The 144179-nt window shown below is 42.9% G+C and overlaps 1 protein-coding gene across 1 annotated transcript; it reads right to left on the bottom strand.

Annotated features, from left to right (window-relative positions):
- Positions 1-17942: 17942 nt before the first annotated feature.
- On the bottom strand, positions 17943-104699 carry PRICKLE1 (prickle planar cell polarity protein 1). The gene is given in 9 exon segments (XM_073619941.1): positions 17943-19571; positions 19573-19880; positions 21294-22154; positions 22927-23113; positions 23553-23756; positions 24611-24748; positions 26729-26842; positions 27815-27986; positions 104515-104699. Coding segments are annotated over 8 exon segments (2493 nt in total). The 5' UTR covers positions 27941-27986; positions 104515-104699; the 3' UTR covers positions 17943-19016.
- Positions 104700-144179: the final 39480 nt, after the last annotated feature.

Here is a 144179-nt window from a genome sequence, read left to right on the forward strand (position 1 = left end):
ATCATGATGTGGGGATGCTTTTCTTCAGCAGGGACAGGGAAGCTGGCCAGAGTTGATGGGAAGATGGATGGAGCCAAATACAGGGCAATCTTAGAAGAAAACCTATTGGAGTCTGCAAAAGACTTGAGACTGGGGCGGAGATTCACCTTCCAGCAAGACAACAACCCTAAACATACAGCCAGAGCTACAATGGAATGGTTTAGATCAAAACATATGTATGTGTTAGAATAGCCCAGTCAAAGTCCAGACCTAAATCCATTTGAGAATCTGTAACAAGAGTTAAAAATTGCTGTTCACAGATGCTCTCCATCCAATCTGACAAAGCTTGAGCTATTTTGCAAAGAAGAATGGGCAAAAATGTCACTCTATAGATGTGCAAAGCTGGTAGAGACATACCCAAAGACTTGCAGCTGTGATTACAATGAAAGGTGGTTCTACAAAGTATTGATTCAGGGGGGCTGGTTACAAATCCACGCTACACTTTTCACATATTTATTTGTAAAAAAAATTGAAAAATATTTATCATTTTTCTTCCACTTCACAATTATGTGACACTTTGTGTTGATCTATCACATAAAATCCCAATAAAAGACATTTACATTTTTGGTTGTAATATGGCAAAATGTGGAAAATGTCAAGGGGTATGAATACTTTTTCAAGGCACTGTATATAGTGCCCACAGTTTGTGCAGCGCTTTCTTGTGTTTCTAGTAAGAAGTCTGCCACGGCAAGTCTTGTATTTATATCACAACAAGGTTTCTTTAAAACTGCCTCCACTCCCTTCCCAAATCTCATTAGTAATATACTCCATAGTACCCCACACTTTTGCTGTATAAGAGTATAGCATTTCAGCAGGTATCTTGTGCAAAAAAAAACAAAACAGACATTTCATGCACATATGGGGATGTAGATGAGGTTCCACCATACAGAATAATGGCAGTCTGCTGTGATAGGAACCAAAGTGAGGCTACCAGGAAAATATGCACTATTGGTTGGGCTCATAGGCGTTGTTGAGGTATGGCTATTGGGGCTGGAGCCCTGAATGTGGAGCCAATAGCCCTGAGTGTCTAAGTGGGTCCACCAGCAGTGTGTAGACTCTGTAGAGAAAGGACAGACAGCAGCAGCAGCAGCCGCATTTTACCTCTGTGTTATCCAGCCATTGCGGCGCCGCCCACTGCACTGACTTACCGGCAGAGCCACGAAGTGATATGCCACCCGCCTGCCCTGAGGAAAGGTGCAGATCAGGAGAACGCTTGCACGGCAACGCCCCCTTCTCCCTCCAGAGTCACGCTGTGTTAAGCAGCCAGCCTAGCAGCTGGAGAATAGAATAACAGCTGGGAGTGGGACAGAAGATTAAAGAAAAAAAAGTGTCTCTCTCTCTCGCTCTCCTTCTCTCGTTCTCTCTCTCTCCTCTCTCTCTCCTTCTTTCTTTCTCTCCTTCTCTCTCTCTCTCTCGTGGCTTTATTTGACTGGACACAGTGGCTGCAATTGATGGCACAGTGGCTGCATTTGACGGACACAGTGGCTTCATTTGACGGGGCACAGTGGTTGAATTTGATAGGGCACAGTGGCTGCAATAGATGGGCACAGTGGCTTAATTTGATGGGGCACAGTGGCTGCAATTGGTGGGCACAGTGGTTTCATGTGATGGGGCACAATGGCTGCAATTGACGGGCACAGTGACTGCATTTGACGGGGCACAGTGGCTACATTTGATGGGGCACAGTGGCTTCATTTGACGGGGCACAGTGGCTTCATTTGATGGGGCACAGTGGCTGCAATTGACGGGGCACAGTGGCTGCAATTGACGGGGCACAGTGGCTTCATTTGACGGGGCACAGTGGCTTCATTTGACGGGGCACAGTGGCTTCATTTGACGGGGCACAGTGGCTGCAATTGACTGGGTACAGTGGCGACAATTGATGGCACAGTCACTGCATTTGATGGGGCACAGTGGCCTCATTTGATGGGGCACAGTGGCCGCATTTGATGGGGCACAGTGGCTTCATTTGATGGGGCACAGTGGCCGCATTTGATAGGGTACAGTGGATGCATTTGACGGGGCACAGTGGCTGCATTTGACGGGGCACAGTGGCTTCATTTGACAGGGCACAGTGGCTGCAATTGATGGCACACAGTGGCTGTATTTGATGGGGCAGTTATTTAAATTTTTTTCTACGGAGCCTGCAGAGCATTGCACCCAGTTGTATTTTCCCTGTTCAACCATGTTTTACATTGTACGTCCCTATACACCATGTGTCCTATAAAAGGGGATGGGCATTATAAATGTCATACATTTTAATATAAATAAATGTCTTAAATATTTATTATTTATATGCAGTGTAATAGTCAGGTCAGTGTGGGTCAGGTAGGTCAGTGTAATGGTCAGTGTGGGTCAGGTAGGTCATTGTAATGGTCAGTGTGTGTCAGGTAGGTCAGTGTGTGACAGGTAGGTCAGTGTAATGGTCAGGTAGGTCAGTGTGGGTCAGGTAGGTCAGTGTAATGGTCAGTGTGTGTCAGGTAGGTCAGTGTGGGTCAGGTAGGTCAGTATAATGCTCAGTGTGTGTCAGGTAGGTCAGTATAATGGTCAGTGTGGGTCGGGTAGGTCAGTGTGCACCAGGTGGGTCAGGTAGGTCAGTGTAATGGTCAGTGTGTGTGAGGTAGGTCAGGTATGTCAGTTTTTAGTGGTCAGCATTGATGGGCACCTAGCAACGCCCCTGGTTGGGCTTAAAGTTATTGTAAACCACCTTGTAAAACAACCAATTCAGTTTATAATACAAATGAAAGGCAAAACATTTGTGTATGGATATAAAAAAAATTATAAATACCTTTTTTCCCCCTTTTTTTTTTAAGTGATCACATTCCCTCTGTTCTCAACTGCATAAGAGCTGGGGGAGAACGAGAAGCAGCGGCACACTGAGCTTCCTAGTGAATGGCTGTGCAGTGGGGATGTGTTAGGACAAGTCTGATCATTGGAGAGCATATTGAGTTCCCAGCATAGCTAGAGTATTGACCACGATATGCTCCCCTGCTTAGCAGGAACTAGTCCAGGGATTTCACACAAAGGAAGCAATACAAAGAGAACAGGATACTTTATCCTACAAGTTTTTTTAAAAAATGTGGATAAGAACAGCTACCTCCCATTGGAGAGTTGCCATCATAGAAATTGGCTCTACAATATCCCTAAAGGCCAACTGATGCACCTAAGACAAAACTGTACTCGTAAAAATGACTTCCTAGTTCAAGCTGATAAAATTGGCCACATATTTATCAAAAAACGCTATGATAGCCAATATGTAAAATAAAAAATAACAGAGGTAGTTGAAATAGACCGCAACAAACTAATTAAGGATAAAAAGAAACAGGAGTCCAGGGTAGACAACAGTACCAATCATTCTCGACTACAATGTTCAATATAAAAAAAATCCAAAGAATTATGAAATGGCATTGGCATATACTTTTAATGGACAGACACTTTCAAGAGATACTACCTGGCAACCCTAAATTCATGTATGAAAGAGCTCCCACGATACGCGACAAGATCGTCAAAAGTATACTGGATACACTGGGGATTGACGTTCTATACTGGAAAAGGCTTCTTTCCCTGAAAACGCTGTTTTGCATGTACAAAAACAAAATGCTAGAATTCAACTTCAACATCCACCAGTACAGGAAATACCTATGAGGTGAAAGACTTCAGAGGCTGTAACACAGGGCCCAGTTTATTCTTTGGAATGTAGCTGTGGGCTACAATACATTGGACGCACCAAAAGACCTCTCAAAGTACGCATCAAAGAACATGTGCAGAATATCCTCAAAGGATTCGATAAACATAGTGTTTACAAACATTTCGCTATATGTCATATAAAAGATCCCATCCATTTGAGGTTCTGGGGGATTGAACCACATAAAAAACACTGGCGGGGTAGCTACAAAGTGAGGACCCTTAGCCAACCAAATGGATTTTTATATTGGATACTTTTGCACCTCGGGGATTGAACATTGAATTTGATCTTAACTGTTTTAATATTTTTATCTCTTTAGAGGCAGTACCTTTTTAGTTATATTTTTACCCTGATACCATCTCCATGTTTAATATATCACTCTCCTTGTATCACCTAGATGGCCCTTGATTTTCATTACGACACCTTTGCCTCTTCTATAACTTAGCTCTCTTTGCATCACTTTATTGTCCGTTTTATTAATGGTTTTATATACCAGAGTCTTTATTCACCCACCTTGAGATTATTCTCTTTGTCTCCTTCTTTATAACATTTCATAAGTTTGGTTATTTTATGTATTGTGCTGCTGACATCATTTCCGGTGTCCCCACAACCTCTTTGTCTTCTCCTTATTATTTTACTTCCCCAGGGGGATATATGTACAATTTTAATATTAGCCTAATATCACCTAGTTGCCCATTGCTTTTCTTTTTTAACATCCCAGCAGTTTGTAGTTGTAGACCGCTATCTCCATTCTACTCTGGGCCGCCTTGTATTATAGTTTTAGACTATATGTTATCCACTACTTGTAGCCAGCTGCTTTGCCTTAAGATCATTCAGAAAATGGCCGCCGCTATGTTTTCTGATGGTGTAATACAAGAAAATGGCCGCGGTAATAGGCTGTTGTGAGTATGCACTAGAAAATGGCCACCGCACTATTCTTTTACCATAGGACTGCAAGATAATGGCTGCTTATTGAATCCAATACTAAGCCTATTTAAGGACACTTCTAGTGCTAGTCTTTATTCCCTGATGAAGTTACGTGATCGTGTCGCTACGCGTCGGAACAGACAGGCACCGGATGTGACATCAGTGTGCGAGCTCATGGTGTTTAGCTTGTACCCTTGTTTGGTTGTAATAAAATTATCTAGTTTTTACTACTTCACTATTTGGGACCCCTTTTCTTTCTCCATATCACATATGCATCTGCCTGGAAGGATTTCCATCGCTGTCGATTTATACAAAGGAGGTATATACATACGATTGTAATGAGAACCACCTATCAGGACACAAGGTCCCCTAGATGGTCTCCATGTTACTGTCATCTATAAGAAGCCCTTACTGTGACTCACTGCAGGACCCTGGATTTCTGGATTTCCATTGTCTCCATTTATACGCTGTTACCTTACAGTGGTAAGGTAAGGGGCCAATTTACACAGAGGTGTTATTGCACTGAAAAGAGAAGTCACCATTTATATTGCTTCACTTGCACAGTGTCAGAGCGAGTCCAGCACTGCACTGTTTCACCTTGTTCATCATTATCTATTTATTCGATTAAGGACATTTGCTCATTTGAATTTTTATCCCTTTGTTATTGTCACTTTTGGCACCAAAACCTTATCTTTGTTTCAAATATTTGATTAACCACTTGCCGAACGCTGCACGCCGATAAATGTCGGCACAATGGCAGCGGTGGGCAGATGGGCGTAAACGGGGGGATAGCAGGGGCGCGTGCGTGCCCGCCGTGTACAGCGTGACCGTGCCCACGAAACCGGCGGACTCGATGTCGATCATGTCACTGAGCCGCAGAATGGGGAAGTGCCTTGTGTCATGACAGAGATCACTGCTCTCTGTCAGAGAGCGGTGTTTGCTGCCATGTGAGTAGTAGCCCATCCCCCCCACAGTTAGAATCACTCCCTAGGACACACTTAACCCCTTCATCGCCCCCTAGTGGTTAACCTATTCATTGCCAGTGTCATTTACACAGTAATCAGTGCATTTTTATAGCACTGACTGCTGTATAAATGACAATGGTCTCAAAATAGTGTCAAAAATGTCCGATGTGTTCACCATAATGTTGCAGTCCCGATAAAAATCGCAGATCGCCGCCATTACTAATAAAAAAAATTAATAATAAAAATGCCATAAAACTATCCCCTATTTTGTAGATCCTATAACTTTTGCGCAAACCAATCAATATACGCTTATTACGATTTTTTTTTTTTTTTTTTTACCAAAAATATGTAGAAGAATACATATTGGCCTAAACTGAGGAAAAAATTGTTTTTTTTTTAGATATTTTTGGGGGATATTTATTATAGCAAAAAGTAAAAAATATTGCGTATTTTTTCAAAATAGTCGCTCTTTTTTTGTTTATAGCGCAAAAAATAAAAACCATAGAGGTGATCAAATACCATCAAAAGAAAGCTCTATTTGTGGGGAAAAAAGGACGTCAATTTTGTTTGGGTGCAACGTCGCACGACCACGCAATTGTCAGTTAAAGTGACGCAGTGCCGAATTGCAAAAAGTGCTCTGGTCAGGAAGGGGGTAAAATCTTCTGGGGCTGAAGCGGTTAAGGAAATGTATTAACCTGGATTTAATTCACCTGTATTGTCATTTTTGGTGCTTACACTTTATATTCTGTATCTCATTTTGGTTAGAATATTTATTTAGGCACCCAGCATTTTATATTGTTTACATATCAATCTGTTTGTTATCACTTAGAGCGCAGCACTATTTGTTTATTTTATCCTACAAGTACATAGTCCAGCAGGCACATATCAGCAATACAGTATGAAGTGTTGGGGTAATAAATGCTTTAAAAACAGAATTGGGAAATCCTTTCCAACATGTCTCAACCTTATTTTAAATTTGTAAATTTCCCACATAGCCAACTGCAAAATTAAATTTGATTTTTTTAATTTTAGACATTCTTTGTGTCAAGAGCATCCTACCATGCATGTCAGAAAAATCATTAAATCAACTCACACTCTTTAATATAGTGATATTTTTTGCCAGACCCTTCTAGATTGTGACAAGTGTTTCTAACAGAGAACAGTGTTTTTATCTTCAGACAGTTGTGTAAATCACAGGGCATCTTGCTGCTTTCAGCTATCCCTGCTTGCCCTCTTCAATGAAGATGTTTCCCAGCTGTTCTGGTCACAGTATGCATCTACATTACTATCTGGTCTCTGCCTGCTTTTCCCATCTATCTCTCATACCCCATCTATTATTAGCTCTCAAATCCAATTTCCTCCCCTAGGTCCTATCCAGGAGACTGGCTTCAATATTTTCAATGACAACATTTTTCTATCTTCAAAAAAAAAAAAAAGGTTCCCCAAGTACAGCTCCAAACCCTTTTTGAGGCTCTTTATATAGATGCACTAGACCAGCAGTTGCAAACCAGTGGTCTGTGGAGCACTGATGATCCGTGAGAAAATTTTGGTGGTCACCAGTGTTTCTGCCGCAAATCAACATTGTGGCAGATGTATACTGTCCAATGTTGTTTCCAGTGTTGTTCTCAATGCGCATTGATCCAATGCCTCCTCTGTAGTCCCGACTCCTGTGAACTCAGAGGGAGGCGCCAGGAGTAGTGCAGAGAACGGGAGGTGAAGAAGGACAGGACTTCCAATGGTAGCGCTGATCACAAACTGTGGGAGGGAGCACATGGCTGGATAAGGACGTGAGATCCAATGATGAGTCTGTGTAAGGCAGTAGTGTGATGCAGAGTCTGGTGAGGAGCCAAAACATTGTGTGTATAAGCAGCAGTGTGATCCAGGTGGAGGAGGGCAGAGAGCCAGACAATTGTGTGTATAAAAGGCACGTAAAATTCATGTAAGTGGTCCGCGGGATTCAAAATTGTGAGTTTAGTGGTCCATGAGGTCTGAAAGGTTGGCAACCACTGCACTAGACAACTCACACATACAGTATCTCATCTATACAATATACTCCTAACACACATCCTACAAACCTCCATTTATGGTTTAGGACACACTCACATCAAGTCTGATTGGTGTACAGCCTTGATGTTGACACACTCCACCTGCATCGCTAGTTCACGTTGCTAGAACAAAATTATTAACCAACTAGTATTATTACCGATTTAAATTACATAGAATTTCTGACCAATGTTGTAGGTGTGGAGAGGAAGTGGGGACCATGCTACACATATGAATGTCATATCATCCAATCTGTCCCTTTTTGGGACCTCAGTCGCTCAGATCTTTCAGGAAGTTACAGGCTTATTTCTATCTTTGATTCTGAAGATCACCCTTTCATCCATCATACCAGAATATATAGCATTGGCACGCCGATTCCCTCGTGAAGACTGAGGAGAAGAATACATTCAATACCTTTGCCATCTCCCCATATTTTGTAACCAGATGTCCTTCCTCATTCTTTATGGAGCCAATATGGTCTGTGCTCCCTTTTTTACTGTTTACATACTTCAAGAATTTCTTGGGATTTCTTTTGCTTCTCTCCGCTATGTGTCCTTCATGTTCTATCTTAGCCATCCTTATTGCGCCCTTACATTTCTTGTTGCATTCTTTCTAAAGTCTGAATGCTGATGATTATCCCTCAACCTTGTATTTTTTTGAAGGCCTTCTCCTTTGCTTTTTATATGAATTTTTACATTGGAGTTAAGCCATCCAGGACTTTTGTTCGCTCTTTTAAATTTATTACCCAATGGCATGTATTGGCTAATGCCCTTTCTTAATATGCTCCTAAAGCAAACCCATCTCTCCTCCGTGTTCATTGTTCCTAAGATTTTATCCCAATTTATGCCTTCTAGCAAGGCTTGTAGTTTAGGGAAGTTGGCTCTTTTGAAATTCAGTGTCTTTGTATTCCCTTTATGTTTCCTATTTGTGTGATTTATACTGAAGCCAATTGACCTGTGATCGCTGTTACCTAAATTGCCCCGTATTTCCACATCCGTGATCAGGTCTGTATTGTTCGTAATCAGTAGATCCAGTAACGCTTTATTTCTAGTTGGTGCGTCTACCATCTGACCCATTAAATTGTCCTGCAAGACATTTAGGAACTGGCGAGCCCTAGATGAATGCGCGGTTCCTTTCCACCCAGTCTATGTCTGGATAGTTGAAATCACCCATTATGATAACACTTCCCATCCTTGCTAATCCAAATTGTGATAGGGGATCTGTCTCCCCTTCATCCCTTAGGTTAGGGGGCCTATATCATACTCCCAGTATTATTTTCCCTTAGCTTCATCCCTTTGGAGCTCTACCCATAAGGATTCCACCTCCTCCCTAGCTCCCTTAGTGATGTCATCTCTCACATTCACTATTTTGAGGGGGCAGCAAATTTAAACTGTTATACAAGCTGTACACTCACTACTTTACATTGTAGCAAAGTGTAATTTCTTCAGTGTTGTCACATGGAAAGATATAATAAAATGTTTACAAAAATGTGAGGGATGAACTCACTTTTGTGAGATACTGTGTATGTGATTCGCATCCGCATTGGTGTGCCAATCACATGCGATATCTGTGCAATGCGAATTCAGTCATACAGTTGGATTTGCACAAAAAAGGTGCAGGTACTGGAATTGGGTCGCATGGGTGTTCACACCCATGTGATCCGTTCTCTGTCCAAATTCACAGTTCGCACTGCGATCTGTGGGTGTCATTAACTTTATATTGACACCCACATAGATTTGCCAAGGGCTGTGTAAACTACCTGTGGGGAAGATGCGATGTAGGAACTGGCACTGGAATCGTGCTAGTTCCCACAACACATATATGTGGACCCAGGCTTAGTGACAAAAGGCGCAGGCAGCTTGTATCACGCTACCAGCCTAGGACAAGGGAGTCGGCCATGTATAATATTAGATTACAATCCTGTCGGAAAATCTGCAAAACAGGGTTTTAGGTCTTCAATACCTTTTTCTTTAACCTCTTTACACCGGTGGTATGAATATATGCAGCCTCACGGCGGGAAGACCTCAACGCTGAGCACCCACTTATATGCATACCAGAATGTAAACAGAGCTGTGCCTAGAGCACGCGTCCCGCGCGTTCCCAACACAGTTACCAGCGGGTAACAGAAAGATCCTGATCTCTACTTGTAATTGAGAGCTTTCCCATCTTGTGACTGTTATGACAGTCAATCATGGCGGTCAGATGATCAGAAACCTCTTAAAGGGCCAGGAGGTGCCAGCGTTAAATAAAAATTTTGATCTCTGTAGTCTGATGAACTCTACCAGATTATATCTCTCTTCGGTCTGGTATGCTCAGAATGAATTAGATATTATATTCCTTAACCATATAGCTGGTTAGGGCTATACCATTGCATATAGATATTCGAGAATACATGGTATTTTTTTTAAATTGAATATATTAACTAAATTATATACCACATTTTTTAAAGTTATCTGATTAATCGATACAATAGTTGTTAGTTGCAACTCTAGTTACATACATCCTCTGATGATGTCAATATCGTCTTGCATTGCTGAGATACATTTTATTTTATTATGTTCTATATGTTGTACAAATTTATCCCACCCACTAATTGGAAGTGTCTCTTTGTACGTTTTTTTTAAAACAAGTGTTCCTGTCAGTGCAAGTAGCCCCTGATGACATCCCATTGGCCGGAGCTTGTTGCTCTGATGTCCGACGCTGCTGTCTCCCGTTTCAAGCAGCAGTGCTCATGTGAGTTTTCTTTATGCCATATTTTATTTGAATAACTGATTTTATGTATACTTTTTTTTTTTTAATAAATACTACTCTATGAGGCCCATTTTTTTTTGTTCCACATTCATTTAATATAGGGCATGTGGTGAATCAGGTTTACTTATAGAGTGGCATTGGGCAATCTTATCCCTGGACTAGAGATCCACTTCCTGTGGTGTACCAGGACCTTGGGTAAAAGATCAGTTCTGCAGCTGTCTGCATTTGGGATCCTTTGTTGCCACCTTTCTAAAAAGCTTATACCTCAATCTATAGAGGTTCATCTTTCGGTGAATGGGCATTTCACTTAATTTGGTGACAGGATACACACTCCAGAGTCTCTTATTTTTTTTTTTTTTTTCCCCTTGATGAATCAGTTTATTTTTTATTGTTTTGGGACTAATTATACACATATATTATTATTTTTTTTTTTGTATGTGTGCTGGAGGATTATTTGCTACAATTTGTGTAATACAGTTTATAGTGTGGTGCTGTAATTCTTGGTTTATTAAACAGCAGTAGCTTGTCATTGAATCCCAGAGGCTAGGATTTCAACATCCAGGAATTCAGCATCTTTGGCATATCAGAAGAATTTGAGGGAAATGATAAAGAAAAATAAATAGTGAAGCCAATTCCTCTGTGCAGAAGTCCTTCACCTTAAGACAATGACACAAAAGTGAGGCTTTAAGGAGAGAAGCAGGGTTATGGGTGAAGTACTTGAGAGGGGCATGTCCTCAAAGGATTACCAGTGTCCAATCACCTGAAGGTTCATCTGGCAGCACCACAGACCTCAAATATAGTTTGGTAGAACTTGGTCAGCAGGTGGACAATTTGACAGCAGTGACAAGACCCCAGATCTTTTTTTTCTATGAAAAGTTAAAGCTTCAATTAGGCCAGTGGCAGACTATTTTGTATCAGCTTTACCCCATTCTACAGCATAGCCACTGCCACTCTCCCCAGAGAGGAATACTTGCACACCACTAAAATCCTGTTTGGATTCCTTCCAAGCACAGAGCAATTGCAGTCAATTACCTCCTCTACATGTCTTGACTAGATGTGTAAGTGGAAAACCAAAGTAAGGGTCCTGCCCCGGCTCTATTTGGCTCCACCACCTTTTTTTGATGCAGAACCTGCTTCTGGAGTCAATTGCCTATTACCACCATGTCCAGCACTGCTGCATCTGCCTTTAGGCATGGATTTTGTTTGTCCAGTCTATGCCTTACCTTTTTTTTTACTATGGGGGGGGGGGGGGGGGGGTAGTAGAGCTTGAAGTGGTTTTTGTGCACCCTGTATGTACTTATTTTAGAATGATATGATAGGGCTGTTGGAGAACTCAAGGGTAGCCTATAGTCAGCCTGACTGAACAAGGGGGTAGGATAAATAAGGGATAGTGACCTGGCTGATGCAAGGAAACACCAGAAGAACAAGGAGGGTGACCAAAAACCATCCAATCAGCAACCAGGGGGTGTCAGAGGCCTGACAGAGCCATGTTTTGTGCTCAAGGTTAGGCAGGATCTGTAGATTTCCTCTAAGAATCTCCTGACCAGCTCCCAGTCCAACAAAGCATGCAGTGTCATAGGGGCAATGGGCAGGAACCTTCGCTATACTGATAGAAACATTCAACTGATTAAGAATAGAAGTGAGAAAGGTTTTTGGAAGAACTTTCTCCAGGGCTGAGGATCAGCTACGAACAGAAGACATCACTTTAGGTGATCAGGTCCTACCAATGCCTTCTGCTGCAGGGGGTACCTGCCACCAAAATCAAATTTAGAAGAAGGGTAAAATGCCTCTGCGGATCTCCTACATTGACTCAGCAGCACACTCTGGCCACCTGTGGCACTGCTAATCACAGGGTCAAGAGTAGAGCCAGAGACATCAAAAGGCTTAAAGTGGTTGTAAACCTCAGACATGAAATATGAATGAAGCAGTCCCTGCTATACTGATTTTACTGTTGTGGGTTTAGTAACACTTTAAGGAGAGACTAACTGCCAGTTCCTGGAATCCCAAAAGGTGATCACAATCTCATCCAGCTTAGTGGTATTTCTCGTAAGCTGGGCCACTGGTGTATCTTCATTAAGACCAGACCACCAATTAACTAATCCCCTCTCAAAAAGGAAAAGTGGCTACACTCAGTTGGGTCGCAAGACCCTTTAGGGCTTTTCCAGTCTGCATAGAGGAATGACGCAAAAAGCAAGTGTAGTGAAAAAGATCTTTTCAGCTGCAGGAGCTTTACAAAACCCAAGGTTTAGGACAGTAGGCTAAACCTCCAGGTGCAGGGTAAGATGCACCTCATCAATAGGGTTTGAAACAATCCCCTGTATATCTGAGCTAAAAGCAGGAAACTGCAGTGCCTCAAAAATAGACTCTGAACCTAGGTTAAATAATAATAAAAAATAAATAAATGGTAATGGGGCAACAGACCTTGTTTGATTTAAGACCTCAGCAGGGCCACAGACTCTGCAGGGGGTGACTCTGGAGCTTCAGTGAGTAGAATGCCCCAGTAGTTGAGCAAAAACAGCCACGAAGCTTGGAAAGGACATGGAGGTCCCCATGGACATCAGGAGGCCTGAGCCTCACCCAACAGTGCTGAGGTAGACCCCAAATGAGGAACAATGGGTTTTAGATTACAGGCGTTAGTGGTTCTGGGGGGTTTTACCCAGTATCCCTGAAGGAACCAAGAATGTGCTGAGGTCACACATTGCTGCAACACTAAAGGACAGTCCTGCTGCCAAGACATGTTGCATCCACATAACAGTAATGCAACTAGGCCCAATGCAAGGAAAGACCTCAGGTACTAAAACCTCAACAACTGGTAGTGATAAGTTTCAGGTGGCTGAAGGTAAAGTCCCTGTAGGCAGGCAGTGAAAATACAACAGATATCCATGTGATGCTTTAAGAGTGGAAACAGCAGTGGCATGATCCTTCCACAAGGCTGAATTCTGAGAAAGAATGAAATATGCATGGGGCACTCCACTGAGCAGACAACGCCTGCACTTATTCGATCATCCTCAACCAAAGCAACAGTGGTGGTAAATTTGAAAAGGTGGCCAGCCTGACCAACCTTACTAAATCTACAGGGACAGGGTCACACCTGGAACTGTGCTACAACTTTGGACCTAGAAAGCGCTCTGTGGCTAACAAAGACACAGTACACTAAAGTCTGGAAAGCAGGACAATGTAGAGTTTTGTAGCTGAAGGTCACATTCCAGGCTAGAGGGGTCTGGTTACAGCTTGCAAAGCTGAGGAAATTCTGATCCAGATAACTACTATGGAGAGACCAGTGTAAACAGGGGTATAAGTGAGGCATCTCAACTGAAGCCACGAGGGCAAAATTCTATGAAGCAAAGAGGGCTTGCAAACAATAGATACAGCAGAGCTGGGGGAAAAAAAAAAAAAAAAAAAAAACCCTTCTACGACACAAAAACTCAGGCAAGGTAGATGAGGGGTTTTATAGGGTCTCTCCCAAGCTCTTGTAGGTGACATAAACAGTTTCTGAATTTCTTTGTTCTCGTTTGACAAGAAAAAAGTGTAATGCCCTGTACACACAGTCAGACGTTGATTGGACATTCCGACAACAAAATCCATGGATTTTTTCCGATGGATGTTGGCTCAAACTTGTCTTGCATACATACGGTCGCACAAAGTTGTCGGGAAATCTGATCGTTCTGAACGCGGTGACGTAAAACACGTACGTCGGGAGTATAAAACGGGGCAGTAGCCAATGGCTTTCGTTTCTTAATTTATTCTGAGCATGCGTGGCACTTTGTGCGTCGGATTTGTGTACACACGATCGTAATTTCCGACAATGGCTTTTGTTGTCGGAAAATTTTATAGCAAGCTCTCAAACTTTGTGTGTCAGAAATTCCTATGGAAAATGTGTGATGGAGCCCACACATGGTCGGAATTTCTGACAACAAGGTCCTATCACACATTTTCCATCGGAAAATCCTATCGTGTGTACAGGGCATTACACATCTGTTCTCAGCATTACCTGTAGTGCTTTGCTTAATTTTTCTGCTAGCCTTTCCAATGGCTTGCACACCTAGTGGAACCAGAAGAAGGAACTGCAATGTTTATCCTCATGACATGTCACAGGAAGCACCCTCACTGGCAACAGAGGACAGAATTAGACTTGAAAAACTCAACATTAATAAGTCACCGGACCAGATGGCTTGCACCCGAGGGTCCTTAACCATTTCAGCCACGGAAGGATTTACCCCCTTCCTGATTAGAGCACTTTTTGCGATACGGCACTGCGTCGCTTTAACTGACAATTGCGCAGTCGTACAACACTGTACCCAAACACAAATAGAGCTTTCTTTTGGCGGCGTTTGATCATCTCTGCGGCTTTTATTTTTTGCGCTAAAAACAAAAAGCGACAATTTTGAAGAAAAAAAAAAAAAATCGCAAAGCGCGTATATTAATTGGTTTGCACAAAAATTATAGCGTCTACAAAATAGGGGATAGATTTATGGCATTTTTATTATCATTATTTTTTTTTACTAGTAATGGCAGCAATCTGCAATTTTTATCATGACTGCGACATTATGATAAACACATCAGACACTTTTGACACATTTTTGGGACGATTGACAATTCTACAGCAATCAGTGCTATAAAAATGCACGGATTACTGCAAAAATGTCATTGGCAGGGAAAGGGTTAACACTAGGGGGCGATCAAGGGGTTAACTGTGTTCCCTGACTGTGTGTTCTAACTGTAGCACGAGGGGACTGACTAGAGGGGATGACAGATCGTGGTTCCTAGTCATTAGGAACCCATGATCGCTCTCTCCTCACAGAACAGAACAGGGATGTGTGTGTGTGTGTGTGTGTACACACACACACACACACACACACACATCCCTGTTCTGCCTTTCGTGCCCACGATCGCCCATGGCCGGCGGTCATTGCGACCGTCGGCCACGAGCATTGGCACCCCCGCAGTACAGTGGGCACGTGCCTCCGGCGGCGCGCGGGTGCCTGCTATCCCTCTTAAAGGAGTCAACGTATAGCTACAACAGCTCGCGGGATCGTGCCGACCTGCCGCAGTATAATGACGGCGGCTGGTCGGCAAGCGGTTAAGGAACTTAAACAAGTAATTACCAGACCATTGTTCCTAATTTTTACAAACAGTCTGACTGGAGTGGTACCAGCTGATTGGAGAAAAGCCAATGTAGAACCAATATTTAAAAAAAGGGCCAAGATACATCCCTGGGAATTACAGACCAGTTAGCCTAACATCAATTGTATGCAAGCTCTTGGAGGGGATAAGGGACTATATACACAAGATTTTAGTAATGACAACGGTATCATTAGCAGTAATCAGCATGGATTCATGAAAAATCATTCTTGCCAAACCAATCTATTAACCTTCTATGATGAGGTGAGTTGCCATCTAGATAAAGGAAGGCTCGTAGACGTGGTGTATCTGGATTTTGCAAAAGCATTTGATACAGTTCCCCATAAACCTTTACTGTACAAAATAAGGTCCATTGGCATGGACCATAGGGCAAGTACATGGATTGAAAACTGGCTACAGGTGTGAGTTCAGAGGGTAGTGATAAATGGGAAGTACTCGAAATGGTCAGGGGTGGAAAGTGGGATCCCCCCCAGAGTTCTGTCCTTCGACCAATCCTACTTCATTTATTCATAAATGACCTGGAGGATGGGATAAACAGCTCAATCTCTGTTTAGGCTAAGCAGGGCAATAACTTCTCTGCAGGAGGTGGGAACCTTTGCAAAAAGATCTGAACAAATTAATGGGGTGGGCAACTACATGGCAAATGAGGTTCAATGTAGTAAAATGTAAAATAATGCATTTGGGTTGCAAAAATATGAATGCAATCTACTCACTAGGGGTAGAACCTCTGGGGGAACCTAGGATGGAAAAGAGCCTAGGGATCCTAGTAGATGATATGCTCAGCAATGACATGCAATGCCAAGCTGCTGCAAGCAAACAGAATATTGGCATGCATCAAGAAGGGTATTAACTCCAGAGATAAAACGATAATTCTCCCACTCTACAAGACTCTGGTCTGGCCACACCTGGAGTATGCTGTCCAGTTCTGGGTACCAGTCCTCAGGAAGAATGTGCTGGAACTGGAGAAAGTCCAGAGAAGGGCAACAAAACTAATAAAAGGGACTGGAGGACCTTCGTTATGAGGAAAGGTTAAGAGCACTGAACTTATTCTCTCTGGAGAGGAGAGGCTTGAGAGGGGATATGATTTCAACTTAGAAAATACCCTACTGGTGACCCCACAATAGGGATAAAACTTTTTTGCGGAAGAGAATCTAATAAGACACTCGGCCATTCACTAAAATTGGAAGAAAAGCGGTTTAACCTTAACCCCTTGCCGACCAGCACGACGATGTACGTGTGCACAATGGCACGGCTAGGCAAATGGGCGTACAGGTACGTCCCCTTTAAATCGCAGCATAGTGGGCCCGCAGCGTACTTTGTGAGCGTGCCCGCAGACTCGATGTCCTCGATCATGTTATGGAGCGGCAGAACTGGAAGATGACTATGTAAACAAGGCATGACAGAGATCTACTGCTCCCTGCCATCGGGAGCAGTGATCTATCATGTTCTAGTGAGACAATCCCCCCTAGAGTTAGAATCACTCCCTAGGACACACTTAACCCCTTGATCGCCCCCTAGTGTTTAACCCCTTCCCTGCCAGTGTCATTTACACAGTAATCAGTACATTCTTATAGCACAGATCGCTGTATAAATGACAATGGTCCCAAAATAGTGTCCGATGTGTCTGCCATAATGTCACACTCACGATAAAAATGGCAGATCGCAGCCATTACTAATAAAAAAAAAATAAAATAAAAATGCCACAAATCTATCCCCCATTTTGTTGACACTATAACTTTTGCGCAAACCAATCAATATACACTTATTGCGCTTTTTTTTTACCAAAAATATGTAAAAGAATACATATCGGCCTAAACTGAGAAATAAATTAGTTTTTTATATATATTTTTTGGGGATATTTATTATAGCAAAAAAAGTAAAAAATTGTTTTTTTTAATTTGTCGCTTTTGTTTATCACGCAAAAAATAAAAACCACAGAGGTGATTAAATACCACCAAAAGAAAGCTCTATTTGTGGGGAAAAAGACGCAAATTTCGTTTGGGTACAGGAAACGACCGCGCAATTGTCAGGTAAAGCGACGTAGTGCCAAATTGTAAAAAAGTTCTCTGGTCAGGAAGGGGGTAAAATCTTCCGGGCTGAAGCAGTTAAACTGCGTAGAGGGTTCTTTACTGTAAGAGCGGTTAGGATGTGGAATTCTCTGCCACAGTCAGTGGTTTCAGCGGGCAGCATTGATAATTTCAAAAAACTATTAGATAAGCACCTGAATGACCACAACATACAGGGATATACAATGTAATACTGACATAAAATCACACACATTGGTGTGTGTGGACTTGATGGACATAACTATGTAAGGAACTGAAAATGTCTCTATTGAATTACAAGACAAAACCAAAAGGAAGGAAAGATGGAACACTTACTAAACACAATGGGAATTTATCTATATTTTTATTCACAAAAAGTGTCAATATTTTAGAAATATCAAACAAGTGACCTATGGTATCTAAAACATGTTTTTTTAGAGACAGTCTGTTGCTGCAGAATGGAGAAAGATGTGTCTTCTACTAGTCTCTGGCCTATAAATAAAAACTACATGTTACACAGGTGGATAAGAACTTATACCACTGCAGTGCCAAATACAGGGCCAAAGAACTTAGGAGAGGACATATTGAAGGACATGGTTGCTAAATACTGTTCGGTATTGTTTTCTGAACTGCTTGTGGCAACTGAAGAGAAACGAAAAACTGTAGCAATAAATCATCTTTCGGTGTGCCCTATACCTTGCAGAGAAGAAATATAAAAAAATAACATGTTCTGCATTTAACATATACAATATATACATTTATTATTTGCACAGTTAAATTAGGGCTAAATTTGTCTGAACATAAATAACTTGCAGCTAAATATTCTACACTTAGCATGGACTTAAAGGCTTTCCAGGGTAAATACCCACTGCCATGAAAAATGTATTTAAAAAAAAAAAATTTGGAATCTGGCAGGTTGAATTGCCATTAACCATCCCTAACAAAAGGACTCTGATCTAAATACACAAAGCGTAAACTATGGCCTGGAAGATACAAACTGTAAGGAGCAAACATCTCATTTGCATGAAAATATACCATATTCATGAGTAAATGATTGCTGGAATTGGCAAACAAGGGTTTGGCCCACACACAGTCTCCCTTACAGAGTAGGTTCCAGACTTCTGGAATCTTGGACATGTGTGTCAGGTAAGCATATAGTGCACATTCTAATTTCTAACTTAAGTATTGTGTGTAAAGCAATAAAGAAAGTAAACCTGTACTGTAAACCTGTGATCGTCTAAGTAAATAACCTGCTAAACAAACATTTCCATAGTCATTACACAATGTAAACACCAGCTGCTCAGTTTTGGTACACTTGACATGGCATTAAAAAAAGTATTTTGCAAGTAGCAGAACTATAAAATGGTCTCTCTGGACTGAATGTCTTCACAGGAATTCAACTAAGCACACCTAGGGGTTTTAAGAAATGATACAGTTTTTTCCTTTGTGTCCTTTCTTCTTTTTGGATTTAGTGGTCCTTTGGCCAAAATGACTACTAGATAGTGAAGTTGTGGGACTAGGGAGATCATCTGTAAAATATTGGCATCTTTGTGGTCGTGGCTGAGGAATAGGCTGTCCAAGAAAATATCCTTCCTCTTCTGAGTCAGAAGAGGATGAGGAACAGGTTGAACACCAAGAGTCATCATCTTCGCCATGCAACCCAAAAAATTTATCCATCAATTGGCTTTGCAGTCTATAATCTGAAGCAGCATTTGTATACTGTCCAAATAGTTCACTATTTTGCATATATGCTTGCACCTCTTGAGGGGATCTGTTCTGAAAGAGTCTGTCATAATCCTCAGATGTGTAACATCTTGGTTTTTCCCGTCCTGGAGGTTTGTGGTCTGCTGCAAGATGAAGTGCATTTTCGGAGCGAGACTTCCTATTTTTCCTGCGTCGGTGATGTTGGTGTGGCCTGTGGCTACTTTCTTCAAGATTGTAAACCCTCCTCCTACTCCTCTCACTCATTGGGGGCCTGTCTGATTTCAATACTGCCATAGTCACCATTGTCGATCACATCATCAGAAAATTTGACTTGTGGTCTGGTCTGTGACTTAGACCTTCTCAGTGCTGACATATGAACTGGCTTTTCTTCTGGAAGCGGCTTTTCCTGGCACAGTTCTGAACTTAGACTTTTCAAAGATTCAGAACTCCTGTTCAGCATGGAAGAGTTGAGAGTACCCATGTTGCTCATTTTCTCACAGTCCCTCGAGTCCAAGTCTTGGAAGCTTGGATAAGAAAAGTGTGAGGACCGAGCTTTATTTTCCCCATCAACGGATGCTCCTAAAAAAAAAAAAAAAAAAAAAAAAAAGAAGAGACACAAAAATTATTTGTAGAAAGCAAAAACAGAGCACAAAGCTCATCAAACATAGGTATAATGGACTTAAACTAATTTAGGGGTTTCCCATGGCTACCGATTAGTTGGCAATCTAAACTGGACAAAGATTAAAAGAGAACTCCAGCAATTTATAAATCAGAATACGCTCTGCTTGTGTTCATTACTGTTGCTACAGAAGACTGATTTATACCCATGTGGAAAAAAACCTTTGAATATAAGACATGGGGAAAAAAAAAAAAAAAATCTTAAAACAAAAAGGATGCAACATTATGAGATTTGCTGGCAATCATACTAGTATAACCTGGCTAATTTTGCTGTCCTACAAATCAATTTCTGTTTATGTGCGAGTGTGGTGACATTAGATGCAAGATGCACTTAAATAGGGGAGTGATGTGAATGGCTCAATAATTCCTTAAAGCAGAACTTCATTTAAAAAGGGGAAGCTCCCCTTTCCCTCCTCAGCCACATTTGGAATACATTTTTCTTTTTGGGAGGGGGAGGGGGTGAAGGTACCTGGAGTTCCCCTCTCCCCCTCCCTGCAACCTTTTGGGCTGCAGGACCAGTCACAAAACGCAAGGTGGCTCACGCATACGCAGTGGGGAAGTCAACTGTGAAGCTGCAAGGAGTTACAGCCAACTGATAACACAGACACCGGGGACCTGAAGACCGGGACTGGTGAAGAATCGGCTCAGGTGAGAATGGTGCTGGATCCTTGGACAGGTGAGTGTCTGTTTATTAAAAGGTCAGCAGCTACAGCCTTTGTAACTGCTGACTTAAAATTTTTCCAGAACTGACTGAAGCTCCTTTTTAAGGGTTCATGCACATTTAATACTTTTAGAGACCTTTTCTCCTTACAGGAGAAGTGTCACAAAAAAACGTGTTAAAAGCCAAGTTTTTGAATATGCATCTATGTGCATTTGCGCAAAACTGAATATATTCTGGCCATTAAGATGTAATAACACACGTTTATTTCAGCCCAAACACTGCTCTTCAGACTGCACAAGTGATGTTTTTTTTATTTCTACCTCTAAATGCCTATGTGTGCATGGACACAGACTGACATGGAGGAGTGTTTAGAGGCAAAAAAAAAAAAAAAAGGGTCACATTGCCTGTAGAACAGGAGCTTTTGCGCTGCAGGATGCATGAAGCCTAACAGAGAATCAATTAGTATCAAAAGGGTAATAAAGATCTCAAATCAATTCTAATATTAGTATATGTTATCCATGGTTGTCAGTTATGTGACATGTTAAATTCTGTAAGTAAAGGATTTGCATTGTATCAAAATATTGCTATGCAAAATATGTTTTTGGACCAAATATTAATAGAATAAGTCCAAGAGAAAAAAAAAATGTCAGTACCTGTTATATTGGACAATGCTAATGAATCCATTGAATCACGTATGTTTTCAATCTGTGGCTTCATATCAGACAAGCACTCCAGAGAACTCTTGTACCAAGGTACGTTGTCAGGTTTGTAATCAGATGCACCATGCTCTAAATCCAGCTCTTGCATTTTCCTGCTGCTGGCAGGGCCTGGGTGACTGCCATATGCTGAATCTCCAAGTCCATCCTGTGACTGTGCCCAATACATATCAGTTTGATACTTTTTACTTGCCAAACTCTGATTTTGCCTGCTCCTTTTTAGGTCACTATTCATTTTGACATTTTCAGACATCCAAGGCTCACTAGATCCATGATCTTCAGCAGGCTGCTGAAAGAGTCCCTTCTCACCAAACTTTAAAAGTAATTGAGTCATGTAGTCATCATGCTCAGCCCATTCTTCATGGTCCTCTGAAGTATCCTGCTCGTCCCTTCCTTTCCAAAAGTCATTATCAAAATTGGCCCCATGCCTTGATACGCCAATATCATCCATCTTCCGAGAGAGTGTATCATCAGCATTTCCAGAAAGGCCAGGAAACTTATAATTCAGTGCTGGAGACAGCAAGAGAGATTGTCTACACTGATCTGCGGACCTGCTGCTCTTTCCCATTCGCACGCTTCTCCTTGATTCCCTGGATCTAGCAGACTGGAAGGCCGAGTCGGAAGAATCTGATGCATGCATATCTTCTCCCAAGCTGCAAGTCTTGGAACAATAAATGCGACCTTTTTTTGGCAGAAAGGGACAACCCAGAAGTGAAACTTTGCACTGAGCACAACAAAAGCAGCTTTCTGTAGCATGCCAGTGTTGGCCATCATAGGTCATCTGAGCATGATCCACACCTAAAAGAAACATAAACTCCTTAATCAAAGAATGCTATACAAAACATGACCATTATAGCCCACTACTTAGTTCTACCTAGTAGAACTATAGGCATTTTTTTTTTTCATTTTGGATAGAGTAAGGGAGGGTCATGAATCCTGTCAGTTTATTTTTTGCCATCTGTGTCCCATTGGGGAGATTACCCTTCACTTTCTGCCCCATAGCCAGAACAGGAAGTGAGGGGAAACACCTGCAAAGTAAAGGAATCCCTTGGGGACCCCCAGGTCACCAGAAGTCCTCATTGGAAACATTCCCCTCTTACTTTTCTGGGGACAATCCAAAATGTCGGATTTACTTTTACTTTCAATGATCATGCTAAACGGGGGGCACAGACTGCAATATAAACCTGACAGGTGTTCTAATCCCTCACCACTCTATCCAAAACATGGAAAAAAAATACCTTTAGTTATACTTTAAGAGCTCTTAGTACATCATTGGCATTACTTGGGATGCATACAGTTCTAAAAAAAAAAAAAAAAAAAAATATCACCATAACAAAATCGCTATAAGAATATTGCTGCTTTCTTTAACTGTTACACAATGGGGTTGATTTACTAAAGGCAAATCCACTCTGCACAACATGTGCACGGCAAGCAAAAATGCTGTTTATTTTCCTTGGATGCCCCCTTTAGATCTACAGCGACTGCACTTGGAAGTGCACAGTGGATTTGCCTTTAGTAAATAACCCCAATGTACCACATTTTCACTCTACCGAAAATTGAGCCAACCTACCTATATGTTCTCCACAGGATTCACAGTACTCTGCATAATGAGATTCAAAGCAACTACAACAGAAGGGGCGACCATCCTTCATTATATATCTCTGTCCACCAAGCACAGTTTCACACTCGTAGCAACAAAAATGCTTCATATGCCAGTGACGCCCCTCAGCCTCTGTGCATTCATCAGCAAATATAATCTGAAAGAAGAAAATATCTCATAAGGGATATAGAAGCAGAATGACAAATGCTGTAGCATAACATTACAGGCAGCCACAAAAAAAAAAAAAAAAAAAAAAACACCAAAAAACAAAAACTATTACAATGAAAATGTGTTTATATGTAATACTAATACAGTTGCACATGTGATTCTAAGCTATTGGTTCCAAGCTATTATTAGCACTATATTAGTCCTAAGCTATTACTAGCACTTCAGACTAGGCAAATGGATTGCGTGCCATATACATTCCCAGTGAAAAGTAACTAAGCTGCCAGCTGTACACATTTTTAATAGACTCAGAATTTGACATAGGCTTGACTTCTACATTCTACTCAAACAGTGCCAAAAAGCTTGCAATAAAAGATAACTGCAAAATGAACATGTAATGGGCATTTGCCCAAATAAGTCATTTTATATACCTCATCACAGGCAGAGCATCTCGGTTTGAGCAGTTCAGCATGATGCCTGCCACAATGTATTTTTCCATCCTGGTAAAAGTATATGAGATCAACAAGCAGCTCATTACACGTGGAGCAAACAAAACACGCTGGGTGCCAGCATACCCCAGGACCGGCTCTTGAAACAAAAATTCCTATTTCACCACCATTAATCTTTTCACGGCACTAAAGAGGGTGAAAAAAAGAAAAGAAAATTACAATATAAACTATATTTAAACACATCTAGTCCATACCATGTTGACTGAAAGTTGGCACATTTGTTACAGTTAACATTAAAAGGAAAAATACTACTTCTGACATACAACTAGCAAGCAAAGGAGTTTAAACACCCATTTAAAATCCAAAGGGAGAAAAGTCTAATAATCCCTGACCATAAACGGATTCTAAACCAAGAAAAATATTGCTGATGTATGTTAAGTAGATATTTAGAGGACCACTTAAGCTGGTTTTCATTATTTGAATGTGGTTTTAATAAACTTAGCCATCTGGCTACAATTTGACACTTCTCCCATAGAGAAAATACATTATTATCCAAAGCCCGCACATACACGAGACATGAGAATGTACACAGACCAGCTTGGGGGCTTTCTACGGGGTATATTTAAGAAATAAATCAATCATAGGACAACTGCAGCATACAGTATAAATAAGCAGCGTCACTTTAATTGTGAGTGATCCTAGATCAAAAGTTAAATAGGCCCCTGCATTTTATTACTAAAACACAAGCAACATTACATCTTGAAATGGAATTCACTCAAATCCTCTCTGAAAGGCTCTGTAGTTGAAGCTTCATGCCTAGTACCCCCCTGGCCATGTGTGGACATACAGACATTACCCTTGCAACATAAAGCTGAACAATGACAGCCTTCCCAAACCTTTACAGCTTCTTTTCTATCCAGAACATTGGCATTAGAGCTCCTTTTTAATGTGCAGATTGGTAAAATACTGACCAGGTATGAACCCCAATATAAATGCTACTAACAAGATTTCTCTAAAATGCTCAAAAGCATGGCACATACCTGCTCACAGACTGCATGCATCGCAGCCCTTGATAACAGTTTAATATTGCCTCTCCCAAGGGCCTCTTTCTTGCGTTGTGTACTAAACATTATTAATTCTTTCTTCTCCTCCTCACTTAATGCCTGGCAGTATCTCACCTATGGAAACAAAAGATTTATGTCTTGGTATTAGCAGACACTTGACTGTCACATTCTTACAGAGGTGCAAGCATTAGGGTTGTACCGATACTTAGCATTTGCACGAGTACTCACGCAAATGTTCCAATACCTGAAACAGATACAAAATGAATGGGCTCAAATCGCACTGCAAAGAATCCCATGTGATTTGAACAGGAATGCAGTGTGATTCCCGTCCAAATCACATGTTCCCCCACCGCTCCTGTATAAACCCAGGCTTGTCATAGGGACTTCAGCCCGAGTTCACACAGGAGCAGTGCGGGAAACCGCATGCAATTTTTTGTAGTGCGATTTGAGCCCATTCATTTTGTATGGGCTTAAATTGCACTGCAAAAGATATTGATATTGGCAAGTACTTGACCGAAAGTATCGGTACTCGCTGGTAAGAAAAGATGGTTTTGGTGCAACCCTAGCAAGCATGTCACTGTAACCCCGACAACAAAACACCTATAGTTTTAATGTGCCAACTTGCAAAGCTTTACTGCAGGGATGCTTGTCGTCTTCCCGTCTCTGAACTTCCGATGCTGCGGATTTAGGAGCTTCAGGTTATCTGTGAAAAAGTTCCAGACGAGGACGTTTCATTGCTTACACTGCCTGTAACAGGATCTGTGAATGGGGGAGAGAATCATGTGACTCTCCCCATTCACAGCCTGGGTTACAGGTAGTGAAAGCAATAAAAGCATGTTGTTTCGCATAAGAGGAGAATGAGGATGGGTGGGTCCTTTTCTGGAGCTTTTACATAGCAGCTATAAACCCTTGCAGTGGCGGGTGGTCAGAGACAGAAAGAGGACAGGCATCTCTGCAGTGAAGATTTCTACATGATCCAGCTGCCTGCACAATGGAAGACATTTTTCATTAAAGTTAGCCCACTAAAACTTCAGCTTTAAGGGTAAGCACAATCTCAAATTATAAAGAAAGTGTCAAATGGCAATAAAAACAGCACAATTATAAGTAACTGAGTGTGTATATATATATATATATATTTCACACACACTGTTTGCAATGAGACAAAAAGAAACAGTAGTACAAAACTATAAACACTGGAATTTAAACAGCCTTGGTAAATGGGAAGGAAAGCGGTTAAACACTTTCAATACAGAAAGTCTTCAAAAAAAAAAAAATTAAAAAACCGCTGAAAGACGCTGAACAAGCGTAATTTTTAAGACGTATAAGGAAAAAGTTTGCCCCTTTCAAACCATTGACCTGAACAACGGGCCGAGCCAGCTGTCCTCCAGTAGCAGTTAAAGATACTGTTCCAAAAAATTCAAATCAAGAACAGCAGCAGTGAACAATTTTTTTTTTTTTTTTTTAAACACTGCACAGTTTAGGGGGTTTTTATTTTTGACCGGTTTGATACATATATGGGAACTCCTGGCTTGCAAAAGTCTTGCATGGCTGTAAAATGGTACTGTATTTGGCGAAGAAATTGGACATCACCACTGGATTATATGGTGAGCCTTTAAAAGGAATGATTTTTATGCATGTAAACCCTCATAGCTGACTTATTTTAAATATAAAATACATGGATGTTACCCTCAATAGATTCATGAGGAGTGAAGTGTAAGCACAGGGCACATTGCTGGTGTAAACACCATGGAACAGATGGTAAAATGGAACCCAAGACAAGTCCTGATTGGATGACCACTGTCAAAAGGTGGGATTTCCCAGGGAAAATCCCCTTCTACTTCCCAGTATGTCTCTGGTACAGAAAAGGGGGGGATATAACCCCTAATAGGTACACCAAATCCGGCAGGTGCTTTCTCTCACCATGTCCAAAACCATTTTAATGTCCGTTGGTGTGGAAAGGTTGGCTCCGCATAACACATTTGTGTTCTACAAATGTGCTTTTTCATGCTTAAAGTAAACAGAATAAGACCTGATGCCCATTTGCATGCTTCAGATTATGTAAAGGTTTTTACTTTAACCATGCTGCAGTCTTACCTCATTGTCATGTGGAGGAAGCTGGTACAGAAGCTGTTTGATTCGATACTTTTCACCCACGCTGTTGACATAAGGGACCTTTTCTTCAGGCAGACAGGCAAAATATAACTGAACCTGCATTAGAACAATCAGCATTATACATTTTGTTGTTTTTTTTTCTCCTCAAACAATGAGCAGCTTGTACTGCAAGCATAAGGAAAGAGCGTTAAATAAAGGTGAAATGGCCAAGAGAAGAAAACAATGTAACACCAGGTCTTAGGCAACTTCAGACTTATCTGATAATGAGCACCAGATGAGCCGGCTCAGCACAAGTAGAGATGATCACTTTGCACCCAGCTGCTGAATTGCTCTTCTGGAATGCAACTAGTAGAGACTATTAGGGGGTATCATAAACTGTGCACATTTAATGTGGCAATTATGCCCAGCTCCTTTAACAGTAGTCAACAACTCTATGGAAACTTCAACTTTTTTTTTTATCAACAATTACTCTGCAAAGCGCAAGAAGCCTTCTAGAAAACAGCCCCTATAAACAGGTTTAATTTGCTTCTTGCATTTTACACATTGGTGAGACAAAAGCGGCTTTGTTGGCTCCTGCTGGTAGGTTCATCCCAAGCCACAGTTTCATTGCTTCCATCTGAGCTCTTTCCAGAGAACCTGAAGTCAACTCCATGGGAGGGGTCACATCTGAACATGTTTCAGCCAGATGCCGTTTCTACTGTTTAACCAATCATTCTAGCCAAATGCCACACTACAGCTATGTCCTGGATATGTAATATGCCTTTAAACAAATTATGTAGCAGTAGATGGGCCCTTTCATTTTACAATCTGATCTTACTTTGTCAGCACTACTAGCAGTGCACATTCTTAAAAGCAGTACACAAAAGAAAAAAATGCCTATTTTTAATTACTTGTGATCTGGAATAGTTTATTCTAGGTATACAAATACTACTACTATCAAAACAACTGGTTTCGTAGTTCAACTAAAGTGAGCAATAACGATGACAGTGCAGTGTGGGTGCTATATGCACAAAAGATAAAGGAAATGTGCATTACACCCATTCATATTAACTGCAAACTTCCCCTTACCTGTTCAGGACGCAGTCCTGGTGGAACCCAAGTATACTCCTCCATAGCACATCCAGAGTCGTCATCTGATGTGGAGCTTCGCTGGCACCCATAAGTTAGCTTACAGATTTTCTGCTCCATTGCCATGGCTAAAACACTTCTATTTCTGGTTGTTCCAGCACATTAAAATATCCTAAAAAAAAACAAATTAAAAAAAAAAAAAAACTGTAAAACATGTAAATATACTACAGTGGAAGATAGAAGTAAAACAGAAAACAGATATATTTGTGCTCATTCAACTACATAGCTACCAACTTTGAAATGAATGGGTGCCATTGTAGAAGGCAAAAGCCGGTTCCTTAGATGTCAGCTCAAAGAAAAAAAAAAATCCTTGTAGTCTAGAAAGTTCATTTAGAACATCAATAAACTATTTTCACATAGCTTCATGTGTGAGAAATTTAACAGATCAAAGAAAAAAGGTTATTTGGCAAGAAAAGAAAAAAAAATGAGCCCTAGTATAGAAAGTATAAAAATAGAACCCATTTATTGAACACTTGTAATATTACATAAAATGTAGAGTTTATATAATAATACTATGTGTATTTGGCAGAGCAGAGAAGCAAGTGAATTCACAGGTAGTCTCTACAAAACATGGAATGAAATGTTTGACATACCACAAAATTGTGATAAGGGGGCTAGAGGCAGAACACCAACAAAGGATGCTACAGTTTCATCCTATGGGGAGCATGACCTTTTGACCCTGAGCAATACTGTAATACTGTTCTGCCCCTTCAAGTAGTAACAGTTAAGCAAACTTCTATTGCAACAGGTGCAGGTCAGCCATTCACACCAACCAACTGTTCACAAGTATTTACTCATAACTGGTTTTGATGGCTTCGGTTGTGCTTAATACATTGATCTGAAAATACATGCATTGAAAAAAAAAATGCCTCTACAAAAAGGTTCTGGCCTGTCACTATATTGCGTTTAACTTTTTTTTTTTTTTTTTGATCACACATTTAGAGATAAAAAACTTAGCACCCACCCTATTACAGTTTGTAAAAAAACAGCAGATGTTGGGTGAAAGAGGAACCTTTAGATGGCCCCACTGTAAAAAAGTCAAATGAAGAAGTCAAGACCCCCATCCTGCCCTAAAACTGAAGGGACATGTGCCATGAATGTGAGCAAAAAAAGGGAAGCACCACGCCATTTATAAAATTCACAAAATAAACTGCTAAATACACACCCATGGCATGGGCACCTAGCAAGAGACGGTTACATCTGCCAGGTTGTTCACACTATTGCGACAGCCACGCCCATCGCATGACTCTAGCTGGCAGGAAAGCAACAATTGCAGTGTAATAGAATGATGCAAACAACACAGCTACCTGAGCAAAATTAGTGCATAATAGGATTGAACTGTAAATTCACACCAAAATAGAACTTGAACTTGATTACACTAATTTAAAAAAATTTCACTACTTACAAAAAAGGACTTTTTTTTTTTTTTAAACCAAAAAAAAAAAAAAAAAAAAAAAAAAAAAAACACAGGATTTTGTATCAAATCTTTGTGCTGAACAGGCCAATACATTTCAAGAACTTAAAATTCATACATGAATTTTTTTTTTTTTTTTAATTCTAAATTGCTGGGGGATCATATATTGGAGACATCACCCTGGCAAAGGCAGTAAAGCTCAACTGTGTAACGTTATTTGGCTTAGAAGTAGCTACAAAGAAGGTCTTATCCACGTGAAACATGATGGTTTAACCAGACTGAAATATTAGCATCTGCATACAGTAGAGACACTGTGATACACATATAATGGCCAAGTTGTCTTCACAGCTGCTCACTTGCAGGTCAAGGCTTCAGGTTTTCAACAGACATTTTAAAGACTACACCACACATTCATGATGCAATAAACTGATTCAAATTCATATCCACATGAGTGGAAAGCAGTGCTTTGGAAAAACATTTGCTACTTTGGTAGTTCAACTACATATTTTTGATTGAATGTTATGATTTCAGCCATGGTATGTAAAATATACAAGCCAAGCTAATTGAATTTAATGCATAGGTTGTTAACACACTGCAAAAGAAGCTAATTCTGTTATACTGCAAATGGAAGAAGTGCTACAAAGAGGCAGATTAAATAAAACACTTCTCAAATGTGTCATGCATATTTAGGGCCATAAAAATTAATGTCAATATCTTAGGGCAACCGAAGCCAACTTTTTTAAATGAGCCAGTGATGGGCACCTAGAAAGTAGGCACCAGAATTAGGTTCATCCAACTGTGCTTATGGCTATTTTGAGACTAAACCAACCCTAATTTTAATAACGGAAGAAGTGCCTAATTCAGTCACTGTTGACAATTATCAGAGGGGACACAGTACATATACCAGAGAGAGTGTTGCCTTTTTCCCCATTAGATGCCACTAGAAACTCTGCCAATGATGAGATGCTGCACAAAATTATGGTGGCCTCCAATTTGGAAAAAAAAAAAAAACTCAACCAATCTGTCCAGAAAGATTGTGAGTGCGGAAGCAATCACACAAGTAAATGCTTTTACAGTTGTACATGTTCTTCAAAGGAAGTAGTAATGTGCTGTCCCTGTCACTGGCAGCCAGCATGTATAAACCAGCTCAGCAGCTGTAAAAACTAATCCTGATAACAAGTCTATTTTAAGGCAAAAGTAGCAGGGACTGCCATGTATGAATAAGATGCAGCTTTGTAAAATGTGTGCTTACATTTCCTGAATGCCTTCAGAAGGTGTCAATATTAAAACTTAAATGAGAAAAAAAAACAGTTGATATAATGTGTTCTGTGTTATTGGCTGGGCATTGTGTAGAGTTAGTTTTTTCTACTCAACAAATTAGTAGTCCGAGCTAAAAAGGACACTGAAACACAAATCCAGATAACACCTCGGATGGAAAAGCTGAGGATACTCAGCTTGCTTAGATTTCTCCCCAAACGACCCACTAAATTCAGTGTTTTTCCCCTGGATAACACGTGCCTCAAAAAGTTGAGGCCAAACGTCTAAAGTAAAGGTGGTTGTTTTTCAGAAGCCAGCAGGTATTGTCAGTTATTCAGGGATAAAAATACTGTATATTACAATCCTTTTGCAAGTCTTAGTGAGGACAGGAGCACAACATGGTGGAATTAACAAGGTCATCCACTTTTTTGCAGTCAGATTGGTTGTAAAGTGTGGAAGTTATTGTCATTGGTGTATTACATGTGCCCGATACATCTATTATGGAGCCGTTATCAAAGCACAGTGAGAATAAAGCTACAAGTCATTGCACCATTTGGGCCTATAGTGCAGGAACTCATTAGTCCTCTCTTTTGTTCCATTTGTATTTATTTGTTATAGGTACTTGTATAGTGCCATCAATTTACACAGCATTTTACACACACATACATACACACACACATACATTATATATATATATATATATATATATATATATATATATATATATATATATATATATATATATATATTTTGTGCGTTCACCTCAGTGCCTGTCCTCAAGGAGATTACAATCGAAGGGTCCCTAACTCACATTCATACATACATATACTAGGGCCAATTTAGACAGGAGCCAATTAATCGACTTGTCTTTGGAGTACCCGGAGGAAACCCACACAGGGAGAACATGCAAATTCTGTATAGGTAATGTCGCGGTTGGGATGTTCTAACACAGGGGGTCTCCAAACTTTGTAAACAAAAGGGCCAGTTTACTGTCCTTTAGACTTTAGAGGGGCCAAACTGTGGCCAGCAGGAATAGAACATTTTGTATTGGGGGGAGGATAAATCTCCCCATTGTTGGAGTCTGTGGAAGAAATAGCACCCCATTGCTGATGTCAGTGGCAGGAGTTATACCCCATTCTTGGTCTCAGAATAGTGTCTCATATCAGTGGGACGAAGGCAAGCAAAGCGCCGCATGGCCACAGTTTGGAGACCCCTGTTCTAATATATGTATCTTTTAAGAGCTTTTATAAGGTAATGTATCAACTGCCTGGGAGGAACCTACCAAATCACAACTCAAGGTTTTAATAATAAAGGTTAAAACAAAAAAGTAAAATATGTCAAAGGGTGCCATCCAGTTAGGATGCTTCAGTTTGTTATAATGCATTGAACAAGTTTGATCAGATATTGGACAGTATTTATCAGAAAATAATGCCATGTTGGAGTCATTTCTCTACATTTTCACTTGAAAAGGCTGGCAAAGGTTATATAAAAGTCTTGACAGTAGAGAAGAGGTGGAGTTCTAGAGATTGATTTGAAACCAGCACAAACAGTAAGATTAGTTCACTACAATAAAGTTTTAGTAGCCATAATTATGCAGTTTCTGGGATTTGTCCTGCTCTGACCTCTTGGAAACAGTAGACGGGCTATTCCAATGTACACAGATATTTACATCTCACACTGTCACCTGCTGGACTGAACAACACTCTTTTGTCTTTTATATTAGCAGAGCCATTGAAACTAACTTCCCAGGGAAAAGAGAGGAAAAAGGACAATCATGATTGTTTGAAAACCTGTACAAAGACCAGAGGAATCCCTTTCCAGTTACACATCTAGTTTGTGTGACACATACGCTGAACATGCTCCTTGGGTTAATCTTGCAAGGAACAGCATACCAGAACCTCTATAGGAGATTTAGGATTATTAGGAACATCTTTTGTTCAACAAAGTTATCAGCAATGGCAAAAGCCATGTAAGAAAGAATTTCCCTGAGACAGAAAATCACAGCCATTCAAAGATGAAATTTAAAGCGCACTCAGACCACCTGCAGATCAGACAGGCCAGCTGACAACAAACGTCCACATGCAGCGCACAAATGCAATGTCTGTTCCATAAAAGGGATCAAATTTGGGGCCAACTTGTATGTCAGCAGGAACAGAGGCACACTGAGCAGCTCACAGGCAGAGCTGACCCCTCTTAGCTTACAGGTCCATAACTCAGGCATCAACATCCAATTAACCTCACTTAAAGAAAGCCTGGGGATTAAGCTTCTACATTAAGCTGCAGGTAATGTGAATTATGGCTGTAACCATATTCTAACAGTGACTTTTAAATACACCTCACAAGTCTGCAGTTATAACACCAATAAATCGGCTTCTGCCCATTTTTGTATTAAAAAATGCTAACATTTATTTTTGCCTTTAGATACTAAAAACTATAAATACAACGCAGATGTAAAGAAACAAAGTTAATGAAAAGTGTTAGATAATTCCCCAGATTCAATCCTGAAGATATATTAGTAGATAAAGGAATTTTTCCTCACCTTCTTTCAGAAGATATGGGTTTTCGGTAGTTCAGTCAACCAAGTCCTGTGATAAAGATTCAGTGAGCAGCTACAGACATTGCTAGTTGTGAGTCTCCTGAGCTGGTTTCCATCCTCTGACTGATTACAGCAGACCATATCCTACCTGTAGTTACAAGAGCCAGCCCTCTACTTATTCACACTGTCATTGGCCCAGCCCCCCCATTCATCCCTTTGGTTACACAGAATTCCAACAGTTAGGTCAGATGACCACCAGCATTCCCAACTTCCTCTACCTAAAGTTCATACATGTGAACTTTGCCCACTCCCCTGTGCATCAAAAGCAGAAAAAGGAAAACTGGCCATTGAGAGCTCTTCAAGCACACCGGGAGGCTCTCTACATAAACAGCAATGCATGTGTGCAAAACATTCCTGCTGTACAATGTGGAAACAGAGCCAGTCCTGCACAGTATGCCCAGCTAATTAGGAACTTTAGATTAAAGCTCCTTAACAAGTTTTCATTTTTCACCAGAACACCATCTGTAAAGACAATGCCGCAAAAACAATGGAAATCCCCAACTTACAACAAAATTCACTTAATCTGTTCAGAGGAATAAAATCTAATCACTTTATGCTCTTTGTTCTACAGTAATTCTCCTTTGTGTGTCACAACCCCAGGCTACAGATTGTTTTACTGATCTAATCCCTTTTAATGCCTACAAACACAGCGACCACTATCTTGTCTTACTATAGTCTGGGTAATGAAGCTTATGGAAATATGGCATATCAGTAGTGGCAATCAATATTTATTTGAATCTACCTTAAAAAGGAAAAAAAAAAAAACAATACACACACTTGAGGCACAAGTTAACACTAAGGAAGGCCATACATTAGGCCCGGTGCACAATGATGCAAATCTGATGTAATCCAAAAGGCATAGAGTCAGTCGCGCGTCATCTAAAAATACATTGTTTTCTATGAAGGCCGTTCACATCAATGCAGTACCATTTTGATCCGGTTTAAAAAAAGGGTCCTGTGCGAGTTTAGTGCAGGTATGGTGCAAATTTATTCTCCAGCTATGCAAGTCCCCTCAGAAATCACATTAAATTCACACCTGTCAAAACACAAATCGCACCAACTTGCATCGCATCAGTGTGAACTGAGCCTTATGCAATTTTTTTTCCCCTTCAACCATGGGTTGAAGGAAAGAAAATTGCTCAGTTTCACCAGCAACATGGACTCCCTCTCGCATATTGTGTTCTGCCAGTAGCAGCCTTCCCCACCAGCAGAATAAAATGATCACTGATGGTTGCTATAGCTGCTGGCAGTGATCGGGCGCTAAAAAACCCCACATGCTGAACGCGAATGATAGATTGACTTCAGTACAACCAGCCCGCCCATAGACTGATTAAAATTTGATCAGTTCCTGCTGGTGGACTGAGTGGGAAAAAAACGGAACCAATTCCCCATCCACCTCCTTGCTGGGTCATTGTATTGTGACAGCAGAGGACTCAGCTGGACTCCCCTGCGGTCACAATACACTGACCAGCGCTGCAGTGCTGACTGAACTTAAAGAGGAGCTGCATCTTAAAAAAAATATTAAAAGCCAGCAGCTACAAATACTGCAGCTGCTGACTTTTAATAAATGGACATTCACCTGTCCCAGGGTCCAGCGATGTCGGCAGCCGAAGCCGATCAATCGCTCGTCTCTCGGCTGCCCCCACCGCCATCCTCGGTCAGGGAATCGGGAAGTGAAGCGCTGCGGCTTCACTGCCCGGTTCCCTACTGCGCATGCGCGAGTCGCGCTGCGCTTCTGTACTGGTGGGGGGGGGGTGGCCATCTGCGGATATTCTGCGGCTGTCTAAGCCCGGAAGTGGCTGCAGATACCTGTATTAGACAGGTATCTGCACCCCCCTCCCCCCTGAAAGGTGCCAATTGTGGCACCGGAGGGGGGGAGGAATCCGATGAGCGGAAGTTCCACTTTAGGGTGGAACTCCGCTTTAAAGCCTTGTACACCTGGGCCAAAATCAGTAAAGTTTGGCAGGAACCTGCCGACTTTCAGCCCGTGCGTACAGCTGTCCGTTCTACAGAAGCCAGACTCTCAACCAGCTTTTGTCAAAAGGGTATGCTGGAAAACTGGGAGGGGGGGAGATCGCACTAACATCACAACATTTTTTTTCTGTTCGCTGGGTCTAGCGTGTGCCCAGGTTCAGTTTTCCAGCAAGCCCGTTCACGAGCGGTCGATTAGTAGAATTCAACAGAGCATACGAATCCACTTCTCACATCAATACCTTATTTTTAAAGGATAGGTTCACCTTTTAACAAAAAATAATAAATGTACATTTTTTGCAGGTAAAAAAAAAAAAAAAAAAAAATGTGCATTTATTATTTTTTGTTTCTGGAGCTTCTAAAGTACTGAACTGGTGACGAGTACATCACTGTTGCCAAACAGGTGTTGCAGACCTGACAGTGTATCGGTGTGCACGTAGATACAATCCGACAGGAAGCATGAATGAACTACCACAGTGCTATGATAGTTCATTGAAAACTACAAGCCGATAGCGGCAAAGACTGTCGGGACTTGTCGTTTTCCATTCAGAGAACTTTTTTTTTTTTTAAATTGACGGCTAGCTGTCAGAGCGGGGGCCAATCTGTTCATAACATGTTACACCCTTAATATTGTTGTAACATGTTACGAAAGGTGAACTTATCCGTTAAATGCTCTTTAAAGCGAGAAACTCTGGTTAAAAAAATAGATTATTTCATCATCAAAGTACCGTATGTACCTCTTCATTTGCCCTCTGCCTCCTCCAAATTCTTTTTTGCTACTGTGATCACACTTCCTCTTAGAGGATTGATATGTTCATTCTCCATGGTCCCACTGTAAGTAGAAATGTAGTCACCCTCTTGCTCGCTAATGAGATGAACTAAGGGATTTGTGGTGTGATGGAGCAGTTCACATGACCTCAAATAAGTTGAACAGCTCATCCCAAACAAAAGCAAGCGAGAGGGAAAAGGAGAAGTTCATGAAGGATGTTACAAGGTAGCAAAAAAACAGTAGAAAATAATTGTATGGAAAATAGATTACAGGACCATTTAGTGGCTGTGTATGGATTATTTTTGAAGAAGATATATTTAGTGTACCTTTAACTTGAACTGATGGCAAAAAATGTTTTCTTCCATTTTGAAGTACGGGAAGGCTATAACCCCCATCAGGGTTTTTTTTTTTTTTTTTTGCCATCTATGTCCTGTTAGGGAGATTTCCTATTCGATTCCGATCCTAGTCAAAAAACGGGAAGCGAGAGGCAATCCTTCCACAGTGGAGGGAATTCCTGGGTTTTCCCCAGGGTCACCAAAACTAGTTCCTATATAAAAAGATTTCCCCTTTCTTCCTGTTCTGGTGACAACCCCAAAACTTAGAAGTGTCTTTCACTTTTAGTGATAACGGTAAAAATAGAAGATAAATCTCCTCAACAGGTACACAGAACACAAGAAAAACCTGACAGGCATTTTAACCTAAAACATCAAAACTAAGAAGTGGTCTTTAGTTATATGTAAATTGCAAAAAATAACTATAAAATTATTTCACCCTAGATACTTTGCACCTTTTCTGATTACTGTATTCCTAACAGTGTGCAGCAAAATGAAACATCTAAACCCAATGGGAAAAAATTTAATAAATTGTAGATTGCAAATCTTTAGATCTGGTGGTTTCACTCATTTTTCGAGATCTTTTTCCAATTATTTTCACCCAATGGTCCTGCCAGTAACATACTTGTCGTAGGGAGGCAACATTCACCATATTGTAGCTACAGAGTAGCAGTGTTGTCACCCTTGGACAGGAAGTGTTAGGACTACAGAAAACACCCCTTTCTTCTCTTCCCTATAACATATGGAATTTGTATTGTGTAGCCCACAGAGAGAGCTGGACTATTGTATCCAATAAGATTCAGTAAAGGCGGAGTGCATAAAGTTCTGTTTACTAGACTTCCTGGAGGATAAACAGGTTTTATTTTCCACATACTAAACAGATCCAAGAAAAAAAACACTTTCAATTGTATATTCACCAAAACAAAAAAGGGAGTAAATAGAAAAGTTCAATGTTTGGATTTGCATACACAGCTCAATATTTTGGAAATCTGCAGAAATTTGAGCCATGGGTGACCCTGTCTGTACCACCTGGCTTGACAAACTTCATTTGAAAAATCATAGAGGCTGAGTGGGAAATTCTATGCCAAAAAGGGAATACAGCCAGATACAGCCGCTGTTCAAGTATTCTGACAGCCATTGGTGCTGCGACTGATTGAATACAAACCGGGAAAGTGAAATTAATCCATTTAGACCCCATTCACACAGGGGCAACACGACCTGCAAACGACTGCCCGGGCGACTTGCAAAACGACTTCTGTATAGAAGTCTATGCAAGTCGCCCCCGAAGTCGTACAGGAACCTTTTTATAAGTCAGAGCGACTTGCGTCGCTCCCCTTAGAACGGTTCCATAGCACAGAACGGGAGGCGACTTGTCAGGCGACTAGGTCGCCTGACAAGTCGTCCCTGTGTGAATGGGCTCTCAGGCTGTTTATCGTGGATGGAAGAATAGATACATTTCCCTAGTTCAGCCTGATAGCACCTATAAGTTGCTGTAGGGATCAGGACTAAAGTGTATTTGTTCTGCATGGGCAAAGCATAGGTTCAAGTGACAGCAAGTGCTTGCAAGCTGTGCAACATACTAGGGGATCAATGTAATTGATCAGCAGTCATTCCCTTTTCCAAACAGTAAAGAGAACTCTTCGCAGCAGGTCTACCGCATTCAAAGGAGAGAAACATCATGGCAAGTCCTAGCAGACTGTAATTTTAAATACAGATCTCTTCACAAAAATGTAAAGAAAAAAAAAAAAAAAGAAAAGAAAATATTTGCTGCTTTTAGCCATCACTGCATCTAGAACTGCTCATATATAGAATTGCACATATAAAGTCAGAATTTTACAAAAACTGGGATCAACTAGCATACTGCCGTTTCAGGATTTTTTTTGCCCTCATCAGTACAAGATATAGCTCTATGGTGTAGGGCTTGAGAGTCCAGGGGAACAGTACAACCATTAAGGTCGCGGTGAGGAGGTACTAAGGACCACCTTTTGTATCGCCCAACTACAACCTGTTCCCCTGTATAGTACAATATAAACATTTATATAAAAATACTGCTACAGAAGTGCCAAATGAAAAAATAATGGAGTGAGATTGAGGGTAATTTTTTGAGTAAACTGTACACTAAACAAACACTTTTGTTTAGTGTTGCTTTAAATAGTGCAGGTTCTGAGGTTCTATTCCCATGCTGAATTCACTACCTAGAGTAACGGACTTGGGAAAATCCATGTAGGGCAGAGAATCTAACTTTAAGTAGACTTAAACTCTAAACACTAAAATTTGTCAGCAGGTAGGGTCCTTCGGTAGAAGATAATTTATTTATTCTCTTATGCCACAAAGCTTTTACTTACCTGCTAGCAATTAAAAAAAAAAATCTGCACAATGATTGTGGTGCATGCACAGTACAGCATGCAGTCCGAGGCATGGAACGAGGTGTCACCATAATGTAACTCCAGGGTACATGCATGGGAGTTACTGCATCAGTGCCAGTCCGATGGAGGAAGCCAGAGACAGAGGACTTCGAAGAGAAGGGTATGGCACTGGTGGGGACAAAGTGGATGTGGTGAGCTCTGACCTCACATCACTGGAGGGGAACACCAAGTAGAACATCATTTTTTTTGTTCAACAAGCGATAGGCTGGTTGCACAAAAGTTGATCAATAGATTTGACTCATGTGCGACCAGCCTGCCCATATATAGAAAATCTCTGTCTCTCTGTCTCTCTGTCTTCCTCCATCGGACTGGCACTGATGCAGTTACTCCCATGCATGTACCCTGGAGTTACATTATGGTGACACCTGGTTCCATGCCTGGGACTGCATGCTGTACTGCGCATGCACCACAATCATTGTGCAGATTTTTTTTTTAATTGCTAGCAGGTAAGTAAAAGCTTTGTGGCATAAGAAAATAAATAAGTTATCTTCTACCGAAGGACCCTACCTGCTGACAAATGTTAGTGTTTAGAGTTTAAGTCTACTTAAAGTTAGATTCTCTGCCCTACATGGATTTTCCCAAGTCCGTTACTCTAGGTAGTGAATTCAGCATGGGAATAGAACCCCAGAACCTGCACTATTTAAAGCAACACTAAACAAAAGTGTAATATATTATATATATATATATATATATATATATATATATATATATATATATATATATATATATTTATTACACACACACATACTAAGAAACACAAGAATACATTACATCTCTTCCGAAGTTGTATTCTGATAATTTTTGTAACTGTAGTAACCTATTGGTTTTCCATACAAGACTAGCATTCAAAAAAAGAAATGGTACAATTATTAGTGCGATATTCTCATTGTGTGTACAAGGCATAACATCCCAGAGTCTGCAACTTTATAAACAAGTCAGCAATGGCAGCTCCCAGAGACGGCTAAACAACCTCCATTATCATACAGTATATTTACAAACATATACTCAAACTATTTTTTCAGTACAACAACAAGCTGTTTACATTGTTGAACCAACTTGAGGTTGGCCATTAAATGGTTGACCTTACCTCAAGAAAGAGGAAACATAGGCTTGTGTTTTGTAGCCCTGAGGCTTGTGTGTTTCTTGTGCGACTTTACTGAGAACTGCTAATGTGCACTTCAGTCTATCAAACACCTTCCACTCCTATGGATAATTCACAACAATTTGAAAAAACACTGTAAATGAAAACAAATTATTCCAGTGGTGAGAAGTGCTTGTTATCAGCCCCATTATGGCTTGAATTGATTCGACTGACCAGAGTGTCATATCAGTGGTGGGAATGGTTTGGCTTCCATCATTTTTTAATTAAAATTCAGTTGGCTGCAGAGAGTAGTCAGTAAAGGATTGATCCAAGTACAAAACTGCTTTAAGGAGCTTTAAACAGCACTTTAGCCAAAAAAACAAAGTCAGCCCCAAACTAAAACGGAGGACAGTTGGGTACTTGTTAAAATTAGCAAAACTAAATATATATATATATATATATATATATATATATATACATATATACACACACACACACATATATATACATACACACATACATATACACATACACACATACATACTTTTTTTATGCTTTCCATCTCATTAACTGACAGAGTACAATGTGACCAAACAGGGTTCCTCGATTCCTGCAACCAAAGCAAGCCGAGGTGCCGAGGTGGCCAAGCATAGAACAGGCCACAAAACAATTATCTCCATTATTTACATTACTGTGCGATCAGTACAAATGCAGATTGCTTGTGTATGGGTGATAGGAAATGGCAGCATACAACAGTGGCATGCGCTCCGTTTTAAAAATCAGTGATAACGGATGTGTCTTTATCTTCTATCATACAGTGTGGAAAGCCTATAAGCAGTTGGAGTTCAACTTATATGTTGAACAAAGCTTATGCAGCAAAAGTACTAGCTAAAAACCAGCCCATGTACCATTACCCGACACACATTTCTTCCTTTGTCTGCAACATAATGGAGCACACAAAGTGCACCCAAAATCATTTCTGAAAAGAATATGCATTATGTGAACTTTATAATATTGTATAACCATTTAAATGATAGCGATATGCATAATGTAAGTGTTTAACACCTGCAAATATGATAATATTTTGCTCATTTGCAATGAATGGATGCATTATGTCGAGAAGCATCTATGATTAGTGATATAGTTAATGTTTACTTTCCTGGCCAGCCATGAAGGGGAATGATTGAGTGCCATTTCTTCAGCAGACTTCCCGCAATGCCTGCTCTGGACATAAGTCAACAACACAGAAGGACTCTGCTGGTGGTTTCTAGCATCCAATAATTTACACTGCTCGACTTTGTCAAATCAAATGCGGCTTGAATAATCCAGGCAAAAAACACATCACAAAACACTTAGCACCACTGAAGCTGTTACCAGAGTGCGACATGCATATGTATGGAGAGTTTTATAGGCACAGGGATTATTCAGGCATTTCCTATAATAACTTTATTCAAGGAAGTCTATGTATCCTACACCGGAAATCTTATACACCTACTAGAATACTAATCTGTTCTAAAATTACAAGTTCCACTGTTTACCAATGACCAGATGATTTCTGAAACTGCTAATAAAATATATGCCATAGTATTTAAAGTAAAAATACTACATCTCCAGATGCAGATATAATAAAATCGGCAGATATTACAGATGACATGGGAGAAAATAGGCAAAGTGCGTTTGTACTGCCTATGGAATACATGCACAACCTATAATGGTTTGTTGGACAGTAAATTGGTACATTGTTTTTCTCAATACACAAGACTAAAACAAAGACAGTTATTTGCATTGTATGATGCTCTTGTCCAGATGTGTATTTTTCATGGTTAATACACATATATTAAAAGTTATATACGTTACACAGGGCTCACCCCTAGGAAGCAAATAGGAGTGATAACATTACTGACCATAGGGGTAGTTTACAGTGGGGAGAAGTTCACCTCTCATAATAAACATGAAATGCTTTTATATAATGTCAGTGTGTAGGACAACCTCTCTCAACCTCCAAGTCTATCAAAATTTGCGAGTGCATCTGAAGCCTGGTACACAAATATTTTTTTTTTCGTTCAACCTAGAGCTGAGCCATTGTGTTCTGACAAGGGGACCAGGACAAGGGGCAGCTACTGGCTGCCTGCACTGACCGGACACCGATCAGCTGGTTTTCCAGCAAGCCCGTTTGGCCTGCTTCTTTCAGACAGGCTGATGTACACACGGGCCGAATGTCAGCCGTTTTCTATTGAACCGGCAAATATTCGGCCCGCGTAAACCCGGCTCAACACTACCCTCTTTTCCAAAACTGACAATGTGGCTTTCCAAAGGCATCTTCTGCACCTCCAGTGTAGTGAAGACACTAAGGGGTTGCACCTGAGATTTTGCACTCTCTAGTTTTAGTAAATCAACCCCTAAGGCTCGATTCACACAGGGGCAACACGACTTCAGCGTGACTTTGCAAGGCGACTTCAACGCGACTTCAGCGTGACTTTAAGCAATTTACAATGCGACTTCAAGTCGCCTCCAGGACAGGCGACTTTGGCTGTGGCCAATCGCAGAATAATCAGCTCTCTGGGAGGGAGGGGTTTGCCTGGGCAAACTAATTTTTTTAACTGTAAAGTCGCTTCAATATAGATGGAGATCCGACTTGGAGGTGACTTCCATTGAATTCTATGGGTACAGGTCGCCTAGAAGTCGGATCCAAGTAGTACAAGTAGTATGTTCTGAAGTCGGAGCGACTTCAGTAGTGTCAATTAATACGCTCTCATTCACTGTAATGCAAATCTCACAGTAAAGCGACTTGAGGGCTTACAAGTCAGATCCCAAGTCGTCCTAGTGTGAACCGACCCTGAGCCAGGAAGTGTGTTACTGGCTTAATGACCAGGTGAAAAAAAAAAAAAAAAAAAAGAAACCAATGCAGCCACCAGATTTAAGGATTGGTAAATGTTTTGTTTTTGGGTTTAATACCACTGTAAGCCCACCTACCAACCATGATGCTTTCTATCTGTTCCAACTTTAAGCACTTTACCAGAAAAACCCGACTAAAGAGTAATCTAGTAAAATATGCAACCAAACACAACATCTGACATGGGGCAAAAAAATTGCTACAAGTTGCCCAAGGAACACAATTGGTCAAACATTACAGGGGAAGGGGCGCAAACAGAGGGGTTTTAATTTTGTTTGTGCCATTATTTATAGTTTGTGTTGTAAATATACAGAAGGCCTTCTGTCCAAACAAGTAAAAAGAGGTCATGTAACAATGCTTTTTCACACCTGGCTCTTATTTACAATAGTGAGCGATTCATGAAGTCTCAGAACTGGGCCTACAAGGGATGCCAGTCACATTACACATGTACGTCATTCAAACAGCTCCTCAGTGGTTTTAGCACAGTGACCTTGTGCAACAATGAAAATGACCTGTTTATATAAATGACATACTGTATTGTCTCATCCTCAACTACAATTCGCTCATAAAAACCAACCTATGTCAACAGGTTCCCTTAAGGTCACCAAAAACAAAGTAAAGCATAAAAACCTTGCCTTATATTTTGATTCTCTTGTTTCTCATGTGCTCAGGTAATTTATGCATTATTAAATTTCAGCTTGTGTTTAAGTATTCTTGATGGGATCACACATCAAACAAGTCTCATCAGTTCATGTGGAACATAAAACATGCCTCCACAATGACACTACAAAGACGCCACAGAATTGGATAGGTTCTACATGGAAATGGAGTTCACTTCTCTCCTTTCATTTACCTGGTGCCAGTATTAAACTCTGCCATAGATGACAGCGGTTCTTGATGTGGACAGACAAGGCTTAACCACAAGCCAGACACTGACCGAGTCATTGTGAAAAATACTGCCTACACCTCCCACAAATAGGCCTCAGAATAAGCTACCAACACAAAATAAAGGCCTTTTAAGTGGTGACTAATGAATGTCTGCTACAGGGTTATCCCTAAACAGAGCCTGTGATTACAATATACACAAAATCTAAATCTTTATACATTAGAAATAAATGCTCAGATGGGGGGTGAAAGTGAACAGATGGAGTTGCTGAACTATAAATTCTCCACTTCAGATGGAAAAGTAATGAAAACATCCAGCACTTCAGGGTAGGCATTTATATGTCCAGTAAATACACATGTATCGAGAGGCCAAAAGAATGGGCTAATACAACTGCAGTGTGCTTTACCAGCAGGAGGCCTGAAGAACACCATATTTACCACAGAAGGCTGGGGAGCTCTTTTGAACGCTTAAGTATGCAGATTTTGATAAAACCTTAATCTCTTCCCTTTTTAGCCTCAAGTAGTATACAGTTTGCTCCAAAACCTATGCAGAAAAATCTTGGGGCTGTGGTCACTGACCTCCCCTCCACATCTGTCATGTCACTGAACCTATAACAAAAAAAATACAGATAAGGGTATTGGCTTGAAGGCTGGTACACACGAGGAGAATATTGGACAAATTATTATTATTTTTTTTTTTTTTGGCATGCTAGTCTCCATATTGAAAACAAATAGGTTACTAAAGTATGAGAATTCTCATACAGAGTAAAAATTTGGAAGTAACGTATTGTATTTTCAGACGACAAGCATGCGATCTGGTATCGCACAAGAAAAATGTTTTCGCGTTTGTTGACGAAAGCTGTGTACCAACGATCAGATTATTGTACGATCGATTCGAAAGCGGAATTTTTTGTATTTTTTTGTACTCTCAATGCTGTAGGTTTCCTTTCAATCAGTATTTAAATAAATAGAATGCTAATATTCTGAATAAAGTCTTCCAATTCTAGGGTGGAGAGCACTTATTTTAATAATGACAATGTAGTAGTTGAGATCTACCTGGACAACATGGAGTAAATCAAAGATCACCGAGCAGGCGGCACCTTTAAAAAATAAATAAGCATCTATCAAGCCCCAATTAAAAGACAGCATGAAGTACAGTGCATCACAATAGTGTCCTCTGCCCCCCTTCACATAACACCCCCACAGTAATGTACTCTGCCCCCCAAAGTAGTGGCATTTGCGCCCCCCCCCCCATCATAGTACTCTCCTTTTCCCCTCTGCCCCCATACAGTAGTGTTCTCTACCCCCCTTCAAAAGCAGTGACCCCTGCCTCCCTTCAAATAGCCTCCCCACTGTAGTGTCCTTTGCCCCCTTCACATTACCCACACACATCGGTGTGTAGGTTATGTAGCAGAGCCAAGAATGGGAAGCAGCACAGTACTGGATGGAGGGGCGGGAGAGGAAGCTGCTGGATACAACTTTTCCCATATTAACAAGCTGGTGATTGATTGGTAGGACTGCCCGGCATCCTAGAGACCAATCACCTGCTGGTTAACTCGAAAGGTTAACTGAGGCAGATCTCGTGCCTGCCTGCCACCCAGTACTATGTGCTGCCTCCAACTCTCCACACTGCAGTGAAGACGAGAGCAGCGAAGCAGATTGGTAGGGGTGGTGGATGGACCAGCAAAGCAGGGCCGTGGTCCAGACCTACCCATCACCTGCCAACAGGTAGATGGCGATCAACAGATTGCCAAACCCCAATGTAGCAGAACTTGTTCAACGTTGTTAGCTGAAAATTTCCAACCTACCAGCTGCAGGTAGACCCCATACAGATTTTCTGCAGATTTTTGTCTTCAGATTTACCAAAACCATGTAGTGCAAGGGCATGTCTGATTGCATACAAATTGAAACTAAGGTTTGACCTCATATTATATGGTTTCGGTAAATCCGAAGACAAAAATCTGCAGAAAATCTAATAGTGTGTATGGGGTCTTACACTCAGGTATCTCACTGCTGGGAGTCATAATGCTAAAGTATCTTGCACAATGTTATGAGTATTCATAAATTGCTGACATATCAATATAATGCTTTGGTACTACAGGAATGCCATATTTGATTACCTGCATCAACTATAGCACATAAAAATTTCCTTTTAAGATGAGCTGCCTACATAAAAGGCAAACTGATATTGCAACACTGGGATGTTTAAAAAAAAAAAAAAAAATCTGTCAATAGGAAAAATTACAACTGATGAACCAAACACCTTAAGACCCCTTTCACACTCAGCTGCGGCCGCATTAGCGGTAAAGCGCTGCTAGTCTTAGCCGCACTTTTTGGCCGCTAGCGGCCAAAGAAAGGGTTAAAACCGCCCGTGTAGTGGCGCTTTTCAGGTGCTTCGGAAGCGCTGCCCATGCATTCCAATGAGCGGGAGTGGTTTAGGAGCACTGTATACGGTATAAACCTCCCCAAAGATGCTGCTTGCAGGACTTTTTGTAACGTCCCGCAAGCGCACCGCCCCAGTGTGAAAGCACGCCTTCAGTGTAAAAAGGGATCTAAGTAACTCATAACTGGGAATCAGCGTTCCTTTTAAACAAGCTGTATTTAGTCACTGAAAAAGGTTCCCCAGGGTAAGGTGTACTTTATCCCTTTTTAATATGGCCCGCCAAGTGGAAACACCTGGGTTGACAGCACAGGTTGCAAAAAATATGCAACACAGACACAATGATCCTTTTTAGGACTACAAAGGATCCACTTGCCAGAGATGAGCATCCCACTTGTTATGTTTGACAAGAGGACCCTAAGCAGTGTGATAAGTGGATAATTACGTATTTAATAAAATGACAAAATCTGTAGCAACCAGTGATATTTTGATGATGCAGTATTGTTTTGAAAACACCATTGCCTTTTGTACTGTATCACATTATTCTTCGTACTTTTTAATGACGCTTCCCGAGTGTGTAGCTTGACTACATATCATTGAATTTATAAAAGGTAGTTTATTCTTGAACATTCATCAACTTTATTTTGAACAATGTGCATGTAGATTAGAGACTCCTGCAACCTACTGAACCTTTGTGCATTTGAGGGCAAGAAATGATTGACCACTACCAACAGAACAATGAAAAGCTTCTTGAAAATTTTAAACACTTGATAATAGAACAGTAGCCAGTGACTGCACTCAGATCCCTTAATCTGTAAAAGTGTTACTACTGAATAATAAAATCCAATCCTGGATAATTACAAGGAAAAAAAAAAATGTACTGCTGATTAGTAGGTTTCCTTCCTCTGTTGGAAGTCTCACCTTTATACAAAAGGTCCACTGCATTGTATGGACTCCACAGAGAGTTGTGAAGTTTGTACATAAAATGACACGTAGGTCTTCTCTGGAATTTCTCTCCTGTTTGCAGAGAAGGTGATTTAGATTAAAGCAGGTGGATGTGTGCCTGTGTTTATCAGCTCACTTTGCAGATCTTTACATTTGTATGGAATCTGTCACCTTTGCATAACATAACAATAGTCCAGTTATCACACACACTTTACATGCAGACAGTACGGATTCCTCAACTTCCCTTCACTCAAGTCATGTCTCAACAAGTCCTCTTAACAGTGCCTGCTATTTGTTCATATCAAAAATAAAGCGGAGATTAAAGCAACAGCTTCAATCTGGAAAACATTTTACCTGTCCATTTTAGAGATCATTGTCTAAAATTGTCAGAGATCATGATGAGTCTACAGCAGTATAACTATGTAAAGATATATTATATGGTTTGCATTTTTATTATAATTTTATCCAAATAAGCAACAAGTGCCTCCAAGTACTACTCAGGCTGGCTTCACACTGGTACGACAAACACACCGACATTGGGAGCTCATGTCGCATGACGTGTGAAAAATCAATGTTTCCCTATGACAGCCTCTTAACTGGTCCAACACAAGTCGGTCCGACTTTAAAAATGCTCCCTGCACTACTTTGGTCCGATTTTGGTCCTACTTCAGCCCATTGAATATCATTGAAGTCGGATCAAAGTAGGATTCTTGTCCTAACCATCCGACTTAGGACATCCAACATGGTGATTACAGCAGCATTAAAAGTAATTTATGTCACACTGGGATTGTTTTGATTGGTCAAAGAACAAGTTTTACTAGTACAAAGTCAGATCAACGTAGTATCCTGTTCATTGAAGTCGGATGGATGCAGGACCAATGTAGGACTGATGTCGCATAGCAAAGTAGGATGAGGCTGGGTTTACACTGGTGCGACAAACACTCCGACATTGGGAGCTTATGTCACATGATGTGTGAAAAATCAATGTTTCCCTATGGGAGGCGTCTTAACTGGTCCGACACAAGTCGGTCCGACTTTGAAAATGCTCCCTGCACTACTTTGGTCCGACTTTGACCCTGCTTCAGCCCATGGAATATCACTGAAGTCGGATCAAAGTTGGATCGCCGTCTTGCCTGATCCAACTTTGGCATGCAACTTGTGCTCTGATGATTTTGAGAGGGAACTCCACGCCAAATTTTAAATAACAAACCGGCATGGGTTCCCCCTCCAAGAGCATACCAGACCCTTCGGTCTGATATGGATTTTAAGGGGAACCCCCTACAGCGTGGGGGTCCCCCCAAAATCCATACCAGACCCTTATCCGAGTACGCGGCCCGGCCGGCCAGGAAAGGGGGTGGGGACAAGGGAGCGCCCCCCCTTCCTGAACCGTACTAGGCCGCATGCCCTCAACATGGAGTGTGGGTACTTTGGGGCAGGGGGTCGCCCTGCGGCCCCCCCACCCTAAAGCACCTTGTCCCCATGTTGATGAGGACAAGGGCCTCTTCCCAACAACCCTGGCCGTTGGTTGTCGGGGTCTGCGGGCGGGGGGCTTATCGGAATCCAGGAGCCCCCTTTAATAAGGGGGCCCCAGATCCCGGGCCCTCCGCCCTATGTGAATGAGTATGGGGTACATCGTACCCCTACACATTCACCTGGGGTAAAAAAAAGTGTCAATCTCTTCCGACTTCTCCGGCCTCTTCTGCTCTTTTGCTAGCGTTGGCCTGGTCTTCTCCGTCTTCTACATTCAACCTCAACATCTCCCTACCTTTAACACTAATGCCCCGTACACACGGTCGGATTTTCCGATGGAAAATGTCCGATCGGAGCGCGTTGTCGGAAATTCCGACCGTGTGTGGGCTCCATCGGACATTTTCCATCGGATTTTCCGACACACAAAGTTGGAGAGCAGGAGATAAAATTTTCCGACAACAAAATCCGTTGTCGGAAATTCTGATCGTGTGTACACAAATCCGACGGACAAAGTGCCACGCATGCTCAGAATAAATAAAGAGATGAAAGCTATTGGCCACTGCCCCGTTTATAGTCCCGACGTACGTGTTTTACGTCACCGCGTTCAGAACGATCGGATTTTCCGACAACTTTGTGTGACCGTGTGTATGCAAGACAAGTTTGAGCCAACATCTGTCGGAAAAAATTCTAGGATTTTGTTGTCGGAATGTCCGAACAAAGTCCGACCGTGTGTACGGGCATAAGACTCTTAAGCAGGTCATACATTATGAAATTTTCTTTCCTTCGACCATGAGTCCAACATTCAGTGTTAGGGAAATCCCTCCCGCAGCAATATTGTATTCTGCAGGTGGGGAGCGCGAAGAGCCTTCCTGCCGGCAAAACATTGATTAGCGTTACCGGCTTACAGCCTGCGGCACTAATCATTCGGGAACACAAGTTGATCCCTGAAGAACCAGCGAAATTTGGATCCATGTATGGCTTTACACTTTACCTTAAAATGATTGTAAAGGTTCATTTTTTATTTTTAAAGAACAAAGATGTTATACTTACCTCCTCTGTGTAGTTGGTTTTGCACGGAGCAGCCTGGATACTCCTCTTCTCGGGTCCCTCTTTGCTGCTCCTAGTCCCTCCCTCCTATAGAATGCCCCCTCAGCCAGCAGCTTGGTACAGGGGTCACCCAAGCTGAGTCAGAGCTCCGTGTATCCATTCAGATACAGAGCACCAACCCCTCTATCCCCTGATTGGCTGACACCTGCAGGAGCAAACAGCACCGCTGCTCTGTCTCAGCCAATCAGGAGTGTACTAGATGGGATCGTGGACATCGCTGGAGAGAGAGAAGGGGCTCAGGTAGGCAATTAGGGGGGTGCTGGGAAGGCTGCTACACATTTTATCTTAATGCACCAAGATAAAGGAATTGTAAAGGCAGAAGTTTTTTCTAACACTTCTTCCAAAGTGGTGTCAACACCCTAATCCTTACAAATACTGCCCATCTCCTGGTGCACATTTTTTTTTTTTTAAATGAAATGCAATCAGTGATCACCCTTCTCACTATATACACAATATACAATCCGATTGCATAGTTTATGGCCATCTTTTTGATGCGTTTACACAAGAACAATGAGGCTCCGTTCACATTTGTGCATTTCCTTGCATTTCAGAAATGCGCTACAGCAAAAAAAAAAAAAAAAAAAAAAAAAAAAAAAAAAAAAAAACCAAAACAAAACAAAAAAAAAAAACACACCACACACACGTAAAAAACGCACCAGGCGCCGCTCTAAAAAAGTTCTGATGCTTCTTTGGGGCGATTGCTGTGTGTAGGGCAGCCCATTCAGGTGGATGGGCTGCTCTATGTGTGATGAGTGAAAATGCTCCAAAACGCCCCCCCCCCCCCGCGCAAAAAAAAAAAAAAAAAAAAAAAAAAGCATGTGGGAATGAGAGTTCCTGCTTGGCAGAGATGTGAACGGGGCTTGACAGCTGATTGTTTGTCCATTCCCCCCTATGTATTGTATAAAGATGGCCATACACTATGCAATCGGATTGTATATTGTGTATTTAGGGAGGATGATCACTGATTGATTGAACTTCATTTAAAAAACGTGCAGCTGGCAGTGGGTGGGTAGATGATGCAGGGTGTGTGCCAATGAGGTCAGCTGGTCAGCTCCTTCCTGGGTCATGATCTAAAGTCTGATTAGGAAGTTAGACATTACAAATGGATATGTCTGGAAACATGGATGAAGACAAGTAAAGTAAGTGTCTGTAGATTTAATGGAAAGCGTTGATATTTTTGAAAAAAAAAAAAGTACATGAATGCCATATTGGTACATAGGGAAGCTGGAACTTAGAAAGAAAAAAAAAAAAAGTGAACAAAAAGGTTAACTTATCCTTTAATTGTGCTTCTTCTTGAGCCCATCCTTTGTTGCCTTGGCTATGTGTTTTGAGTCATTATGCTGGAATACCCATCCATGACCCGTTTTCAACGCCCTGGCTGAGGGAAGGAGGTTCTCACCCAAGATTTGATGGTACATGGCCCCGTCCATCTTCCCTTTGACGCGGTGAAGTTGTCCTGTCCCCTTAGCAGGAAAACATCCCTAAACCATAATGGTTTCCACCTCCATGTTTGATAGTGGGGATGGTGTTCTTGGGGTCAAAAGGGAGCATTCTTCCTCCTCCAAACACGGCAAGTTGAGTTGATGCCAAAGAGCTTCATTTTGGTCTCATCTGATCACAACACTTTCACCCAATTCTCTGAATTATTCAGATATTAAACTTCAGACGTGCTTTCTTGAGCAGGGAAACCTTGCGGGCGCTGTTGGATTTCAGTCCTTCACGGCGTAATATGTTACCAATTATTTTCTTGGCGACTATGGTCCCAGCTGCCTTAAGATCATTGACAAGATTCTCCCATGTAGTTATGGGCCGATTCCTCACCGTTCTCATGATCACTGAAACTCCACGAGGTGAGATCTTGCATGGAGCCCCAGACCAAAATTAACACTGCTAACAAATGTTTTTTTGTTGAGCGATCATGCGGCCAATGACTGCAGCACTAATCAATGTATTCTAACAGGGTTGAGTCTCTGCTGTCAGAATACAATAGCACGTCAGGTGAGATCCCTGTATCCACATGGCTTTTGTGCATGCAGGGATAGGTCTTTTTTTTAATCCAGCCAGCTGGGATTTTCCAAAGACTTATTGCCAATTAAGTTAAATCTTTGTTACAACACCCGTCTATCCAGTATATAGACATCTTCAGCTTCAAAATGGAGAAAGCTGCTTTTCATGCACTTTTTATGAACAAGACTATTTTAAAAAATGTATTTAGTAAATATGAAAAAATGTTGCTTTTAAAGGCCTCATACACACGGACGTTAAAAAAAAAAAAAAAAAAAACAACGGGCTGTAAAGTTAGTAACAACGCCTGGAAAAAAAGCAGCATTAAAAAACGCATATTATTAGCGTTCTGATTTTGCATCAATTATTATTAGCGTTCTGATTTTGCATCAACGCGCGTTTAACGTAGTTTGTAAGCGTTAAAAAAACATCCCTCTATTTTCCACTCCCAAATTACCCACATAAAACATTTTTACAGCTTAAAAACGCTGACGCAAAAAAAAAAAAAAAAAAAAAAAAAAAAGAGAAGGTCGGTATAGCGCTAATGCCGTTTTTGAGCTTTTTACGGCATCAAAACAGCTCTGGCGCTGGAGCCTCAGAACGCACTGGTCTTAGGTTTTTTTTTGGAGCTTAAAAACGTCCATGCCTGTTACAGCTCAAAAACGCCATGGTGTGTATGAGCCCATTAAAGAACATTGAGTGGCGTTCTTAAGCAGCAAAAAAAGCTCAAAAAAGCCGCTGTTAAAACGTCCATGTGTATGAGGCCTAAGCATTCTACATTTCCAATTTCAGCTAGAGTGTGGTGCTCAAAGTGACTCTGTAGCTCTTTAGCCTATCAACAGCATAGCAAATGTCACCTTGAATAGTTTATACAGTGATAAGACAAGAGATAAATTATGCCCAACACAGCTGAACTGGTCAGAGAAGACTCAGGTCTTCCCTTTTCCTAGCAGATGTAAAAGGTCTAGATTTTGGCTTTTGCTCATAATTAGCTCATTAGTAGAATCTCTATGAGCAGGCTCAAAAATGAGTGAAGCACATCAGAGGACAAATGTCAGGTGGTCGGTCTTGCACCAGACCATTTAATAAATTTTCAACCTTTCCAATTTGAAATGTTGCTGCCTTCTTTTTACTTGTAACCCATCCTGTGGTGGAGTACAAACCACTGGGGAGCCAGCACCCAGGCAGGAGTGTATCAGTAAAAAGTATCTGCAGGAGAGCACAGCACCTTTTAACCCCTATACCACAATTGTGCCTTTGCCTCCGTGATTCATGGATGAGGCTGTCAGAGTCCTGCAATGTCCCATGGGACTTTCAGCTTCTCCATAGCTGGAGTGCTAAAGTTGCCTACCCCTGTATACAATACTTAAGTGGACCATAATCAGTAGAGTTATTCTTTAATATGAACAGAAGTCCAATCATTATTAATTTATGAAAGTCCATTTTTTGCAATGAGGTCTTCAGAAAGGTGTTGCGAGGATAGGAATACACCACACTAGCAGTTTTATGATATTATAAGTTTTTTTCATAAGAGAAAGAAAAAAGGAGAAAGAAAAAGAGAAGGATTTACTAAGGGTCAAACCCTCAAGCCCTGGTTCACATTGGAGTGATTTGATATGGTCAAATCGTATGCCAAATCCGGGTGATTGCTGGCAATGGCACCCTCCCAATCAGGGCGACGCAGCATTTGCATAGTTTCTGTACTACTTTTGGAGACTTCTGGGTGCAATTTCCATTGACATCTGTGCAGAAACCCGCACAGACGTCTCTGAAATAACCCCCGAAGTCGGGGCTGACATGCGGGATTCAAAATTGTGCGAGTTCAGCTGAACTTGGACATTTTAACTTCCGCTGTCAGTGTGAACCTGGGCTAACAGTTTTAACTTGTATGCAATCAGGCAGGCCCTTGCACTACATTGTTTTGTTAAATCTAAAAGGAAAGCAAACAACAAAAGTTGTGTAGTGTGTATCCAGCTTAAGATTGATTACAATGCAACATGCTGCAGATTTTCCAGTGTAGAATCTTGTGGTTGTTTCTACATGGCACTGTGATGGCACGGTGTGGCACACACCCAACTGAGGGAGCTACATGTGAGTAATGAGTTTAAGGCTCCGTTCCCACTAGTCACAAAGTCGCATTACAAGTCACAGCCCATTGATTTCAATGGCAAACGTTCCCATCAATGAGCCTTTGAAAAGGTGCCTGCACTACTGTGATGCAACTTCTGATGAAACTTTGATCCAGAGTGTAAAGTTGGATCAAAGCTGCACTCTAAATCGCACATCTTTTGAGTCGCACTAGTGGAAACGTAGCCCAAGGCTAGAGTGCGACTGCAGTGTGACTGATGCAACTTTGAGTGCAGCTTTGAGCCAAGTTTACACTCTCTGGATCAAAGTCGCATCAAAAGCATTGCAGGTATCTTTTCAAAGTCACAAATGGGAACGGGTGCCATTGGAATCAATGGGCTGTGACTTGTCATGCGACTGTGTCCAAAATCGCATGACAAGTCATACTAGTGGAAACCGCCTTAGTCTACGTTTCCATTATTGTGACTCCAAAGTTGCATGATTTAGAGTGCGACTTTGATACAACTTTACACTCTGGATCAAAGTGATTCAAAGCATTGTAGGTACCTTTTCAAAGTCGCTAATTTTCAAAGTTACATAAATGGGAACTGGTACCATTAAAATCAATGGGCTGTGACTTGTCATTCGACCTTGGACACGCATGACATGTCACGTTTCCACTATTCCTATCCCAAGTTGCACGATTTAGAGCACTTCCAGCTACACTGACACCCCCTGTGTGGATGGGTCCCTCCCCCCCTCCTGTATCCTGTGTGGATGGGTCCCTCCCCCCCTCCTGTATCCTGTGTGGATGGGTTCCCCCCACCCCGTGTCCTGTGTGGATGGGTCCCCCCCCCACCCCGTGTCCTGTGTGGATGGGTCCCCCCCCCAACCCCGTGTCCTGTGTGGATGGGTCCCCCCCAACCCCGTGTCCTGTGTGGATGGTGTCCTGTGTGGATGGTGTCCCCCCCAACCCCGTGTCCTGTGTGGATGGTGTCCCCCCCCCCCGGTGTCCTGTGTGGATGGGTTCTCCCCCCCCGGTGTCCTGTGTGGATGGGTTCTCCCCCCCCGGTGTCCTGTGTGGATGGGTTCTCCCCCCCCCGGTGTCCTGTGTGGATGGGTTCTCCCCCCCCCGGTGTCCTGTGTGGATGGGTTCTCCCCCCCCCGGTGTCCTGTGTGGATGGGTTCTCCCCCCCCCCGGTGTCCTGTGTGGATGGGTTCTCCCCCCCCCGGTGTCCTGTGTGGATGGGTCCCTCCCCCCCTCCTGCATCCTGTGTGGATGGGTCCCTCCCCCCCTCCTGTATCCTGTGTGGATGGGTTCCCCCCACCCTGTGTCCTGTGTGGATGGGTCCCCCCCCCACCCCGTGTCCTGTGTGGATGGGTCCCCCCCCAACCCCGTGTCCTGTGTGGATGGGTCCCCCCCAACCCCGTGTCCTGTGTGGATGGGTCCCCCCCAACCCCGTGTCCTGTGTGGATGGTGTCCTGTGTGGATGGTGTCCCCCCCAACCCCGTGTCCTGTGTGGATGGTGTCCCCCCCCCGGTGTCCTGTGTGGATGGGTTCTCCCCCCCCGGTGTCCTGTGTGGATGGGTTCTCCCCCCCCCGGTGTCCTGTGTGGATGGGTTCTCCCCCCCCCGGTGTCCTGTGTGGATGGGTTCTCCCCCCCCCCGGTGTCCTGTGTGGATGGGTTCTCCCCCCCCCGGTGTCCTGTGTGGATGGGTTCTCCCCCCCCCGGTGTCCTGTGTGGATGGGTCCCTCCCCCCCTCCTGTATCCTGTGTGGATGGGTCCCTCCCCCCCTCCTGTATCCTGTGTGGATGGGTTCCCCCCACCCCGTGTCCTGTGTGGATGGGTCCCCCCCCCCACCCCGTGTCCTGTGTGGATGGGTCCCCCCCCCAACCCCGTGTCCTGTGTGGATGGGTCCCCCCCAACCCCGTGTCCTGTGTGGATGGGTCCCCCCCAACCCCGTGTCCTGTGTGGATGGTGTCCTGTGTGGATGGTGTCCCCCCCCAACCCCGTGTCCTGTGTGGATGGTGTCCCCCCCCGGTGTCCTGTGTGGATGGGTTCTCCCCCCCCCGGTGTCCTGTGTGGATGGGTTCTCCCCCCCCCGGTGTCCTGTGTGGATGGGTTCTCCCCCCCCCGGTGTCCTGTGTGGATGGGTTCTCCCCCCCCGGTGTCCTGTGTGGATGGGTTCTCCCCCCCCCCGGTGTCCTGTGTGGATGGGTTCTCCCCCCCCGGTGTCCTGTGTGGATGGGTTCTCCCCCCCCCGGTGTCCTGTGTGGATGGGTTCTCCCCCCCCCGGTGTCCTGTGTGGATGGGTTCTCCCCCCCCCCCCCGGTGTCCTGTGTGGATGGGTTCTCCCCCCCCCCCGGTGTCCTGTGTGGATGGGTTCTCCCCCCCCCCGGTGTCCTGTGTGGATGGGTTCTCCCCCCCCCCGGTGTCCTGTGTGGATGGGTTCTCCCCCCCCCCGGTGTCCTGTGTGGATGGGTTCTCCCCCCCCCGGTGTCCTGTGTGGATGGGTTCTCCCCCCCCGGTGTCCTGTGTGGATGGGTTCTCCCCCCCCCCCGGTGTCCTGTGTGGATGGGTTCTCCCCCCCGTGTCTCGTGTGGATGGGTTGCCCCCCGTGTCTCGTGTGGATGGGTTCTCCCCCCCCCCGGTGTCCTGTGTGGATGGGTTCTCCCCCCCCCGGTGTCCTGTGTGGATGGGTTCTCCCCCCCCCCGGTGTCCTGTGTGGATGGGTTCTCCCCCCCCCGGTGTCCTGTGTGGATGGGTTCTCCCCCCCCGGTGTCCTGTGTGGATGGGTTCTCCCCCCCCCGGTGTCCTGTGTGGATGGGTTCTCCCCCCCCCCCCCGGTGTCCTGTGTGGATGGGTTCTCCCCCCCGTGTCTCGTGTGGATGGGTTGCCCCCCGTGTCTCGTGTGGATGGGTTCTCCCCCCCCCCGGTGTCCTGTGTGGATGGGTTCTCCCCCCCCCGGTGTCCTGTGTGGATGGGTTCTCCCCCCCCCCCGGTGTCCTGTGTGGATGGGTTCTCCCCCCCCCGGTGTCCTGTGTGGATGGGTTCTCCCCCCCCCGGTGTCCTGTGTGGATGGGTTCTCCCCCCCCGGTGTCCTGTGTGGATGGGTTCTCCCCCCCCCCGGTGTCCTGTGTGGATGGGTTCTCCCCCCCCCGGTGTCCTGTGTGGATGGGTTCTCCCCCCCCCCGGTGTCCTGTGTGGATGGGTTCTCCCCCCCCCGGTGTCCTGTGTGGATGGGTTCTCCCCCCCCCGGTGTCCTGTGTGGATGGGTTCTCCCCCCCCCGGTGTCCTGTGTGGATGGGTTCTCCCCCCCCCGGTGTCCTGTGTGGATGGGTTCTCCCCCCCCCGGTGTCCTGTGTGGATGGGTTCTCCCCCCCCCGGTGTCCTGTGTGGATGGGTTCTCCCCCCCCCGGTGTCCTGTGTGGATGGGTTCTCCCCCCCCCCGGTGTCCTGTGTGGATGGGTTCTCCCCCCCCCCGGTGTCCTGTGTGGATGGGTTCTCCCCCCCCGGTGTCCTGTGTGGATGGGTTCTCCCCCCCCCGGTGTCCTGTGTGGATGGGTTCTCCCCCCCCCGGTGTCCTGTGTGGATGGGTTCTCCCCCCCCCGGTGTCCTGTGTGGATGGGTTCTCCCCCCCGGTGTCCTGTGTGGATGGGTTCTCCCCCCCCCGGTGTCCTGTGTGGATGGGTTCTCCCCCCCCCCGGTGTCCTGTGTGGATGGGTTCTCCCCCCCGTGTCTCGTGTGGATGGGTTGCCCCCCGTGTCTCGTGTGGATGGGTTGCCCCCCGTGTCTCGTGTGGATGGGTTGCCCCCCGTGTCTCGTGTGGATGGGTTGCCCCCCGTGTCTCGTGTGGATGGGTTGCCCCCCGTGTCTCGTGTGGATGGGTTGCCCCCCGTGTCTCGTGTGGATGGGGTTGCCCCCCGTGTCTCGTGTGGATGGGGTTGCCCCCCGTGTCTCGTGTGGATGGGGTTATTTCTTCATTTTCTCATGAATTAGGATGTACCATGCATCCTTACTAGAGATCACACAGGCAGGAACCTATGATCAGCTCCTCCCATCCTGTATACACCCACTGGCTACACAGGAACAGAGTCCCTGCCTGGAAGTGTTGTCACTAGCTTTCAGTAACCACACCCACTGGCTGCTTTTAGGCTCAGAAGGAAGTAGAATTGATTTTTTTTATTTTTTATTTTTTTGGGGGATGTGTGATTGGAGGTGGGTTTGTGGGAAATGTATTATGTGCTTTTTTTCTTTACTTTTGTATAGTGTTATTTTAGGAAAAAAAAAAAAAAGCAATAAAAAAAATTATGTGATTGAAAAAAAAAGTCATGTGACAGCACTGGATATTGCAAAATAAGGTAGAATAATTGGGATTTTTTTTTTTTTTGAGACAGAAGACTGAACTTCGCTCACATTGATTGTAGGGGAGGATTTAAGTGTTAGGGTGGACTTCCACTTTAACACTCTCCTCCCCCTCCCAGACTGACAATGCTGTTGTCTGCAGTGCCTCCCCTGCTCATTCCTCCAGAGTTGTGTCTCACCAATACAGGAAGCAGGTTACTGGCCAGATTACCAGGTGTAAAAAAGCCAAAGAAAAGAAAAAACTGATTCAGCCACCATCTAAAGATTGGTAAACTGCAATTTATTACATTTTTGGTTCATTTCTGGATGGCACAGTGAACGTTTTTCACAGACAGTGAATTTTGGAAGTATTCCTGAGCCCATGCAGTGATGACCCTCACAGAATCATGCCCGTTTTAATGCAGTTCTGTCTGAGGGCCTGAAACTCATGGGCATCCAATAGTGTGCCGGCCTTGTCCAATAAGGACAGATTTCTACAGATTTTTTTTTTTTTTTTTTTACAGAGTTTTTTTGATTCTATGTACTGTAGATAATGATATATTCAAAGTCTTTGCAATATTACGCTGAGGAATATTCTGAAATTGTTCGACAGATTTTAGAAGCCGCTTTTCACAGGTGAACTTGTGCCCATCTTTACTTCTGAGGCACTCTGAGTCTATAAGATGCCTTCTTATACCCAAATAATGTTACTGACCTGTTGCCAAATGTTCTTCCAGCTCTTCCTTATTAGTAACAATTTGACAGCATTTTGTTGCCGTCCCAACTTTGAGACGTGTTGCTGCCACCAGTTTCAAAATGACCCTTTTCTTAAAATGGTACATTTTCTCAGTTTAAACATTTGATAGGTTTTCCATTTCCTATTGTGAATAAAATATGGATTTATGAGGTTTGAAAATCACTGCATTCTGTTTTTATGTAGATTTTTGGGATTGTATGTTTGTATGTTTACTTGCACCATTCTCCTTTACATAAATCATGTTTATTCACTTTCAATGTGCCTCTGAAAGTTTTCCTTGTTGCACATTATAGCCCTCTCCTATTCTGCCAGTGTCTGATTACATTCTATGCTGACCCAGCTCCTCTGCCTCTCCCTCCCTACTTAACCTTTTTTTTGTAGCTACCGGGAGGGAAAGGGTATACTATAGTGTCAAGTGAGTGTGAACACTTTAGGGTTGATTTGGTAAAAGTAGAGGGTGCAAAGTAGCTGTTTACACATACTGGTGATATTTCAAATATGTGTAAAGTTTAATAATGAATACTGGTTAAAAAAAAAACAGAATAACCAATCGCAAGTCATTTTGTCAAATTATCATTGTACTCCATGTCCAAGAGCCAACATGAATGATCAGTGCACATACGCAAGGAAAAAGGGGACATGATGTTTTTACCAAATGCCCACTAGGGTTTTGTCCCCTTCATGGGCTCACTATTGAAGTCACCGGCCTCGTCATGGTTGGCTTATCTGCTTCCCGGCGCGCAGGAGGCTCCCCATCGTGATCTAGGTCTGATCGTGTCTGGGGTACCTCGGCCCCCCACTTACCATGGTTGATCCATTCCCTTTGTTTGTGCCTCATCATGAGGCGCAGATGTCCAGGACTCTCGCACGCTGGTGACGTCACGACGCGGGACGCAGCCCCGCCCCCTGGATGGGCCAACACCGCTTCATCTGGGAGCACCCAATCACACACAGCACAGTGCGGCTGGCGTGATTAGGCCTCAGCTAATCATGATTGCCTAATCTGCGATTGCAATCAGCTGTGTTTACTTCTTGTATTCAAATGGAGTGTCTGGAGTATCTGGCCATTCAGATGTGCCGGGTTGCTGCAATAACATCTCCGTTACCACTATACCTCAGGTATTGCCTTTATTACTCTGTTTCTTATTTACTCTCCTTGGTTACATTGGTTCCATACCTGGATACCTTGTGCCTTACATCTTTAACAAACTTTTGTGCATTTTATGGCACTTCTACTTTATGTGGTATGTTTTGTGCTCTTTCCATAGTCGCACACCAATACCAGTACACAATTTTTTTATGCCGCTGATTGCGGGGCTCTTTATTCCATCATTTTTAGGTATGATTTTTACATACATATTGTGATCAGTATATGTATTTATTACCCTCTGATAGGTAGATCGTAGGTTCCTATATCGATCGATCTGACCTATCTTTATACATTTATCACCCATCGTTGCCTTTATTGCAATTAGTTATTACTCATGTTTTTACCCACAGATTTATATATGTGCAACTGTGGACTACATGCTGACATGGCCTATCAGCCACTGCTGATCAAATTTCAGCACTGACTGGGTGCTCCTGCAGCATACAGTTTGCCTCCCTGCCTTTGCCAGTCCATCAATTTTAGTGGCCATTGTTCCATCCTTATTTTGGCCCCCTTTCTTTGAACCCACCCCGCTGGCTACAATACACGCCTGTGATCTCTTGGTTGTGTCTTCGCTGGTTGAGCCACTTTTGTAAGTACATTTGGTATATTACTCTGACTCTAAAAATGATCGCCTAGTATCTATATTCTATGGCCTCATATGTTATCTTATTAGACAGTAATAAATCCGTATCTTATATTATTTCATGTACTAATGTCTGATTTATCTATATTATAGAAAAACTACATATCCATGTATGTGACACTAAGCCTCTGAAGAACAACACTCCTGTCTGAAACACATCAGGCGTCATATATAGTATCTCTTATGCTATTTTGTTTCTAGGGCAGCTAAGTTTTTTGTCTAATATGCATTTTAATAACTCTTGATCTATTTTGATACTTGTATGTTATTGTATTCATTATTACTGTGTATAATAAATATTTACTTTCTTACTCTACATTTGGTCTGTCAATTAAAAATTCTGAGGGGTCACACCGTGCCTTGTGCACTAGGTCTTTTTTTCTTGCACAAATGTCTAAGAGCCAACATGAATGATCAGTGCACATATGCGAGGAAAAAGGGGACATGATGTTTTTACCAAATGCCCACTAGGGTTTTGTCCAGTGTTTTGTGTGCAAATCTCTACAATTCCTAGGTTTCAGGCCATATACAAACTACAGATTAGCTAGCAATTGCTCTTGTGACACAGTGCCCTCTACTGTCCTGTCTGGAAGACTGCAGGCTTTAAAAAAAAAAAAAAAAATTGGCTTTGGAGGTAGGGAAGACTGTTTACATAATTCATCCAAGCTGTGAATACACATTTAGGCAAAATTGAAACACATACGTGTTATAAAAAGGCATACACCACTTGATGAAACCGATATAATACATGGTAAGCTCAGTACATAACTTGTTACAGTTGATTAAACAAATATTAGGTCATGAAATGCACACGTTGCATAGTAAAATCCATAAATCAAAATACCAACATTTGTAAATGTTAAGATTATGGTAGAGGCCAAAGGTGGAACTTCGAGAGATGGAAACAGACCTATTAATCTTTTTATTAAATGAGAGGCTGGCTCTGGTTTGCTCAAGAGTCTATAGAGCTATTGTTTTTACATCCTCCACTGAAAGCTGGTTTACTGTGTAATATCACACCAGCATGACCCAAGTCAATAAGGCGTTTGTTAGGGGTTTGAGAGTCCCTTATGTATGGTAGCCACAAATTAAAAAAAAAAAAAAAAAGTCTCCCAAATAGAATCAGCCTCATTATTTCACAACAAAACAAGCTGCATTTGTAAATCTTATTCCTTGACAACCAACATCATTAACTGCTGATTTTGCATGACCTAAAAAGACAGATTATACATATTGCCAACTTGTACAGATACAAAATACTAAAAAAAATAAAATAAAAATGTATATGGGCATAGCTGGCAGATCTATTAGGTCTCAAAGGTTTGCCTAGTACATACAGTTGGGTTTATAAGTTTAAATACCCCAGCAGAATTTATGATTTCTTGGCAATTTCTCAGAGAATATGAATGATAACACAAACTTTTCTGTCACTCATGGTTAGTGTTTGGCTGAAGCCATTTATTATCAATCAACTGTTTTTAAAATCATAATCACAACTGACACTACCCAAATGACCCTGATCAAAAGTTTACATACCCCAGTTCTTAATACTGTGTATTGGCCCCTTTAACATCAATGACAGCTTGAAGTCTTTTGTGGTGTTTGTGGATGAGGCTCTTTATCTTCTCAGATGGTAAAGCTACCCATTCCTCTCTGCAAAAAGCCCCCAGTTCCTGGAAATTCTTGGGCTGTCTTGCATGAACTGCACGTTTGATATTGAAGTCAGGAGACTGAGATGGCCACTCATGAACCTTCACTTTATTCTGCTGTAGCCAATGACAGGTCAACTTGGCCTTGTGTTTTGGATCATTGTCATGTTGGAATGTCCAAGTACGTCCCATGCGCAGCTTCCTGGCTGATGAATGCAAAATGTTCCTCCAGTATTTTATGATCACATACTGCATTCATCTTGCCAACAATTTTGACCAAATTTCCTGTGCCCTTGTAGCTCACACATCCCAAAAACATCAGCGATCCACCTCCATGTTTCACAGTAGGAATGGTGTATCTTTAATCAAAGGTCTTTTTGACTCCTCTCCAAATGTAGCGTTTAAGGTTGGGGCCAAAAAGCTCAATTTTGGTCTCATCACTTCAAATGACTTTGTGCCAGAAGGTTTGAGCCTTGTCTCTGTGCTGTTTGGCGTATTGTAGCTTCAGTAGACAATATTGTTAAGTGCATGCAAACCTAAACACTTAATTTGTATCTTTTGTAAATGAACTATTAGACTGTAGACCGAGAAGCTTCATTTTTTTCTCTCAACTCTCATACTAGCATTTAGTACCACATTATTAATTGGTGAAATAAAATTTAGAAGGAGGATAGGGAAAAGAAAGCACAGCACTTTCATTTCAAAATTAACATGTTTTCGTGTATTTTGGTTATGAGATATGGGAGGCCCGCCACAAGTAAATTACTGCTGTGGCTGGCCTTGTAACAACTAACCATCCTACTCTACAAGTTTTTGGCATTGCTGAGCCAATATACAGTGTAACAGTCAATGAATATTATGGAATAGTGGACACCATACAGGTCAGCACATGAAAGCTCCAATTCACCCTGGTAGTAAACGCACCTGGGGTGCATGCCGTCTTTCCTCCATGTTAACGCCACTATGCTTCCCTATCCCACAGCAATGCAATTCATCCATTGTGGAATCGAGGAATGTTTACCTGACAAAAACAGCCTGCACACTGGGGTCAGGGAAATCCATGCAAGACTGAGCTGCATATAGACAAACCGAAGAAATCTACATCACATATGCAACTTATGCCAGCTATTCTATTGTAACATGACACTTGCAAAACACACTAATGCGGTCAATAAGATGTGCAAAGATAAAAATCAAAATAGTCATCCCAGCACTAACAGCGCTAATAGAATAATTAAAAATATTCAGTGCAAAATATGACTTTTAAGTGGCTTTTAATGCCAATCAGTATGCGGAAAAAGGAAATCCATAAAAAGTTCTTAAAGTATAGATGGTGCTCCGTATCCCCTCAGCAGAAAGAAACAAACTTCCTCATCTGAATACCATCACCAGAAGACACTTCATGCATGGATAATCCCCGTTGGTAATACACTCACCACAAGTAAATGATATAAGAGCCTTGTATCACAATGCCCTATAAGCTCATCTCCAATCCTTAGAGTCCTCCAAGATCGATGCAACTGCAAAAGGCACTAGGGTCTATAATCACCTGAGACTTGAGGAGGACTCCTGTCCCTGGGATTAGAAAACTTTTTCCATAGAGCAATTCATAAAGTGCATTATGCAAAAGAAGAGGGAAAATAGCATAGCATAATGCATTTTATTTTTAAAACACCCGCACACATAATATCTGCTTACAAGAAACACAGGATAAAACAGCATATGGATTAAAAGTCTGTCACTCTCACCGGCTGTGATGGAACCCAGGAAGACAAGCTCTGAGACTGACACGGGAGCCACGTGGTTATGCCCTAATGTGTTTTGTCATCACGTCTTCTTTGGAGGGCATGGCCACACAGCACGGCTCGTCCATTATATACACACGGAGGGCAAATCATTAACCCGCCATGATAGAAGCCGAAACTTCATCACTAGCCACATCCCAACCAGCAGCATCAAGTGGAGCTGCAATGGCGGATCAGCAATATTGCAAAAAAACATGCAAACATTTTGTTGCACTCATAACATCAGTGCGCTGCATATTGCACACACCGCTGCAACACATATACAGCGTGCAGAAATGTAATGGATTAATACACCAATTAAGGCAGAACAAAAAACATAACATTCATAAACAAGGACACATGACAATTACATAATCTCTAATGTACCTACATCACCTCCCCGCACAAAATCAATGCAAAACGGGGGGTAAACCCACTGTTATGTCATATTAATATACAAGAACCTTGTATACAAGATATACTTTTAAAATTGCATATACCATAAAAACTATAATTACTATTTAGCCATATTTGATAAATGTAATAACCACCTGTCAAATATCAAAAAAAAAATTGAGGCACCACATTAATGCAGTCATTACAGAAAGAACCAAGTCGAGTGTCTGGTATTTCTTCTATTCAAACCATGCAACTCATGTTTACTAGTAACTTACAGGTGAATCACTTGTACAAGGCTGTTAAAATGATACGCAAAACTCAACTTTGGCAAGTGTCAAAGCTCCGTCTCAGTAGCAAGTCATGAGCCCTTCAACAGGACCCCAAACAGCTTAAAGCACTCAAGAACAGCCATGAACAAAACATTGGAAATATTCTGAAGTGGACTTCTATTAGCCCTAATCTGAATCCTATTAAACATCTATGGAAAGTGCCAAGATATGCAATCTGGAAAAAGGTCCCCTCCACATAGTGATGATCTCTAAAGGCTGTATAACAATATATTAGGTTAAAAGAGAAGTATGAGGGCGGGCAAATTATACTCACCTAGGTGAATGAAGCATCAGTCCTTGCTGCTTCTGAGACTGAGAACTGAAGATCAAAGACAGCTGATCGCTCGGTCTTCAGCCTGCAGGGAGCTGGTGACTGTCAGTCACCGTCTCTCCGTTCTACTCCTCCAGCACTCACTGGAGCACCAGACACTGCAGGGGGATGGAACGGCTGGCTGAAAGGCTGGGCCAGCTGTAGTCCAGGCAACTGGGTGTATCCTGATTGTAAAGTCGCAAATGATCCAGAGTTTGGACCGACTCTGTGGCGTCAGCTGACAGCAGGCTTTAGCCCACTGTTGGTTGAAAACGGGTTACAGGGGTGCAGAACGAACTTCCATAAGTGAAGTAGGGCCAAAATAGCTTTGGCAATACTTTTCTTTTAAGGGTCTCATCAATTTTGTCCATGCCATTTTCATTTGTTTTAATTAAAATATTCTGTTGAATAAAGAATCAAAAGCAAAGTTTGATAACAATAATGATGATAAAGTAAGGAATAAACACACTTAGTTATTTCAGAGGAAACTGTAGGTTCTACCAATAAATGTGCCCATGGCCAAATTCATTTATCCCCTTTTGTCTGCAAAAGAGGTACAGATAAAAGAGCTACATTCATAGCATCTCAAAATTACCCAACTAGACAGAATTAAAAAGGGGGAAAAATGTAAAAAAAAAAAAAAAAAAGGTTTTGCTTTTTTTTTTTTTTTTTTTTTTTTACACTTGACTTTTCCGTTAAATGACAGAGAGATAGAAATACACATTTAAGTTTCAGGCCTCTCCTGATAGAATATATACTTTTAGAAATTTTCTCCATGTCATTCCGTCACACACACATGCTCCTACTAAGTGGAGGAAGAATGGCCTAGCCAATAGTTCAGCATCTGGTTAATTACAATCATTTGCTTTCATTCAGAACAGAAAACATCTGCTTAATGATAAAGCCCCACTGTAATTATTTGTAGGGAAAATGTGATACAGTCAGCATAAAAGACACCGGAAGGAAATATGTTAGACAAAAAAAGTTTACAAAGTATTCAGTACTTCCATTATCGAATGCATGTGTCAATACTCCATCTTTTCACAACCCTTGATTTTGCACTCCTTTAGAATACTGGATTTTATAGTCTATGATCAAAGCATAAAGCACGTAAAAGACTAAAAACAAGGCCAGCATGATATGCACACTTTTAACTTGACATTTAAGCTCACACAACTCCCCTCCCCCATGAGAAGCTCTTGGAAGTATGGTGAATAAGTGGTTCACTTTGAACTGACCATATCAGCAAACTTTCAGTGATAGCAACAATCAGGGCTGTTAACAGATGTCAGGGGTCACAGATAAATTGACATCTTTTGTTTATTTTTGGGTATTTTGTTAGCTTTTTGTGAGGAAGTACATGACTCTTCTTCCTCAATTGTAAAATAGTGAGCAGCTTAAAATTAGTCACACAACTTTTGATTGTATGGTTTTATACCACCAATCTTCTTTTGGATGAACCATTAGTATGTTCTAGGTGATTAGGGATATTGCCTAATCTGTAGGCCATTTAGAGCATCAGCAACAGGCATTTTGTGAAGGTTCCTTGCTGATAATGTGAAGAATCGCTTGTCAATCTTTCCTTTTTACCCAGAGCTTACATTTGTATGAGCCATTCGGGTTACTTTTTCCTATACTGTACATCTCACATATGTCTTCATGTTCACCAGCCATACACCAAGCAGATTTTTCTTCATAAAACCTATTTGTACAACAAACAAGTAGAGGTAACAGTCAGGTCTTGAAGCAGGAGAATGTGTTCAAAAATACTGGTGCAAGTAGATGTACCATAAAGCTTGGTGAATGGTGGAATTGTGGCCTTATACCACTAAAATTGTGCTTGAACAATTCTGAATATTTTGCATCAATGGTGGGCATGGACTGTCTAAATCAAATAAATAAGGCTATCATCATTATTGCAATGGTTGTAGGACTCCGCACTGCAGACAATTAAGATCTTTTAATTATTAAAATGGATGTGAACCCTCACATATACCCAGTGAAGTGAACAGCCTCAAAAACACAGGGATGAAACAAATCTCCCTACATACATTTTACATGTATATCTGCTGTCTTCAGCTTTATATACTTTTTAGAAAATTTAGACCGTGTTAGAGATTTTTCTCTTTCTGTTCAACACTGAGTGTGAAGTCTGGGCATACAGCCAAGACAGCCAATTGGAGGAAAGGCACCCCCCCCCCCCCCACATAGGCAAAGGAAGGAAGGAATGTGGAGAACTGTGCTCCGACAAGTCAAGCTGTCTGCCAATTTATAGCAACCTCCCACGACACAAATTTCAGGCTGATTTTAGCTCCTATGTCAGAGAACTTGTCAGAATGTATGCTGATAACAGAAGGACGGAGCAGGAGAAAGCCACAGGAGTTAGTGCTTTGATGAGATCAGAAAACACTGCAGATATACAGTATCTCACAAAAGTTAGTAAACCCCTCACATTTTTTGTAAATATTTTATTATACCTTTTCATGTGACAACGCTGAAGAATTTACACTTTGCTACAATATAAAGTAATGAGTGTACAGCTTGTATAACAGTGTAAATTTGCTGTCCCCTCAAAAAAAAAAAAAAAAAAAAATCAACACACAGCCATTTATGTCTAAACCCCTGGCAACAAAAGAGAGAGTACACCCCTAAGTGAAAATGTCCAAATTGGGCCCAATTAGCCATTTTTCCTCCCCGTGTCATGTGACTCGTTAGTATTACAAGGTCTCAGGTGTGAATGGGGAGAGGTGTGTTAAATTTGGTGTTCTCTCTCTCTCTCATACTGGTCACTGGAAGTTCAACATGGCACCTCATGGCAAAGAACTCTGAGGATATGAAAAAAAAAAAAAAAAAAAAAAAATTTGTTGCTCCACATAAAGAAGGCCTATGCTATAAGAAGATTGACAAGACCCTGAAACTGAGCTGCAGCACTGTGGCCATACAGGGGTTTAACAGGACAGGTTCCACTTAGAACAAGTCTCACCATGGTCGACCAAAGAAGTTGAGTGTACATGCTCACTGTCATGTCCAGAGATTGTCTTTCGGAAATCAACATATCAACGTGCTGCCAGCATTGCTGCAGAGGTTGAAGGGGTGGGGGGGTCAGCCTGTCAGTGCTCAGACCATACGCTGCACACTGCATCAAATTGGTCTGCATGGTTGCCATCCCAGAAGGAAGCCTCTTCTAGAGATGATGCACAAGAAAGCCCGCAAACAGTTTGCTGAAGACAAGCAGACTAAGGGAATGGAATACTGGAACCATGTCCTGCGGTCTGATGAGACCATTTATTTGGTTCAGATGGCGTCAAGCGTGTGTGGCGGCAACCAGGTGAGTGAGTACAAAGACAAGCGTGTCTTGCCTGCAGTCAAGCATGGTGGTGGGAGTGACATGGTCTGGGACTGCATGAGTGCTGCTGGCACTGGGGAGCTACAGTTCATTGAGGGAACCATGAATGCCAATATGTACTGTGACATACTGAAGCAGAGCATGGTCCCCTCCGTTTGGAGGCTGGGCCGCAGGGCAGTATTCCAACATGATAACAACCCCAAACATGCATCCAAGATGACCACTGCCTTGCTAAAGAAGCTGAGGGTAAAAGGTGATGGACTAGCCAAGCATGTCTCCAGATCTAAACCGTATTGAGCATCTGTGGGGCATCCTCAAATGGAAGATGGAGGAGCGTAAGGTCTCCAACATCCACCAGCTCTGTGATGTGGTCATGGAGGAGTGGAAGAGGACTCCAGTGGAAACCTGTGAAGCTCTGGTGAACTCCATGCCCAAGAAGGTTAAGGCAGTGCTGGAAAATAGTGTTGGCCACACTATATATTGACACTTTGGGCCCAGCTTAGACATTTTCAATTAGGGGTGTACTCACTTTTGTTGCCAGCGGTTTAGACATAATTGGCTGTGTGTTGAGTTATTTTGAGGGAAAAGCAAATTTACACTGTTATACCAGCTGTACACTCACTACTTGTAGCAAAGTGTCATTTCTTCAGTGTTGTCACATGAAAAGATATAACATATTTACAAAAATGTGAGGGGTGTACTCACTTTTTTGTGAGATACTGTATGTGTCCAGCTCAATTTTCATGAATCGGGTTTACATACACTTTGTAGAATACAAATCTATTTACAAGACTATTTAAATTCTCGGTAGACAGGTAGTAAAACATCTGCTATCCCAGAGAGAAAAAAAACAAAAAAAACAAAAAAAACAAACAACCACCACACATTGGTTGTCCAAAGTCAGGTATCTAAATAAGCCAGTTCCCAGATATCATGACCAATATTGCAATTAGCATTAGACTTTTTTTCCTAGTACTGAAATTGTTGAAACTAATTTTTTCTTAATGGGATGACTGCCAACAAGTGATTAAAGCAAAACTTCAGTCATTGTTTCAACTTTCCATCTATTAAATCTTCTGCCCTTGTTGTACAGCCCACTTCCTGTTTGTTTGGTAAAATGTCTAGGCTTATGACATCATACACAGCTCTCTCTCTCGTGAGAGTTTGCCAGAAGGGGGGGGGGGGGTTGAGTCATAAGAGGGCCAATGAGAGTTGCAGGTGTGCCTCTAAATCTAGGAAGTGAACAGGCAGCAGCTTCAGCTGCCCACAGTGGAGGGAGATTTCTGCAGCATATTTGGCAAGTACAGAATCACAGTATATATAATATAAGTGGTTGAAGGGAAGCTTCAGAATGGCAAAGATGTTTTTATTACAAATTATGCAGACTGCAGTTCCTCTTTAAGTTTCTCAGTGGCATAAGATTACAATTGCCCATATAGCTTAAAACCTGAAATAGACCAGTGAGGATAGAAATATGTAGAATTCAACTGGAGGAGTTGAAAAACTCAATAGTAAAAGCTAAGATGGGAGCTCTAACTGAGGGATCCCACCACTCGAGTCCCAGTTAAAAAAGTAGAAGCCATTGATTAACTATGCCCATTAGACTATTTGAAATACTACTTCTGGGTGTACTTGCCCTCTAATAGGGCCATGCAAAGAACAACCATGACTGACACGTATAAAATCTCAGGTTTATTACTGTCAGATTGGGGAGCTGGAATCCAACTGGTTGCTGGGTTTTACTCCATGCTTTACATTTGCTCTTTAGCTTGCAAATGTGTATGCCTAGCAAGAACTAGAGTTTACAAAAAACACAGGGGTCGATTTACTAAAACTGAAGACTGCAAAATCTGGCACAGCTGTGCCTGGTGGCCAATCAGCTTCTAACTTCAGCTTGTTCAATTAGGCTGCATTCACACCTGATCAGAGCGACTCAGTTTTTGAGCATTTTTAGAAGTAAATTACAAGCGTTTTACAGCTTCAGGCAATTTTTATTTAGCCAATAAAAAGGCACTAGGGGGATCAAGATGGAGATTAGGGGGTGGAGAGCTGCTGTTTGAGCAGAAAGTGCACTCGTAAAACGCTCATGTCGCACATTTTTCAGGCATTCCTGTTGAAGTCTATGGGACCCAATCTGCCAAAAAGAAGCTCATGTACCTTGAGCGACAGGAGTTTTTCTTCAGGCAACAGAACACTCAGAACTCAGTGAATATTGAAATGAATGAGATTGGTCTTGTTGAGCGTGTTAGAACTACAAGCTTCAAACAGAAAATTGCTCAGGAGTGAACGGGGTCTTAAGCTTTGAAAACCCGGAAGCCGATTGGTTTCTATGCAGAGCTGCACCAGATTTTGCTCTCATTTCAGTAAACCAACCCCACAGCATGGAAACCGTACATAAAGTTTCAATAAAGGCACCCATTTAATTACACGTTACATCTATACAATTGTCAGCACACCTAAAAAAATCCTCAACTGATCTTCCGTAAAAGTTTGATTTCCAATGTGCTTAAAGTGGAGTTCCACCCAAAAATGGAACTTCCGCTTTAAGAGAAGGTGACCCCCCTGTCATTTTTTTTTTTGGGTGGGGGGGCGGAAACCCTCTTTTTAGAGGGTTCCAGCTCCCACTTCCCCCAGGCACTGGAAGAGAGATCCTCTCCCCCCTCCCCCCTGGCAATCTGGGGCACGTCACAGGTCCCAGATGGTTGCCCGGCCAGTCACGGCGCGCCATGTGGCTTATGCATGCGCAGTGCGTGCCCGGCTGTGGGCGCCCACAGTGACAATGCTGGGGGCGCAGAGAGGAGAAGGACCCTGGGACAGGTAAGTGTCCGATTAATAAAAGTCAGCAGCTGCAGTATTTGTAGCTGCTGACTTTTTTTAAGTGGAACTCCGCTTTAAGAGCAGCCTCAATACATTTTTCAACAGATCTTCGGTCAAGGAGGAGGATGCCTTTAAACCAGACCGATGATCAGCAAAAGCCTATCCTTTCTGTACAAAATGTTTAACTGTGCTTTGATTAAAGTGGTGCATAGGTATGATGATATCACAGCTGAACAATTTGCCCAGACAAAAAAAAAAAAAAAAAAAAAAAAAGAAGTACATGGCTAGAAGGTCACATGGCAAGAGTCTTATGTATATGTAGCCCCCTTGTCAAGTCTCTGCTGTGTCTGCCAAGTCTTCTTTCTGGAAGACTGCCTGTTTCCATCTCTCCCAGAAGTCTGGATCCTCTCACGGGGAGGTAGATTAAAAGGATAATGGTATCAGGATTTAACAGGAAAAAGGTGCCCAGTTACAGATCATCTACAGCTGCAGGGCAAAAGAAAAGCTGCATGACAGATGCTTGGCTCCCTTGGTAAAAGTATTTCCCATGTGTGGTACCAGCTCTGCCTTGAAAGGAAATGTTCCGCGGCGCACTTTGTAATATTTGGTAACGTTCATGTAACAGAGGCTTCATTACTAGCTTCAAATAAAAGAAGCCATTAAGAAAAGTATTTTACATACAATGTATTCTAGGGATGAGTCTGACGGTACAGCTGTAGTTAAAAGAAACCTGTGATGAGAAATCCAGAGTCTACCACTGCTGACTTTACCTTCTGAAAACACTAGCTGCCTGGCTGTCCCGATTCTCTAGGTATCAACAGCCAGACACCTACCATTTTCAGAAGGTTAACAAACATGTTAGCCCCAACATTTCATATATTTCTGATATGTGCCGTCTGTACCATGTACGAAAAAGTATCCTGATCTCTTTGTATTGCTTCCTTTATGTGGAATTTCTGGTGTTTCTGTCAGTCCCTCTGCTTTTCTATTAAAAACTGACCACACTAGGCATGAGAGCACACCGTGGTCAGTTCTCTAGCTGTGCTGGGAACATGGCCTCCTCTCTTTCAATGATTGGACTTGTGCCGACATGCCCTCCTAGGTCTACACAAAAAAGTTTTGCCTTTCATTTCTATTTTAAACTGAATGGGTTTTACAAGTTGAGGGTTCACATTTAAATCAACTGTAAAAAGCCCCTACAATTCTGTCACGTCAGGTTTATTTAAGAACAAGTATAGTTAACGTTTTTTGAGTCCAGCAGCCTCCACCAGCACTCAGAGGTTGAATTTACTGGTTCTTGCTTGGGCAAGATCTTCACTGTCTTTTTGCTTGGCACTGCACAGCCTCTTTAAAATTCTTTTAGGTGGGCTCTGTGCCTCCCACACAAGTACCACAATCTCCCTTAATTTCTATATAAAACCCATTTTATATTTCCCCCCCTTTAAAGACCCATGTCCATACCCTAAAACAAGCTCAACACTAACCTAAGCCCTTTTTTGCTTCACCACCTGAATCTGCATTTATAGGTTTCTTCTGGTGCCAGGATGCTATCTGCTCCCGTCTATAGGAACCTTTAGTTTGATGTTAGAATTTATTTTACCTATTTAGAGATAGATAGAGATATAGATATATATATATATATATATATATATATATATATAATATATATATATATATATATATATATATATATATATATATATATATATATATATAGAGAGAGAGAGAGAGAGAGAGAGAGAGAGAGAGAGAGAGAGAGAGAGAGAGAGAGAGAGAGAGAGAGAGAGAGAGAGAGAGAGAGAGAGAGAGAGAGAGAGAGAGAGAGAGAGAGAGAGAGAGAGAGAGAGAGATATATATATATATATATATATATATATATATATATATATATATATATATATATATATATATATATATATATATATATATATATATATATATATATATATATATATATATATATATATATATATATATATATATATATAAATATATATAAACCCTAAGTTTTGGCTAGTAAAAGGAGTTCGTTAAGACAACTGTCACTTTTTCTTTTGTGTTACTGCCCCATCAGGGAGATTTCCCTTTACTTCCTCTGTCAGACACAATAGGAAGAGGAGGTGATCTCTTCAAAGGAGGAATAGCGCCTCCAAAAAACATTTGTTGCCAGAACACCCTATTGTAGGTTTTTTTCTCTTCATCTCCTGTTCCTGTGACAACTCAAAAACGAAAACTATTCTATAATGAAAGGAAAAATACTAATGCACAAAACCTAGGCTCACTCAAATACACAAAATAAGGATAAGAGAAGCTGGGAACATATAAAAAAGTGTTCCCACACAGAAAAAAATAAACGAGTAAAGAGGTAAGTATGTGGACATATCACCCTTTGATTAAGTCATGTGATCAGTGACGCAATGCGTCAGGGAGGAGCCAGGTGTTGTCACTTCTGATCGCGGCCGAGACCGTAAGTATCCTACTTTACCTGCCGTACTCAGGATTTTAAGACTGTAAGTTACTACTTTTCGTTTTAATAAAGTGATTAAATTATACTACACTATGGAGCCCCCCCCTCCCTATATTGCATGACCCTACAACATTGGACGAGCTTGAAGTCCATCTTGGTATCGGTATTGCTGTGATCATCTGCGGAGATCGATCGATCGCTGAGGGTACTGGATATTTTCATACCAAGGCCTGACTTGACCTGTAGGGATCTTTATATGAGGTGAGAGGCTAGGAAAAATGAGTGGCGCACCACGGATGTTGATATCTATTGGATGAAGTGGATTTTGTTTGATCACATTGCACATGCACTCTGGTCTTTTTATATGAACTGTCACTTGGAGATCTCTTTTATGGACTTTTGATTACACTACCTGCACTTTTAGAACACTATTGCACTTTATTGCTTTATTTGCACTCTATTAGAAATATTTGTTATTATGAACGTTTACTATTATATATCATATTAAAGATTTGTTGCACTTGACTATTCAGCAGATCAATTTTTAGCACATCTTTGGAAGCATTCATTGTTTGTGTTTATTATTGCTCTATTATATTGAAGATTAGCACATCACCATTAGCACAGTCCTGGAAGTGTTAAGTGTGTTTATCACACTTATTTTTGTTTACTTATTTATTTTTAGTTAGCGCCACACAACTCTTTACTCAAAACTATTCTATAATTCTAAACTAAATAAAATAGTTTTACATAATATACACTTAAAAACAGTGGTAGCCTCTGTGTAATAGGGGTGACTTTTTTTGGACAAGCAGAACAGTAAATTCAGGCAGGGATCCCTCACTTTTCAAACCCAAGAGGTTTGGATGCACATACCCTTTCAGGTAAGTTTAAGGTGCACAACAGGTTTGGATGCACATACCCTTTCAGGTAAATTTAAGGTAATGTAAATCAGGGCTCCCCTTCTTGTAAAAGATGGCAGATAATAGTGAAAAATACTGAGCAAAAGCAGGCTATGGCCTCTAATATATGTTTAATGGGAATAGGTACCCCTGATACAAAGGCTTACTGCCAGACAAGATAAGAACAAGATAAGCAGACATTTCAAGGCACTGAAAAGATTATGTAAAAGGAAGCAAGTTAAGTGTTATACATTATCAAAACAACATGCTCTGACCTATCAGTAACAGAAGACTGGTATGTAAGTAGACATACTAGCTTGCTGAAGTGTGACTTTTTGAAAACTAGGGACACAACAGACTCCACTACACAGCATGAGTGTCAGATCCAAGGTATCTTTAAAATGGATGGTTCTAAGAGGATCATAATGTACTTCCACAAAAAAAAAAAAAAAAAAAAAAAAAAAGACACAAAATAAAAATAGAATTTTAAGAATTTCCATGCTGCTTTTGCCTCTGCCTTGCAAGTAGTGTATTGTTAAGGACGTTGTAATTTCATTTTTGGAAGAAAGCAATAGTCAAGTTGGACTACAAAGTTACATTCTGGTCTTATACTACAAAAATTACTTTCCAGTTTTCCCAGTATTTGGGTTTTATTCTAAATATTTCATATTTATGGCCAGTGCTGTCATCTCAGCACGAGGAGGTAAAGTCTGCTTTGAAAAACACAAGGGAAGCCTCCCCATACATACACAACTTGGTTATTGTCTGCAAAATTCCCATCTGTTTTAGAAGTCTATTTCCTAGGATGTAATCGTTGTTAACGGTGTATGCCTTAAACTATAATTTTACTATACTGGTGAAAAAAAAAAAAAAGTCAAAAGTCCTGTTCTTCAGACTGGTTTTGGATTAATGACTCCCCAAGTACTAAAGACTCCTCATGACAGCCAGGTAATGTCAGCATCTGTTACAACAGATTTCCTTTCATTTTACAAGGTTGTCCTTGCCTCCTTTATACCAGGTCATTTACCAATTATCCTTAATGCAGATACGCCACCTAGTGACAAGGGAAGACTATTTGATTTACCTCCATTCCATCCAATGACCCCACCCCTGTAGAAAAACAATACGGTTACTAAAAGTTTAGAACGAGTGACCCTTTTTGAATATGCATCATTTTTGAGCCATAAGGGAAATGGACTGTAATGTCGAGGAATCACCAGGACAAAGCCAACAATATGCTTAAAGTCATTAATGCAGAAAGTTGTAATTTATTATCCTCTGTTGAACGATGTAATTAAATGCAGTCCCAAAAGGCTACCTCTTGCTGACTGCTTAGCTGTGACCTCACTAGACTCGAGATGGATAAATAGACAGACAGGAAGAAAGTACACAATTTGCTTAAATATTTCTTCTTAAAAAATTGCAGCCCAGGAGATTGATTGCTTCACATTTGAAGTCAATAGTTCAAGTTAAAAAATAAGCTGATAAAATATTGACTCAAAACAAAAAGTGCTTCAAGACCAGAATTTTTATTTTGAAAACATTGCATACGCGTCCGTCACAAGGTATGCTGGAGTGCCATTTAGAATGAACAGCACCACGCTGCACCAACGCAATAAAATCGTGCAATGCTGCACATTATTGCAACATGGTGTGAACAGGTCCTCAACAATAACCCTTTTGAGATGACTCGTAGCCATGCCTCCTTCTGGACCTTTTTAATATTTACTGTACCTGTCTGCTGTACAAGCTTGCTTTCATTTCTAGTAATAATTACAAAAGATCTCTCACTGTTGACCTAGGTCTTGTTACAGTGCTGACATTTCAACCCATTCCGCAAAGTGTACCTCAAGTCCAAATCTTTGCAGTTTTGAACAGGGTAGGAAAGGATCGATCAGGTTTTCATGGTGGTGTCTGTCCCTGCTGGGGAAATTTACCCTCTATTGGGCTCATTGCTAAACAGGAAAAAAGGGGAAGTTTTCCAATGGTAACTTGTTCCAGTCACAACCATCTAAGGGGAGATTTTCCTTATTTTGGAGACATTCATTTGTTTATTTTATGTAAAAAAAAATAAAAATCTTAATGCAGTTTTAATCTATCCAAAAAAGTAGTTGAGGCTTTGGCCATACTTTAAGCTTCAGAACATTTACTGGCTTTCAAACTCAGACAGTTCTTTCTAGGTTCTGTCGCAACATCTCAATTTTATTCAGGCCAACGCTTGACAATGTAATTTTATGTACTTTTTTCAAAACTTTCTGCTGTTGGCCTGGATCATAAATTTTCCTGCATGACCTACTTGTACTCCCTAAAGGCCCATTTTCACCCTTGCCCAGTACAGTTCCAATGCAAAGACGAGGCCTTATTTCCTATGTCAGTTCATAACACTGTTGTACCGCCTCTGCACCGCCTGCTTCAACGCCATAAATACCAGACACCCACGCAACAACCACAGCGCAGCCCCGTTAACTTGGATTGGCCACACTTGGCAGGTTGTACCACCTGCCCAACACCACAGGGGTACAATTTCAGGCCATCTTGGATGCCAAAGGCTGTCCAACACCATATTAGGCAACAAATTTGTTGTTTTACCCCACTTGTTTTCATAGTTTTGCCCAACCCATGTATGTGCAGGTGCTCACCCCTCCCTGTCCTCTTGGGAGTGTGGTCAAAAGTGGGTCAATAAAGTTGGTATCACTTCATGGTGTATGGCTTGTACTGCTGCACCTCCCACCCTTTGCTATATTTTAGCCAAAATATGGCCTTGAAGTTAAAGCAAGAGTTAAATAAAGCCCCATTCTCGGTGTCAATGGGAGCTATAATTACCCCCAGCATTAGTGTCAGTGGGAGTAATAGTAACTTCAAACAATGCTGTCAATAGCAGTAATAAAAATCCTTAACATTGGTGTCAGTGGCATCACTTAATGTCTGCTGGCATTGGTGGTCAGTGGCAGTTATAGTTAACCCTCCCCTACATTGATGGAAAGTCACAGTGATGCCTTCTTACCTGACCACACACTCTTGCGTTGCAGCCCCTCCAGACTGACAACAGGCAGGGACTATAGTCGAATTATTGGGCAGAGATCACGCCACCTGTCATTTCTAGTAATTCAGTGCAGAGTGCTCTAACTAACGCATTGTAGTGCTCAGCAATCTGCTGCCTTTCTGTGATGCCCAAGTGTCCTGGATTTTGCACGTGTAGTCCAAAATTCCAGGGCTGTCACACAGAATTTGACACTTGACAACTATGCCCAATTGGCACTCCACTCTTCCTGCTGCGTTCTGGAGTTACTAATCTATGTAACCAATAGCACACTTAGGCCTGTATCACACAGGCTTCAGTCTGTATAAGAGCAGTGTGAGCTGCAAGCTTTTAGAAAAAAACATTTGCAATACTTTGTGCAAGCTTTTAAACCACTTAGAGACCAGTCCATAGCCGAATGATGGCTACAACGCAGTCGGATCATTTTGGGAGGGCGTACAATGACATCATCCCAAAATCCTGCTCCCGCGCACCCCCGGGAATGTCCAGGGGTGCATCACGGAGCGGGGCAAAAGGGCCAATTCCAGCAGCCCTTTACCATGTGACCGCTCCGTCCGACTGGATGGAGCAATCACTGTCAACAAGCCGGCACCATATCCAGTTCCCCCTCTCCTCACACCGATCATGTGAGAAGAGGAGGGTGCAGCTGCTTGAGTGTGGAGCAGTGCCCAGGAATGCCACATCAGTGCCCCAGAAGTCTCACATCAGTGCCACTAAAGTGGCCATCAGTAAGTGCTCATCAGTGCCATCCTATCAGTGGATCCTCATCAACACCCATCAGTGCCGTAAAAATTGAGTTTATTTACTTTCCACATTTTCCAAAAACCAGTGAAAAAAAAAATTGTTGGCGTTTCCACTGTGCTGGTGCTCCAGGGCCTTCAAAAGTGTGATAAGTTTTCAGGAAATTATTTGTAATTTATGTCCCTAGAACACCTGATGGTACTCCCTCTGCATGTTGGGCCTCTATGTGGCCAGCTGTGTAAAAGTCTCACACATGGTATCGCCATACTCAGGAGTAGCAGAATGCATTTTGGGGTGTAATTTGTGGTATTCATATGCCATGTGAGAGAAATAATCTGTTAATATGACAATTTTGTGGGAAAAAAAAAAAAATAATCTTTATATTGCAAAGAATTGTGGGAAATAATTACAACGTGAAAACTCACTATGCCTCTTACTACTTTGAAACATCTACTTTCCAAGGGGTCGTTTGGGGGCATTTGTATTTTCCTGGCTTGTTAAGCCCGGTACACGCGATGAGATTATCGGACGAATGATCGTCCGTTTTTTTTTCCATGCAAATCTCAGATCGAATCAGATGAGTTTACTAAAGCCAAGAAAATTCTCGCATTACAGAATAAAAATTCTGAAGTGATGTCATGTGTTGTAATGCATTTGTATTGCATTTTCAAACGACAGCTGTAGTGATTAAACAGAAATCATACGATCTCGAATCGTATGCAAAATATTTTCGTGCATGTCTGATCAAATGTTGGATGACCTGTCCTGATCGGCTCTGGAAAGCTTTGTACTAGCGATCCGATTATCGTACGATCGCTTCAAAAGCGGTATTTTCCGATCGTGTGTACGGGGCATAAAACTTTCACAAAAGACCAAATATACACGGATTTGGGTTATTTTTACCAAAGATATGTAGCAGTATAACATTTTGGCCAAAATTTATGAAAAATTACCAATTTTCAAACTTTTATAAACAGAAACGAAAAAAAAAAAATGCATTTTTTTTTTTAATACAAAATTTTCGGTCTTTTATTTATAGTGCAAAAAAATAAAAAGCCCACGAGGTGAATAAATACCACCAAAAGAACTTTCAATTTGTGTGAAAAAAAAAAAGAACAAAAAATTTCATATGGGTACAGTTGCATGACTGAGTAATTGTCATTCAAAATATGAGAGCACTGAAAGTTAAAAATTGGCCTGGTTAGGAAGGGGGTTCAAGTGCCCAGTGGGCACGTGGTTAAAGTACCATTCAGCTCCAGTTTCTAAATGTTGAACAATGTTACTAATTGGAGTAGCGATTGTCACTTTTAAAAGGCCCTGGTCACACAAATCTGCATAAGAATGCATGACAATGATTGAAAGAATGGATGCAAATTGCTTTCCACTGCCATTTTTCTGTGCGTTTTTTTTTTTACGTGTTTTAACACACTTTGACAAGAGTTTATTTTTGGTAACGTGCTATGGATCCTTGCAAGGGATAAAATAAAAAGCTTTTGGCTTCAGCACTACTTAAAACTTATTGAAAGCCTGCTAGCGTCTTGTTTAAAAGGAGAAGTTAACTTAAAAAAAATAAATAAATAAATTAATGCACTTTTTTGCAGGAAAAAGGGAAGGAGCCTGGAAAGCATGGCACCCACGATCAGCATATCAATGGTGCTATGCAGGTCTCCTGCAGACTATTAGCCCATACATTGTATGGGCATGCAGTTTTACACTGGCAGAATCAATGAATTACCACAGCGCTGTGGTAGTTCATTGAGAACTACAAGCCAACAGCCTCAATGGATGATGGTAGTTGTAGTTCTCCTATGCACTGAACTCTTAAATTGCAACAGCTAGCAGGGGGAGAAGATCCCCGCTAGCTGTCACAATGTCACATCAAGAAAACAAGCGTGTAGCATTTTTCTCTTAGACCTAATTTCAATGAGTGACAAAACATGTAAATAGGGGTGAACTATTGTTTCTCTAGTATATCTACAGATGCAACATTATGTGACATACACACCACACTCAGCTGTTGCACTTTAAAATTCATTGTGCAGCAGTTAGTAATTTCAAGGGCAGGATTGGGTGCTGTATGAATGCTTTGATCTGGTGACGACCACTAGCAGAAGCCGTTAACAGGCAGGATATAGGTGGTGGGGAGAAAAAAAAAAAAAAAAAACCTGCTAGCAGCGTGTAGTTTGATACAGCAACATTGAATCCTTCATTAGCAGATCAAAAAAGAACTTTTTTAAAATTAAAAGCAAAGACTATCTGCAGAGTCAACATACTTTTTTTCCCCCTTTTTCTTTTAAACAAATCCTTTAAGAAACCAACTTGAAAACTTCAGACATCTGCTTTTTCTGTATGTCATTCGGCAAAGATATTTATTTTGAGTCAAGGCTTGCCCTATGTAATAATATACATGAGCATCCAAAGTATCTACAAATAAACTCTAGAAAACATGGTGTCGGCCAGCGGAAAAATGTCCTCCCTGCCTCCACTCAAAGATCAAATATAATCAAGTATATTTCTTTAGGCAAATATAATTTAACAAGGCTACCTTTCACAGTAATAGCGACTTTGAAATCTGATGTAAATATGTACAGCCTGGCACGGGTTCAGGTAGCCATCACTGTATGCCATTTATATTATAGATTGCAAAGCAGAGCTTGCCAAGGATATTCTAGAAGTAGTTTAAAAAGGCCAAATGAGTTTTTTCATAATCCGGTTCTGCAAAGCTGCATGTAGTTAGAGACTGATCCAATGTCTAGAGATCTAAAAATGGAAGGAAAAAAATAAATAAAAACACAGGGTAAACAGTTTAGTGTTTCAGAACATTCCCCCGTTTTAGGAGACTTTCTTTATGTTATTGGAACTATGAAGCCTCTGCATTCCTGCACGGGGATGGTAATTTTAGGCCATTATAGAATGGCTGAAGGCAATGCAGCTGTTACAGTGAATCTCAAAATCCTAAATCAGTGTAACCAAAATACCTGCATGTCTGGCAAGCTAATGAATAAATGGCACAGAGAATGCCCATGCTATAGCTGCATTGCAGCTTCCTATCACACACACAATCGGAAGGAAGGTCTGTGTTTGTTTGGTTTTGTTGGCTATTTGGCAAGATTATTACCCAAATTGGAAGGAAAGTCACACCCCTCTTTGGAATTTTTATTCTTGAATATTAGAATCACAGCTGTGCACCCCACATATCACTTTATAGATCTTGTTGTTTAGCTACAATCAATTTTAACTGGAAGTTTTTGGGTTGTTTTTACAACTGCCACCCACATAACTCTAAGGGTAAGATGCAGGTGGCATCCTTAGCATTTTTGTTTGCTAGAAATGCTAAAAAGTCCTATAGAAAAACTAAAGGGTAAGAAAATCAATTTACCTAAAGTTTTTATAGATTTTTCTTTTCCAACCACATCTGCACTCGTCTGGGCAAAGTCAGGGGACTACTGAGAGAAGTCAAAAGTCTCTCAGTATTATCAATTAACATGCAGCTGCCATTTTGGCCAGTAGTGAATTGTGGAACGTGGTGGCTCTGTATAACAGCATGGTGTCTCAATAAGCACATTCTAGTTTTCATATTAATTAGCCTTTATGGTGACAAGGTTTGAAAGAAAGAAAAAAAGGACTAACCATGTGTGCCAGGACAGCGTTAATGATAAATGCATTAATTATAGCCAAATATAGCCCTGTCTCCTCTATAGTAAATATTATTTAAGGTACCATTCACATCAGTCCCTTCCCTCAAGGAGCTTACAATCTAAGGTCCCTAACTCACACTCACATACGAGGGCCAATTTACACAGAATCCAATTAACCTACCAGCATGTCTTTGGAGTGTGGGAGGAAACCGGAGTACCCAGAGGAAACCCACACAGGCACAGGGAGAACATGCAAACTCCAGTAGTGTCATGGTTGGGATTTGAACCAGCGACTCTTTTTACTTCTAGGTGAGAGTGCTACCCACTATACCACTGTGACACCCTTCACCAAGCCTTTAGTAGATGTCAATTTTAATAGGTAAATTGTATAAATAAACTATTTAAAAATGGGCATCCATGCAAAATTGATCACCCAGGCATCTGACTATGATAGAACTTGGCACCACCACGAGGAATGATCATTCGATTTTTGTATAGTGTGTACACATTTTTTCCACATCCAATTCAGACTTTCCAAACAAAAAAAAAAATACCATTTTGCCTGTTGTACAAAAATTTTCGCACATTATTTCCATCACTAGTTTTGACTTTGTGAAACATCGAGGAAAACCAGATGATCATTCGCCTGATTTTCTTAGTGTGTACCCACCTTAAGCAACAAAGTCAACTTATATTTACTTCTCAAACATTGCCCTTTATTATTAGGAGGCTGCCAATTCTTAAATCCTTCCAGCTAGTTGCCTGGCTTTTACCCAGACCCATTGACTTCAATACTTTGAGTGACAAACCTGGAACAAGTATGCAGATGCAGGAAAGTCAGAAAAAGGTCAGAAGTCCTTCATTTCATACTTAGAGATGTTCGGTGACTGAATGCAGAGGGTCAGCATATCAGCCAGGCAACTGGCATTTGCAGGATAAGAAGTCACCAATGTTTTAAACTGACTTAGAGCAGCTTACTTACAATAAACCTGGTTTGTCAGCACCCACCTGGTCCGCAACCCTTGCTGCTCTTGGGTTTGCAGGAGGGTGTTCACCCCATTGTGGTGTTGGCTTCCCTCCACATATCAAACTAAATGACTAGCTTATGACCTACACACTTGTGTTTGGTCTTGTAGGACTGTATTGGAGAAGTTGGACTGCAAACTTTGTTCGGGCAATGATTGTGGTTTAATATAGAAGATATTTTGTCTATGAAAGCAGGATGGCAAAGCTTCTGATCTTTTAAAGGTCTACCAAGATGCAATTAATGATGTATTACTGGACAACAACACTGGACATTAATCCCCAAAAACAGTTTTGAATGTAATAATTTTAAGATCTGTAAGCATTATGTTTGTCTATAGTTATATGGAATAGATATATAAAATGTAGAACACAAAGTGTTTTCTAATCAGTTTAATTCAAGCAGTCAGTGAAAACACTGTGGGCGGCAGCGCTGTGAACATGAGGTCTGTACTGCTCTCTAATCCGGCATTAAAACTTAGAGTAAATAAAGCCTGCTAGTGTCCATTTGCTCTCTCCCAGGGCGAGACATGAGGAGTGGGCTTTAATGTTTCCCACACCATTTGCTGATATTTGTACTAGAGAGAGTGTTATTCTTGCCGTTCCCCTCTAAGAACATAACTACCATTAGCCTCAAGTTACAAATAAATCCTTGCATACTCCTAGGCTAGCACTTCACCTCTACTCCTTAGGTCAAGATTTGAACATATGATAAAGATACTCTGCAGTCACAGACAGCCATCATTTTTTCTACATTATGCAATCCAAAAGTCTAAAGCAACGAAAAGCAAGATTACATTTGTAAAGTATATATATTTTGTAATGTTTAATAAAAATAAAATTCAGGGTGTTTAATACTTTATAATAAGCAAAATGAATGATGTTTTTCCTAAAGCCAGATACTGTTTTCCAAAAAAACTCCATGCAGATAATGCCCTTGGTGGAGGAACCAATGACACCAACACCACAATACATGAAATGCTGACCAGGTGGGTGCTGGCAATATGTAAATCACTGCAAATTGACAGCGTTATACAAGTACCTGTAATAAATAAATGCTAACTTTTTAGTTGCAACGTCTTCATTTTCATCCTGGCAGATTACACGGAGACCTTCTGCTATAGCCTAGGTACAAAATATGGAAAGGTAGCCTTTCAAGACTGTGGACATTTTCACAGCTACTGAGTTTATTACATTTTCTATAGATACCACAGGTGGTATTTTACTAGAAAAATATATTTCAAAGCTTTCACATCAAGCAAAGACCCAACATTTGCCTTTTATCAAGAGGTGACAGAGCAGAAGGGCTGTGCAGACAGTCTATTGGTTTCTTTCGTTTTTCAGACAACAATGCATATCTTCTGTTTTTACTAGGCAGTAAAATAAGAATTTTAACAAGTTGGTTAAGAAAAACATCCATACACATTTTAATCACCTCAGGTTCAGAAGTTGAAAACTTTACTTTTTTTTAAATTAACAGATAACGGACAATTTTGTTGGTCAGCAAGGTTTATAAGACTCAGTTACAAATACACACAATACTTGGAACTGGCCAAATCCCAGAAGCCAAACTTCCCAAAAAGTTACATGAGCTCCCCTTATTAATGCTAAATGGGAGCAGTAGTTTTAAGCATCACATTTTTAGTAAAGACATACTCAATTTTCTTCCCACTTCGACATTTTTACATGCATGAAAAACATGGCTGTCCCCATCAGCATATGGGCCATGCTCAAGTCTTCAGAAATTCTGCAGTGTACCTAAAGAAGTGCAGCAATGCAGGAGTACGGAGGGAGCTGTAGGCCAGACTTCATGGACCTAAAACGCGATCAGTCTAACATAAAACACTGAAAATGGTTTTGGCTCACAGCCGTCTGGCGCTGCCAATAATTTCTCTAACTGGAAACATTTCAAACAGAATTGCTATTAAAATCAGAGGAGTATAATTGAGATTTATGGGATCAGAGCGTCAGATAAGATACAGCTGAAGTGAGACATCTGCAAAATATATAAATATAATGCAAGTATATGTTTATTAACATATGTGCCTTTTATGCATCCTTAAAAAGTATTGTTTGTTATGAAAGATGCATTGTAGATAGGCATTTCTCGCAAATGTTTGTCTTTGTCCATCTCTTGCCAAATAACATCCTTTAAAGTGATTAAAAAAAAAAAGTTATTAAGTTAAAAACAAACATGTCTATACTTTCCAGCTCTGTGTAGTGGTTTTGCACAGAGCAACCCAGATCCTCCTCTTCTTGGGTCTCTCTTCTGTGCTCCTGGCCCCTCCCTCCCGTTGAGTGCCCCCACAGCAAGCAGTTGTCTATGGGGGCACCTGAGCCAATGGGGGCACCTCTGAATTTGCTTATCTGTATTTTTGTTCCAAGCCAGTGTCCCAAAGTATATAAAAAAAAAAAAAAAAAAAAAAAAAACGTGGTGCCTATGGGTAGCTTTAATCTCCATCAACTGGACTAAGATTTATTTTAATCAGTGTATGGATGTAAGGGCTGGGTCCCTACAAGTGGCACAGAGTAGCAAACAAGGTGAATGTAAAAGTTTACACATTTACTGGGGAACCAAATGTTCTTTGTGTGGAAAAAATATCTGGTTACTACAAAACACTTTGCCAATTTCATCCATTGTCCTAATTAACTTCCCAGCTTGCTCAGACTCTTTTAAACATCAACAGTCAATAAAATGTGCAACATAAGTGCAGATCCTGGAATAAAGAAACTTTGTTTAAGTGAGGGAAGTCAGGCAAGATTTTGGAAAGGGCAACACTTTAAAACCAAAACAACTGAAATAACAATCCTTGTTTTTGATCTGAAAACTGTTGAAAGTGACTGTCATTCCTGGGAGACGGGTCAACATTTGACGAGAAGGCACAGCTTTAAAAAGACAAATTGTTTAAGTATACTGGAAAGGCCATATAGTGAGGAGTACCTCTAATACCATTTGAGTAATAAGTAGATACAAATAGGCAAAGTTTACAGCACACATGAAGCATGCAATTGACTTTACTGTAATAATGCAGCTTAAGAAAAAAGTATGGCTGAAGCTTTTTTGGCCATACTTTTCTGGGAAACAGGAATGCATTTACTTTTGCTCTCCTGTGACCCAGAATCAACCGACAATGGGCAAATGGCCACTGTCAGCTGAGGTCACAGAGCTGCCCCAGGCTCTGGAGCTTGTTAAGATCTACCCAGCTGCCTGACTCATATCTGGCTCCAGCTCTCCATGCAGGGCCGGTGCCATAGCCAATTGTCCCTACCCCCTCCAGCTTGGCTTGAGCACTGGAAGAGCAGAGCGGTGACTGACAGTCACCGCTTTCTACTCCGAGAAGAGAGAAAAGTGATTAGTGGTCATGTGATCTCTCAGTTCTCTGTCTTATAGTTCTCTATAAACAAGAGTGACAATTTAAAAATCGCAATAAGCATATATTGATTGGCTTGCGCAAAAGTTATAGCGTCCACAAAATAGGGGATAGATTTATGGATTTTTTTTTCTTTACTAGTAATGGCGGCGACCTGCGATTTTTAGCGGGACTGCAACATTGCGGTGGGAAGATCGGACACTTGACACTTTTTTGGGACCAGTGACATTTATACAGCGATCAGAGCTAAAAATAGCCACTGATTACTGTATAAAATGTCACTGGCAGGGAAGAAGTTAACAATAGGGGCGATCAAGGAATTAAATGTGTTCCCTCAGTAGATGTTCTTACTGTGGGGGGGATGGGACTGACTGGGGGAGGAGAGAACGTTGTTCCTAAGCATTAGGAACAACAGATCTCTCTCCTCACCCCTGACAGAACGGGGATTTGTGTGTTTACAAACACAAATTCTGTTCTGGCTCTGTCATTAGCGATCGCGAGTGCATGGCGTATACGCATCGGTGCCTAAGTGACATGGTGGGGGCCCATGCGCCACCTTAAAGCGCCCACCGCAGCGCTACGGTGATTTGCGCAGGAGAACCATTCTGCCACTATCATATGTCGGCAAGCGGTTAATGTGTAATAAACCAGCAAACTCCCCTCATTTGCTCCCTTTTCATCTCTTAAATATACAAGAGTTATTGTATATATGATAAGTTACATAAAAAAAAAATAAATACAAATAAAAAAAAAACAACCTAGTCCTGTCAGAATTTGGGAGCTGATGGCTTCCTTTTACCATCTGCAGAATGCACATCAAAGAGTTAAAAAGTATAAAAACAGAAAAATGTGAACCTAGCCCTAGAAAGTATAGATGTACTTTTAAATAATTGCTGCAACACATTTGTTTTAAATGGGGGGGGGGGGGGCATAGTTCCATAGGGAAACTCCTCTTTTTAGAAGTAATGGTGCATCTTGGTTAAAGCTGAACTCCATGTAAACAGGGACAGGGCAATACACTCTTGCTTATCTGATCTTCTGCTCCACAGGCTTCTCAGTGCTGCAAGACCAATCTCTTTTCCCCTATGTTATAGTCCTCCACTGGACACTGAGGAAGAGTCCACTTCTGCAGCAGAGGGGAGGGCCGTATGCCAGGAAGTGGAGAATCAGGTAAGTAAAACTGCTTCTCCCATCCCCAAGACCTACATGAACATTTAACCAGTGTGGGGCAGCCCCACTCAAAAGGGAGGGTTTTTTACATTTCTAGAATTGGGCTTTAAAAGCTAGCATTGCATTACGTTGTCCACCATGTTTTATTCTAGTGCTGCAGAATACTACTGGAGTGTTCAGCAATTGTAAATAAAATACAGAAGACCAAACAGATTATGCCTGTATTAAGTGTAATTTGTATTAAATCATACTAAAGATTTTCTATATATTTCTAATGTCCATCTCATCCACTAGGACATGACTGCCTGTGTAAAATGAAGTAATAAAACCAAGTGAATTCACCCTAATGGGATGAAATTTAGTCGTTTTAGTGTAGTTTAAATAGCACCCTCTAGAATGCTGAATTGTGTACCTTGGGGGCAGCAATACAGATCCTGTTTACTACAGGTAACAACATGAATGTACTATAACAAGCCTACCATCTGTTTTAATCAAATATTATTAAACAAACCAAGCCAAAACAATGTTTTACACAGGGTGTATACAAGCATTAATTATGCAAGAGACACATTGGGGTTTATATAATCACAAAGGAACCGGCTTCATGATTAAAGCATGACCAACATCAAGTACTTGACTCCATATGCCTTTAAAGAACGGAACACTGTAATTATTCAGCAACAATTACACATCACCATGGTTTATTTTCAACTTCAACAAACTTGGGACAAAAATGATTTGTTAACAAGTTTGTCATTCTAATGAACTACAGAACTTAGTGTAAAGGGATATTAAACTACTCCAGTCCTTTACTAAGGCTTTTGTACAGGCGCCCAGCTCCCGTGTTTCATCCCCAGCTGCTATTAAGCCTCGTACATGCAGGCTGAAAATTGTCAGGAAGCGGCCTATTGGCCCGTGTGTACAGCGGTCTGTTCTACAGAAGCCGGTTTCATAGCTAGCTTTTGTCGAATGGGCATGCCGGAAAACCAGCATCTGAAGGCCATCCTATCAGCACAGGCAGGCAATGAACAGTATGTTCTGGCAGGAGGCAGTCCACCTGTCAGAACAGCACAGCAGAGGAGATCACCGCACTAGCATTGCTTGTGTTAATAGGGCGATCTAAGATTTTTTTCATTAAGCAAACTGGGTTGAACGAAAAAAAAAAAGAAAAGAAAAAATAAATTTGTGTGCATCAGGCTTTACTCTCTTGGTAGGGAAGGCAAAGGTTTACGTCACTTAAGTGAATGGCCATTGCAGCCAGGATGGTGAATGCAGTGATGCGATTTATGCCATTTCCAATAAACCTAGAAGTGTCGGTATACTCTTTTGGCCCCATGCACATGGATACATGAGACTCCAGCATTTATGTGCAGTGGGAAGGCACAAGTGCACCATCCAGCCCCACTGCCGGCAGCCTGTAACTCTACGAGAGGCTAAAAGCTGCTGTGGTTGGACAGAGCACAGCGTGGTACTAATGTTTAGGGCCAAATGTCCTGAACACAGACTTTTTGCGTTCCGGGTATTCATCCCTGGGCCCATAGTGCCCTAATCGTTCATATCATTCAGTCCATTGTCCAGCTACAGCAGCTTTCTGCCTCTCTGAATTTTACATGCTGCCGACAGCAGGGCTGTACGGTGCACCTGTGCCTTCTATCCGTACCTAAACAAGTCTCATCAACTAGGGTCTGAACATCCAGTGTGTATTAGGCCTTAGAACCAGTAGCTGGGGAGTACGCAAGACTGTATGAATGCTCCCTATAAGCATTTGTGTGAACAAGGCCTACCTGTTTGTAACATGCCTGAAGTACTGCTATACTGGTGAGGGGACACACTGGACACCTTTGCTGCTATTGTGCCATATGCTGGCTGTCCAGTGTGCCCTGTGCCTTTAAGGGGTGGACTCCCTTCAGGCTTACCTGCCCTCTATCTATCCATTATTATGCATGTGCTTCTACTATGGATGCTCTCAAAAATTTATAGAGTTAGGACAGAAGATAATATTGGGGTATGTCATTACGCACGATAGAGCTGACCTGCCACAGTAAGTGCGGTTGGCAAGTGGTTAAAGTGGATGTAAACCCGATTCATGAAATTTGAGCTGGGCACATATCTGCAGTGTTTGCTTAGCTCTCTTCAAAGCACCATGTCCCGTAGCTGTCTCCTGCTCCGTTCTTCTGTTATCAGCCTGATAACTTTTGACAAGTTCTCCATCAGCTGTGATAAAAGCAGCCTGAATTTTGTGTTGGGGAGGATGCTATAAATAGATTAGCAGAGTGCTGAACTATTCAACAAACAGAGCTGAAAGGGTCTACCCATGAGGAGAGGGGGTGTGTGCCTTTCCTCCAATCAGCTGTCTTGGCTGTATGCCCAGGCTTCACTGCAGTGCTGAACAGAAAGAGAACATCTAACATGATCTGAACTTTCTAAAGAATATATAAGGCTGAAGACAGCAGATATACAAGTAAAACTTATGTAGGGAGATTTGTTTCATCTCTGTGTATCATCTGAGGCTGTTCACTTCACTGGGTATATGTGAGGGTTAACATCCACTTTAAGTTGTTTTGCCTACAATATCAGATTTGACCACAAGATGGCAGTGGTAAATTTACGTTTTTTGCAGAAACTAGAAACTGTTCACCTTTGACAAAGTTCCCATCATTCTTCAGTCTAAGGAAGAGAAACATGTGCACCCTGGGAACTCCATCTTAGAGACTGGAAGAAGAAACCAGCTATCAGAGCACATGTTGGACTAAAACTTGCATCCCCTAAACCAGTGGTTCTCAACTCCTGTCCTCAGGACCCACTAATAGGCCACGTTTGCAAGATAATGGAAATACATCACAGGCGATATAATTTGCTGCTCAGTGTTTGCAGCATTCTTGTCTGCATCTCCCAAGGTAATACTTAAAATTTGGTCTGTTACTGGGTCCTGAGGACAAGAGTGGAGAACCACTGCCCTAAATGCAGCATTGCTGGTGAGAATTACTTATCTCCATCTACAGCTCAGCTTATTCATTGTATCTCTGTATACTTCATATACTGATTATATGTAACTGTTTTTTTTTCTCAATAGTTTCACCCCACACGGTTTTGTTAATAAAGCTTCAAAATGACACTCAGTCTGTCTTACTGCAGAATAGGAGGGTTTAGCTGCATGTAGAGCTACACACAGGAAAACATGTAGCGGGGGCAGAACATCCATTCTTACATTACATAGAAGAGGAAAGCTAGGTAGGTTGTTTTTGTTAGGCTATGTAACAAATATAAAATCAGTTGTCCCAATTTGGCTGCAAAAGTGGAAACACACTTTATAGAGAAAAAGTATAGCTTACTTGCAGTAATCAAGCACTTCAATGCACTATTCTAACCTCCAAATTAAAGGGGTTGTAAAAGGTAAAATTTTTTTTTTTTTTAAATAACAAACATGTTATACTTACCTTCACTGTGCAGCTCGTTCTGCACAGAGTGGCCCCGAACCTGGTCTTCTGGGGTCCCTCGGCGGCTGTTTCAGCTCCTCCCCGCAAGCCTTAACCACCTTAATGCGAGCTCCCTCGCATGGTGGTTAGTGCTTGCGGGCGCGCTCCCATGATACAGCCGGCGTCTATAGCCGCTCACTGTATCACTCGGCCCCGCCCCCCAGCGTGCCGCGTCATTGGATGTGATTGACAGCAGCGCGAGCCAATGGCTGCGCTGCTTCCAATCCATCCACTGTAGCCAATCAGCGGCCAGGGTGAGCGGAGGAATAGATGTCGGGAACGAGAAGCTGACTTTCGAGGCGTCAGGTAAGTAAAACGGGGGGGCTGGGGGTGGCGGTATTGTCAGAAGTTTTTTCACCTTAATGCATAGAATGCATTAAGGTGAAAAAAAATTTACCTTTACAACCCCTTTAACTTGTTCAATTTTTGTTTAATACATTGCTCACATACATATTTGGAGAGACTTTACTATAGGCAATATAAAAGTGTCTACAATTGTACAGTGTAGTTCGAATCCTTGCTAAACAACTGATATAAAAATTATTTAGACACTGGTAAAAGGTTTCTAAAGACATTAGTGACTGTCTAAGGTGACAAGCTAATGTCCATTAGCTCCCCGCAGACACCTCCGGCTGTATCTCAGAGGAAAAACATCTAGACATATAATAAAGCAACCATTCATGTTAAGGGATGAGCTGGCCAACACAGATGCCTGAGGGTGGTTGGATCATCCCTGCATGTCTGACCACCCTCTGGTACCTATGGCCTTCTTAAAGAGGAACTACAGTCTGCTCACATAATTTGTAATAAAAACATCTTTGCCATTCTGAAGCTTCCCTCCAACCACTTTGGATATTTTTTTATATATACTGGGATTCTGTACTTGGCAAATATGCTGCAGAAATCTCCCTCCACTGAGTTTGGCTGCAACCATTTTGGCTTCATGTACACGGGACGTTTTTACAACCTCTCCTGAACGATTTAACTTGACAGATAGTAACTTACGTTTAAACCGTCCGTTTTGCCGTGTTTACATGCCACGTTTGAGGTTAGAAAAAAAAAAAAAAAAAAAAAAAAAATCCAATCCAATACACCACTAGCAATGTTGTTTTACAAAGTATAATTGTGATTTGACCCATATGTTGTTAGATATGAAAAAGATGACCCCACCATTGAGCCTGACCACCGACGTGATCAAACAGTTTCATGAAATTTGATAGTTACCAACAGACGTTCCTCTGGTAATATCCTACTGACATGCGCTGCGCGATCAATGGATGGGCCCAGTAGTGACGAACTCTGGTCCTCGCACGCAATTTTCGGCATCGTTGCCTCAAGAGCAACGTCAGGAGCATTTCCTTACATATGCTCATTATGGGATCCATTATAAAAAAATTGCACAGAAATGGGGACAAATACAAGGACACTGCTGCTCTCTCTGCCGCTACTCACTCTGGTCTCACAAAATGGCTGAAATAGGGGAGGGTCTTATGATATTATCCTTACTAAACGCTTCTAGACGCAAACGCGGCTAAACGGGTGTTTCTAAACGCCGGTTTCAAGCTAAAAAAAAAAAAAAAACAAAAAAAACATGCAGAGGACTTTGCCTCGGCGTCCCGTGTACATGGAGCCTAACTGTGGGCAGGGAGAGGGAGAGAAGATTTAATAGATGGAAAGATAAAACACTACATATCTCCTTTCAGCATGCATAATCTTAAAGGGGTTGGGCAGTGACCGCCCCATCGTTTTACTTACCTGAGCCCCGTATTTGCCTCGGCGGAGATGCGCTGTCCCTCTCTGCACGGGGTCCCGGCTCTTTTTTGGCTAGATTGATAGCAGTGCAGCCATTGGCTCCTGCTGCTGTCAATCAAATCCAATAATGCGGGTGCCGGGGACGAGTCCGGCATTCGTGTCTATGGATGCAAATGCTGGATTCGGGAGCACGCCTGCAAGGTAACCCCCCGGGACATCGCTTCTCCTAGGGGGTTACCTGATACGGGGAGGAGCCGCGAGGCCCGCAGGGGGACCCCAGAGGTCGAGGATTGGAGCCACTCTGTGCAAAACGAGCTGCACAGTGGAGGCAAGTTTGACAAGCTATTTATTTTTAAACAAGCCTTTACAATCACTTTAAAGATGGCCATAAACTATGCACATTTTGGCCAGTTCCCATGTGAAAATACTATGTGATGTTGGACCCACTCCTGCCCAATATCCTTTTATTGGAAAATTGAAGGAATCCGATGGAAACGTTTTGCCCAAGCAGAATAGGTACAGTGAAGATTTGTCCAATCACACAGGCTGGAAAAAAAAAATCTAAGTGTATGGCCAGCTTTAGTGTTCAGCAAACATTCAGAATTTAACCCCATCAACTGAATCTACTTGGTCCACTGAGCATTCAATGCAATATGGCAGATTTCCGTAGGAGTAAACACTACCTCCTCCAGGCCACACTGTATGTGCTCACAGCATGTACCAGTCAGAAATTTACTGGACAAGCTTTTTACATATCCTGAATGTGTCTGTTGGCAGAAGTGCTCAGAATCTCACAAACAGGGTTTGAAGGAAAATTTAGGCATGTGTGTCCCAGAAGTCAGCTGGCCATACACAAAAGCACCGTGCGACTCGTGCATGCGCAGTAGGAAACGGGCAGTGAAGCCGCAAGGCTCCACTGCTTGTTTCCCTTAAGTAGAATGGTGGCGCCCGCAACCGATCCGATGGACGGATCGGCCTCCCTGGACAGGTAAGTGTCCTTATTAAAAAGTCAGCAGCTACAGTGTTTGTAGCTGCTGACTTTTAAAAAAAAAAAAATTAATTTGCAGGTGGAACACCGCTTTAATGCCTAAAATTCTCCTGAAAGCCAAACCTTTTTTTTGTTATTATTTATCCTATTCCAGATGAATCTACCTTTAAATATCCAGACCATGCCTGTGTAGCAGTCAGCAGACAGTTGTATATTTCACTGATAAAAGTATTTACACAATGACCTTTAGCTGGCAGACAATACCATCCAAACAAGGAGATAAGAGAGCAAGAATGTTGTAAAAAACAGTTATTGTAAATTATAGTGAAGCCCGCTTACAGGTATTTTATTCTAGGAAAATGTATTTCAATGAAATCCCATTCATATGAGGCTAGTTCACATCTATGCCCTGCAGGTTAAAATGGGCACGTTAAATCTACACGGGAAAAAAAAAAACAAAAAAAAAAAACCACACACGACATGCTGCATTTCTGCATTTATACAATTATGAGGTTTTGCATAGTTTTAACACATCTGCTCTATGGAAAGCCTATAAAATGTACAGAAATGCATACAGTACAGACCCATGTGAAAGGCATGTTTGCTTGTCCATCCCGTGCAGGAAAAGACAGCTCTTTGCACGGGTGTATGGATAGGCAACAAGGCCCTGGTAAACCAGGCCTAAAGGAGTGTTCAAATATGTATCTGTGAAAGGGTCCTAAGATGCAAATAACACAAGAACATTATCTAAAATCAAAACACTGTAACAGGCTGTCGCAGTGATGCAAAACAGAGAAATTCACTTTGAGGATAAAGATGTAAGGTGCGGTAATTTGAGAGGCCAGTTAGCATGTGTACATGGCTTGTCTAGAACAAACACTCATATTGTTGTCCACAGCAATTTGTGGGGTTGGCACCTGTCTGAGCCAAGAAGGCCCAAAGCTGTTAACCGTTACAACACTGGAAGTTCAGACAGAAGATGAGCATCACTGCAGTGAAAACGTGAAAAATTCCCCAGGATCCAGCTGCCTGCTGTATGGGACATACTTCATCACAGGTGAGTGAGCTGAAGGGTTTGTTGGGTTTTTCTTTAGCTAAACCTCAGCTTTAATGCATGAAGGGAACTTTTACAAGATATTCAGACATCCACAAGTGTTAATATCCATGTTCCACTGCAGCTTTCACTCTGACCTCATGTCCTAGTAATATACAGTAGTGATGTAAAGGTCAGAGAGAGGAACCAACAAGAGCTTCAAGAGACCAGAGATAGACAGTCCCAGTGTTGGTTCCCCAGTAGAATTTGGGGCACCATTCTCTGCAACAATGGAGCCCTGAAGGGCACAAGCAGCAAGAAATAAGTAGGCTTAGTCCCCTTATATTTTTGCCCTGCCCCTCCTCCCTTGCCAAGATGCATCTCTGCACGCATATGAAGATGTACCAAAGGTATTTGCCAGGTCTTAGGGAGCAAGGAGGAAAAAAGGTAGAAAAAAAAAAAAAAGGCATAGATCAAAATGGTCTCCAAACTGCGGCTGGGGGCCAAATGCAGCCCTTTGCTTGCCTTTTCAGCCCTTGAGGCACTATTCCTCCCACTGGCACCAACGATGGGGCACCCACCCAACTGACACCAACAATGGGGCACCATTTCCCCCCCAACTGACACCAACGATGGGGCACCATTCCCCCCCAACTGACACCAACGATGGGGCACCATTCCCCCCCAACTGACACCAACAATGGGGCACCATTCCCCCCCAACTGACACCAACAATGGGGCACCATTCCCCCCCAACTGACACCAACAATGGGGCACCATTCCCCCCCAACTGACACCAACAATGGGGCACCATTCCCCCCCCAACTGACACCAACAATGGGGCACCATTCCCCCCCAAACTAACAATGGGGCACCATTCCCCCCCCAAACTAACAATGGGGCACCATTCCCCCCCCCCCCCCAAACTAACAATGGGGCACCATTCCCCCCCCCCAAACTAACAATGGGGCACCATTCCCCCCCCCCAAACTAACAATGGGGCACCATTCCCCCCCCCCAAACTAACAATGGGGCACCATTCCCCCCCCCCCCAAACTAACAATGGGGCACCATTCCCCCCCCCCCCAAACTAACAATGGGGCACCATTCCCCCCCCCCCCAAACTAACAATGGGGCACCATTCCCCCCCCCAAACTAACAATGGGGCACCATTCCCCCCCCCCCCAAACTAACAATGGGGCACCATTCCCCCCCCCCAAACTAACAATGGGGCACCATTCCCCCCCCCCAAACTAACAATGGGGCACCATTCCCCCCCCCAAACTAACAATGGGGCACCATCCCCCCCCCCCAAACTAACAATGGGGCACCATTCCCCCCCCCCCAAACTAACAATGGGGCACCATTCCCCCCCCCCCCAAACTAACAATGGGGCACCATTCCCCCCCCCCCAAACTAACAATGGGGCACCATTCCCCCCCCCAAACTAACAATGGGGCACCATTCCCCCCCCCAAACTAACAATGGGGCACCATTCCCCCCCCCAAACTAACAATGGGGCACCATTCCCCCCCCCAAACTAACAATGGGGCACCATTCCCCCCCCCCAAACTAACAATGGGGCACCATTCCCCCCCCAAACTAACAATGGGGCACCATTCCCCCCCCCAAACTAACAATGGGGCACCATTCCCCCCCCCAAACTAACAATGGGGCACCATTCCCCCCCCCCAAACTAACAATGGGGCACCATTCTCCCCCCCCCCCCAAACTAACAATGGGGCACCATTCCCCCCCCAAACTAACAATGGGGCACCATTCCCCCCCCCCAAACTAACAATGGGGCACCATTCCCCCCCCCCCAAACTAACAATGGGGCACCATTCCCCCCCCCCCCAAACTAACAATGGGGCACCATTCCCCCCCCCCCAAACTAACAATGGGGCACCATTCCCCCCCCCCCAAACTAACAATGGGGCACCATTCCCCCCCCCAAACTAACAATGGGGCACCATTCCCCCCCCCCCCCAAACTAACAATGGGGCACCATTCCCCCCCCCCAAACTAACAATGGGGCACCATTCCCCCCCCAAACTAACAATGGGGCACCATTCCCCCCCCAAACTAACAATGGGGCACCATTCCCCCCCCCAAACTAACAATGGGGCACCATTCCCCCCCCCCCAAACTAACAATGGGGCACCATTCCCCCCCCCCCAAACTAACAATGGGGCACCATTCCCCCCCCAAACTAACAATGGGGCACCATTCCCCCCCCCCAAACTAACAATGGGGCACCATTCCCCCCCCAAACTAACAATGGGGCACCATTCCCCCCCCCCAAACTAACAATGGGGCACCATTCCCCCCCCCCAAACTAACAATGGGGCACCATTCCCCCCCCAAACTAACAATGGGGCACCATTCCCCCCCCCAAACTAACAATGGGGCACCATTCCCCCCCCCCAAACTAACAATGGGGCACCACCCCCCCCCAAACTAACAATGGGGCACCATTCCCAACAATAGGGCACCATTCCCCCCCAACTAACAATGGAGCACCATTCCCCCCCCTCCAATTGACATCAACCCAACGATGGGGCACCATTCCCCCCCAACTGACACCAACAATGGGGCACTATTTCCCCCACTGATACCAATGATGGGGCACTCTTTCTTCCACTGACACCAATGATGGGGAACTATTCCTTCCAATGACACCGATAGGGCGCGATTCCTCTCCCTAATACCAGAGATGTGTGGTTTACTTCCACTGATGCCAGAACAATTTTTACTCTCAATGGCCAGTCTGGCCCCCTAAAGTCTGAAGGATGGTAAACTGGCACTTTGTTTAGAAAGTTTGGAGACCCCTGGCATAGATCAACTTTATCAAAACAAAAACAAATTGTGTAGCTTTGACCAAAGTTGATGAATACCCTTGCTATAAATGCTAGCCATTTATGTAGCACATGAAGCCTGACTGGAAAAGTCCTAGGACATTGCTGAGAGAAGCCTAGCTGTTACTGTTCACCATCAAAGGAACAAGCTCTTTCTCCGGTTAAAACCTCACATGCACTTTATCTCTCCTGATACAGTAGCTCTGAGCTCAGTGATTGAGACCTTGCTCCTGTAATGTTGAAGGTGAACAGCAACAGCTAGCCATCTCTTAGCAACTTCCTGGGAAATTTCCAGGTAGGCTGCATGGGGTATGTAAATGACCTACAGCTATAGCAAGGGTATTATTCATCTTTGGACAAAGCTGCAGAGTTTCCCATTTTGGGTTTTATTTATGGATGCCCTTATCTGCATAGGCAGTTTTTTTGGTAAAGGTGAACTATCCCTAAAGTATTCAGAATATTCTTTACAAGTATGTGTTTTCTTGAAAGACTTATGTGACAAAGATTCTGTTGTCATAGCTGGTCCTCTGAAAACTCATTGCTTGGCTGTCATAATGGTTCAACAACTTTAATAACTAAAAGCAAATATTTTCTTTTTGCATTGGATAGAGTGGAGGGGGATTAGAACACCTGTCAGTTGTTATTGCTGCCTGTACCCCGGGAGAGAGATTCACCCTCTCTAAATTTGTTTTGTTTATCGTTATCACCGAAAGTGAAAGTAAAACAAAATACCATCATTTGGATCTTCCCCAGAAAAATAATAGAGGGGAAATCTTCCAATGGGGACACTAGTTCTGGTGACCTGCCTCCCCCCAAAGGGATTCCCCTAATTTGCAGGGAGTTCCTCTCACTTCCTTTTTTAACTATGGGACAGGAAGTGATGGGAAATCTGCACAATAGGACACAGATGGCAAAAAAAAAACCTAACAAGGGTTATAATCCTCACTTACTCTATCCAAAAAGAAGAAGAAAAAAAAAAAGGTTTTACCTATAGTTCTACTTTAACACTCCAAGTTACCAGCCTGGCACAAGTATGCATATAAGGAGAAGATCAGACTTTACTTGCTGTAATGGGGGGCTCAGAGTCTACTGAAACCCTAACTTCAACATGACATGCAAGCAACTAGCACTTTCAGCAGGTGGTCAGCAATGGATCCAAGGGAAAGCAACCGTCACCTTAAAAATGAACTACAATCTTTTGTAAAAAAAAAAAAAAGAAGAAGTCAGCAGCTATAAATACTGTAGCTGTTGGCTTATAATAAGACACTTACCAGTCCAGGAGTCTAGCACTGTCATCACCCAGGACGGTTCTTTGCCAGTCTTTGGGTCCCTGGTGCCATCATCTTGCTCGTGGGAAGTTGTCTGACTTTCTTCTGTTTCACAGCCAGCTCCCCACGGCATATACGCAAGATGCGCTGAGCATTCGGACTGGTCCTGCAACCTCCTGGGATTTATGATGCATCTCAGGAGGTTGCAGTCAAGCAAGAGAGGGCCGAACTACCACTTTTCTTGCCTTGTACTTTTGGAAAAGTGGAACTTTTTAGGTGAAGTTCCAGTCAGACTGCATGGGGTATGCAGCGCTGAAGAGGGACCCCAGAAGAGAAGGATCTGGGCTGCTCTATGCAAAACCACTGCAACAGAGCAGGCAAGTATAACATGTTTGTGATTTAAAGAAAAAAAAGAAAAAAAAAAAAAAAAGAAGAAATAGAGACGTTACAATCACTTTAAGAAAAGAATTTCAGCCTGCAATTTCATATTCATATTATGTTAAAAGCCTGACATTTATTTGTGGTTTGCATTCTTCTACACATTTCTACAATTTGAAGCTGTAGCCCTGACAAATTCTCATGCAACAAGTCATCTGATAAGTAGAGATGGAAGAGTAAATTTGTTGGGTTTGAGTAGGCCACTCCACAAGTGGAGGATAGGGTGGGAACCTTCCAGCATCTGCATTCCAGTTACTACAGAGAAAACTCTATATAAAAGTCCCAGAGTGAATAAGTAACCTCTCATAACCCGAGACCTAAAACGAGAAGGATCGGGCAAAAGATGCTGACTAAAGGGAACCCTTGCATTTATTTTTAACCAATTCATTTGCTAAATTGCTGGTGGGATATTCCTTAAAATACTTTTAGAACAGGCTTTATTTTTTTTTACTTTCATTCTGCATTAGGTAAACAGGCAAATGTTGCAGCTATACGAAAATACAATAGACATTTGCACATGAACCCTCCACTATCTGCTTGGACAATGGTATGGCAGAGCCTCGTTAGTTATATCTGGGGTTTTGAAAGGGGAGTGCTATGTAGCACTCAGATTATAATCCTGCATGTCTAGAGTGTGCCAGGCTGGTGCTGTTCATAGGAAAGGCTTTTTATTTTTTATAGAGTGGATTCTGAGAAGCTTGGACATTCCTACCCTTGAACAGCTTTAACTATGGAAACCTAAAATATGATTGGTTGCTTCGGTGCATTCTTTTTTTTTTTTAAACTAACAAGTTATTTTAGTGTATGAATGTGTCATTGTAAAGAACAGCTTTCTGTAACTAATAAAGCAAAATATCATTAAGCAGAAAAGTCTGGCTCAGCTGCTGCTAGGCTTGGCATAAATAATTACCTTTGCTAGTAACACGGGCCTAAAGAGTCACAGACTAATGAAGGTTTACCTCTGTGCCCCTGTTCCCTATGGGATATTGTCAAGAACAGACTCCCTTGTTGCTTTTTTCTTTTTTTAAGACACACATCTGCCTCTAATCTTAATAGCTAAACCATTAACCATACAAAGTTTTTTTTTCTTTCCCATTGACCGTACGGCACATTGCTGCAAATGCTCAGAGCTTAACTCATTCCAATTCCTATTATAATCCAGACAAACAGCAGCTTCCTACACATCTGATTATAAAACATGATAAACTGTTTTACTTGTCTTGGCTTTCTGTGGCAGAACTGATTGAATCTGTCACTGGAGGTATATTAATTGCTTTTCTGAACAGCGTCTCCTAATCACCACTTGCCTTAGCCACAGTAACAGACACTAGAAACCGTAGACAGAAAAAATGTTGATGGCACTGCTAGTGTGGATAAGACACTATTTGCCAAAGAGAGAGAAAAAAAGGAACAGTTATTAAAAAAAAAAAAAAAAAAAAGCCATGTCACATAATCAAAACACTTTCCAGAAAAGACATTCTATTCTAAACATTCTGTCATGCTGCAAGTAAACCATGTTTTATAGAATTTGTGCTTACGGTGAAATCTGTTTCGGATTTAAACTTTCTTCTACTCTAAAACCTATTAAGGAGTCCCAACTAGGGCTTCCCGTCAGTCAGACTGCATTAAAAAAAAAAAAAATAAATAAAAAATAAATAAATACTTGTAGCATCACCCACAGCCTCTTTTTTTCCTTCCTTTAGACCTCCAGCAGAGGAACAATGATAGATCTCTGTCCAAGGGCAAAAGACAGTCACCATAAACTGAGACCATATTGAAGTCAGACTAAACTCAACCTAGCTTGACAGAATGATAAATGGTTACTGTTTAATACCTCCAGTGAGAGTAAATATTGCTTAATAAAGAGGATTCCTCAAATACTGCCTCATTCTTCCAGGACTATGTTGATAAAGACAGCATCTAGACTTGAGATAGACAAATGCCTGTGACCAGAAGACCAAGAATTCCAAGGAGGTGACTAAAGAGCACATGGCTTACTTCCCATGGTCTACAATGAGCTTTATAAAATAGAAGTGTCTGAATATAGGAGATGAAGATAGACAAACAGACATCTCCCAGTGGCCTAGTATATTTTTTTACTGACGCAAAGTGCCGGAACATTGACACCTAGTTGAGCAAAATGGTGAAAGCAAAGTTTATTGGAAAAAGATCAGTTGTCACCAAAGTGACAGGGAACAGCTGAATTCCCACATCTGGAGTCTCATTTGGGCAAACACTCTGAAACTCACACCCTCGTAATCCTGGGCTGCTAAAAAGACAGATGGAAGTGTTCTATGCAACATATGCACTCTAAAACTATACACAGTCATGTGTTTAAAAATAAAGATACCAAACAAAAAATAGTAACAAAAAATGTACATATTGTAAAACAATCACAGCTGATAACTTGCTTAACCAAAACAACAAATCTGAAAATATTAGACAGAATAGTTTGCAGAAACCTATACAGTCAAACTTCATCTTGCATTCATATGGAGCAGCTAAAATAATGAGATGATTACTGATTGGCTAAGGAACATTAATTTAATTTCTGCATGCACACAGGTTCAGCTCAAGCTCTGCTCGAGGAAGGGGTTTTCTATGCACTGAAAGATTGATTATTGGACTTGGTCTACTGGACCTAAGCATTACTTTACCACCTTAGTATGGGGGCACTATTCCTCACACCGACACCGACGGGGGCACCATTCCTCCCACCCGACACCGGCACTATTCCTCCCACCCGACACCAACGGGGGCACTATTCCTCCCACCCGACACCAACGGGGGCACTATTCCTCCCACCCGACACCAACGGGGGCACTATTCCTCCCACCCGACACCAACGGGGGCACTATTCCTCCCACCCGACACCAACGGGGGCACTATTCCTCCCATCTGACACCAATGACGGGGGAACTATTCCTCCCACCTGACACAAACGACGGGGGGAACTATTCCTCCCAACGATGGGGGCACTATTCCTCACACCGACACCAAGGACGGGGGCACCATTCCTCCCACCCAACACTGGCACCATTCCTCCCACCCGACACCAACGACCGGGGCACTATTCCTCCCACCCAACGGGGGCACTATTCCTCCCACCCGACACAAACGACGGGGGGGAACTATTCCTCCCACCCGACACAAACGACAGGGGCATCGTTTCTCCCCCTAATACCAATGCTGGGACATGGTTTACTCCCAACTGGGCACAGTCCAGCCCCCTAAGGAGTGTAAACTAGCCCTTTGTTTAGAAAGTTTGGAGAGTCCTGATGTATGCTATATTCATATGCTGTATAGCTATATGGATAACTACTATCATTCTGACTTTGTTCAAGTATCTTTACTACAACCTATATTTGCATTAGGCGTTTGTGGGTGTGCTGACTTTCTAGCCTGACATATTTACCTCTGGGTCTTGGGAATGGCTCCTAAATTATGTTGAGCACCCCTACTAGTATATACATTACTTTGGGAAGTTGTGCAAGCACAGGAATAAAGTGCAGAGACTCTGAGGTTGGATTTACTAAAACTGGAGAGTGCAAAACCTGGTGCAGCTCCAAAGACATGCTGGTAGAATAATTGGCCTTACTATGTGTATGTATGAATGAATGTGGAGTTAGAGACCTTAGACTGTAAGTTCCTTGAGGACAAGGACTGATGTGAATGCACAATATATGTAAAGCGCTGCGTAAATTGACGGTGCAATATAAGTACCTGCAAAAAAATTTAAAAAAAAAATAAATAGAAACCAACTAGCTTCCAGGTTTTTTTTTTGGTCAAAACTTTAATTGAACATGCTGAAGTTTGAAGCTGATTGACTACCATGCAGCTGCACCAGATTCTCAGTGCTACATTTTTAGAAAAATCAGCCCATTTATATTCAGTTCCAGAACGTCTGCACTAGGGCCGAAGCTGAAAAATGAAGCTTGTGTTGCCATGGATTACCGCAATTTGTTAAATCAAAAAGAAGCCACCTTTCATCACAAGCATATGTTATGCGCAGTTCGGTTTACACATTCTTAACTCCTCCATATATCTGCAAGCACAGCTCGAAAGTGTATGAAATGAATCGCAGGCAGTGTCTATTAGAAAGGTCTTTGCTACATAAACTTTTAACAGGAAAAAAAAAAAAAAAAAAAGAAGTTTTCAGTGCAACGGGAAACAGCCCAAAGTGACGGAATGTTTTAGCCTACCCCCTCCCAATGTCCCTGGTTTCTAATCAATCATGCTGCTGCAACTCTCACTAAGAGAGAATCAATACAGGAATTAAAAAGCATTCTCTCCTTTAACGGGTAACACATTCACCCAGCACAACCATGCCTGGTCTTAAGTATCCTTAAAGCACAGATCTTTATCGTTAATGGATGGAGCCTGGCATGACTTCACTGTGAAACAAAGCAATGTTTAGCAAGTTGTCTTGTGCACACACACACACATAGACACAAAGCAGGGACTCCACTCAGAGCTCCATCAACCTTCAGCTGTGATCCCTGTTGATCCAAGCAGGACTGGAACCCTCTGGCTGCCCCTATAGAAATCACAACACACTGCCATACTGACACAAAGATTAGCTTTGTTTTCCTAAGCTGTCTGCAGTTTAAGCACACTTCTGCTGTCTCTGCCATACACACTAAACAAGGCAGATAGGAGAGGAGGTGATTCTGCCTTGTCTGACTTTACTGGTGTCCCAAAAGGCACTTAGATCTCCTTTCTGTGCCCCCAGGGAGGAGAGTACAGCAGAGGATTTGCAGCTCCTCCACCCATAGACAGGATGATGACATCTGTAAGCAGGGCTCTCTGTCTTCACATAGATCACCACATGTGAGCTGCCCTTCAATCTGACATGCTGGATGATAAATATAACAAGCACCCACCTTCCCCAGATCTCCCTTCCCAGAAGATCACCAACAATATGGACAACACTGCTGGGAACCAGATGAGGCTGACACACTCAGGGGAGCAGTTAGCTGTTTGTGCATGGATGCTCATAAACAGTTCAGTGTTATGATGAGGAGGGCTCCTAATGAGACCACTGTTGCTGATCCTTCCAGGGACATCAGTGACAGGACACTTCTGTATAGATGCCCCAACCAGCCTGCAGGCGCTGCCGTCCCTTCTCCCGCCGCCAGGGAGCGCTGCCGAGCAATGCCTATAGCGGGACTGCTCGGAGTGAAGGGTTAATGCAGCAACTGGTGACCCGACTACAGTGTGTGAGGGAGACATGGCACCGATAACGAGGGGAACAGGGAGCCCGACATTCCTCAGCAGGGAAGGCTGCAGCGAGCCCCTCTTTTACAACTTGTATTAGAAGGCAGTATATAGGGACACACACTTACCGCAGCGCGCTGAGTATCCCGTGTACAGGTCACATGGGTGGTGGCGGTGGAAGCAGTTCCTCAGCCTGTCGTCCCCGTCCAATACTTCATATGTGAGGAGAGAGCTCCGTGCCGCCTCTAGGTGAGTCCGCTCTACTACTAACTCCGGCACTCCGCGAGCCTTCCACACTGCTAACGTGACATGAGCTTTCCTCTCCTCTCATTGGCTGCGGCGCGGAGCCGTCCTCCAATCAGCGGGCCCGAGCTGCTATCAGCGCAGCATATTCCCCTGCAGTCATGAATCCCCTGCGGGGGGTTGTTGATTCACACAAAAGGGATGTCGCAGCGCCTGACTGCAGACTGCTGTCACCATGTAGTCACCTTACACGACCATTGCAATCCACGTTTATTAGAGGTCACTGGTGCAAGACACAAGAGCATAATTGCTGCCTCTCTCTATACACTTCTACAGCGGAATTCCCCCCCTTGGAGGCTCAAGGAATTCTCATTTCCTTGGTGTGGAGACTAAAGTCATAAAGAGCCTGGGAGACCATTGGTGGCAAATGTTATCCATGTATATAGAAATAGAAAATGATTAGTGAGAAGCAAACAATAGCATTAGATATGGTGGCTGCATTAGTTTGCTTTTTCCCCCTCTGTTGTCACCTGGTGATCTGGCCACTTACACATCTCTGTATTAGAGTGTCCCCACTCTGGATGAAGGAGCACAGGGGGCACCTAAGGACAGCAGCTTTTTGGATGGCGGCAAACAATGCGCCCGCACCCCCCTCTCCCCCATCCCGGTCGATCACAAGCCCCGCACTTGTCCTATCTGGGTTCACAGACATCGCTTCCACCAGGCGTCAGATTCCCCTGCGTATCCTCCTCCATAGCTCCCAACTGTCCCTGATTTCGAGGGATTGTCCCTGATTTGGAGCAATGCCCCTCTGTCCCTCATTCTTCCTCATTTGTCCCTCATTTTGGTCTGATCTCTCTCTCTCTCTCTCTAAATATATATATAAAATGCACTTTTTATCTATCAAAAAGTGTTTTCCAGCACTAAACTTTTCATTTGATTTCTAAATTGCTGTATTTGTAAATTCCAAAAGCCAATATAACGGAATTGTAGAGGTAAAAGAAGCACTTGTGGGTTTAACCAATCTTGTTCAATTCTCCTTTAAGGGGGCGTGGCAAGGGGTGTGTCCTATGCCTGCATACTTTTGCTGATAGGTGTCCCTCATTCAAATTAAAACGTGGTGCTGCGCTCATCCAACAAGAACATAGTACATAAAAAATATGAATGAATATAAAACCAAAGTGACAGTGCTAGTAGTAGATACACTAATCCAATGACATAAAATGATGCAAAAATACCATAAAAGTGACAGTGCTTATGATATCATGATAGTATTAAATGGTAACTAGTAGCTGTGACATAATGGATAAATCAGCCCACATGTGACCAAAAACATGTGAAAGATCATAACAGTGAATAATAGTGCAATTAACAGCCCCAATCCGTAACTGAAATTCAAATGGGTAGACTAAATCTTGAGATGGGCTTGTACAACAGTGCAAGTAATGTGCATGCCAAGCACACAACATGCAGACAATAAACAAAGCGACTAGTGCAAACAAACATAAAATCCTTGTGAATAATAGCTCAAAATGTCCAAAATAAAGTGCACATATAACAATCCTCCTTAGGGGGGTGAGGTGGCTGGAACAAATTTAAGTGATGTTGCCTCTTCGTGCAACACACCACACGCTTATAAGTAGTGACCCCTTACCTTCAGGTAATGGGGTAACAGTATAAACCAGTATTAGAAGTAACGGCCCTTTCTCCTGGTGCAGGGGCTAGGTCCTTCCAGGTGACAGGATACCAACGTAAGACCAGTATTTAGGGGCGACAACCTTTAATCCTATGAATGACAGCCTCATGCGGGAGCTCAGTCCCTCCACAGATATAGAGGGGGTAACCAAATGAGAAAAGAACAAAGGAAGGTCCCAAATAGTGTGATATTGTCGGCTAAAAGCTGGGTTTTATTAGCATAAAAAAGTACTCACATTAAAAACAAACAGAGCGATGCCTTATCTCAGACGAGCAGCGAGCTCGTATCACCAGTCAGCATAGAGTGCCTGTCCCGTCCCTACGCGTGACGTCACACACCACGTGACTTCATCAGGGGATCCTCATTCCGATCTCAAAAAGTTGAGAGGTATGCTCCTCCTCGGCATCATGGCGGCTTCCACCTCGCATCTCCTCCCTCCTCCTCCTAGGCGGCCAATAGGATCGCTTCCCCTCTTGGCCAATCAGGTGACGGGGCTTCCTGATTGGTCGGGAGGAGAATCAGGATGACAATAGCGAATATTAATTCGCTATTGTCACACAACTAGGTGGGCTCGAGTGCAGTGCTCTGTGCCCCCAAGCCCACCCTTTTTTGAAGCCTATTAGAGCCTCTGGCTCTAATCACATGCTTCTAAAAAAAACATTGGAATCCATGCGTCCGGCACCCCGCATTTAGATTAGGGGTCAGACGCATGGATGGGGGCAGCGTTAGGTAGACTAGCAGATAGTCTGCTAGATCTAAAGCCAAGTACACACTATTTGTTTTTTTTTTCATTCAACCCACAGGTCGAACGAAAAAAAAAAACTGTCAGCTCCGGAGCCGCTGTACTTATCATGTGAGGTTAGTTCAGTGATCTCCCCCGCTGAGCTGTTGTGTTCTGACAGTTTTTTTGAACCGACAAATGTCTCCCGACATTCTGCCTGTGTACGGGGCTTTAGTGAGACCTCATTTAGAATACCCCTGTTCAGTTCTGGGGACCTCGCTTACAAAAAGATATTGTTAAAGTGGTTATAAACCCTTACACACCACTATTACTCACAGGTAAGCCTATAATAAGACTTACCTGTAGGGACTGGAACCATACAGGTTTAGGAGATATTTACCATATACTCTTGCGCCAAAGTCATCGGCACATGGGCACTGAGGAAACGGCCCGAGCGTGCCCTTTCTTCAGCAGCCATGACCAGCATCTCCAATGCGCATGACGTCATTGCGGCTCCGGCCAATCACATCGCCGGAGCCCGCGAACCCGGAAATAACTCCAGGAGACATGTCGCTGGTCACAGTGGTGTGCGGGGACCGCTGCAACAGCTTCGGTCTAAGGTAAGTATTTCATAATGAGCTAGTATGCGATGCATACTAGCTCATTATGCCTTTGTCTTACAGGGTTTTTTTTTGTTTTTTTGGGGGGTTTACAACTACTTTAAGACAGAATGAGTCCAGAGACAGGTAACAAAAGTGGTGAAAGGTTGGGGGGATAAAACATCGAGAGAGAGATTTCAGGAACCCAATATGTACAGTCTGGAGGAAAGAAGGGAAAGGGGAGACATGATGGAAACCTTTAAATACATCAAGGGGGTGACTAAGGTTCAGGGGGGCAGTTTTTTCAATATAAAACCAAAATCAAAAACACGGGGACATGACCTCACACTAACTGGAGGAAAGTTCAAAACTAATCATAGAAAGTGTTATTTTTCTGAAAGGGTGGTTGATGATTGGAATTAACCACCAGCAGAGGTAGTTAGATAGTCAACAGTAAATGGCTTCAAACATGCTTAGGACAAACATAAATCTATAGTCAGACACAGTGGCGGCTGGTATTTTCTTTTTTGTGGGGGGGCAAACAACCACCCTCTGGTTGGCCGGCATCCCCCTGTGCACGGTCGGCCGTGTCACCCGCACATCCCCCATCGGTAGGTCATCCAGCCCCGCACTTACCCCATCTAGGCCGCAGGCGGGCAGCACTCCTACAGGCGGTGGGTGGGTGTTTCTATCGTGTCTCCTCCTTTTCTGCATCACAGCGGCTTCGGCCATGTGTCTCCTCCTCCTAGGCGTCCAATAGGATTGCCTGTCCTTTCAGCCAATTGGGTGAAAGGTCTCAGGACCTGCTTACTGATTGTCCGGGAGGAGAATCAGTGTGATCATAGCGAATATTCATTCGTCGGGGACAGCAGCTACGACGGCTCGCAGGAACGAGCCGACCTGCTGCAGTATAATGACGGCGACTGGTCGGCAAGCGGTTAATGAGACCCCAAACACAGTGCATTTGCCCACACCAGATGACATGGTACAGAAGTAACATGCGATGTGGTTGCAGTGAATTTCCAAAAGTAATGCATGCACTTCTTATGGTGCGGTACGGTGCAATTTCAGCCCATTCCATTGAATGGGCTGAAATCACAACACACAAAATTGCATGTCAATCACACAGGAACATGCTGTGCACTTCTGTACAATTCCCAGTGTGAACTTTAAAGCCTAACTCTGGGCACCAGGAAAAAATAGCCTTGCAGTGGGGTCTTCCCCACTGAAAAGGTTAGATGTTCATAAGCATAAGGCTGGGTTCACACTGGTGCGACACGACAGCCGTCCTACTTTGGATCCGACTTTGCCCTGCGACATGAAGCCGGCATGTGTCCGACTTTCAATGAACGGGGATCCGACTTGGATCCCCGCCAATGCCGGTGTCTTATCGAATTCAGTCCCCTATCATATAGTGTCCTCCCTGTACTGCGCAGGCGCAGTACGGAGGACAAAAGAGACGCCGAAAGTCTCCGAAGTTCAACAGCTGATCGTCAGCTGTACACGGCGCCTGCGCATTTATTCTTACCCTATGTCCAGGATCATTCCCTACTATCCAAGTGGACATAGAGTTAGAATAAATATTTGCCGAGCGCAGCGAGGCCGTGCCCGAAGCGTGGCGAGCGAAGCGAGCCCGCGAGGGGCCCTCTTACACTGCCATCGCTAACAAGTGCCCGAGCGCCGTGTACAGCTGATGGTCAGCTGATCAACTTCGGGCATTTTCGGCATCTCCTGCTCCTCCGTACTGCGCAGGCGCTGCGCCTGCGCAGTACGAGGCGGACACTATCTGATACGAGGACACTATATGGCAGAACACCGGCACTGTGTTTGGTATGAATCTTTAGGGGGGAACTCCGCGCCAAATTTTAAATAAAAAACCGGCATGGGTTCCCCCTCCAGAGGCATGCCAGGCCCTTGGGTCTGGTATGGACCTTGAGGGGAACCCCCTACGCCGAAAAAACGGCGTGGGGGGTCGCCCCCAATCCATACCAGACCCTTATCCGAGCACGCAGCCCGGCCGGACAGGAATGGGGGTGGGGACGAGCGAGCGCCCCCCCCCCTCCTGAACCGTACCAGGCCACATGCCCTCAACATCAACATGGGGACAAGGTGCTTTGGGGTGGGGGGCCGCAGCGCGCCCCCTCCCCCAAAGCACCAACCCCCCATGTTGAGGGCATGCGGCCTGGTACGGTTCAGGAGGGGGGGGGCGCTCGCTCGTCCCCACCCCCATTCCTGTCCGGCCGGGCTGCTTGCTCGGATAAGGGTCTGGTATGGATTGGGGGGGACCCCCACGCCGCTTTTATCGGCGTAGGGGGTTCCCCTCAAGATCCATACCAGACCCAAGGGCCTGGTATGCTCTTGGAGGGGGAACCCATGCCGGTTTTTTATTTAAAATTTGGCGCGGAGTTCCCCCTCAAGAACATCTGAGCACAAGTCGCGTGCCAAAGTCGGATCATGCAAGACGGCAATCCGACTTTGATCCGACTTCAATGATAGTCAATAGGCTGAAGTAGGATCAAAGTCGGACCAAAGTAGTACAGGGAGCATTTCTAAAGTCGGAACGACTTGTGTCGGACCAGTTAGGACGGCTCCCATAGGGAAACATTAAATTTCACACGTCATGCGACATGAGCTCCCAATGTCGGAGCGTTTGTCGGACCAGTGTGAACCCAGCCTTAGGCAAGGATCTCTAAATTACAGCTCACAGGCCACATGTGCCTGCTACAAGATTGTATCCTGCCTGCAACTGATGTGCACTGTCTCAGTGGACTCTGATAAAAGGTGGATTCTGATATAAGGGGGCACACTCAAGGGAACTCTGATGTAAGGGGTACTCTGATGGAGATCCGCACATAAAGGGGGACTCTGATGTGAACTCTGGTAAAAGGAGGAACCTGATGTAAGGGGGGAGGAGTCTCTGATGTGTACTCTGATGTAAGAGGGGGGCTGATGGGGACCTATCATAAGTGGGGACTCTGCTGTGGACTTTGATGTAAGGGGGACTGTGGTGGGGACCATGAAGTAAGGGAGTATTCTGATGGGGACCCTGATGTAAGGGGTGGGCTTTGATGGGGACCCTAATGTAAGGGGCACTCTGATGGAGAACCCTAATGTAAGGGTGACTCTGATAGGGCCCCTGATGTAAGGGAGGTCTCTGATGGGGACTCTGATGTAGGGGGTACTCTGATATGGACTCTGATACAAGGAGGACCCTGATGTAAGGAGGGGGAGGGTCTCTGATGTGGACGCCGATGTAAGGGGCACTCCGATGGAGACCCTAATGTCAGGGTGACTCTGATGCGGCCCCTGATGTAAGGGGGTACTCTGATATGGACCCAGATAAAAGGAGGACCCTAATGTAAGGGGGGGGAGGGTCGCTGATGTGGACTCTGATGTAAGGGGTACTCCAATAGAGACCCTGTAAGGATGTAAGGGTGACTCTGATGGGGCCCCTGATGTAAGGGAGGACTCTGATGGGCACCCTGATATAAGGGGGGGACTCTGATGGGAACTCTGATATAAGGAGGGGACTGATGAGGACCCTAATGTAAATGGCACTCTGATGGAAACCCTAATATAAGGATGACTCTGATGGGGCCCCTGATATAAAGGGGTACCCCGATGTGGCCTCTGATAAAAGGAGGACCCTGATGTAAGGGGGATGCTGATGGGGACCCTAATGTAAGGGATGACTCTGATGTGGACTTTGATGTAAGGGAGAATATGATGCTGACCCTGAAGTAAGAGAGAATTCTGATGGGGACCCGGATGTAAGGGGGGACTGATGGGGACCCAAATGTAAATAGCACTCTAATGGGGCCCCTGATAAAAAGAGGGTACTGTGATGGGGCCCCTGATATAAGGGGGTACTCTGATGTGGACTCTCATAAAATAACAACCCTGATGTAAGGAAGGGGGGTCTCTAATGTGGACTCTGATGTAAGGAGGACTTTGATAGGTACTCTGGTGCAAGGGAGGATTCTGATGGGGATCCTAATGTAAGGGATTGATTCTAATGGGGGCCCTGATATAAGGGGGGACTTTAATGGGGACCCTAATGTATCGGGGACTCTGAGACCCTGATATAAGGAGGAATCTAATATGATAGATGCAAACTGAGTTTATTTTTGTTTGACTTTCGATAATAGCTCATTTTTATTTTAAACGTCATTAATTTCAAGCCTCTTGAGGATTGACAATGGGGCAGTTTGCCCATAAACACATTGCCTGTTTGTGGCCAGCCCATTTCCAATTCCACCTCATGTGCTTTATCCCGCTGTTAGCCCAGTACTCCTCACCCCAGGCAGGCTCAATTTACAGATCACTGGTGGTTGTCAAATTCAAGGCTACTTCTATGTGTTGCTGGCTATGCTGTGGGAACTCACACTGCTTAACTTCATTTGCTACATGTGGATGGATACTTTGTTTCTTCTTGTATTAAAATACAAAATATAAAATATGTATTTTTTAATGATACATCTCTCTGCCCTGTCTTTTGCTTTTATCTTCTGTTTCAGCTGAGTTCCCCTTGATCCATTCCAAGGTACTCTGGGATGCTTAACCCTATGCATGGATTACTTATGGACTTTGATTGGGGACTGTTCTGGACTTTTGCCTACTTTAATTTTTTTTATTATTATTATATAGGATTTATATTGCGCTTTACAACATTAGGGTAGACAGTACAATTACAATACAATTCAATACAGGGGGGAATTAGAGCCCTGCTCATTAGAGCTTACAATCTAGGAGGGAGGGTGATTAATGATATATTTCCATTATAGGGAAGCCTGTACATTAGGCTAGAAGCGCCAGTATATATTTTTCCTTGGGTAAATTTAGCCTGTTGTTTACTGACATTCTTATTTCCTCGGAGATACATTGTGATCCTGGTAGTTTTCTCCCTTGTCTGTTTTATTCTGACTACGCAAAGCAAAGAAGTAGATCTAAGCTGGCGTAGTCAGTTTGCGTAGCTCTTCTTCCTGACAGAGATACAGAACACCGTGTCCGCACACAGTGGGCCTGTATATCTGTTGTCAGTAATCCCAGTCCATATTTTGCACTAGGACCATTACCTAAATAGATAAGTAACTGCCTGAACACATTAAACATCCCCCTGGGCAAGGGCGTAACTAAAGACGTAGTAGCCTAGGCGGGCCATATTGGGCCCAGAAGCATAGGGAGTTGAGATTTGCTTGGCTACACCGTGATTTATGCAGGAAGCAATAACATTTGGATTGCAAATTTGTGATAAAATATGCACATATACAATATATATACAGTGCATTGAAAAAGTATTCATACCCCTTGAAATTTTCCACATTTTTGTCATGTTACAGCCAAAAAATTAAATGTATTTTATTGGGATTTTATGTGATAGACCAACGCAAAGTGGTACATAATTGTGAAGTGAAAGGAAAATGATCAATCGTTTTCAACATTTTTTACAAATAAATACCTGAAAAGTTTGGTCTGCATTTGAATTCAGCCCCCTTTACTCTGTTACCCCTAACTAAAATCTAGTGGAACCAATTGCCTTCAGAAGTCACCTAATTAATAAATAGAGTCCACCTGTGTGTAATTTAATCTTAGTATAAATACAGCTGTTCTGTGAAGCCCTCAGAGGTTTGTTAGAGAACCTTAGTGAACAAACAGCAACATGAAGGCCAAAGAACACACCAGACAGGTCAGGGATACAGTTGTGGACAAGTTTAAAGCAGGGTTAGGTTATAAAAAAAAATCCCAAGCTTTGAATGTCTCACGGAGCACTGTTCAATCCATCAGCCAAAAATGGAAAGAGTATGGCACAACTGCAAACCTACCAAGACATGGCCGTCCGCAAAAACTGACAGGCCGGGCAAGGAGAGCATTTTCTTCAGCAGGGACAGGGGAGCTGGTCAGAGTTGATAGGAAGATGGATGGAGCCAAATACAGGGCAATCTTAGAAGAAAACCTGTTAGAGTCTGCAAAAGACTTGAAACTGGGGCAGAGGCTCACCTTCCAGCAGGACAAAGACCCTAAACATACAGCCAGAGCTACAATGGAATGGTTTAGATCAAAGCATGTTCATTTGTTAGAATGGCCCAGTCAAAGTCCAGACCTAAATCCAGTTGAGAATCTGTGGCAAGACTTGAAAATTGCTGTTCACAGATGCTCTCCATCCAATCTGACAGAGCTTGAGCTATTTTGCAAAGAAGAATGGACAAAAATGTCACTCTCTAGATGTGCAAAGCTGGTAGAGACATACCCAAAAAAACTTACTGCTGTAATTGCAGCGAAAGGGGGTTCTACAAAGTATTGGCTCAGTGGGGCTGAATACAAATGCGCGCCACACTTTTCACATATTGAATTGTAAAAAAAAAAATTGAAGACCACTTATGATTTTCCTTCCACTTCACAATTATGTGCCAAAAAAAATACATTTACGTTTTTGGTTTTATATATATATATATATATATAGAGAGAGAGATCTATCTATCTATCTATCTATCTATCTATCTATCTATCTATCTATCTATCTATCTATCTATCTATCTATCTATCTATCTATCTATCTATCTATCTATCTATCTATCTATCTATCTATCCATCTATCTATATTAATATTAATTGGAAGCCAATATATGTTTACTATGAAATGATTTTCTATTCTGTACTGGGTTCTGAAACAATGCTAATGAAAGTGTTTTTGCAGCTGCTGGACATGTAATGACATTCCCCTGCCACCTCTCGCTGAATATTAACTGTATTTAAAGCAGACAATCACCCTCTTTACCCACTTTCTCCAATATTAAAATGACACTATGGGGGTTATTTACGAAAGGCAAATCCACTTTGCACTGCAAGTGCACTTGCAAGTGCATTCGCTCTAAATCTAAGGGGTAGATCTGAAATGAGTGGAAGCTCAGCTGATTTTATCATCCAATCATGTGCAAGCTAAAATGCTGTTTTTATTTTCCTTGCATGTCCCCCTCGGATCTACAGCGACTTTACTTCCAAGTGCACTTGCAGTGCAAAGTGGATTTTCCTTTAGTAAATAACCCCCTATAAGTACCTTCTATTGCTCTCAGCCTACTCCAAATGTGATCTGACTTTTAGAGGGGGGTTAGGGGGTGATCTTTTTTCCAACTCAGTGATTCTGTTTTTGATTTTTTTTCTGACACGTTGGTATTATATCTTTCACTTTAATGTTATAATTTGCCCTGGGTAAATACAGCTGGATAAAACAAAAACTGTGCCTATCTTCATTTCAGGTTGCAAAAGCAAGAAACGGTGATTACTTTAAAGGGGTGATTCATATATATGTATATTTATAAATATATATTATATATGAAGGGGGTTACACCATCACTTGCACTAATTATATGTGAATTTTGATATACAGTATATGCACTTTATTTTACTTGTTTTTACTGCAATGATAGGGATGTATGTAGTTGTCATGTTTGCTATCAGAATTATTGCTCTTACATTAAAGTGGAGTTCCACTGGTTTTTGAGTTTTTAAAACAAAAAAAGTACAGCTGATGACTTTTAATAAACAGGCACTGACCTGTCCCACGGTCTAGCAATGCAGCCACCCGAAGCCTCCATTCTCTCCCCCTCCTCTTCGTGGCGCCAACATTGTGAGTGTGGGCGCCTGGTTGTGACAGTTTACGGCTTCACAGCCGGGCACAAGCCGCGCTGGGCTCCGTCAATGGTCAGGAAATGTTCTGGGACCTGTCACGTGTCCCAGAACATTGCCTAGAGGGAGGGGCCGCCTAGGCGGTCAGAAGTCGGAAGGAGGAAGTGGGACAGGAAGTCCCACTCCAAACCAGGTACCCAGCACCCCCCCCCCCCCCAAAAAAAATGACATAATGCCATAATGTCATTTGGTTGGGCTGATATCACTATAGCGCTGCACTTTACTATTTACACTGTCTACATGGATCACCTTTGCAGATATTGGCCAGGTGACAGGAAGATTTTGAGGATCTGAAGAATATAGCAAGTTTAAACAATTATTCTTCTATACTCCAAAGATATGATGGTAGGTTAATTGGCTCCTGTCTAAATTGGCCCTAGTATGTGTATGTATGAATGTGAGTTAGGGACCTTACATTGTAAGCAACTTGAGGGCAGGGACTGATATGAATGTATAATATATGTAAAGCGCTGCATAAATTGACAGTGCTATATAAGTACCTGTAATAATAATGAAGAATATTTTGGTAGAGCTCACTGGTTTGGGTCCAGCACTCTACCAACACGTTTACTTTCAAACTATAAAAAATGGCAAATAGACTATTTTCCATATTAAAGGTATCACTGGCTTATCAATTTTTTTTTTTTTACGCTGGCAATCCATTTAAAATATAATTCAAGCTTTTCATATTCAGTAATGAAGTCAATATTATTGAATGCTTGTTTCCAATAAATATTAGTAAACAAAATGACTATTATCATATGTATAGATTGATTTGAGTATCCTATACTATTGTATTCATCAAAACTACTTATTTATTTAAATCATACAGATACTTCTTATTATAATTTCTTATTATGGTTTCATTTCTATAGCCCACGTCTGTTGATGTAGACTGCTATAAATTTAATGCATGGGGAATTCTATGACTGCATTCTAATTATCCACCCATTTCTGTCAATGTCTCTTTTTTTCCTAAACTCCTGCAAGCCTTCTGCGCATAGGAAGTCAGCTAACAGTACAGGGCGAAATTGTTAATTCTGTATGTATGCACACATTGCACTGGTCTTTAAAGCAGTCACACACCTTAGCATTTCTAATTATGAGTGCTGATGGGCAAATGAACATTGATTTTAGGTTTGTGTCTCTAGGCATTATACGCTCTGATGTAGCCTTACTGTAGGTGTAGCTACAGATGAGGCTCATGTTGGTTGAATACAGCTGAGTACACTGAAAGCCAGACACCTGTTTATTTATGTTGGCAGGCCTAATCCCTTGGTGAGTAACAACAACAGCTAATAGACCAGCCCTGTTCTGAAAAAAAAAAAAAGTACAGTATTGTTTCTTCTTACATATATAGAAGGTGCATGCTGCTCCTAAACAGAAAGACATCTGTTTGGGGAAAATATACCCAAGCTTACTTCTCAGGATATAGAAACAAATGAAACCTATCAAAAACCTGGGCAGCTCAGACTGGAAATATATGAGAAGTGAACAATCTAGAAGCAAAGGTTACTTTCAATGAAATCTGCATGTCAAAAAGATCAGTAGACCAGAGATACAGGCATTGGGCTTTATCGAGAGGATTAATGCCTTGTACACACGATAGGATTTTCCGATGGAAAATGTGTGATAGGACCTTGTTGTCAGAAATTCCGACCATGTGTAGGCTCCATCACACATTTTCCATAGCAATTTTCGACAAACAAAGTTTGAGAGCTGGCTTTAAAATTTTCCAACAATAAAATCCGTTGTCGGAAATTCCGATCGTGTGTACACAATTCAGACGCACAAAGTGCCACGCATGCTCCGAATCAAGCAGAAGAGCAGCACTGGCTATTGAATTTAATTTTTCTTGGCTCGTCGTACGTGTTGTACGTCACCGCGTTCTTGACGTTCGGAATTTCCGACCAACTTTGTGTGACCGTGTGTATGCAAGACAAGTTTGAGCCAACATCTGTCGGAAAAAAATTCCATGGATTTTGTTGTCGGAAAATCCTATCGGGTGTACAGGGCATTAGAGGTGACAGAGCCTCCGCCAATCTTGAATTATTAAAGAACATGGGAGCTCAGTCCCAGTGGATGCATCTATTGGTTCTTTAATGTGGTGGCTAGCCTCACTGACCAATAGGGAGCTTAATAAGTCAAAAAGGGAAAAATTCTCATTGAATTTTTTAGGTAGTTTCCCATATCTCTGTATCTCCGCCAATCTTGAATTATTAAGGAACACAGGAGCTCAGTCCCGGTGGACTGCATCTATTGGTCCTTTAGGCCCCTTTCACGCGGACGGACTATCTATCCATTTTTCTTCCATCCATCAACGGACGACAATGCATTCCTATGGGCAAACAGATGACCATCTGTTACCATCCGTTAACCTCCGCTTCCGTTTTTATCCGGTTTTTTTTAACGTACAAGGCTACGTTCAGATCCGTTAAAACGGATATTAACTGGCAATGTCCGGCAGCGTCCGATCAGTTAAGATTCGTTTTAAAGAAATAATTCAAAGTTCATACTTTGACAAATAAAAAATAAAAGTGAAAAAAACCTTTATTTTAAAAGGGTTATGCAGAATAATAAAACTAAAACTGTTTTAAACATATCATGTGCTTTTGTGTCTTTTTATGCTATCAGAACACAATTAAATAACCAAATTAATTAATTGATAAATTTAAATTTGCACTGCATTATTTACATATATTGGTACTGCCATGGAACTTCTCCTGATGGAGATAGAAAGTAGTCGGCAAATTGTTCACGCATGGCAATGTAGGATGGGAGGAGCAATGCTTTCTGCGTAATTTCCTTAAAGGCACAGAAACTGCTGTAAACGGATGAAACGGATACAAAAACGGATGAAAAAAGGAAGGTAAACGTGTACATTAACGGATGAAAACAGATATTAACGGAACAGAAGACGGATGAAGACGGATGAAGCAACGGATAGGAACTGATACGTTTTTAACGTGGCTAAACTGATGGTGCCCGTGTGAAAGGGGCCTTAACGTGGTGGTTGGCCTCACTGACCAATTGGGAGCTTAATAAGTCGAAAGGGAAACATTCAAGTTTTTAGGTAGTTTCCCATATCTCTGTATCTCCACCAATCTTAAAATGATTGTAAGGGTTTGTTTAAAAAAAAATAAATAACAAACATATACTTACCTCCACTGTGCAGCTCGTTTTGTATAGAATGACCCTGAACCTGCTCTTCTGGAGTCCCTCGTCGGCTCTCGCGGCTCCTCCCCACATCAGATAACCCCCTGGGAGAAGCGTGCTCCCGGGGGGTTACTTTGTGGGCACGCTCCTAAGTCCAGCTCCTAAGTCCAGCATTCTGCGTCCATAGAGGCTGAATGCAGGACTCGGCCCCACCCCCCCGGCGCCTGCATCATTGGATTTGATTGACAGCAGCCAATGGCTGGGCTGCTATCAATCTATCCAATTGAGAGCCAAGAGCCCCGGGCAGAGAGACGGTCAAGTTCTAGGGCTCAGGTAAACGGGGGAGCTGGGGGGCCGGTCACTGCCAGGTGTTTTGCACCTTAATGCATAGCATGCATTAAGGTGAAAAAAACACGTAGGTTTACAACCCCTTTAAATTATTAAGGAACATGGGAGATCAGCCCCAGTCGTCTGCATCTATTGGTCCTTTAATGTGGTGGCTAGCTTCACTTACCAATAGGGAGCCTAATATGTTAGAAAGGGAAACATTCAAGTTCAGTTTTTGAGGTAGTTTTCCATATCTCTGGATCTCTTAAACCTGTAGACATTCAGTTTTCGCTAAAGATAACCTCTGCTTATGTATTTATTCATCATATGCTCAGCTGGAATTTGAACCACTTGCCACCAGTATAATGTAGATATACTGCAGCAAGGTGGCACTGCTGCACCGGATCACAAACTAAGTATGTTATCTGATGCTTCCAGGTCTGGGACACACATGCGTACTGCCGGCGACCCGCTGTGATTAGACACAGTGGGAGCTGATCTGCCATTACAACGGACTCGTTCGCCTTCACCCACCGACCATTAGGCAGAGAGCCAAAGCGGTGATCTGCCTATGTAAACAAGGCAGATCGCCATTCTGCCAGTACAGAAGGATCCTGGGTTCCTGTAAAGCAGAAACATGGATCCATGCCTTCCCCTAGTACAAGCACCTCCCACACAGTGCACAAACACTTGATAGGCACACAGTTAACCCATTGATCGCCCCTGATGTTCAACCTCTTCCCAGCCAGTGTCATTAGTACAGTGACAGTGCATATTTTTAGCACTGTGTCAGTTAGTGTGCCGACTGTCCACTGCAATATTGCAGTCCTGCTATAAGTTGCTGATCGCCGCCATTACTAGTAAAAAAAATAAAAATAAAAATATCCCATAGTTTGCAGACGATATAACTTTTGCGCAAACCAATATATATATATACGCTTATTGGGATTTTTTTTAACCAAAAATATGTAGCAGAATACATATTGGCCTAAACTGATGAAGAAATTTGATTTTTTTTTTCATTTTTTTTTAATTGGATATGTGTTATAGCAGAAAGTAAAACATACTGGTGTTTTTTTTTTTCCAAAATTGTCAGTCTCTTTTGCTTATAATGCAAAAAATAAAAAAACGCAGTGGTGATGGTGATCAAATACCACCAGAAAGCTCTATTTGTGGGAAAAAATTGCCTGGTTGTGAAGGGGGATAAATCTTCCGGAGGTCAAGTGGTTAAACAGGTTTACAATCTCCTTTTGATTTACCAGAACTATGTAACAGGAGGAGAAACCTAAGAAATGAATTCAATTAGTATCAAACCAGGCAGGTCCTTGTAATACACGATTGATTGTAGATCTAAAAGAGATTGTGCTCTTAGATTGCCTGCAATCTCCCTCACTGGCTGCTGACATCTTTGCCCCACCTTCTCCCAGTTACGTGATCTCCGGCCATCTGTATCGTCCACCCGCCAAATGACACAACTCTTGTTCATGTGCAGGAGTTCATTCATCCCGGCCGTGCCCAAAACGGCGCATTGTTTGCACAATTGCAGATTTTCAGTTGAAGTTCCACTTTAAGTTATATAATTCTAATGTTGCCCATGCACTAAGTTGTTTTGACTATTTAAAAGTTTTTTTTTTCTTTTTATTGAATGTATAAGAATTGCTAAACAAATTTTAGCAATGACCATTTAGGCCTGAACTCTGGAACCATAAGGCAAGCAAAGGGCAAAGCTAAGTAAAGTGGTAGTAAAGTCCATTTGTTTATGTTTTACCTACAGGTAAGTCTATAATAAGGCTTACCTATATGTACTATAAATATCTCTGAAATGTGCACCGTTTAGGAGATATTTACTTGTGTAGCAATCAGTGACATCACCGGCGCATGCGCTCTGAAGGAAGGGCATACCTGTGCCATTCCTTAATGCTATGTACACACGATCGGACATTACGACAACAAAACCGTGGATTTTTTTCCGACGGATGTTGGCTCAAACTTGTCTTGCATACACATGGTCGCACAAATGTTGTCAGAAATTCCGAACGTCAAGAACGCAGTGACGTACAACGAGCCGAGAAAAATGAAGTTCAATAGCCAGTGCGGCTCTTCTGCTTGAGTTTTGTGCGTCAGAATTGTGTACACACGCTCGGAATTTCCGACAACAAATCTTGATGTCGGAAAATTTGAGAACCTGCTCTCAAACAGTTGTTGTCGGAAATTCCAACAGCAAATGTCCAATGGAGCATACACACAGGAAGGAAGGAAGGAGGACCGGGTGAAGATGGAAGCCCTGTCAGCAGTTGCGATGCATACTAGTACATTATAACATTGCCTTGCAGGGGAAAAGTTTTTTTATTCTTTATTATCCAGTTTACTACCACTTTAACAGTGTTGCGTGTCGTCTCCCTGCAGTTCATCTTTTCTCCATTACTGATTCACCATGTTTTGTTCTGTCTCTCGGTGGTGTAGGCAGTCTTCCTATTCATACTTTTTGAATGGTCTGGATTTGTGAGTGGGGTGCCCCAGGGCTCTGTCCTGGGACCAAACTTGTTAATAAATGATATAGTGGCTAGAAAAAATAGTTCAGTTTCTGTGTTTGCTATAATACAAAGCTAAGCAAGGCAAAAAAAATCACAACTTTACAAGAAGACCTAGATAAAATAGAGGGGAGAACAGCTGTATGGCAAATGAGGTTCAATGCAGATTAATTTAAAAAGGGGGGAGAATCTCTGGGAGAATCAAGGATGGAAAAGGGTTTTGAGATCCTAGTAGATGACAATCCACAGTCCTGCATTGTACATAAGGACGCTGAGGGCCCACCCATATACCGAGCATGTCACAGAGCAGAGACCACTGGCTGCATAAGGAATAAACAATAAGGCAAGTATAGCTGCTTATTAGTCTACTCCTAGTTCAAAATAAGCATTTACCCAATAGAGTGGATAGAGGGCCCACTGCATGAGTATATTTTTAACCAACCCAGGGTTCAGTTTTAATATCACTGCAGGGGATAGGGTAGATTGCTGGTGGATGACATTCCATCACTTGAATGAATGTTGTTTATTTACTATATATTAAAATGTTATTGTAAAATGGGAATCTTATGCTGCCATGCAAATAAAATACATGCAGAAATACACATCTGCTATACAAATGTGCAAATTATGACCGATACTAGGCAGTACAAAGAACCTCTAACATTCAGTACAGTTTCTAGAATTTACAAATGAATGATCCACATTCAACAAAGATGTTCTATTATTCATGCATTCATATAACACCCACATATTCTGGAAAGCAAAGAACAGTATCCCCCACAGTTATTACCTCTTGTATCTCTTGACCTTCCCTCTTAGATTGTAAGCTCTAAGGAGCAGGGCCCTCTGATTCCTACTGTATTAAAGTGTATTGTATTTGTATTGTCTACCCTCAAGTTGTAAAGCGATGCGTAAACTGTTGGCGCTATATAAATCCTGTATTATAATAAAAACAGTAAACTCTTTAAATAAATCCCTGACATCACTACAGTCTACATTCTATCACAGCCACATAGACAAATGCCTTTGCTACAGCCAGAACAGCATACAATCATGAGGAGAACATACAAACTACATGTACCCAGTTTATAAGCTTTCCCTGGATATGTATATTCGTATAATGTTTGTTGCTTGAGATCATGAATAACACGTGACTTTTGGAATTCTTCCTTCTAAATGATGCTTTCCTCCTATGAGAAGAAATCCCACACTCTGTTAGAGCCACACAATGTTACCACAAGAAAACAATGTTAGCCTTAAATTACCTAGATGATCAAAGAAACATAAATATTACAATAATGCCACAAAATAAATACATAAAGTACATACAAATGCAGATAGGTTTTTAACTGAGTAAGTACTTTAGAAAAGGTAATCTAACAGGATACAGTGTTTTCACTCAACATATTAATTCGCTGGACAGTGCAGGTCACTAATCTATTCCAAAAGTGGTGTTCAGCACTGGTTCAGCTCAGTTTTTATTGACAAATTGTCCAAAATTTTCTAACCTATTCAGTTGACATGCAATTCACTAGTGCCCATCTGATGCAGTTTAGTGTTCTTCATAATTGACATTGTTTTTACTCCGTGTGTCTGCTTGGCTCCTAACATTGTCTTTTGACATGTTGCCCTATAACATCTTTCTATTTTCTTCCAACAAGGAGTCAGGAAACGTATGAAGGCAGCAACATAAAAAGTAGTTACTGTGAGAAACTGCACAGCTAGCATATAAATATAATTTTATGTTAGAGAATGTTTTCTCATACTCATCCCAAAGTTCATTTTTATAGATGTTTTTCTTTGCATACATTGTACTACCATTAGGGGAATCAGTTATAAAGCAAAACATGTGAGAAAGCTCCATTGAAAGTTGCCTCTGACTCCGTAATTATTCTAGGGTAGTAAAACTGAGCCTATTCAGCTTAACTAAAAGTGTTGTCACTGTCCTGGGGCTAGTATTTTGTTTAACAGTTAGAGAAAGGCAAATGGAATGGTACTTAGTGATATATTCTCTTTGCACCTAATGGCCCATACACACTATCAGAAAATCGTACGAAAAATACCGCTTTTGAAGCGATTGTACCATAATCTGATTGTTAGTACAGAGCTTTTGAGAGCCGATCACGACAGTTCATCTGATATTATCTGATGGGACAAGCACGAAAATGTTTCTTGTACTATACCAGATCGTACGATTTCCGTTTAATCAGTGCAGTTGTCGTTTGTAAATACAATACAAATACACTAAAACAAATTACATCACTTCGATTTAGAATTTTTGTCACTTTAGTAAACTTAATTTTCCATATAAGACTAGCATATGAAAAAAACGAATGATCATTTGTCTGATAATCTCATTGTGTGTACCAAGCATTAAGCCCCGTACACACGAGCCAAATGTTGGGAGACATCAGCCGGTTAAAAAAAAAAATGTCCGACGTTCAGCCCGTGTGTACGACAGCCGGCTTCTGTCGGATGTGCATGCTGGAAAACCAGCAGCCAAACGGCTCCCAATCAGCGCTCTCAGCCAATGGCTGAGAGCGCTGAACAGAGTGTTCTGGCGGGGGACCATTCCCCTATCAGAACACAACAGCTCAGCGGGGGAGGTCGCTGTACTAACGTCGGATACTTAGTCCAGTGGCTCGGACCAGAGCTGACAGTTTTTTATCGTTCAACCCAGCGGGCTGTACCCGGCTTTAGTGTCAAGATTGCCAGATTTGAAAAAATCACCTACAGGCACCTTTAAATAATGTTATTATGATGAATAGGCCTTTGTGTCCACTGCTCTGTAAAATGCAGCTTTAGGTTTCGGTGAATTAGCTTGCAGTTCTTGGATATACAGATACAGGGGTACAGTGTTCCCAGGGCTATAATATCTTGATATCTATTTATCAAGTATAGCTGCTGATTTCCCATATTAAGCACCATTTTCCACTTTTACAACCAAATTAGAATTACATCTACTTGATATTTGTTACATTTTCCCATTCACTTAAAAATATATAACAAAAAAATATTTAAAAAACTGCTGCTTACATTTTTACTTTCTCTTTTCTGAAAACCCTGTAACTTAAAATGTAACTAAAGCAACTTTTTTTTATACGTTTTGGATAGAGTGGAGAGGGATTAAAGTCCCTATTAGTTTTTGTTGTTGTCCATTAGGGAGAAAATCACAAATTTTGGGTTGACACCAAAACAGTAATAGAGGGGAAATCTTCCAATGGGGACACTAGTTCTGGTGTCCCTGGTAACACCCTGGGATTCTCTCACTTTGGAGGGATTTCCTCTCACTTCATGATTTGGCTATGGGACAGGAAGTGAAGGGAATTCTCCCCTATGGGACACAGGTGGCAAAGAAAAAAAACAAAAAAACTGACAGGGTTTATAACACTTCCTTACTGTATCCAAAATGAAAAAAAAAAAACATTTTGCCCTCAGTTCTACTTAAAGTTTTACCCTGCTATGTAATATTACAGTGAGAGTCTGAGCAAAACCTACAGTATGTAACCTAAATCTGCTCCAACCCGCATTCTAAGTCCTATATTAACTGGCCTGTTGAAGAAAGATGCCTATGCTTACCTAATCTCAGAGCCCTTCAGTCCGGTCACATAATCGGCTCCCAGTGTAGGCTTCAGGGGAGAGGAGAGACAGCAGATAGTTGATGCCCCATAGTATATCTATGAGTGACGTCACCATGTCAGCAAGGCAGCCATTGTCGCTGCTCTCTCGTCTTTCATGAAACTGACCGTGGGAGACAATCACGTGGCTAGAGCCCTGAGAATAGGTAAGTATAGCCATCTTTTCCCTACAGGCTAGTAAGTATAGAACTAAAGCTGGCCATAGACAATTTGAATCTCGGCCGGTTTAGCGGGGGAAGCCGCCCCCACTGGGAGAATACAGTGGCTTGGCGGAGGGATTTCCCTTGCAACACTGTCTGTGTTGATGTGGAAATCAAGCAAATTTTCTTTCTGCAAACTGTGTTTGTGGGAAAGAAACTTCTTCCTCTACTTCCAATATAAGGAGGGGGCTGGGGAGGTAATGTTTACCATAATCTGTTTGTGATTTGTTTGCTAATCATATTATCTGTTGTAATCTAGAGTTGAACAATGTCTCTCTTAACAAAGGGTTCAATCTCAGGGCTTGGTTTCTGCACTGTATGTTAGGCTGGGTTCACACTATTGCGAATTGGATACGGGTTTTTCTCTGCATCCAATTCGCATGTCAGGAGATTGTGACCGACTCTCTATGGAGTCGCTTCACGCATCTCCGGAGCGGCTGTGTCCATTTCTGGTCCGAGTTCAGCCAAAAATTCCTGCTGAAATCGGGCCTGAAATGGTGAATGGGGATGCACTGGACCCCTGCTGTGAGACGCTCTGTGCTTAAGGCTGGGTTCACACTGGTCCGACAAACGCTCCGACATTGGGAGCTCATGTCGCATGACGTGTGAAATTTAATGTTTCCCTATGGGAGCCGTCCTAACTGGTCCGACACAAGTCGTTCCGACTTTAGAAATGCTCCCTGTACTACTTTGGTCCGACTTTGATCCTACTTCAGCCTATTGACTATCATTGAAGTCGGATCAAAGTCGGATTGCCGTCTTGCATGATCCGACTTCGGCACGCGACTTGTGCTCAGATGTTCTTGAGGGGGAACTCCGCGCCAAATTTTAAATAAAAAACCGGCATGGGTTCCCCCTCCAAGAGCATACCAGGCCCTTGGGTCTGGTATGGACCTTGAGGGGAACCCCCTACGCCGATAAAAACGGCGTGGGGGTCCCCCCCAATCCATACCAGACCCTTATCCGAGCACGCAGCCCGGCCGGACAGGAATGGGGGTGGGGACGAGCGAGCGCCCCCCCCCTCCTGAACCGTACCAGGCCGCATGCCCTCAACATGGGGGGGTTGGTGCCTTGGGGGAGGGGGCGCGCTGCGGCCCCCCACCCCAAAGCACCTTGTCCCCATGTTGATGAGGACAAGGGCCTCTTCCCGACAACCCTGGCCGTTGGTTGTCGGGGTCTGCAGGCGGAGGGCTTATCGGAATCCAGGAGCCCCCTTTAATAAGGGGGCCCCCAGATCCCGGCCCCCCCACCCTATGTGAATGAGTATGGGGTACATGGTACCCCTACCCATTCACCTAGGGAAGTGTCAATAAAAAAAAACCACAGTACACAGATTTCAAAATTAATTTATTGGGCAGCTCCGGTATCTTCTTCCGACTTCTCCCGGTGTTCCGCCTCTTCTCCCGGGCCCCGCCGCTATCTTCTTCCAGCTCTATTGCCAGCGAGGGGCCCGGTCTGCTGCCGCTGTCTTGTCGCCGCTGTCTCGCCGCTTCTTCTCTTCATCTCTTCTTCCGATGTTGACACGACGCTCTCCCCGGCTGGAATGCTCTCTGTGCGCTCTGCTCTGACTTATATAGGCGGTGACCCCGCCCCCTTATGCCGTCACAGTCCCTGGGCATGCTGGGACTGTGACGTTTTAGGGGGCGGGGTCATCGGCGTAGGGGGTTCCCCTCAAGGTCCATACCAGACCCAAGGGCCTGGTATGCTCTTGGAGGGGGAACCCATGCCGGTTTTTTATTTAAAATTTGGCGCGGAGTTCCCCCTCAAGAACATCTGAGCACCGGGAGAAGTCGGAAGAAGATACCGGAGCTGCCCAATAAATTAATTTTGAAATCTGTGTACTGTGGTTTTTTTTATTGACACTTCCCTAGGTGAATGGGTAGGGGTACCATGTACCCCATACTCATTCACATAGGGTGGGGGGGCCGGGATCTGGGGGCCCCCTTATTAAAGGGGGCTCCTGGATTCCGATAAGCCCTCCGCCCGCAGACCCCGACAACCAACGGCCAGGGTTGTCGGGAAGAGGCCCTTGTCCTCATCAACATGGGGACAAGGTGCTTTGGGGTGGGGGGCCGCAGCGCGCCCCCTCCCCCAAGGCACCAACCCCCCCATGTTGAGGGCATGCGGCCTGGTACGGTTCAGGAGGGGGGGGGGGGCGCTCGCTCGTCCCCACCCCCATTCCTGTCCAGCCGGGCTGCGTGCTCGGATAAGGGTCTGGTATGGATTGGGGGGGACCCCCACGCCGTTTTTATCGGCGTAGGGGGTTCCCCTCAAGGTCCATACCAGACCCAAGGGCCTGGTATGCTCTTGGAGGGGGAACCCATGCCGGTTTTTTATTTAAAATTTGGCGCGGAGTTCCCCCTAAAGATTCGTACCAAACACAGTGCCGGGCATTGGCGGGGATCCAAGTCGGATCCCCGTTCATTGAAAGTCGGACACATGCCGGCTTCATGTCGCAGGGCAAAGTCGGATCCAAAGTAGGACGGCTGTCGTGTCGCACCAGTGTGAACCCAGCCTCAGTGTGAACCCAGCCTAAATGAGAAAAAGCTGAAACTTTCCCTCCACTTTCACTTTCAAATTGTTCAGAATGGCTTGCAGTCTTCCCAAGGCCTGTTCCAAGGAAACAACCAAAAGGTTAAAAAAAGTTTTTGTTTTTTTTAATGATTAAAGGAGAAGTATGGCCAAAACTTTTTTGGCCATACTTTTACTGTGGGTCACAGGAGAGCACTTAGTCTTCTACTCTTGTGACCCAGATTCAGCCAACAGTGGGCAAAAGCCTGTTGTTGGCTGACTTCACAAAGCCAGTCCAGGTTCTGCAGGGATCCTGACAATAATGTTGGGATCCGCCCAGATGCCTGACCGGCAGCTGGCTCTGCCTCTCAGCACACCGCTGAGAGCCTGAGCCAGCCTCCTCCGCCCCCCTGCACAGCCCAGTGCTCCAGAGTGCCAATAAGAGAAGAGCGAGAACTAAGCAATCAGCGGTCTTTGATGGCTTAGTTCTAGGTGTAGAGTCATTGGGAACAGATGCAGCATCGGATCCATGCTGCAGTCAACTAGGTGAGTATGTTTGTTTTTTTAGATTCCTGCACTTCCCTTTTAATATACATATTACTGAAAGGTAAACATATACATGTTGATGTAGCACATGATGTTATGTTTTTTTGAGAGTAGGTACATTTCCAGGTTTAGCTGGTAGCAGAGCAGAGCTTTCCAGAATGTTCTAGGGTTTTCTGGAAGGAAAGGAGGAGAGGTGGGGGTGGAGCTGTCTGGGGTGTTTTGGGGAGCAGCGACCAATCCCCAACTTGGATTGGCAGGGTGCAGGCCTTCTTAAATAATCAGGTTCAGCCCAGCTGGGGAGGAGTTCGAGTGGAAGCTGAAGATGGAGTATTAGGCTGTCGGGGCCTTTAAGAGAGCTGCCCAGTCTGGGGGGGTGACCTTGGGCCTGGGGCTCGGGTGTGGACAGGACCCTTCTCACGACATGAACGGAGGTGTCCTGGACAGGTGGCATGGGAGCAAGAGAGGACAGCGAGAGAGCACTGCCAGGGAAAGTCTCCAGGAGAGGAACAACAGGTTGCAGCCAAGAGGGCTGGTGAGCGAAACGCGGTCGTGAGAGGACCGGGAGGCATGCCTGAGAGGACTGGGAGATTGCAGTCTGAGATGGGTGCAGAGGAGTGTACTGGGGTGTCACGGGCAGTGGAGAGAGGCAGCTGCAGCCATGAGGGCTGGCGGAGCCTAAAGATGTGGTACTGGGAGCAGTAGCCACATAGACAGCTAGTACTAGGACTACCTACATACTTTTTTCTACACCAAAGGGGCCTGCCCACAAAGGGCATTCACCTTAGGCCTGGCTGAGCCAGTGTCAGGCCTAAAATATAGTGCTAGCTGGACCAGAAAGTGCAAGCAAGTGATGTGCTTGAGATGTTGAGGAGAGATAATCTGCAAGCAAGTGATGTGCTGGAGAGAAGAGAGGAGGTGTATATACTAGAGTTGTATATAGTCTCAAGTCGCTGAATTGTTCCTAATCATCTGGGCATCTCATAAATTTGCCTATTCCTATCCAAGTTTATTCCCCTCAATAAAAATAACAAAAACAAAGTTCAAGGACTGGTTTTCTGCCTGAGGGTGAATGAGAACTGTGTGTCTGGCTGGGCAGGGTGACAGACGGACTACAACACTCAGCAGCCCTCAAGAGGGTACCACTACATTTTTTTTTTAAATCAAAAAGGTGTTTATTGAACAAATTTCCATACATAGCTTCCATTGTACATACTTCATGCAACAACATACCATTATTTACTATTACATTCCAATCATCATTTATCACCAAAAATCCTGAAATATTTCAATGCTTTATTACTTTATGGTCACTAACCATCAATAAAACCTCATGGGCCCCCCCCGAGACATTGCAATAGTCTGGACATTACCAGCTCCCTAGGACTCAGTCCAGGGGTGTCTAACCATGGTGCCCAGATCCTTTCGAATCTATTGGAGCTGCCTCTGTGTTGGTAAATGTGTTTTTCCATAATTAAGGTGTTGCCCATATGAGTAATCTATGATTTCACTGATGGTGGCGAGGTCGATTTCCAGCCAAGCAGTATAAGTTTGCGTGCCTGAAACAGTGCCCTAGTGAGTGCTATTCTAGTCATCTCTTCCGGGACAATATCCTCTAGGACTCCTAGGATGCAGTGAATTGGGTCAAGGGGAATGGTGGTCTGGAACACTCGGTTAAGTGTTTCCATAACCTCACTCCAATACCTATGGAGTTTTGGACATCTCCACAGTAGGTGAATGAGGTCCCCCTGATGCCGCTCACATCTGCTACAAAAAGGATCAGTCCTCCTGCCCATATTGTATAGTTTAAGTGGGGTGTAATGCACTCTAAGTATTATATACAGTTGGGATACCTTTTGGGCCACGTTGAGAGAGCATATATTAACAGATTGTAAAATTTCTTCCCATTGATCTCCCGTAATTGGGCCTACGTCCTGCTCCCATAGGGACGGTGCCCTGGGCGGGTGTGTTTTCAAAAGTTGCATCAGTAGCATTTGATAGCAGTATGAAATAAAACCTTTAGTTTCTGTGCTGGACTGTATCAGATGAAAGATAGGGGTGGTGGACAATGTCCAGGGAGCAGCACTTCCTTGTGTGTCCACCGCGTGTTTGAGTTGGATATATGAATAATACATGGTATTTGGGAGGTTGTATTTATTTTGTAGCTCTGAGAACGTCAGCAGCTTGCCATTGCTAAATATGTGGGATAAAAGGATAATACCAAATGAGTGCCATCTGGGACCCTGTTGCAGCTTTGCTAGCTCTACATATGAAAGATTCCCCCATATTGGGCTGTATTCTGTGAAGCCTGTTACCTCCTGCAGCTGCCTTCCCTTGTTCCAGACTTTCTGTATTAAAGTAAGAGTGGGCGTTAGTTTATTGGATTTGTGAAACAATTGGGCCTCAAGGCCTAGCGGGATTGTTTCCGCTCCTGTCCCAATCAGCATTAACTGCGCCGATGAGCTAGGAGGGTCCCGGTTCATGGAGCCCACCAACTGCTGCAACTGAGCTGCTATGTAGTACAGCCATGGGTTGGGTACTGCCAGCCCTCCGTTGTCCTTAGGGTTTTGTAGCTGTTCCAGCTTAATTCTTGGTGTGCCTGAATTCCACAACAATTTGCGGAAGAGAGTGTTAACCACCCTAAAAATCTTTAAGTGTATTACTATTGGGGAGTTGTGTAAAAAGTAAAGTAATTGCGGCATTAAAATCATTTTTATTAAATTTGCTTTGCCCGCTAGTGACAGTTTGAGCCTGTTCCATGTGTTGATTTTGTCTCTAAATCTGGATAGCAAGGGGTGTATGTTTAGGGGGCAGTATTCCGCTATTTTAGTTGAAATTTGTATGCCTAGGTATTTAAATGATGACGTTACCGGAACCGAGCAGGAGTCCGGTAGATTCACCTCACCCCCCTCGTCTAGCAGCATCAGAGCTGACTTAGACCAATTAATTGTCAGGCCAGAAAAATAACCGAACCCAGTGATGATTCTTGTCACCTCCGCTAAGGACGCTGTGGTATCCCCCAGGAAAAGCATCACGTCGTCAGCATACAGCATAATCTTTTCGTGGAGGTTCCCATATTTAAAGCCCGTAATCTGCTGACTAGCTCTTACCGCAGCCGCCAACGGCTCGATGGCGATGGCAAAGAGCAGGGGAGACAGGGGGCATCCCTGCCTTGTGCCCCTGCCCAGAGCAAACGCATGTGACATCCTACCTGACATCCTGATAGTCGCCTTTGGGGAAGCATATAACAGTTTGACCCATGCTATAAAGCGACTTCCAAACCCAAGCTTTGATAGTACCGCCCATAGGTATCTCCAACCTACACTGTCAAACGCCTTATTGGCGTCCAGGGAGAGCAGAGCCCTGCTTCCTTCATTATCTGGCTGCAGCTGCATATTTAAAAATAGGCGTCTGAGGTTGGTGGCAGTGGACTTTTGCGGCATAAATCCAGCCTGGTCGGGGTGTATTATGGAGTCAATGAACCGGTTGACCCTAAGCGCCAGGGCCTTAGCCAGGATTTTAACATCACTTTGTAGTAGCGAAATAGGCCTGTATGAGCCCGGGTCAACCGGATCCTTACCAGGTTTCAACAATAAAATTATATTGGCTCTAGTCATGGAGGTCGGCAAGCTGCCTTTTTTAAGCGAGTCATTAAACACTTCTAGTAGCTGCGGCATTATCCACTCACCATATTGGGTGAAAACCTCCATGGGGATACCGTCCTCCCCAGGAGCCTTGCATGTAGGGAAGGAACATGCCGCATGTTGTAGCTCTTCCAACGTCAGGGGTGCTTCCAGTGATTGCCTAGCCTCTTCAGATAGAGAGGGCAGATCAATTCCTGAAAGGTATGCCTCTAGCTCACTATCTGTGTAGTCATCCCTTGCTCCATAAAGATCCTTGTAGAAGGATGCTAGCTCTGATAGAACCTGATCCAGGCCATTAACTACCTTTCCACTGGTCGTGCGAATCGCCCCGACCGCTGGAGACAGCTGCTGGGACCTGGCTATTTTTGCCAATAGGCGTCCCGTTTTTTCCCCTTCTTCATAAAATGCCTGTTTGCTAAAGAACCTTTTACGTTCTGCGGCGGAGGATCTCAAGCGGTCCAGTGAATCCTGGGCCGAAATCCACGCCTCCCTCGCAGACTCTGTAGGGTCAGTAACATAGGCAAGCTCCAACTGGCGCACCTGATCTCCAACCTGTTCCAGTAGTGCCGAGGAATTTCTCTTGACCATGGCTATTTCAGCAATAAATATTCCCCTGAGGTATGCCTTAAAGGCTTCCCAGGTTTGAATTGTATCTGGTAAGTGTTTATGGGAGTTGAAAAATAATTCTATTTGATTAGAAATTCGATCTGGGGAGTTAAATAGTTTCAGCCAGAAGGCGTTGAGTTTCCATGGCGCCTTGGGTAGTGAGGTATGAGGTTGAGCACTCAGCCATACAGCCACAGGTGAATGGTCAGATACTCCCCGAGGGAAGTATTCTATCTTAGAGATGTATTCTAGCAAATTAGGAGTGCCTATACTAAGGTCTATACGGGACAGGGATCCGTGAGTTTTGGAGAAGCATGAAAACTGCTTTATATTAGGGTTACGAGTGCGCCAAAAGTCTGTCCAGCCCAGTTCCGTAACTAGGCGGCTGAGTGCCGTGCCCCTCCCACCCCCAGGAGAATGGACTGGGGGGTGCCTATCCAATTTTGGGTCAAGGTAGCAGTTAAGGTCTCCCATGATTAACAGTGGGACATCAGGTTTGCCCGCCAGGTACATCAGCAAAAGCTGTAGTACCTCCCGTGAAAACGGGGGTGGGATATATATAAAGGCTATAATCAGTGTTAAGGTATACACTTTACAGTAAATGAAAACATATCTGCCAGCACTATCCACTAGCGAGTCCAGTTCCTGGTATGCCAGAGCTTTGTGTATCAATACACTCACCCCACGAGAGTAGGCGGTGTGAGTGGAGTGATAGGATTTGCCCACCCAGGCATACTGCAGGCAGCCCACATTATCCCCCAGGAGATGTGTCTCCTGAAGGGCAATAATAGCCGGATGGAACTTGCGCAAACCAGAGGAGATCATGACCCTTTTTAAAGGGTCATTCACTCCGCGCACATTCCATGATACTATGGGCGTGGATACCATTGCACATATTCAAAAATACATTTAAAGGAGATTCTTCTGGAAGTCAGAGCTGATCTGGATATATGGTTACCCATGAGCATTAGAATGTGTTGCATCAAAAAAACATTTTTTCAATAAAAGGTTGTCCCAATGGAAGCTAGGTGTTCTGGAAGGGTGGATATTCTCGCGCAACTGCGCGGCAAAACAGTGAAAAAAAACAAAACAAAAGTAGGAACAGACTGTGTTGAGGGCCCTGGGTCCCGCTACGCTGTGGCGCATACCTCCAGAACCGTCCCGAAACTGCGGGCTACGTGGTCTGTCCTGATTGTGGATGCCAACAGGGCAATGAAACATTAGCCATGTATCCCATGGCTTCAAGCATCTTCTACTTGTTCTGCACGGTGATGTCCCCTGTGAGGGTCTGTGCTTCAAGTGGAAATAACTGGATGAAAAAAATATAACAATATTTCCAGTGGTAGTCACTCGCTGCGTAAGCAATTGGTAAAGTTCCTCTTCTGATTGAAAAACATAAACAGGAAAATGGACGCCCTGCTTTCTCTCGCATTTCTTCTGTCCTCTCTGGTTTATCCGGCTCTTTCTTCACGACTCTGGTGGCGTATATCTTGCTCATTCTGGTCTAACCATGATGTTGCATCTTGCGCATTTTCAAAAAAGTGGTTCTGTCCGTTTGCCGTTACTCTCAACCTAGCCGGGAACATCATTGCGTAGGATAGCTGCAGCCTTTGTAGCCTCTTTTTCACTTCCATAAATTTTGACCTCCTGCGTTGTACCTCGGCGGAGAAATCTGGGTAAAAGGAGACTTTAGTGCCATTGTGTTTAATGCTGCCTTTTTCCCTGGCCAGTCTCAGTATCACCTCACGGTCCTTGTAATTCAGGAGCCTGGCCAGCATTGATCTTGGGGGGTTCCCAGGAGGAAGAGGGCGTGGGGGTACTCTATGGGCCCTTTCCACTGTGTAGATGGGAGAGAAAGCTTCTTTGCCAAAGACTTCCTGCAGCCATTCCTCAATGAAAGTAGTGGGGTCACGTCCTTCCACTTTTTCAGGGAGTCCCACTATGTGCACATTATTGCGTCGCAGACGGTTCTCGATTTCGTCAGTTTTGTTAAGGGCTTGAAAGGCGTTTTGTGTGGCCATCCTGACATCTCTGTGAAGGGGGGGCAACTGGTCCTCCACGTCACTTACCCGGCCCTCCACTGCTGTGGTTCTTTCCCTGATTTTTTGCAGATCTTGGCGCATAAGGGATACTGTTTCTTTCAGGCCCCCAAATTTCTCCTTCAAATCATCAACTGAGGCAGTGCATTTATGCACAGCATGCAGGATTTCACTCAAAGAAGGCTGTACACTGTCTTCTGAGGGGGAGTCAGATGGATCAGACATGAGATCCTGCTGCAGATCTAATGGCACTGTGTCATCTAGCATGCTTGTATCTTCCCTGTTAGGCTGGGGGGAGTCAGGCAGAGGGGAATTAGAATGTCCGGCCAGCTTTTGAGTATAATAAAGCATGTCCCTGGGTTGTTCCTTGCCTTTAGGGAGTTTGCTGGACTTACCCCCCTGTTCGGATTTCTTTTCCAGGCCGCGCTGTGCTTTAGGAGGCTGAGACCATCTTGGTCAGCTTGGGACTCCCAGGCCTCGGTCTCCATTCGGTTCCCCCGGGTCATCATCAGCTCCAATCGATCACCTGTTAGCACCGGGTGTCTCCAGGAGGTACCGGGTGGCTCTTTGGGGCAAAAACAGGCGATTTCGGTGGTGAGGAAAGGATATTAGGCAGGATTCTCAGCGGGAGCTCCGTGCAGCAGGTCTGCTCACATGCCTCGTCAGGCCACGCCCCCGGGGTACCACTACATTGATACTATCATAAACGATAAAAGTTTACTTGCTGATAAAACTAGAACTCTGTGAACATCTCTGACATCACTACAGAAGCATCTGAACATTAAAAAGAAAGAAAAAAGACAGGTCTTTTTTCAAAGCAGTAGATGAATTTGACAGTAGTGACCATAGCTATCCCATTTAGGTATCCCTCGGAGATTCATATTGCAACCTTAAAGGCGTACGTGGGCAGTAAAGGCTGTGGTACTTACAGTAGTTATTTCTAACCAAGAAGGAAATCAAATAATCATCTGTGAATTTCCTGTGGGGACAACTGAATATGTTCACTGACACATGTTAATTAAAGCCTAGTACACACTGCTATTTTTTTTTGTTCAACCCAGCGGGCTGAACGAAAAAAAAACAAAAACTGACAGGAGCCACTGTAGTAACAATCCGATGTCAGTACAGCGATCTCCCCTCCTGTTCTATTTTGTTCTCACAGAGGGCGCTGAGAGCGCTGATCGTGAGCCGTTCGGCAGACCTATTTCAGTCATGCCCCTTTAACAGAAGCCAGTCGAACGCCCAGCTTTTGTCGGATCAGCTGCAGTAAACACAGTAAACACGGGCCAAATGTCGGCCGGTTTCTATTGAACTGGCTGATGCAGCCCAACATTTGGCCCATGTGTACGGGGCTTAAGTGTACCTACTAAATATAATATAACCTATGAATTATTTTCATTATTTGCAACTTATAAAATGCTTTAAGGTTATCTAAACCAGAGGCAGATATAAGACAGTGGGCATACTAGGGTTTCACTCTACAGTTGAGGTGAATAAGATCTAGAAACAGGGGGCCTGAATATATCTGTTGTACTTCCAGTGCCGGTAAAAAAAGAGTAGTGCCAGCTACTGCTGTCAGTAATAGTTATACCCAATTCATTTTATTATTGAAGTCTCTTATGAATTTTATAAAAGTCCCAACTATCTTCTAAGTTGGCAGATCCTAAGCATTATGGGTAATCATAGCTCTTCTAGCCCCACCATCCCCAGCTTCCCATGAAGCCTGCAGAAGAGGTGCACAACACTAATGTGAATTTCTGGCTTTTCGGTTAATACCAGTTCTACCCTACAATCCTCTAGTTAATGAAAGTGACAACAATGCCGTGTACACACGAGCGGAATGTCCGACAGAAAAAGTCAGACGGGAGCTTTTCATATTATATTCCAATCATGTGTATGCCCCATCTGACTTTTTACGTCAAAAATTCTGAGGGACCTAGAAAGAGAACATGTTCTAAATTTTTCTGACGGAACCTATTCCTATTGGGAAAACCACTCCTCTGTATGCTGTTCCGACGTACCAAAAATGACGCATGCTCTGAAGCAAGTGCGACACGGAAGCTATTGGCTACCAGCTATTGAACTTCCGTTTTCTAGTCCCGTCGTACGTGTTGTACGTCACCGCGTTCTGAACGGTCAGAATTTAGTGTGACCGTGTGTATGCAAGACAGCTTGAGAGGAATTCCGTCGGAACTCAGGCGGTAAAACCTTCAGAGTTTATTCCGACGCGAAAACGGGTTGTGTGTACAGGGCACAAGAGATGCTTGTTAAGAAATTTCTGGCACTTGGGACCAAGGTGACTGCCATAAGACGGTATTATGTCTATGGGTTCCTTGGGTTGTATTATTTACTTAAAGTGTAACTCCACTTTTGTTGAGAAAAAAAAAAAATCCCCCCCCCCCCCCTGGGTGATCTATGTACATTGCAAGGATTATATTATTATTATTATTATTATTCAGGATTTATATAGCGCCAACAGTTTACGCAGCGCTTTACAATATAAAAGGGAGACAATACAGTTATAATATAATACAATACAATACAATAGGATTAAGAGGGCCCTGCTCAGAAGAGCTTACAATCTAATAGGGTGGAGCAGGTGGTACAAAAGGTTGTAACTGTGGGGAATGAGCTGGTGGAAGTGGTAGGAGATTAGTTGGAGACGTGATAGGCTTTCCTGAAGAGATGAGTTTTCAGGGATTGCCTGAAGGTAGCAAGAGTAGGGGCTAGCCGGATAGATGGAGGTAGCGAGTTCCAGAGGATGGGAGAGGCTCTGGAGAAATCCTGGAGACGAGCATGGGAGGAGGAGATGAGAGAGCTTGAAAGCAGGAGGTCTTGAGAAGAGCGGAGAGGACGATTTGGGTGATATTTGGAGACAAGATTAGTGATGTAGCTTGGGGCAGAGTTGTGAATGGCTTTGTATGTTGTGGTTAGAATTTTGAATTTAATTCGCTGGGTGATTGGGAGCCAGTGTAGGGATTGAAGTAGAGGGTTGGCAGACACTGAGCGGTTGGTACGGTGGATAAGTCTGGCAGCAGCATTCATGATAGACTGAAGAGGGGATAGCCTATGGAGCGGTAGGCCAATGAGAAGGGAGTTGCAATAGTCAAGGCGAGAGATAACAAGGGAGTGAATGAGGAGCTTGGTGGTTTCATTTGTTAAAAAAGGGCGAATTTTAGAGATGTTACGGAGGTGAATTCTACAAACTTTTGACAATGATTGGATTTGAGGCTGAAATGACAAGTCGGAGTCTAGGATTACACCTAGTACCCTGGCGTGAGGGGAGGGACTGATGGTTGCATTGTTGATTTTGATGGAAAAGTCATGGAGGGGGGCACGGGCGGGGGGGAATATTAATAGCTCAGTTTTAGAGAGATTTAGTTTAAGGAAGTGGTGTGACATCCATGCTGATATGTCAGTTAGTAAGTTAGTAATGCGAGAGGAGACTGAAGGAGTGAGGTGAGGAGTAGACAGATAGATTTGGGTGTCATCAGCGTATAAGTGGTATTGGAAGCCGTGGACAGTTATTAGGTGACCAAGGGAGGTGGTGTAGATAGAGAAGAGAAGGGGTCCAAGAACCGAGCCTTGGGGGACCCCCACAGAAAGGGGCAATGGAGAGGAGGAGACAGAGTTGTAGGTGACACTGAAGGAGCGCTGTGATAAATAGCCAGAGAACCAGGATAGAGCAGAATCTCGGAGGCCAAGGGAATGTAGTTTATTGAGAAGGAGCGGTTGGTCAACAGTATCAAAGGCCGCAGAGAGGTCAAGTAGTAGGAGTATGGAGTACTGGCTGTTGGTTTTAGCAGTTAGTAAATCGTTAGTGAGTTTTAGTAAGGTAGTTTCCGTGGAGTGCTGCGAGCGAAAGCCAGACTGTAAGGGGTCAAGAAGGTTATTTTCATTGAGGTAGGAGCTAAGACGGTTGTAGACTAAGCGTTCTAGAAATTTAGAGGTGAATGGGAGTAATGAGATGGGTCTTAAGTTGTTCAGGTCGGTAGGGTCCAGTGAGGGCTTTTTAAGAATGGGAGTGATCTGTGCATGTTTTAGAGGGGAGGGGAAAATGCCACTAGAAAGGGAGAGATTGAAGATGTGGGTGAGGGAGCATAGGATAGAAGAAGAGGGTGACCGTAGTAGTTGTGAGGGAACAGGATCCAAGGGACAATTGGTTAGGTGGGCATTCGAGAAAATTTTTGTAACCTCTTCCGTAGTAGCCAATTCAAAAGAGGAGAGGGTTGAATGTGCTGCTGGGCAAGGTATGATGGGTGGGGAAGATGTACGCACAGTGGAGATGTCCTCACGAATTGCATTGATCTTGTCTTTGAAGTGATTGGCAATCTCTTGGGCAGTGAGTGAGTTAGTGGGTAGAGGGGGTGGTGGACGAAGCAGAGAGTTAAAGGTTGAGAAGAGCCGACGGGGACTGGATGACAAGGAATTAATAAGAGAGACAAAGTAGGCTTGTTTGGCAGCATGGAGGCATGAATTGTATTTTAGAAGGGCAGATTTATATAGGGTGAAATCTTGCAGGCATTTGGTTTTACGCCACAGTCGTTCAAGAGCACGGCAATGTCTCTTGAGATTTCTAGTGTTGTCAGTTTGCCAGGGTTGTAACGGTCGGGGCCTAATTCTGCGTGTGGTTAGGGGAGCAAGTGCATCTAGTGATGATGAGAGTGAACTGTTGTAGACAGAAGTGGCCAGGTCAGGACAGGACAGGGGAGAGATTATGTCATATAGGTTGTCAGTAGCAGAATAGAGAAGAGAAGGGTTAAAGTGGCGAAGGTTTCTACAAGTAATTGTTTGCTGCTTGGAGTGATGGTTGGTTGGAGGCAAGGATACAGTGAAAGTAATGAGGTTGTGATCAGATAGAGGAAAGGGGGTGTTGGTGAGGTTGCCAGGGTTGCAGAGATGGGAGAATACAAGGTCAAGGGTATTACCATTGGAGTGAGTGGAAGTATGTGTCCATTGGGTTAGGTCAAAAGATGAGGTTAAGTTGAGAAGTTTAGCTGTAGTTGGGCTGTTGACATTGACAGGAATGTTAAAGTCACCAAGAATAATGGTGGGTATTTCAGAGGAGAGAAAGTAGGGTAGCCAGGCAGCAAAGTCATCAATGAAGCGCGATACCGGTCCTGGAGGCCTATAAATTGCTGCAATCCTCAGAGAAATGGGAGAAAACAGACGAATACAGTGCATCTCGAAAGAAGAGAGGGATAGAGAGGGAGGGACAGTAAGGACTTGGAAGGTGCTTTGTGGGGACAGAAGGAAGTCAACTCCACCTCCTTTCTGTCTGTTGGGTCTGGAGGAGTGAGTCCAATGGAGACCACCATGGGAGAGGGCAGCAGGAGAAGCTGAGTCAAAATTTTGCAGCCAGGTTTCTGTTATGGCCAGTATGTTCAAGCCATGAGAGATGAAGAGGTCATGTACAGATGTTAGCTTGTTACAGATGGAGCGGGCGTTCCACAGGGCACATGAGATTGGTGGGGTGCTTTGAGGAAGTAGGGGGATAGAAATTATAACAAACTTTATTGCAGATTCCTACCTTTTGTTATTCTGAAGAAATCCTTCTGTGTTTGTCTGTGCCTCTGTTCTGAGTGGGTCCAATGGGAGTGGTTTCATAATTAACTGTTAGGTGTGCAGCTGCAGGGCTCTAATGAGGAAATCTGCTGGGCCTGCATCCCTTTACACGTGCTCTTATTGAAATTATATCACCAAAAATGACATTTTTGTTGCAGGGGATGCCTGAAATCTGACTTATATCTTAGGCAGACTTCTGAGTAAATTAGTGAGCCAATCACACAAGCAGGAAATGGTGTTTCTGGGGGTGGTCAGTACACTCTGTGTACAGAACAACTCCATGTAGCCATATTGCAATGCATTCTCAGAAAATTACAGCAGCTGCAGATTGAAAAGGAAAGGTAATTTTTAATAACATTCGATTACAATATGATTAGTGTTGCAATTATATGCGCTATATTATTTTTTTCTTTATTTGCTATTTTTTTCCCCACGAAAGTGGAGTTACCCTTTAATTGTTGGAAATCATAACTACTCAGTGTTATTGGATGTCCAGAAGTTTGCAAAATTTTCATCTTTACTTATCCTGCTCTCCGTTAAATGTCATGCTTATGTTTCCAAAGATTTTTTCACATTTTGAAAATTGGACGCTTTAGCCATTTATTGGACATAACTCAGGACAATGTATTCACTGGTATTATATATACAAGAGAACAGTTCGGGCCTGTGTCGTGCAGTCTGAGTACACTGATTAATCTGAACTGGAGGAATGTGGTCTAGGATTTGGGAGATCACTGATGCAGAGCATTAGCTTCAAAACAGCGTATTTTTCACTTCTGTCAGACAGAATTACTTTTACAAGCATATAGGCAAGAAAGAAAAGGAAAATCACATTTCCAATTTCCTTTGATCAGTTGGTGTTGGTGGCCAGTTTCAACAATATATTCTGAGTAGGAGAACAAGTTAATTGGCACATTAGTATTTGCATGTATAAGGGAAATTGAAGTTTGAACCAGGCTAATGGACATGAAAGGTCAAAGGAGTGTCAGAAGGAGAGCCAAAAGTCATGAAAATATGTGGGCTTATTTATCAATGGTCTGCAAAGCTAAGGTAGAAAGTAAACCTGGGTCACAATTTTTATCCCCAGGGTTGCCTTTCTTCAAGCAATGAGCAAAGGTGACTAGACCTAGAAATCTGTTTAAAGTATATGGCTTAAGGTTGGTAAATTACTACTGTCTATTGATATTACTATATCAATAAACACTAAGTTGTGCACACATTTAAGGACGACATTATGTCATTGTCAAGTGCATTATTATATACAGTAACTGTAGCAAGTAAGCTGAGGTGAGATTCAGTAAAACAATTGTGCCACTTTTCTGGTGGTATCCCTTATTAAAAAGTACTGCGCCAAATACAAGAAAGCATTGCAGCAGTTTTGTTTAGATTACTAACTCATGGGATATATTCAGGTAGTTCTTATTTGCATCACTTTTAGAATGTGCTGCTATGTCTGCAACAAGTTCTAACAGAATTACCATTAGTTTGCAGATAAGGCCAACTCTGAATTGGCATACAAAAAGATGCCACTACTCAGAGCATGGCATTTTGTGCTTGGAAGCTGCAGTGAATATGACTGATCCTTGCACAGGTCTCTCTATCCAGTATGACCCACCATTCCTCCTTACAATTATGTGTTTATGACAGGTTTATAAATATTACAAAACTAGTGAGGCCTCAATAACACGGTAGTACACAGCTGGTATGGGTACCATCATCCCAACATAACATAGTCAAAAGGGAATAAGGGGGTGGAGACTGCCATCACGTCTCCACCCCCTTATTCCCTTTTGAGGTTTATAAATATGTCACAGGCACTGACATTTGTTGTGTGCAGGCAGGGCACATTTCTAAAGAAATGTCCATGACAATTCTTATGAATTAGAGGGTATATATTTTTTCAGGCGTATAGGAATGGGATTTATAACAAACATGATTACTATAGCCTAGACGTCAGCATAACTATTGGAAGAAAGAAGGACTGTGTTGTGCAGGCAAACTATCCAAAATTATTTAACTGTAATAAATAATGTGAGGTCATAACCTGGCTGTGCTTTCTGAATTAAAAAAAGAATGTCTGAAGAAAATTAAATTTTTTGAGGACACTTACAATGTGTGTATTTTTTATGGTGTATTCCTAGGGTGACTATTTTCTACTTTTCCATTTTGAACATCAGGGTGCATGGGATGCATTGTGTCTGATTTTTTTTAAGTATAAATCCTTTTATTTGGAGGCTTATAAAGATTGGCAGGAGTCACCCTGCTTTAACCTCTTCCCATCCACCTAATGCATATATGGTGGCGGTCTGAGGTTGTGTGCTGAAAGCAAAACACTGAGCTGTTACTGACAGCTCTCCACTATGGCTTCTGGTCGGAGCCAGCAGGGTGGGCTCTGATCATGAGACTGACATGAGAGCCAATCACAGCAGTCTTGTCAATGAGAAGCCACACTGCTTTCCTACATCAAAGTACATATGGGAAGATATTACCCAACAGTCAGCTGTGTACAGAGTGAAAAATGCAGCTTTAAATGTTCGAGCAGTTTATTTTTTGCTTCAGAGTAGTGTGGTGGAAAAATTGGAAAAAGAACTCTGAGCACTCTAGTGGCCTCTGAGTCACAAAGTCAGTAACTTAAGGAATTCTTAGGGGAGACACTTCCACAAATATGCATTGGCCTGGAATTGTTAAACCTTTCACTTTATAACTTAAAATTAAAATGCAGCCTCTTCAAGGAAAGCAGTTCAACCCTGAAAGGATGGTATTTCCTCAAGCCAATTTTGTACACTGTACTGTACATTATACACATTCCAATACACTATCCAACTTACTGAAACAGTATCAGCACGGTCTCTCCACTATAATATCTCAGAACAGCTACTTTTGGGGACAATGACGCACCTTAAACTGTATACTATTTCAAACTTCGCACTCGAGGGAGCATTCCCTAATCCCCAACTTGACAGGCAAAGGTAATCTTGCTCTTTCCAACCCTGGCTATACTCAAAGGGACCATGGAAGTCATAAAAAACACCTCATGTAATCCAACCTCAAGAGAATGTGTGGTACTTATCTAACGAGAAGGGGGGGGGGAGTATAGTGGCGCTTGGAGAGAGATGGATGGGTGGGAAACAAAACTATAGGTAAAGGTGATTATGATAATAAAATCCAGTGGTTGGGGGTAGCTTGGACCCTGGAAAGTTCAGTTCAGGCTTGAATGCGTTAGGAACAAGTTTGATGGGTTAAAGATGTATATAGCGCTCTAGAGGTGCAGCCAGCTGTGGAAGAGGAAGCAGCTCTGTAGATATATAATGTGGAGAACAGCGGCGCTCATCTGAGTGCAGTATATTAAAATGATTAATGATGAAATTATTAAGATAAAAAATTAAAATAGGAATTATCTTACCGGATAAGGGTTAAAATGGCTAGTCACAAGAGGAGGCTTGCTGTGTAGACCTGATCCAGATAGCCGGTGGTGTGGGGTGCTGCTGCTGTCTCACTAGCTGCAGGGGTTTCCAAGGCTCAGAGTCAAGCTGGCAGTCGTCTCCCCATCGGCTGTGACATCACTGGATGTAGGTCACAGGGCCAGCAGGCGCATTCGGCGCATGCGTGCTCCTTCTTCAGGCTGATCTCCACATTATGGTACTTTTCTAACAATCGCCTCATGTATCATTTATGGGCCTTGCCTTGAATGTTCTCCCAGAGGGGCTAAATACTATTACTTATAGAACCAGCATGCCCATTGCAATAGTTGACTGCTTTGTCTCCATTACAGATACTCAAAACCATGCCCCAAGAAACTCTGGCAACAATTGCCACCATGGACAGATTGTCATGCACCATGGAGATTGTCCCGACACTTGTTGGTCCAGACTCCTACAAGCAAGAATACAAATGAATGAGTAGTATGTGAAATGGTCTAAGATATTAGAACATATTAGCACATAAAAGGTTGCTAAATTAATGCCTGTAATAAAACACATTAAGTAAAGTGCTGTTGGTGTATTATTCATCTATCTTAAAGATATGAAAGCAGCATTTAATACAAGTAAACCACCAGACAAAACAAAATGACCAAGACAATGTGTGCCTTA

The sequence above is a fragment of the Aquarana catesbeiana genome, linkage group LG03 (genome assembly GCF_042186555.1).
Source record: "Aquarana catesbeiana isolate 2022-GZ linkage group LG03, ASM4218655v1, whole genome shotgun sequence".
Lineage (NCBI taxonomy): Eukaryota > Metazoa > Chordata > Amphibia > Anura > Ranidae > Aquarana > Aquarana catesbeiana.